General features: G+C 36.6%; 4 protein-coding genes across 14 annotated transcripts; 2 read left to right on the top strand and 2 right to left on the bottom strand.

Annotated features, from left to right (window-relative positions):
* The first annotated feature begins 27,799 nt into the window (after positions 1-27,799).
* On the top strand, positions 27,800-28,673 carry LOC141719012 (uncharacterized). Its single transcript, XM_074521388.1, has 2 exons — positions 27,800-28,347; positions 28,469-28,673. The coding sequence occupies exons 1-2, from the start codon at positions 27,800-27,802 to the stop codon at positions 28,671-28,673; spliced, it is 753 nt and encodes a 250-aa protein (XP_074377489.1).
* A 19,782-nt stretch (positions 28,674-48,455) lies between these two features.
* LOC141719011 (uncharacterized) lies at positions 48,456-49,013 on the top strand. Its single transcript, XM_074521387.1, has one exon. The coding sequence runs from the start codon at positions 48,456-48,458 to the stop codon at positions 49,011-49,013; it is 558 nt and encodes a 185-aa protein (XP_074377488.1).
* A 4,303-nt stretch (positions 49,014-53,316) lies between these two features.
* LOC141720027 (uncharacterized) lies at positions 53,317-133,704 on the bottom strand. 11 transcript variants are annotated; one of them, XR_012574209.1, is made up of 4 exons: positions 133,448-133,702; positions 133,150-133,367; positions 53,734-53,776; positions 53,317-53,620 (listed from the first exon to the last, which is right to left on the bottom strand). XR_012574209.1 is itself a non-coding variant. In XM_074522383.1 (4 exons), the coding sequence occupies exons 3-4, from the start codon at positions 120,898-120,900 to the stop codon at positions 119,832-119,834; spliced, it is 978 nt and encodes a 325-aa protein (XP_074378484.1). In that variant the 5' UTR covers positions 120,901-120,935; positions 133,150-133,367; positions 133,448-133,704; the 3' UTR covers positions 115,902-119,831. The 11 variants fall into 11 exon arrangements, 1 of the variants encoding a protein (XP_074378484.1); XM_074522383.1 differs by lacking the exons at positions 53,317-53,620; positions 53,734-53,776 and adding exons at positions 115,902-120,371; positions 120,463-120,935 and having other exon boundaries at positions 133,448-133,704; XR_012574213.1 differs by lacking the exons at positions 53,317-53,620; positions 53,734-53,776 and adding an exon at positions 104,312-104,385 and having other exon boundaries at positions 133,448-133,699.
* Positions 71,525-72,448, bottom strand: LOC141716906 (uncharacterized). Its single transcript, XM_074519065.1, has 2 exons — positions 72,304-72,448; positions 71,525-72,212 (listed from the first exon to the last, which is right to left on the bottom strand). Exons 1-2 carry the CDS (start codon positions 72,394-72,396, stop codon positions 71,673-71,675), a joined length of 633 nt encoding a protein of 210 aa, XP_074375166.1. The 5' UTR covers positions 72,397-72,448; the 3' UTR covers positions 71,525-71,672.
* Positions 133,705-144,179: the final 10,475 nt, after the last annotated feature.

Genomic DNA, 144,179 nt, shown 5'->3' with positions numbered 1-144,179 from the left:
TTTTAAAATTATTTTTTAGACGATCCAACCGTACGGATGTTAAAATATATAGAATTTAGTCATATGAAAAAATTATAAAAAAAATTAAACTTATATGCTATGACTTTATAAGGAAAATTCAATAAAAGTACTATTCCCTATAATGAGATTCGTTCCCGATCAACAAAATATTTATTTTAAATAATTTTTTGAACGATCCAACCGTACGGATGTTAAAGTATATAAATTTTAGTCATATGAAAAAATTATAAAAAAAATCAAACTTATCTTGAATGATTTTATAAGGAAAATTCGGTAAAATGACTAATATTTACATGAGACTCATTTACTATTGTCTGAATATTAATCTTACGACGTAATCCGTCGTTTGATTACAGATGACAGTTTATTCTCACTTAACTCTTGTTGAACGGAAACTCAGACAAGGTCTTATAAATTACTTATTCTATACTGTTGTATAAATACTACAGGTACAAAGTTTTGTATAATTTCAATGAAACCATTGTCTATCACAAATTAGTATTTAATGCAGTTTAAGACCTATAATTTCAGAACTAATGATCTTTAAATATTTATATAAATATTTATATCTCAGTATTTTAAAAGTAAATAAAAAATTACATGAAATGAATATTTTTTAGGACAAATGTCACTGAAGTTGCAAGAGATGCTACACTACATTGCCGTAATTATTAGCGTAGACTAATAATAAACAGCTTTTTAATTTTTATATAAAATAAAATTAATTAAATATTTAATTTTAAAATAAAAAATTTTAATAAAATTATTGAAGGGAGTTCTAGAAATAGTAAGATACCACTAAATGAATTATTTATATTTTATAAGTACTTAAATATTTAAATAAATTTAAAATAAACAAGTTTTAAAATTAAAAAAATATCAAAAAAAGAAATTAATCTTTTATAAATTTTATAAGAATAATGAAGCAAAAATTCTATTTTCCAAATTAATTTATTGGTTCTAATTTGTTTCCCCTTAACATTTCATTTCCCCCTTAACATTTCATTTCTCCCTTTTTTGTTTTGACTCCCCCTTCCTTAAAATTCACCCCTCCCCCTTTTATCTCCTTATACACAGAACACACAGGAACCCACATCTTTTTCTTCTACTGGATCTCAATCCACCTCTATTTGAAGCACTAATTACACTAATCTAGAGGTGATTGTTTCCTTTATCCAAAATCCAATTCTTTTCTTTATCCCATGTACTCTATAACCTCGATTGAAATAGGTACGTCTAGGTAGGCTGAGCTCAAAAGTGGACAGAAGCTTCGTTTTCGATTTAGTTCATACGCCTCCAAATGATGTTGGAGATCCTGCTTGTTCACTTAATGATAATAATCAGACAAATAAGAATAAGAAAGGAGGATAATCCTCTAAACTCAAACAAAGCTTGGATTCCTCGCCTTTGTTGTCCATCGATGCTGATTGGGTTTCCGAACACGTTTTCAAGTACTTTGATTTCTCCTTCTATCTATGTACACAATTCACAATTTTTATTAACGATTCTTAAATGTAGTTTTCTATGTAGTTTTTCTATCTTTTGTGTTTTTAAGGTCTCAAGAATGCTTTTAGGCGGCCAAGAATGCTTTTAGGCGGCATGAAAGTGGTCAGAATCTACATATGAACCAGCGAAAACTCTTTCAAGAATTCAACTTTAGTCCTCTGCCTGGTCTTTCTTGTGATAATTATTTATATGATCTCATTGTTTCATTATTTTTTAATAAACAGAATAAAATTGTGGTATACTTTATTTAGTTGTACTCATGACTTTAGTGATAGAACCTTTAATATAGATCTTTTTTTAGTTAAACTGAATATTTTCTGATTCGTTCCTAATGTTAACGTTCATGCAGCCTGTAAAAGGAGTCGCTGAAGCATCAAATTTGTATAGTCACTAATTTGGATGAAAGCTTGATTATCCACTTTTGTTATAGTCCAAGGAGGTAGCTTCATCATGTTCATCTTTGTCCATATTTAGATTTAGTTAGTCCTTTTTATCGATACATTTGACATTATCTTATGGGTTAATTACACTTTGCACCCTACTACTATGTTTCAAAAACAAATTCGTACCCGAACTTTAAGAAATTCAGTTTACACCCTCATACTTCAACTTTGGGATTCATTATGCAGCCCTTTTCAGAATTTTGTTGAATTGGGTAGGGGTAAAATCAGAAATTCAACAATATACTTAATCAAAATAAAATTTAGCTTGTTCAAATATTATTAAAAATTGTATATTATTTTATAGCAACTATAAAATAATAAATTTTTAATTTTCAAATAACACTATTAATTTTACATTCGATTATCATTCTTTTAATATCAATTTCAAAATTTTTATTACTCTACTTAATTAAATTTAGTTATATAATCAAAATTAATTGTTAAAATATTTTTTTGTAGAATTACAAAATACTAGAATTAATAATATAAAATGAAATCAAAACTCAAATTACTATTCTCATTTTAAAAATTAAAAAATTACAATTTTGTATCAAAATTCAATTTTTAACATTATTTTAAAAGATATGAAATTAATTTACTTAATATTTTTGTTGGATTTACGATTTTGCCCCTATTCAATTCAACAAAATTCTGGAAAGGAGTGCATAATGAATCTCAAAGTTGAAGTATAGGGGTGCAAACTGAATTTTCCAAAGTTCTGGTACAAATTTGTTTTTGATACATAATAGTAGGGTGCAAAGTGCAATTTACTCTTATCTTATTTTGATGGACATGTCAAAATTTCTCTATGACTTCAAACATAACATCAAGTAGCCTTCGACCATGTGATTTTAAAATGGGAAAAGCCTTGGCTTCTCTTCAAAAATTTAGGTGAACTTATACTTTTGATATAAGGTATGCTGATCATGTTTTCTTTCTATTGCTGTAAGTTTTTCTATCTTTTAATTTTTTTTTGGCCTTCATTAATATACTCTGGACTCATTTTCAATAGTCTTAGGATTATAAAGACACATTAATCGGCATTAACAATTCTAGGGTATCTTATATAAGATGATATGATACGCATTACTAGTTTGAGAGCCAAAAAAAATGTGGACTAAACCTATCTCTGCACGCTCTGCACTTTACACAATTAATCAGTAGATTTATTCAAAAATATCTTTTAGTTCATCTGAATTAATCCTGTTAAATAATAATAGGCAGTTCATTTGAAACTTTTTATTGAAACAATTAATGTTAAAGGCTCGTTGAATTTTTTTTCTATATTATCTATTGGCTAGGAAACTACATCTAATCAGCTGCTAACTCTTTTTTTCTTTAATTTTGTGTATTTTTATTGATGGTGTGAAGAGAAGAAGTTGAGGTTCGCCGGGATAAGTACTTTGCATATCTCGATAGGATATGAAAATGTAACACAAGTATAGTTTGGAATGCCAACAGATCTAGGCTGATTGAAGGAGATAAAAACAACTTTACGAGGTATCCAATTTATTATACTTTATTATTAACTATAGACTTTTTAGTTGATGAATGATGCAAGAAACTTATGATATTTATTATGTACTTTTAACATTTCGATGAATGAAAATTTTATTTTTTATATCCAGGGATATATAATATCATTAAATGGAGCAGTTCTATAGGGATATATAAAAATTTATTTCATTAGTGAGAGGTGAAAAAAGTACCCCATCGGCTTTCTTTTCAAAGGTTGTGTTATGGTTGGCAGCTGATAATAAATTATATGCATACAATCGATTTGTGTTTATGGTCAGTGAGGCTACCCTGAATTTTCGGGTAAGCTGCATCTTTTTACGGTTCTTTTTTAGTCACTCATTTTTTGGTTGCGACTTAGTTTGTACTCCATCCATTTTATGTACTTAAACAGGAAGCTCTGGCTGCATTCTACCACAAGACATGCATCATCATTTCAGCTTGATGATAGGCATACCATATACTTATCCAACTCTGTTGAGCACTCCAGCCACACTTCCAACAATTATGCGTCCTCAAGTGTTAAATTTATTATTTTTTCTTCGAAAAACTCAAGACATAGAAAGTAAAAGATATATACTAGATTATTTTAAGTTTTGTATCTCGACTTCTTATATGTAATTATGTTCACATGAGATTTCATGTAGAAAATGTTTAGTTAATTATTATTTAAGATACATTTGACAAGTGTATATAAATTGTCAAACAATTGTGTGTAAAATTGAAACAATAGTTTTATCTTACTAAACCATTATCTAATGTCAATAAACTGCAATAAAATAATAAAAACCGTTGTATGTAATTATTCCGACAAATGTTGCAAATGAATAAAGCGTCGTCTGAACATAATATACACAAATTGAGGTTTACTTGATCGTTGTAACAAGTTGTTTCACACAATACTATTATAGCAGGAAAAACTTATAACAATATGTCACACCCAATAGTTATGTAAAACTAAACCATTGTATTTCAAATATTTAAATAATAGGTTTTTATGTAGAAACACTTGAATGACTTGAAGTCTAACAACACTCTGTTAAGCTAAACCGTTGTTTCATCCAACCTTCGAACAACAGTTTTATACAACCTCGATGTTGTCTTTGATTCAAACAGACAACAGATGGGTACTGTTGTCTGATACGCATATCAGACGGCGCCTCAATACTCAACGGTATTGAGGGGTCTCAGACAAGGGTTAAAAACCGTTGTCTCAGCCTGTTTTTCTTGTAGTGGTGATTCTGCTATAAAACCAATTTAAACTTTTTTAATAATTTCAATGATTTTATAAATAAAAAAATTGTGTAACTTTGATTTTTAACTTGATAATTAAAATTTATAATTATATATGATGAAAAATAAAATAAAATATATATTTTATATTTTTTAAATAATGGTTCTCCATGATTCTCTATATAAGAGGGTATACCAAAAAAATGAGCAAAATCAATCACATATAAATGATCAAAACTTTGATTTATCATTATCAAACTAATACAAAGCATCCCAACATACAATATCATCGAAATCAAAAATATAATTCTCAAATATATAACATTACCAAGTCTAGTGGGAGATAAAAAGCTATGCCGAGGAGGAGAGTTTCCTCTATTTACACCATTCTGCTTTTCAATGGTCCCTAATCCTCCTGTAAATGTTCATCAACTCCCTCATCATCGTGCAAATATTCATCAACATAAGACTTTCACAAGTACATGCCATCAGTTCATAAAACTGCAAATAATTGTCAAACACATACACCCTTCCACTGTATCCTCTATATCCAAATAGTTCCATCATACATTATCAAGACTAAATACAATAATCTAAAAGATCTTTAGTTACTTTCTTTTACCAGAACTTTCAAAATGGTGATTTGCATCCGTTAGCATAACCATTATCGTTCGATAGCACTTAAATAAGTTTTAAATAAACGCAATTTCTAGCTGGTCAAGTAAGAGAGCTTTAATTCCGACTTTGTTACTGTTAGAGATTTGAAGAAGTCTTATGTCGTCCTAGGTTCAAAGAGTGCATCTCGACCCAGCTCAGATATAAGAAGCACAGAGATTGGCGGCATAAATTAAATTAGTAAAAACATAAGAATTATAAAACTACATTAAAAGCATTAATTGAATATCCAAGTCCAGTAAATTGGAGAAGGAATTTTTGAAACATTTTCAACTGGAGTTATGGAGCAAATAAGGTTATATTCTATTATTTTAATTGGAGAAGGAATCAGATGTTCTCAAGGTCAAAAATGTAACCCCGGTAGAAGGCTATAATCTATTATTTGCTGAGACTCCGGATATTAAACTGGAGTGACCGAATATACAAGAAGGAAATATGAATTGCAGCTAGGTGAATGTCTGACACAAGACACATAGCACTTTTGAGTTCAACAAAATAGATGCCTACAAATCATATTAAAACCTTGCTAGGTAATATATAAGAAATGCCACCTAGATAACATCCTAAGCAAAACCTGATAATGTATGTATAGACTACATTAATCATAATTAACGAATAATAAACATGAAAAAACTTTTCCTATAGAGCATAAAATTAAAACAAATAATATTATTATTTTTCCTTCAATTGTAAAGATAATCTGCATCAGAACCATTAAATGACAGGTAATACATCTCATGTTTTATCTAAGATATATGCATGTTGCATGCAATATGTAACCATATATTGCTAATGAAGAAACTATTTAAATCACATTAATCGTGATGTATTATCATCAGAAGGCTAGTAAGAAACCATTACTAACTTTACAGATAAAAGATGAATGCAGGGTTCACTACATATACATTTTTTTATCGTTTTTTCTTGTTATTTTATATTGTGCTGATGATATTGTTCAATAACTTGAGATAGTAATATTATCCATTAAATTGTGAAAACCATAAACTCTCTGTAAGCATAAGATGCGAGCCAGAGATTACTTTTGATGACTTGGTGAAGCAACTCATGTGTCCATAGCTTTTAACCAACATTGTAGAATATTACAGTTGAATCTGATTACACTAATTAAATATGAAAGTTGAGAAGAGTATAGGGTAAAGGATGGTAGTAAGCCAAATTTGGATGCAACTGAAGGAAGGTTTACATAGAAGTGGGTAACATCTATCATTACCAGAGAGCATACAGGTTAAAACAACAGAGCATACTGATAGTAGAGAGCTATATTGCAATTTATACATGAAGGATAAATTGATATAAGAAGATAATTTATAGAGCTATGTTGCAGTTCACACGTGATGGATAAATTGAATAGTTGAATCTCAGCAGCGCTATGAAGGCAAGTTCTAAGGCATATGTACCATCTCTGAATTTAGTGGTCTAGATAACCTTACACAGAATACTTACAGTTGTCCAAAACCAACAAGACATACCTTTTTTCCTTCTTTCTGAAGCTCGAAAGCTCGATGATACAGCTCACCTCTAACAGCATACTGAGCCTTTTTCACATTTTCATTGATGGTCTCATAATCCAAAGATGCCATGATGGAATGTATAAATTTCTATCTAGCACCTGAATTGAGAAATTAACGCAGTACATACATCGAATTCTTGTGACCAAATGACCATATATATGCACTTGATCAATTCACAGCTGCATTTTTAAACACTAAATAGCCAAACTAAATATCCAAATTGCATAATAGAAAACATAAGCATATACTAAATATCAAATAAGTTAAGAAGTCAAGTTCACTGAATCATGGTTAACTACACTGCTTGCATGAGTAGCCTTCTCCATAGAAGTAACTAAACATCAGGCTTTTAAATCTGATGCTTTCATACTTAATTTTATTATAATTAGATGTTTGCAGAAAAAACTTGTTGGCAATAGTCGGTGGAAAAAAAATGAAGTTGCACTAGTAGATCACGCTAGGATTTGAAAACAAGAGAATATTTAGATTAAAAGGAAAGGGACTAAAAGTCCTACATAAGCACCCCATTTTTCTGAGGCGAATAGGAGGGTGTGAAATGGCGATTTATTCCAGCTTCTTCACAATAAGCAATGAACTCTTTAGACATGAACTCGCCTCCGCGATCAGTTCAAAAAGTTCTGATCTCTCTATCGTTTGTCTCAACCAAAGAACGAAATCTTTTAAATTCTCCATAGGCTTCATCTTTATGACTCGATAAATAAGCCCACATTACACGAGTGTAGTCACCTATTAAGAGGAACACATACCTGTTGCCTGTAGTTGTGCTTGCCAATATAGGGTTACAAAGATGGCCGTGCACTAGTTCCAAAGCTTGCTTGGAAGAAAAAATCAATTTTAAACGGAATGAACTTCTTGCTTGCTTTGACATCAAACACCCCTCACATATCTCTTTCGGTTGACTGATTTTGGGCAGGCCTTGTACCATCTTTGTTTCTGACATTAATTTTATGGCTTTGTAGTTAACATGTCCAAACCGCATATGTCATAACCAACTTTCTATCTCACAATTTGACAATAAGCATTTGTTTTCGCTGGTGTTGAGAAAGATTTTATAAAGTCTATTCATCAATTTCTTTACCTTCATCACAAGATTTCCTTGACAGTCCCATACCCACAAGAAGTCACCTCTCATAACCAACTATTACCTTCTTCTGCCAATTGACCGAGGCTGATTATGTTACTACACAGTGATGCTATATAGCAAACATCTCCAAGCATCTTCTCTTCCCCATTCTTGCACTTAAGAACTGTTAAGCCTTTTCCCTTTTTTGTTGACCAACGATCCATCTCCAAATTTCACATGTCCACCCACACTTTCATCAAGCACGCGAAATTTGGATTTTTATCCCGTCAGGTGATTGCTAGCTCCATTGTCAAGATACCATAAATTTGATTCCATCTTATTTATCACTCCTTCATAACTCAGTTTTGGTGTCGTTTCTTCATTGATTATCAACACCAATTCTTTCTTTTCTCTTTCTCGGCCAACAATAAAGTCGGTTCATCGTCGGGTATATGTGCAATATTTGCCTCCTCCTTGGTGCCTCTGTCACGTTTTGGTTTTTGATATTCTATGGCAAAGTGTCCATAGCTGCTACAGTTGAAATACCGGATTTTTCTTTTGTCATGAACACCACACATTATATCTTTTCCACGGAATTCAAAGTTACCTCGAGGCCTCTGTCTTGAAGTGTCTCTTCCTCCCTTATTTCCTCGTTTCAGCGGTTCGTCCCGAGTTAACAAAAACTTTTCATCTCCTCTTTCTCATTTTGCCCACTCCTCCTCTGTGAGCAATAGTTGACTCCCATTTCCTTCACTTGTCCCTCATAATCTTTCTTCGTGCGCCTTCAAGGACCCTAATGTTTCCTCCACAGACATCATCTCCAAATCTCCAAACTGCTTAATGGTTAAAGCAATTTGGAGAAATTTCGTAGGCACAGCTCGTAGCAATTTCTTGACTATATACGACTCAGGTATGGTTTCTCCCAAAGCCCGTATATTAGTCACCAAACCACTGAGTTTTAGAAAGAAATCATCGAGTGATTCAGACTCCTTCATGCTCATTGCTTCAAATTCAGCGTTCAATGTTTGAGTTCTAGCAGTCTTTACGGGTTCAGCACCTTGACACGTAATCTTAATGGCCTCCAATGCCTCTTTTGTAGTCCGTTTCTCAGCGAGTGACACAAGTATGTCCACAGGAATTCCTTGGTAAATCACCGCCAAAGAGATCTTTCAGCGAGTGAAATAAGTATGTCCACAGGAATTCCTTGGTAAATCACTGCCAAAGAGATCTTATCCATTCTGTCCTCTAGATTCTTTTCAGTTGTCTCTACAGCTCTCTAAACTCCCTGAGCTTGCATGTTGACCTTCATCTTTATAGCCCATGTTGTGTAATTCCCCTTAGTCAGCATAGAGAAGCTCAAGCTAATGGCTCCATCTTTAATTTTCCCTGGTTCTACCGTTGACATCTTGGGAAAGCAAAGACCAAGTCAGGAAAGCAAAGACCAAGTCATAGTCCGATTTTTTTGCGAGCAAAACAAAATAAACGAAATAAAAAACATCAATCAATAAACTAGTTTACAATAAAACCCAACATAGCCCCAATTCAATTTTGCCGCCCGTTTATATTTCATGTACCTCTTAACAATTCATGGAGAAATGGGCTATAATTAGTGTTTTTGTTTTTGTTATGATTCAATTTAAAAAATATTACATATTATTTTAATTTTAAAAATTGTTCAGTTTAAATTTATTTAAATATTTGAGTAATTATAAATGTAAATAATTTATTTACTTGGTGGTATCTTATTCTTTCTTGAACTGCCTTCAATAATTTTATTAAAATTAAATAATTAATTAATTATGGCCGTGTAATGTAGCATCTCTTGCAACTTGAGTGACATTTGTCCTACAAATAAATATTCATTTCATGTAATTTTTTATTTACTTTTAAAATACTTAAAAATAAATTTTTATATAAACATTTAGTAAAGATCATTAATTCTGAAATAATAGGTCTTAAACTTCTTTAAATACTAATTTGTGATAGACAATGGTTTCATAGAAATAATACAAAACCATTGGATTTATAGTAGTTCTACAACAGTTTAGAACAAATGATTTCTTAGACTTTGTATGACATTGTGTTGTACACGGTTAAGTGAGAATAAACTGTCGTATATAATCAAACCACGGATTACGTTGTAAAAACCGTTGTTTGATTAATCTTGAGACAATCCTAAACAAGTCTCATGTAAATATTAGTCATTTTACCATATTTTCCTTACCCGAAGGATAGCGGTTGTCGGTTACCTACGATAAAAAAATATTAATTATTTTACCAAATTTTCCTTAAAAAATCATGTAGGATAAGTATACAATTTTTTTATAATTTTTTAACATGACTAAAATCATTATAGTTTAACATTTGTAAGGTTATATCGTCGAAAAAAATTAATTAAAAAAATAATTTTGTTGATTGGGAATAAATCTGGTGTAGATGAGTAATACTTTTACAGGATTTTTCTTATAAAGTCATCCAAGATAAATTTAAAATATTTTTATAATTTTTTCACATGGCTAAACTCAATATAGTTTAATATTTGTACAGTTCGATCGTCCAAAAAATAATTTTAAAAAATAATTTTATTGATCAAGAACGAATCTTGTTATAGGGATCTGTACTTTTACCAGATTTTTTCTCATAAAGTCATGAAATATAAGTTTGAATTTTATTTTATAATTTTTTCATATGACTAAAATCTGTATACTTTAACTTCCGTACGGTTGGATCGAAAAATTATTTTGTTATTCGGTAATAAATCTCCTTTAGGATAGTAGTACTTTTAACGAATTTTCCTTATAAAGTCATGCAAGATAAGTTTTATCTTTTTTATAATTTTTTCACATGAATAAAATTAATTTAATATAACATTCTTATGGTTGGATCGTCTAAAAAATTATTTTAAAAAATTATTTTGTTATATGGGAAAGAATCTGGTTTAGGGTAGTAGTACTTTTACCTAATTTTCCTTTTTATATCATTTAAGATAAGTTTGTTTTTTTTAATTTTTTCATTTGACTAAAATCTATATACTTTAATATCCGAACGGTATGATCGTTCAAAAAATTATTAAAAAAATATAATGTTGATAGGAAACAAATCTCATTAAAAGGAATTGTACTTTTACAGGATTTTCCTTATAAAGTCATGCAAGATAAGTTTAATTTTTTATAATTTTTTTACATGACTAAAATCAATATAATTTAACATTCGTACAGTTGGATCGTCTAAAGAACAATTTTATAAAAATATTTTGTTATTGGGGAATGAATCTCGTTTACGGTAATAGTACTTTTACTGAATTTTTCTTATAAAGTTAATAATTAAAAATATAATTTTGTTATTTGGGAACGAATCTCGTTCACGGTAGTAGTACTTTTACCGAATTTTCCTTATAAAATTATTTAAGATAAGTTTGAATTTTTTTTAATAATTTTTTAATATGACTAAAATCTGTATACTTTATCATCCGTACGGTTGGATCGTTCAAAAAATTATTTTAAAAAATAATTTCGTTGATTGGGAACGAATCTCATTATAGGGATTATTACTTTTACTGAATTTTCCTTATAAAGTGATGCAAGATAAGTTTTATATTTTTATAATTTTTCACATGACTAAAATCAATATAATTTAACATTCTTACGGGTGGATCGTCTAAAAAATTATTTTATTATTCACGAAAGAATCTGGTTTAAAGTAGTAGTACTTTTACCTAATTTTCCTTATAATGTCATTCAAGATAAGTTTGAATTTTTTTAATTTTTTCATTTCACTAAAATCTATATACTTCAACATCCGTACGGTGGATCAATCAAAAAAATATTAAAAAAAATATTGTTGTTGATAAGGATCAAATCTCATTAAAGGGAATAGTAGTTTTATAAAATTTTCCTTATAAAGTCATGCAAAATAAGTTTTATTTTTTCATAATTTTTTCACATTACTAAAATCATATAATATAACATCAGTACGGTTGGATCATTTAAAGAATATTTTTCAAAAATTATTTTGTTATTCGGGAATTAATCTCATTTAGAGTAGTAGTACTTTTACCGAATTTTCCTTATAAAATTATTGAAGATAAGTTTGAATTTTTTTTAATAATTTTTTAATATGACTAAAATCTGTATATTTTATCATTCGTACGGTTGGATCGTTCAAAAAATTATTTTAAAAAATAATTTTGTTGATTGGGAACGAATCTCATTATAGGGAATATTACTTTTACTGAATTTTCCTTATAAAGTGATGCAAGATAAGTTTTATATTTTTATAATTTTTCACATGACTAAAATCAATATAATTTAACATTCTTACGGGTGGATCGTCTAAAAAATTATTTTGTTATTCACGAAAGAATCTCGTTTAAAGTAGTAGTACTTTTACCTAATTTTCCTTATAATGTCATTCAAGTTAAGTTTGAATTTTTTTAATTTTTTCATTTCACTAAAATCTATATACCTCAACATCCGTACGGTGGATCAATCAAAAAAATATTAAAAAAAATATTGTTGTTGATAAGGATCAAATCTCATTAAAGGGAATAGTAGTTTTACAAAATTTTCCTTATAAAGTCATGCAAAATAAGTTTTATTTTTTCATAATTTTTTCACATTACTAAAATCATATAATATAACATCAGTACGGTTGGATCGTTTAAAGAATATTTTTCAAAAATTATTTTGTTATTCGGGAATTAATCTCATTTAGAGTAGTAGTACTTTTACCGAATTTTCCTTATAAAATTATTGAAGATAAGTTTGAATTTTTTTTATAATTTTTTCATATGATTAAAATCTATATACTTTAAGATCTATATGGTTGGATCGTTCAAAAATCATTAAAAAAATAATTTTGTAGATCGGGAACGAATCTCATTAAAGGGAATAATACTTTTACTGGATTTTCCTTACAAAGTCATGGAAGATAAGTTTGATTTTTTAATAATTTTACACATGGCTAAAATCAATATAATTTAACATCCGTACGGTTGGATCGTGTAAAAAAATATTTTAAAAATATATTTTTTTATTCGGGAATGAATCTCGTTTAGGGTAGTATTACTTTTCCTGAATTTTCCTTATAAAGTCATTAAAGATAAGTTTCATTTTTATAATTTTTTTATATGACTAAAATAAATATACTTTAACATCTCTACATTCGGATCATTCAAAAAATCGTTTAAAATTATTCGAGATTCAATTTAAGAATTCGATATCAAACAACAGTTTTCTTAAATAATGTTATGTGACACCTTCAGAAAATCAAGGCCTCTTATAGTGCCAACTAAGCGATCCAGGTGAAGTTAATCAATGGGCTAGATTTTGCCAACTAAGCGATCCGCTTGAAATATTTTCCACCAATCAGGTGGTGCCACGTTTTCTTTTAAATAGACAACGGTTCTTATCTTGGTAGAACCGTTGTTTGAGCCTCATTTAAAAGCCGTTGTCTGAAAGGTAAACATCGAAGGTAAAGACTTTTAAATTAACCATTGTCTCGGGATCGCTTAGACAATACCTTCATAAATTGTTGTCTCTTTACATTTACAAGACAACAGTGTTTTAAACTGTTGTTATAGAGTTGAATTAACAACAGTTTTTATAAACCGTTGTTTACTATTTTACAAAAGTTAACCATTCTATTGTATGAAGGGTATTAAGATAATAGTTTAAAGAAAATGTTGTGCATTTTTTACAACGGTTACTTGCACCATTTTCTGATATGTATTAAAATAACAGATTTAAAAACCCATTGTCTAACGTTTTACAACGGTTACTCATCCCGTTGTGTGAAGTATATCAAGATAATAGTTCTAAAAAACTGTTGTGTAAACTCCAGCTTTTTGTTATTTTTTTTACAACTGTTCACAAAACCGTTGTATGAACCTTGGATTAGACAATGGTTATAGGAGGGCAAAATAAAATGGTTGTTTGTCATTTCGGGACAACAGTTTTTTTCAACTGTTGTGTGAAAAGTGTTGTCTGATGTTGTTTTTCTTGTAGTGTTAAAAGGAAAAAAATAGATAAAATAGAAAGAAAGACATCGGAGGGAGCTACCAGTAGAAGTTAGAATTAGTTAGTGATTTCATGTAATTTATTAAACTTACTATTTAATTAAAAAGAAGCTATAATAAATATTTTTAGTTAATACTCTCTGTTATTCATTGTATTATTTTCCAAATTTATTTAAAATTTTGATTTATTGAGTTGTCATGATTTTGTGTACTAGAATAGCTACCAATGTTTGTTCCACCTTTGATAGAGTTTGTATTGTTGAGTTCCAATATGTTTGTAGAAGGGGGGTTGAATACAAACTGTACCGTTTAATCGAATTTAGTGCGGAATAAAAAATTGAAACAAATTTCAAGTTAAATAAAAATATTATTAAATTTGAAAGGTGTTACAACAACAGTATCGATTACAAGGGATTAATCTCAAATTAATTATCACAAATCTAGAATAAATTTTGACATGAACTTTTTCTATTTTTGCAATAAAAAGAATCAAATGCTAGAAGCAATTTGAGATTAAGTTCTAGGGAGTTTGATCCGCTAGATAGTTACACAAGAACAAGAGAATGATTTCTAGTGGTTTGGATTTAACTTTAATTACTAGGAATTGTTGATCTTGAACTAGCAAGACTATCAAACTGAACTAGCAAGACTATCTCCTCCCTCCTAGAACTTTCAGTGAGACAATTGAAAAAGGCATGGCATGACAATCGGGATTGTCATGCCAGTTCAATCTTAATTGTCTTACTGAATTAAAACTGATTTTAATTCAATTATAATTCAAAAAATTCTTAATATTAATTCAAGATTAATTAATCAATTAATTCAATTAATCAATAAATTAATATTTGCAGATATAATTTATTTTCTTAATTAAATTATATGACTTAATTAATTAATAAAGAATTAAAACTACTCTTGGACTACAACCATTCTTCTGAAAATCTTCTGAAAATTATGAATCAATTCCACCACTTCAATGTTGACACTCGATGTACTGTCTGGTTCATGAGCGACTAACTTCCGTAACGTTTCTTCATGTCTTGACTTTGATACTTGATTTTTTTCAGATTAAATCCCTGTAATTATCTGATACCCTGACAAGATCTTTGTCACTTGATTAAATCCAACAACCATTCTTCTGAAAATCTTCTGAAAATTATGAATCAATTCCACCACTTCAATGTTGACACTCGATGTACTGTCTGGTTCATGAGCGACTAACTTCCGTAACGTTTCTTCATGTCTTGACTTTGATACTTGATTTTTTTCAGATTAAATCCCTGTAATTATCTGATACCCTGACAAGATCTTTGTCACTTGATTAAATCCACAATCTTGATTTATATCACTGAGGCTTGATCAATTTCTTGAACTTCTTCCAGTGAAGTAATTCTTCAAGTCTGTAGATGAACCTTGTTTCTGAATCCTTTGGCAGATGTTTCTTTGAGAGATCTCTTTGACGGTAGATCCACTATTTACTTGTTACATTCTTATTTGAGTTGAGTTAAATCCTCGAATAAACAAATAGACTATGACATATGCCTTTCAATCTCCCCCTATTTGTTTGTTAGACAATAACAACAAATACCTAGAGGATAACTCAACTAAAAAATAAGAAAAAGATGTAAACAGAAATGCAAAGTAAATAGCAGAAAAGTTCTGGATTATATTTAACATTTTCCAGATTCCAAATAATTATTCCTCTAGACTGAACATATCTTCAAGTAGTTTCATCTTCTTTTGTACAACCATATTTTCTGTTGAGAAGTGCATATGTCTCATGCTTCTCCCCCTATGAGAATTAACTGCTTAAAGGAGATCATCTTCGTTTACCACATCTCCCTTACAATAGAATCCGCAGATAAAAACCAATGGTACTCCCCTTTTGGAAAACAACTTCTCCCCTTACTAGAAAATCACCTTGTGTTTACCACCTCTCCTGTACAATAGGATACGTAGTTTCAAACAACAATGGTGAGGTGTAGTATACATATGTAGGATCTTTTTCTTCCTCCCAGCTATTTCTCCCCCTTAGTTGAGGAATCCTCCAAACTATTACTTAAGCTTTTATCTCCACCTTATAGAAGGAATGTATGCTGTTGTCTGAAGGAGTTCTCATATTTCACTTGGTTAGAAAAGAAATAACAAGTAATTTCTCTTGCTTCCTCACTATGAGTGTGTGATTCTGTTTAGTGTACCTCACATGTGTTTCACTCTTCTCTCCACTCATGTTTACACTCATTCTCACAAGTGTATCACTCCTCTCATAGCTCTAAAATTCAGTTGTACCTGCAAGGAAAATCACCTTAGCCATCCTTACGGAGGTCACATGTGGTGCAATGGGAGTTCACAAATCCCCATCCTTGTTAAACTCGTCAAATGAATCTGAGTCATAATCTACAAGATGCTAGTTTCCCTTTTAGGGTTCCAGATTTGAATTCTGGGAAGGTAAACAGTGATCCAACGAATTTAGCATAAAGATCAAAGTTCCCTTCTAATGTCTATGAAGACATTTCCTTGTGACTCATCAGGTAATATCTGAATCATTGTCAACAAGTTGCCGATCTGCGCCTATGTCAGATCTACTATCCGCAGATGCATCCAGGGGATTTAAGCCTGGGGAGGTAGACACTGACCACTAATATATGGCTTTTGGATTGGTATCCTCTCCTAACACCTGTAAAGGCAATTGGTCCATTAAAGAACCTTGAACAATCGAATCTGACCTTAAAATGGTTGAAACTCTTGTTTCCGTCAACTCATCCTTTGTTTGTGTAACCTTTTGTTGTGCATCAAGAATTGTTTATGTTTGAGGTGGTGACACTACATCGGTTGCCTTGGCCGACAGGCAACTTTCAATAGGCGCACCCTGTTGAGAGAATGAATCTAGTAACTGTTATTGTGCCATTTCAGCCATTACATCTTTTTTAGAAGATGTATGGGGTTTAACAGTTGTCTTGGCTTAAATACTACTCATCTTTGCAGGAGACAGAGCTGTTGGGTTCACTTCAGAACCTTCCTTATGTGGTGCACTAAGGCACTATCTCCCTCACGCTCATTCATACTTCATTTTAGTGGTAAGAGAGTGTTAGTTGGTTCTGTTTCTGTGTTTGTCTTTATAATCTGGGATATAAGTTGTGGGTTTTCAACCTCATGACTTTCAATGAAAGAAAGCCATTGGAGACTGAACCTATATCACAGAACATATGGCAATATAGAGATAAAATGTACTTAAGATCTATAATGAATGAAAATTATACATTTAATCTTTTGAGAGAAATGATGTACAATAGTGATTTCAAAAAAATTTATATGAAATAAGAAATCACTAATGTTGAAAGAAGTTTGAGTTCAATGATAACATTATCAGCTTGCAAACAACCATATCCCTTAGTTAAACCTTTGCGGTTATCTCTAAAGGTAACCAGTGGGCCAGCTTTCTCAACCACATTTGATAGCAGGGCTCTATCTCCGGTCATATGTCTTGACGATCCACTGTCAAGAATCCACACTACCGGTTCCACCTGTTTACTGCCCTGCACTACAAATGGATTAGACCTTCTTCAGAACCCAAACTTGGTTGGGTCCGGCATACTTGTAGAATTGGCCTTTATCAGTCAAAATAACATTCTTAACTTTTATATTCTCAACTTTCTCAATGATTGAACATTTGACCTTATAAACAGCCTTAACAAATTTCTGTTTAGGATTAGGCACAAATGTCTCCTTTCTAGCCTTAGAAGGACTAGCAGTCTTAGACCTATCATGCTTCATATTATTCACATGCTGACGAGGAGTAGTCTTATCACTAGAAACATGCTTACCATTAAAATAAGCATATATCAAATTAAAAGCACAAGATATACAATTAGGAACACCACATATTTTATGAGAGGGATTAACAACAGGCAATTTATGCATAGTAGACATGGCATTTTTGTTATCCAACTCATGTGTGTCTGAGTTAGTCTCAGTTGCTTTCACAACTTTGACTGGAACTTTCGACACACTTGACTTGGAAACAACCTTCTCATTAGCATGATCTTCAACACGTATTTCTTCTTGAATAATAAAGGAGGTCTCATCAAATGGTTCAGTAATTGATCCTTTATAGAGGGGTTTATCAACACCCTTAAGCACATGTGGTACTTCCCTACCTTTAGCAAAGACACGAGGAGGGGAGTTTATGCCTAATTCTCCAATAGTAGCATTATAATAAAAACCTATTCTAGATGTTTGATTAACATCTTGCTTACTGTAGAACTCTTTAGCCTTCGAACAAGAATTGAAGTAAGCTTTAACCTTAGTCTCAAGACCGGTAATCTTGTTTTTGAGAATAGTTTCGAGTTGTCTATAAAGTTAACTCTATTCTCTAGAAAAGATACTTGTTCTTTTAATTTGTCTTGATTAATATGCACAAGTCTTAATTCATTGACCTCTTTCTCAAGGTCTTTGATATGCTGACTTAACAGTTCATTATCACGACGAGCACAATCTAAGGAACCTCCTAGATGATAAACTAATTCAGCATCAGTAAATTTTACCTCTTTTCTTGACGATGAAGTATTTCCATCAGTAAACTAATTCAGCCATAAGAGCAAGATTCCCTTCTTCTTCATCTTCACTATCAGTATCATCCCAGCTTCTTCCCTTTTCCAGATAAGCCCTTTTAGAGTTATTCTTCTGATTTGAATCATAAGATTTCTTCCTTACTTGCTTTGGCTTCCTACATTCTGTGGCAAAGTGTCCCAACTCATTATAGTTATAACATCTAATGGTGCTCCGATCAACCATCCATGTTTTGTATCCACCACTACTGGTGTTAGAGGATGAAGATCCACCTTTCTGGAATCTGTTGTACTTGGACTTGTACTTGAACATGGGATTTCTCTTGAATCTGACATTGGAGAATCTCTTGAAAATCTGGGCCATTGACTCATCTTCCAATTGCTCCAGCTCTTCTAAGGAGTAAAAATCATCACTGGATTGATTTGTAGTAGGAGGATCATATTCTGCTACTAACACATTTTCCTCAGCCTTGGAATACTATACCATTCTCTCTAACTGTTGAGATTCTTGTTGTTGTTGTTGACCTTCAGCTACTAGAGCAGTTGATGTGCTGACCATTCTATCTTTCCCGTAGACTTCCTTCTGCTGAATCTGCTCCAACTCATAGGTTTTTAACACACCATAGAGTCTATCAAAAGAAATCTCACTCAGATCTCGAGCTTCTCTTATGGCAGTGATTCTATGTTCAAGATGAGTTGGCAGTGTTAAAAGGAACTTTTTGTTGATCTCCCTGATTGAATAATATTTCCCATTCATGTTGAGGTTGTTGATCAAAGCATTGTACCTCTCGAACACTTCAGTAATTCCTTCTCCTGGATTGGATTTAAAATGTTAACACTCAGAGGTTAGGATCTCTAACTTGTTCTCCGTAACTTCCTATGTACCTTCATTAATCACCTAAATAGTTTCCCAGATGTGTTTGGAATTTTTAAAGTTCATCACATATCTGTTCATCAAGGAATGAAGGGAATCAACTAAAATTTATTGAAGGCTGGCATCCAAAGAGGCTTCTTCCTTTTCAGCAGGAGTAAAATCCTCAGGCTCTTTTGCATAGGTTCTAGCCTTGGTAATTACAACATCATATTCTATCACCTCTGGTTCAATAACCATCAGAATTTTTGGACCCTTCTTTAACAAGTTCAGATATTTGGGATTTGCAAATTGTAAAAACAAGAGCATCTTCTTCTTCCACATAATATAATTTTCTTTATCAAATAGTGGAATTTTAACGGTTCCAACTTTTTGTGAAGTCATTATGAATTTTTGAATAAAATAAAAATTCAAGGAGTTGAAAAATCACAAAAGTCTACGATCTTGATTTGTTCGTTAATCAGAAGGCTCTGATACCAATTGTTGGGTCCCAATATGTTTGTAGAAGGGGGGTAGAATACAAACTGTACCGTTTAATCGAATTTAGTGCGGAATAAAAATTGAAACAAAATTAAAGTTAAATAAAAATATTATTAAACTTGATAGGTGCTACAACAATGGTATCGATTACAAGGGATTAATCTCAAATTAATTATCACAAATCTAGAATAAATTCGACATAAACTTTTTCTATTTTTGCAATAAAAAGAATTTGAGATTAAGTTCTAGGGATTTTAATCCGCTAGATACTTACACAAGAACAAGAGAATGATTTCTAGTGGTTTGGATTTAACTTTAATTACTAGTAATTGTTGATCTTGAATTTACAACAGTGAGAGATGAAATGTTTAGTCGGCTGCTGTGGTTTTGTTCTTGAACTGTTGACTTGTAATATATGTTAAATGTCTTCTGCTGCTTCTGTCTTTTAAATAAATCAATCAACAGAATACACTAGAACTAGAAAGACAATCGGGTAGACAATCTGTTGAACTTGCAAGACAATCGATATGACAATCTGTTGTACTAGCATGACAATCGGTATGACTATCTGTTGAACTAGCAAGACTATCAAACTGAACTAGAAAGACTATCTCATCCCAGCTAGAACTTTAGGTGAGACAATTGAAAAAGGCCTGGCATGACAATCGGTATAACAATCCAGATTGTCATGCCAGTTCAATCTTAATTGTCTTATTGAATTAAATCTGATTTTAATTCAATTATAATTCAAAAAATTCTTAATATTAATTTAGGATTAATTAATCAATTAATTCAATTAATCAATAAATTAATCTTTACATATATAATTTATTTTGTTAATGAAATTATATGATGTAATTAATTAATAAAGAATTAATACTACTCCTGAACTGCAACCATTCTTCTAAAAATCTTCTGAAAATTATGAATCAATTCCACCACTTCAATATTGACACTCGATGTATTGTCTGGTTCATGAGTGACTAACTTCCATGACATTTCTTCATGTCTTGACTTTGATACTTGATTTTCTTCAGATTAAATCCCTGTTATTATCTAATACCCTGACAAGATCTCTGTCATTTGAATAAATCCATAATCTTGATAAAAGATAGAGTTAAAAATGTGGAAAAAATTATAATAAGAGGCTCATCACATGATTGATGGGTTGAAATATATTTTTCCATTGCCATTGACTAATTTTAAAATTTATGTTTTTGGTATAATACAGTAAGAAATTTTGCAAAATTATTATTTTTACATGGACGTAATCATTCAAGGAGGTGTTGTCATTTCCCACAAGATTCCTCTGACCACTGCCAATTATTGTGAAAAGAATTGGATTCGTCGCCTGCATGGACCAAAAATTATTAACTGAACATATGTAGTGAAGGATTGGATGATGCTTGGTCAATATGCCGGAAGGATACCGAGGGGTAGTTTTAAATCTAATCCAACGAGTAGGTTTCTAGATGTCTTGGATTGAGAAGGATCTATGGATGCCTTATTGGTATTTGCAATTGGCAGAGGAAGCCTTTGAACTTTTTTTACAAAAATAATGTTATAGAGTGTACAAAGAGATCCAAAGCCATCAGACGTATAACATGCAGGCAATTTTTGGGCACAACTAATATTTCAAATAATGTAGATATACAGCAACGTATGTCTCAAGTGAATAAAATTATGGGCCAATGTACTAGTACAAATTGGATGATCACACTCGTTCTCATTTACATTTTCAACCGAGTATATCAAGCAATCGTTTGGACAAGCATGTTTCATTTTATAATCAAGTCATAAATCTCTTATCATTTTTATGGCAACATTAAGATTTACATCAGGAAATGCTTCCCTAACCAGATGTAGAATACTGTTGAATGCAGACTCGGTAAACCCATGACTGCACTTTAATTGGTAAAGTCTAACTATGAAACCTAAACGAGTGAATTTTTAAACCTAAGAAACAGTGGTTCTTTCCCTTCCTTAACAACCTTATAAAAGTCTTTCGCGGCTTCATTCATTCCATTTATATCCTTACCTTCATTGCGAATCATTTTATCAAAATCATCACCTAGGTACATATGTCATATTTCATCTCATCATTATTAATTTTTCAGAACTTATCACTTAACACTTCATATGTCCAATAAAAAATGATGGACATGGACCATTAAGCATAAGATGATTATCTACATTTAGTTGTGAGTACCAGTACCGATTACTAAAATCTTTTCAAGAGCATTGTAGTTTATTTCCTAAGGTAAAATTATCAAAGGAATTCCTACGAAAATATGTGGCCCCATTACTATAAGCCTCATTGTGTTTATATAGTAAAAGCCAAGTCATTGATATAAATTTACAAGAAAGCAAATAAATAATATGCATAAATATACGACGTCGAATAATATTCTACTTATTACTCAACATATTCTTAAAAACAGAAACATTGCACAAAGATAAATATATTATTACTCAACACAAGATAAATTTATGACTGAGTTTACACATAAAAAAGTTTACGCGGTAAATATGCAACAAACATGAAGCAAATACAAGTAGTGCATAAATATTTACAAAAAAAATAGTCATAATGAAGCTTACAACCAAAATCATTAAAACAAAGCCGTATTTTAAAAGAAACATAGTCAAATTTAAAGATATAATTTAAAAATTCCTATTTTAAATCTTGGACAACGTCACAATCGAAATCTTAATTTTAAAATGCCAAAATGAAATTTTTAAAGCCCTCTTATTTTTAAAACCTTGGAAAGTATTGGGCCTGAAATTTTGGAAATCTGTTGCAATAGTTAAACAAACTCATTGCAAACCATTAAATTTTTTTGCAAGAACTCAATTCATTTATAACATTTTTTTAAAAACAACAAACAGCTTAAACTTGTCAAAAGGTGTAGTGAATTAAAGGTTAATTTCAAGGAGGGCAATTCGAGTTGACAATCTTGATGTTTGATTGTCATGTTTCTTAAGTAGAAGTCCTGTTTTATTCTAAGTACAAAATATTTTCGGAACTTGATACTCTCCAGTTATGTGAACTTAATTTTAGAACTTGAGATTATTTTGGTGTAATTAGAAACATGGTCAACAGTTGTGGCTCTTAGATGAATTTGTAAACTTTATTTACTTTGTTTGACTTCGAACTTTATTTTATGTTAATATTTAACTTTGGATTTGAGTTCTTAACTGAAATTTGTAATTAAGTTTTTAGTATTGCAAGTGTAATAAAAATTTATTTTTATGTTGGTAAAATGGGAAAAAAGTGTTACAATAAAAAAAAAAAGTGTTACAGAAATCTTACAATGTTATATAAAGATATGACCAAAAGATTGAAATATTTTATCATTCAGTGTTAAAATGTAAAATTGGTGTTGCAAAAGAGTTTATTCCAACATATTGATTGTTGGGTGTTGCAGTAGAACTACTCTTACACCTACCTGGTGTTATCATAGATATTGAAATTGTAAATATAGGTGTCTCTTATAACACTTTATCCATATTACCATAGGTTCAAAAAGTGTTATCGGTTACCCCTATTGTAGCACGAGCAAATACAACACCAGTAAATTTTCAAAAAGTTTAACCATAGACGAAAGACTTTGCTTTACGTAACATTTTTGGGTCATTTTAACACTGTTTTAGGTGTTGCTAGAAGTCATATATGGTGTAGTGAAGCTTGACCATCGTGTTTTTTTGGCTATAAAAAAGTTAAATCTTAAGTAATAGAATATTCCTTAATTTTAGATCCAATGGCCATGAATAATTTGTTTAAAGATCCATTGGTCGTTATGAAATTGGTAGTACAAGGACTATGACTACCAAAAATTTGGATAATATCCCACTTATACATATTATATAATAAAGATATAATAGATGCTCAAATCAACGGTATTCTGCATTTTATGAAATTCATATTACCCGTTGATGATTCAATGTGCAGTTAATTTGTATTGATTAATTAATATTTGGTATATGCATATAGTTATATACATGTTATGCAGAACTTACCACCATAAATTTTAGCGGAGTATTGAGACGAGATTCCAGAAACCATTATTTTTGAGTATCCTAATGATGAAAAGACCCATGTGAAATTTGATAAGGACGAGGGAAACTTTCGCTTTGTTGTTAATCTTCTAAATGGTTGTGATAAGAGATTGTGTATGATCGTTCGACCTATGATAAGTTATAATTGTATTTAAATAGAAATATTAATTTAACTAGTAATTTTTGTTAACTAGTAATTTTATTTTGTTTCTAAATGGAGTTACGCGGGTTGGATGTAAGGCTCTTTCACTTTGCTTGAAAGCAGAAAGCGCGAATATGGGTCAAGTATTAAGGTTGAATTTATATAATATTTTTAATGCATTGTACGTGATTTATATATATGTTTCATATAGAAATTGGTCTTGTTTACAAATACAACTCCTCTCATCGGCCTTTTGGAAATGGTTTGGCCATATTCTACCACCCGAGGAGATTACCGTTACTTTACCACATGGCCAAACCTTAGTAGGATATTACTCACCTCCACATCCTATTTCTGACTTGATGAATTTTGAGGGGAAAGGTGATGGTATGGTGCTTACTTATCATGAAGATGGGTGCTTTGATGGATTTTTTTTGACATCGATGCGGTGAAGAAAACATATTCTACTGGTAAAAATATTTACATACTCCAATTATTTCCTCCATTTTAATCAAAATTCTCTATGTTTTTGTTGAGTATAAATAATTATTTAATAAAATTTTGTAGGTTCTACGAGCGAATTGCAGGTTGGTCAATTAAAGATCAAAATTATGCAATGGAATTTGGAAGATTATTGTTGTGGCATTGTAAGAATTTTGGAATTCTAACAATTTAATAGATTGTTCAGTAATTTGCATAAGTTCAACAAAATTATTAGATGTTCAGGACATTGCACGCGAGTTCAGTTCAATCACTGACTTATGGCCTCATGGCGATGTTTTATTGTAGTAATCATGTACAAGAATCCATGACCAGTGATGTGTACCTTTCTCATGGGCATTAGAGATGAAGTTCGGAAGTTTTAGTTTGTACTCGGGATGATTCCATATTACTTTATAATTTGGTTGTTGCATGCGGACCCTAAAATATCCCTAAAATATCTAACAATGATAGACGGATAGATTTGTTTGTTTTAATGATAGACATAATGATTTAATAGTTTTTGTTGTACTATATTGGAATTAGATTTCTATTTTTTGTTAATCAGTTTATATGAATTATTTTTAGTATTTATGTAGTTTGTTGGTAATTTCTATTTAAATTATTGTATTTGGTGATTGTTTAGTGTTTGCAGTTGGTACTTTGTTTGCGTACATGGAGGCAAAATATTGACCCAAAATTAGAATTTCTAGAAAGACAACAATGACCGCATTCAAGCAATACCGACCACATTCATAAGTAAAACAACCGTCTCCTTAAAAATAGTCGACAAAAGTTCATCGTTATTATGATTTACCAAAAATGTTTGTGACGCTATAACGACCAATTCTGTCTCTATGTATAAAGAATAAATGTATCGACCGATAAGCGGTCGTAAAAATTTAAAAACTGACGGATAACATCGATCGATATGTTCTTGTCTGTCATTTTTGTGTAAATATAGTGTTTATGTTAAAAGATAAAAATACCATATTATTTTATATATTTTTTTAATTACATAAAAGCTTATATATAAGGAACAATGGCCTCATATGGTGTGTTATAACAAAAAAATCATAACAGTTTTTTTAGACAGGAGATTTAGACTTTGCAGTTTATACATTAATGTCTAGATATAACATGCACGATGTTAATATATATTTTTAATTTTATTTAATATTATATATTTGGTATTTAATATTTTTAAAAAATTTAATGAATAAGTATTTTGGATTCATTAAGCAACCCAATTTTCAAAAACTATTAAACAACTAAAAAATGTAAAACATTTAAAAAATTAAAATGACTGAATCAGTCATTTTTCCCCGAATGCGACCAAAAGAACCGAAGGTGATTGATATAAGACCAGTCTCCTTGGTTAAAATTATTTTTCCTCGCTTTCCCCTTTACTTTATTTTTAACCAACATAAACCCTTTATTCTCTTTCTTTCAATATTCTCTTTATGTTCTCTCTCTATTACACCAAATTCTACTACAATGGCCTTTCCATCAATTATTCACCTCTTGTTGATCTTGATAAATATCACATTTTAATCCATGGCGCATAACATTCCGCGGAATCCATGAAAAATTCAACACCGTCATCAAGCAATGCTCTTCTAGAGATTTGTACACACATAATTTACTTATGTCTTACTTATTTATGCTTCCTTAGTTTGATTTTCATGGATCCATGTATTTGTGTTGTATATTTGTTTGTGGTTATATAGATGTATACATGTTTTGTTGAACTTTATATATATAAATATATGAGTTTTATTTTCCATGTATGTTGGTTTTAAATCAAGTGATATAGTTGTTGTTTGAAGTTGATTTTATAATTTTTTATGTTTTTTGAATTAATTTATTCAATAAAACTTTATTTTGTTGAATTTAAGTGTCAAAATATTTGGTTCGCATGGTCCCAATATCTATGTCAAATTATGAATCTATCGTATAATATTTGTGTTTATATGGAAAATTTCAAAAATAGTTGTATTATTTGTGCGAATGTGGCAAATTTAAAATTAATTTATGCTATCTATATAAGTATAATGTAATTGTGCAAATTAGGATGTACTTTGGTATGTTATTATAATGAGAGCTTCCCTAGTCATTATTTCGGCATTGATGACAAAAGATAGAGGTAAGAGGCTGGCGGGGGACACGAGCAAAGAATCAAAGACCCATAAAAACACGCCTCGCAAGGGACATGGGGGCATGAATGATGGTGGTAGGGGTAAAAATGTTGGTGGTGAGGGCAGAAGTGGTGGTGGTCGGAAAAAATGGCAGCCAATTCACAACGACTTGCAAGAATAACGACCGAAAATGGTATTTTCAGGGCGCTAAATACCAACCATATTCTGACAATACCTACCATTCATAAGAAAAATGACCATCTCCTTCGAAAGCGGTCAGACGCGTATCTTGCACCCGCCGTGGTATTAGTCTGCGTTAGTCAACGTAAAATTCTACGCAAAAAGTAACTAATCCGACCTTTCTTGACTCGGTCGTTACTCGTGAATACTGATCGGTTTTTGCCTTAAAATGACCGATTTGGTGTTGGGTAAAGGCCCTATTTCTTTTAGTGAATATTTTATATTATTTTGTCTCTATATTTTTTTAGTAAAATACTATGAATATTATAGACATAATTTTTCCTTATGACACATCAATACTATACCTTGACCAAATCCAATTAATCATATTTAGTTTTCTTTTATTTTACATCGACCAAATTTTTTAATTTATATTTTATTTTAATTTTAATTTTCTTTTAAACAGGTTGAAGATTATTTAATTTACTCTGATGAATTATATATATATATATATATTACTTGGTTTTAGCCTCACACTATTACACGTAACTTATTATCTTTGTATTTTATTTTATTTTAGTCTGGTTCAATAATATAATTTCATTTATCTGAATCAACAATATTTATTTTTTGTTCAAGTCTAAAATCCAATATACCCAACAAATTAAACTAATTGTAAGTAGTTTGCTTTTAATTTTATTTGAGGTACGCCCAATAATATAATTTTTTAGCACATAATAGTGTTTATTATTTAGTTTTATTTGGAGAGCAGTATACCAACAAAGGAATTATATGTGATTAGGTTTTAAAGAAGTGGTATGAGTAATGTATAAAATTGTCAAATTATATCCTTATAATGCATAAGGATAAAATTGTCACAATTACATGCTCTTTAAGAGAATCATATGACTCAGGTCAAGAATTCTTTAATCCACGTTTGCTTCAGATGTTATGCTCTCGTGAAATCAACTTACTCTACTTTCGTGAGAGACGGAGTAAGATCATTGAAAGTGTCCGGAGTATAATTTCTGAAGTTTGTGTTAGGGCCTTTAGAGATATACTCACAAGTGATAGTCAGTTTGTAGATGTTCAAGGAGATAGGTTGTGGTTTGGTTATAACACTAATCAGGTTTTGGTGCCGCGTCCTCCTTTGTATCAAAACGTTGTAGGTGGGTTTCCACAACTAGGGTTTGGAGGAAACTTGGTTCCTATAAATTATATGAGTCAGCTCCGCAGTGTATTGGAAAATCCTGATGCGGATTTAAGTGAAATTTTTGGAGGATTGCAGCTGATGGATGGTTGCGAGGATGAACCTGACGTTGCACCTGAAGACCGAACTATCTTTTTGACATTCTCCAAAGGCTACTACCTTCCTGAATCCGAGATTCGAGATTTTTTTACAAGGTATAAAATATTCAAAATTCATCCAGATGTATGCAAATGTATAATTACAATAATATTTAATTAGCAAATATCTATTTATGTGGTGAGTAAGCATGTTGACATGGTTTTCCTTTTTGCACAGGATTTTTGGTGATTTCATAGAAGGGATATACATGCAAGATGTATCCAGTGATGAACAACCATTGTACGCTCGAATGGTTTGCCGTTCATCTTCTATCATTCCACGCATAGCTCCTCCAGGAATAAAAACCAAGTACTCCATTTGCGGGAAGCAAGTCTGGGCCAAAAAGCATGTGAAGAGAAGTGGCGAGTCCACTTCTGATTAATAAAAAAATTATGTTTAAGTTGGTACCCTGTAGTGGGTAACTGGTTCACCTCTTGATGTATGAAAACATGTCTTCTAAGCATATAAATCATGTTGTTAAGATTTTTTCTTGGATTCATATAGCAATTTCTGTTATGTTATATCTTTTTTTATAAATAAAGAAGAAAGTAATTCTCATGTTGATAGTACTGATCTAATTACTTGTAAGTAATCAAGGCTACAAATAAATTATATTCTTAATTTTACACTAGCTTTTCAAACTGATCAAGCACTTCTTTCAATCTAATTTAAAATGTCAATATCTTACATATAATAGGACTGAAAATATTGATAATTAAAATATTTTTTAACATATTTAAAGTAGATAGTTATTCTAAATTATAAAGAAGATATATTGGGATTTTAAAAATAAATAAGGTATTCTAATTTACAAAGGAGAGGAGTTTGAAATTTATTTTAACCTATTATAATTAGAGCATGTATTAGAATTTATAAAATAGAGTTTCAAATTATTTTTTAAATATTATAATTATAATAGGTATCCTAATTATATTATATTATATATATAACAGGGGTAAATGATAATTCAAGAGGGATAATGTTAAAGTAATACCAAAGGTCAAAGATTAAAAACTCATAAACACTTTTTTAAATTTAATTTACTACATATTTTTGTAAATAAAGCATATTTTCGAATTTATAAAATAGACAGTTTCAAATTAATTTTTTAATATTATAAACAGAATAGATATCCAAACTATATCCTATATATAATATGAGTAAACAATAATTCAAAAGATATAATGTTAAAGTAATATCAAATGTGGAAGGTTGGAAACTCATCAAGCACTTATTTAAATTTAATTTACTTTAAATAATATCTAATATGATTGAAAATATTGATAATCCCATCCGTACTTAATGACATGAAACAAACATGCCTTAAACATATTTCCAGCCATGGGGCACCCGGTACCAAAATCATAGTTGGACCATGGATGTTGTCACGGGTCAGATTTTCAACCGTGAATTTTCTTATTCGTGCTATCCACTCAGTCGCCCAAACGCCCAAGTAGTCAGCCTACTCGAGAGGTTGTCGCCCAGCAACCCAGCAATCCAAAAACAGTATCTATGAAACTCATGCACAATAAAGATATAATCGTGTGTGCAAGTGTGTCTAATTACCAAGAAAATGTAAAGACACAACAGATTTACGATCCTGAATGCTCAACCTTTTATTGATCAACAATATAAGAATACAACCTCAAGATATACTTACAAACTTTGCCTACTTCCTAGAATATAGTACAAGTGCAGAATATAATATGGACTTGTACAGAATGATACTTATATATTCATAAAATGCAAATCTATATATATATATTAAAGCCTGATCGCAACCCCAGCAGCCTACACAACCCCAGCAGCTCCAACTACTGGCAGTTACAAGCAGTTCCGGAAATCAAATGCCTTCAAATTCAAATTTTCCCACCAAGTCCTTGAGCCCCAACTGCAAGGTAGTTATTCGAGCAACCCACTAGTGCATAATCCAGCACATATGTATATATATAATGTATATATAAATCATCTCCCATGTGCCACACACGTGCCCAGGTTTTTGACTTAACCCTTAGTCATTTTTGGACTCCAAGCTAAGCTCCCAGCTCAATATTGCCCACACATAAATCAGCCAACCAAATTTATCTTGAGTCGCCATAGCGCCCAATCTGAGTCTCCTCCGGGTGACTAGTCTGTGTCGCTGCCTGGTGCCTACTCAGTGTCGCCGCGTGGCGACTAGTCCGTGTCGCCTCTTGCTGATGCTTGGTCCCAATTTCACTTGGCTGCCTAGCAAATCAAAATCTATAATTCCAATCCAGTCTAAGGGTTTTACAAACCCTCCCACAGCTCCTGAGTTGGATGTCCTCATAAAATCATCAACAATTCTGAGAAGTCCGTTTCTCCAAGTAGCAAAATCAACGCCCATGAACCAAGGATGCAAATTCGTATGCGGTTACTTCCACTGCAAAACCCAACCAACTACCATAAGTTGATCAGATAAACCTCCACAATTCCTCCCCCTTTTGTCACCAAAACCTGATAACCATGTGTAGACGCTTAGTCGGCCACATATCAAATCCATCCTGACTTGAGTTCCAGCAGCGCCTCCAACCCTTGTAGACATTAACTTAGGTCCAACAAGAAAATTACCTAGTTCGCTACCTTGTAGAGATGAGTCGCTAACCTGTGATCCAACTTCACAAACCATGTCGCCGACCAAAATTTGAACATCCCCCAACTTCTTTATATTCTTTTTACCTTATCAATCTGCATAGGAACAGCTTTCACAAAATATGGACATGTCTCATCCATGATCATAATCCCGCCATAACACAACATAATAGCGCTACTAGTTATTCTAAGGTAAAAAAATATAGAATTACCATTCGTAAAGAAATGAACTTAATTCGTAAAAAAATGATCAAGGGCTTAGCATATCATTGTACTGCGAAGTTAGGCAAAACTGTATGCCCGACAATATGAGTATCACTCAGCATTTTATAATTGTTTACATTTTTTCAACTTTGTTCTACACATCTTCATCACTCCAGTACTTCAGCAGCACCGTGAACTGTTCCATTAGAATGTGTACAGGCTTGCTGTTTATATGGTACATGTCATTATTGAACTTCTTAAAGCAATTCAACTTAACGGCTTTTATACAACCTCTAATTGTCATCAAAGGTGTTCAACACCCAATATATACCTTCCTTAGGAATAATACTTTTTTTAGTCCACTAATTAATTAAAAATATAATTTTGTTGATATACTAAATAAATAACCAATAGTTCATCTTACAAATATAATGAAAAAATCAACTGGTCAATGAAAAAGAAAAATAATGCTTTTTACCTTACATACTCCCTGCATCCATTTTTTTCTTCCTCTAGAACTTTAGATCAATTATTGAAATAAACTACAATGTATAAAAGAGCTATCGTCTCCAATAAACTACTCACTTTATTAACTAATTTATCTTTTTTTAATGAGACTGGAATTAAGAATTTAACTAGACAAATGGATTATCCTCAAGCTTCCACGTGATGATATCATTTATTTTCGTATGTCCTCTGCGCTTTTGAATTTATGTACTACTTTCACCTATGAAAGTATAGACGAATTATTTCACTTAATCAAGAATTTACTCGAATAAAACCAGTAATTATAAATTATAAATTATGTCTCAAATACACTCGTCATTGGTAATGTGATGAGATTCCAAGATATTCACAACATTGGAATGTGTTTCTTACTCTTTCATTTCCATTTTTTGTTTTTTCACTTCCGAGTAAGCCTCCATCGTACCAATTTCTTGATTATACGAAACCCTTTTTAACGTGGTAAAATCAACAGGTATTGGGGGGTAGAGGCAGTGGAGGGTGTTGAACAGGGACTAGTTGTTGTTCTAAGGTAGGTGGTAATTTCTCCCCACCAGTCATCATGAAAAGAATCAGATAACCACGCAAACATTCTACAAATATTTTTATAAAACATATAGAATTTAAATAAATTGAGACATCTACCTTTTGAGCATTTCTAATTGAAAAGCGAATTGTTCGTCTAATCATTACATCCTTCTCCTTTTGAATTTTCTTTTTTCGCTAAAGTAGTAAAATAAGGTCAACACCATTTCAGATACGACTTTATGATATTATTTTTAGAAAATACAATGTCATACACTGGAAATCATTACCTGGACGTCTTCTTCATCACTTAAAATGTCATGTCCCGAAACAAAAGGACTATCAAATTCCAATTCCATATCAGATTATACCAGTATGGCCTTTTTCATTTTTTTGATTTTGTTGAGGGTTCAACAAACTCAACCACATTTTCCTTTAATTTAAGTTTTTCTATTTGTCTCTGATTTTCTTCCGCTCTGAGCCTTCTTTTTATTTTGAAATAATCAATCTTCCCCTGCATTAAAACCACACAAAAATGTGTAAAATCATATGGTGCTATTATCATACGAAAAAACCAAAATTATCTTGTCACCTGATTTTCTCTTCACTTTTTCTGTAAGAACCACGGTTCATTATTTCTCCAACACGAATTGCTTCTGTTTTAGTAGCGATTAATTTCCAACCTTCAACTTGTTTCTTTTCATATACTCCTCCAATTTTAGTATATCGAAGATCATCTTTCACATATTCCATAATTAATGGGGTCAATATCTTGTCGTAGGACCTGAGAAAAAAATATTTTTCCTGAGAAGGAAAAAACATGAAAATTCATTAATCCATATATTTTACCAGTATAAGAAGGCAACATTTAATAAGTACAAGGTCAATTTTGATAAATATGAATATATATACAAACAGTCATGAATAAGTACGAGAAGGTTTCACGAGAATAATTACAAGCACAATGTTTAGTGGTACCGATTACAACACAATATTAATCAGTTACACATAAGAGATTGCATTACGAGAAATGCACATGACATAATGAAAATGAAGAAAAAATAGCAAGTCCATTAATTCAAAAAATTCATCGTCTGCTTCATCTCCACTAGAAAATTAAAGGCACACTTCACTCGGCATGTAATCTATACACCAATTGATATCATCATTCTGATATGGTTCTCATATTCAGAGTTCAATTCTGCATCGGGTATAGTGGGTCCATAAACATCTTCAGGACCATCAGATATTTTGCCTATGTCATGGTACTCCTTCGGTAGTTTATTTACAATAAAATGCAAATTCTTTTCAATCCTTGTAAGCCTATAACAATTCTTATCCTTTTCATACCAAAACAATGAAACAGAACTACCGCAATTGCTCCCCAATAATCTGATTTAGTAATTTATTTTATTACTCCATGGTAAGTAACATCTCCGATTGTTGGGTTTTTATCTTTATAACTCGTAAAACTGGTGGTTATGGCTATCAAAATGACACCGTTATTTTATGTAGTACAATTGGCATCTCTTTTCTTTATATGGAATCTGAATCTGTTTATGACATAGCAAGTAAACTTCTTAGCTGCTCGTTGGGGTCCCTTGCCAAAATTAATAATTTTGGTGAAGGTTTTTTCGGTTTTATACCCCATCTTTCAACCAGTGGTGAAATTCTTTTATTTGTGTTCTTTTTCTTGTGTACCTCTTTCACTTTTCATGACTATCAAGTAAGGTACGATGTTCCCTATAATTCATAAATAAAAAGTTATTAGTGGTACATAGTACTAGTTTAAACTACTCTATTTAATTGAATATATACTAGAAATCGGCTTTAATCGACTTTACACAATCATCTTTTTAATTTTGCTATTTCCACAGTTAAAAAACATGTATCGTTGACCATTAATTTAAACCTTTTATGCCAACTCTACATATTTACCATCTTTTGTTTTTTCTCGACCCAATAGAGTATCCAACATTTATGTTCTCTTTTATCATTGCTTTAATAGCATCACTTAGAAATCTAGAATAAAATTCCACGTACTCTTCTGCCAAATACCCTTTAGCAATGGACCCTTCTGGTTTACTTCTATTATTGACATACGACTTTAACATACCCAGCTATCACTCAATTCTAAAAATCCATCCAAGGTGCACTGGTACTCTGAATTCCATTTTCTTTCACAAGTGAACTAGAAGGTGAACCACAATATCAAAAAAGGCAGGTGGGAATATAGTTTCTAACTGGCAGAGCATTTCTATTATTTCTGCTTGCAACTTTGGAATATCTTCCAACTCAATCACTTTGTCGCATAATCCCAAAAAATGCACTCAGTCTCATCAAAGTCATTGCAACATCTGTATTGAGGTCTTAACGTCAACAAATTATAGTAAATACTAAAGCATAAATTGCACATCATGAATTTTATACCCAAACATCTTTATTTCACTAATTTGCACGCATCAACTAATATTACATGCGGTTCCATGTGGAAGTTTCGCATTCAGGAACACAGAACATAATCTTTTCTTTTCTTTTTTCGTCATGTCAAAAATTGTTGCTCTCATTTCGTATTGATTCTTAACACCAATTCTAATAGGGTAAAGAACCTTCTGAATACTCATTTCTTAAAGAACTTTTTAAGTGCTGAGATGATCTTTCATCTTGCCGCCAATATTCAACAAAGTCCCTAATATTTATCACACATATGTTTTTCTATATGCATGACATCTAAACTATGCTTAACTAAATTTTCCCTCTAATATGGTAACTGAAAAAGATGGACTTCTTTTTAAACGGACAACCTGTCTCATTTTTCTTTCCTTTGTATCACGATTCTAGAAATAATTCTCATATCGAGATAATAGTGCTTTAATGTCCATTCCAAATTATGGAGGTGTAGTTAAAATCTTCTACACTCTGATCTATGCTTATGGTCAGGAGGCAGAAATTTTTGGTGGTTCATATTATAAACTTTTTGATTATATTTCAAATTGGATAAAGAAGTGCAAAAGTGGCAATTAAGACAACCTAATTTACCCTTGGTTTTCCACCCCGATAAAAGTGTGTACCCCGAAAAATCACTATTGGTCCAAAGTAGACTCGCGTGCAACCTTAATGTTTAGTCATCAACGGTATTGTAAGGTTATAAACCTACTTTCCATATTTGTTTTAACTCTGCAACTGGTGGCTGCATATAGACATCTATGTCGTTACCAGTGTATACGAGACTAGGGGTTACTGTTGATAAAATTTTCTGATTTCATAATCAACCAAGGAGGAAGATTATAATTGACTAGAATAATAGGCCAATTTTTGTGACTTATATTCATTGATCGGTAAGGAATAACGTCGTTCGCGGCTAAACCGTACCAAACATTTCAGATGTTTGCGGAAAAATTAGATGGCAGGGATCCATCGACTTCCAGCCTTCTGCATCCGCTCAATGTCCTAACTTTCCATCTTTTGTCTAACCCACTGCATGTCATTCATGAGTTCTTAGAGAAAGTATCTCAAGACTTTTGCAGGAACCTTAGAAATATGTTCTTTTATGTAGAAACATGTGCATTGTTGTCTTTTTTAGGGACTTGACACACCACAAAATGTATACTCATTTTTATTAACATTTTCAGCCGAGTATATCATGCAATCGTTTGGACAATCATGTATTTTTTTTATAATCAATCCCTAAATCTCTTATCATTTTTATGGAACATTAAAAGAAGAAAGCAGATTTACATCAGTAAATGCTTTCTTAACCAGCTGTAGAATACTGCTTAATGCAAACTTGGTAAAACCATGACTGTACTTTAATTGATAATGTCTAACCATGAAACCTAAATGAGTGAATTCTAAGACATGGGAAACAGTGGTTGTTTCCCTTCCTCAACAACCTTATAAAAATCTTTCATGGCTTCATTCATGCCATTTCTATCTTTGTCTTCATTGTGAATCATTTCATCAAAATCATCACCTAGGTACCTCTGTCATAGTTCATCTCATCATTACATGTTTTTCTGAACATATCGATTGACACTTCATATATCCAATTAGAAAATGATGGACAGGGACCATTCAGCACAAGATGATCATATACATTTTCTTCTGAGTACCAGTACCGATTACTATAATCTTTGGAATTCAACAGCTCTGACGGGGACTCAAATCTCGAGACATAAAAATATTATCAATGATGAGTCCAGTGTCCCAGAGTGACGGTTTCTTTTATCATCCTTATCCCAAAGACTGATCGCTGTATCTAGACAAAGAGTCTTAGAGTTTTACTCGAAAATGGGCCTCAATCATTGTCCATTTCCCACGCTCTTGTATGACTGAAGGAAAAGGACATATTAGTAATGTTGGCCCAGTTGACTAGGCCCATTAAGTTGAGTCGAGAGTACATTGTCGGTTTAGGACGCCCAAGAGACGAAGGCCTACAGGGGGAATGGGTCGGCGGTTGAATGTGACTGAAGAATCCATAGGACAATCCACTCACCCATAATGTTTCTCTATATCTATCACCAATATATCTATCACCAATTGAACTAATGAGGTGTCATATTTGAGGTTTGAATACATTCTATACACATTCATACACACACTCACACCATCAATTTAATTAAGAAGGTGTTAAATCTGAGGTTTGAATATAATTTCTACACATTCATACTCACACTCGCAAGTACTTCAGAGCTCTAGAGTCTTGAACCTACAATCTTTCAAGTTAACTTATTCTTTCATTGTAGGTGAATAGAGGAAAAATATTCAGCACTCTCTTCCTTGTGGGTCTAACCGAACAAGGGCCTAAAATCTATTCTAGTAACTTATTTTAAATTGATGATTAAATTACTTGTGAGACTCGTTTGCATATCTAGCCGGAACAGACAATTCTTTGATCTCGACATTGGCAATCAATTCCTCAACATTTTTGTCGTATATTAAACCTTTTTCATACAAAACCTAACAAGTTCATTATAAACATTAAATTAACTGTTCGGAAAAGAAAATGTATATATAAGAAAATATGATTATAGGTAGCCACTAGCGAGAGAGTAACATTCATACTTACACTATATTACATTATTAAAATTAAAATAATATATTTTTATTTAGCAAAAAAAAATATATAATATATTTTTTAGTGATGTGTTATATACTTAAACTTTGATATATAGTTAGTATTTTAGCCCATGGACCTAACATTGGGGGGAATTGTTTAAATACATCTTAAAAACTCTAAAATAACTTTTTTTAATTTAATATACATATAATAATTTTTAAATTAAGCTAAATTTTTAAGGGGCCTATTTATCTTAAAAGAATATTACATTATAAACACCTATGTTTATTTTGTACGGTTTCAACTCAATAATCAAATTAATAAATATGGCATTCGATAGCTCAAAAGTTAACAATTTATTCTGGATTGTCAAACTTCCTAAGGCTCAGGCTGAGACTATTTTAAAACATGTACTCAATTCTAAGGCTATATATAAGACATGTTAGTAAAAAAATAAGAGGAATGATAGAGTTCCCAAAAACTCAATTCCAAGGCTATATACAGTTTCCAAAAACTTACCCCAAAATTTGTCTCATATTACAAATAACAAGAGTTTATTGGTATGATTGGTTGTAATTTTTATAAAATGATGGGTGCATGATGCATATATATTGCTCACAAAATATAGTTTTCCACATGTTATTTGGAACAAATTTTGATACAAAATTTTAGTACCACTAAGATCACTCAAAAAATAAAAATGTCATTAAAATACAGGCATAAGAAAGGGTTGTAATATGTTAGTAATTAATGTGTAAATGCAGTCAAGGTAGTAGTATTATACGGTGTAAAAGGTCTAACACCATGATTTAAAGGAAATTGGAGAATTATAAAATATGAAGAAGTTCAATACAAATATTTGAATGTATCAAAAAAATATTTTTAGATGGAAATTTGTTTAAAAAAACAGCTTCAAAGGATGCTATATTTTTCCCGAAGAAAGAAAATATTATTCTCCTTTTTGTTTATTAGGAAATAGACATATTCTTAAATATAAACGCTTTTAAAAAAATTCTTAGAATGGCATAGGACAAATGCCAAACGAATTATGGTTAGGATTTTCATATAATCCAACATAGCCGTTACTCATACTAAAATTAAAAATAAAACACTAACTTACACTACAAGAAAACAGGACAAAATCGACCGTAAAAAATGGTCGGTTAAGAGGCAAAACGGTCGGTTAAAAGGGTCATAACCGACCACCAGGGTTGGTCGGTTTTAGCCTGGTTGGTTATGACCTTTGGTCGGGTTTAAGCCTCATAACCAACCAACACAGTGGTCGGTTAAGTGTCGGGGCATTTTACTAAAATGTGGGGTCACTGTGTACACGTGGTAACACGTGTGCACACGTGTCACCACGTCACTCTGTCATAACCGACCCTACCACAGGTGGTCGGTTATGTCTATTTCTAAATGTTGACTGGAACTCATAACCGACCGTAGTCAAAGTATGCATATCGGTCGGTTTTATTTCAGAAGCTAACTCAAACTTCATAACCAACCGTCCTAAAACCGACCACCCTCTAAAGAAGATGGTTGGTTATGTCTATTTCTAAATGTTGACTGGAACTGATAACCGACCGTGGTCAAAGTGTGCACATCGGTCGGTTTTATTTCAGAAGCTAACTAAAACTTTATAACCAACCGTCCTAAAACCGACCACCCTCTAAAGAAGACGGTCGGTTATGTCTATTTTTAAAATATTGACTGGAACTCATAACCGACTGTGGTCAAAGTGTGCACATCGGTCGGTTTTATTTCAGAAGCTAACTTAAATGTCATAACCGACCGTCCTAAAACCGACCGTCCTCTAAAGAAGACGGTCGGTTTTATGAAGAAGGTGGTCGATTATGTCACCTGACGGTCGGTTTTCTGGGTTTTGTAATGGTCAAAAGTGGTCGGTTATGCATATTGTCGGTCGGTTTTAAGGTCTAATTTTTAAAAAAATTGTAGGTTTTTCTGCAGCCCCTGGATGCCAAACCAAATCAATACACAAATCCAATCCAATCACAACCAAACAACCAAACAACCAAAACAAACAACAATGATAATCATTAAACTATACTACTCAAAATCATTCGCAAAAACTAGTAAATTTCATAATTAAACCATAGTAATTAAATCCAACGGAAACATTCACAAACTCCGATAACCGGAGGATTAAACCGTATCATTACATCATTATAGTCATAAAACCATCACAACGTATTATATTACATCCCATAACCATCAAATTACAATAGTCTTAAAACCGATCAATATAAACTAATCCGACAAATCAACATCGGATGATCTACCGCCATCACCGCCGCCATCATCAAAGTCCTCATCATCGGAGGTCTCATCCTCGGACGTGTAATCCTTATCGACTTCCATAGCACGCAGATTGTTTTCCTAGATACAAGTTTAATTAAACTAGTTAAAAAGAAGAAACAAAATTTACATGTCAATGAAAACAATAAATAAACAAGAAGGTCAAAAATTATACCTCCGCAACACGAGCTTCCGTCTTTTGGACGATATCTTCAATCAAGGAGCCCACGATATGCATGATCTCGCCAACGATAAGGTTATTACATTGCAACCTTTGGCTAGGATCGGAGGATGGATCCGAGGCCTCGAGAGCGGTACATGCGAATGTAGCTATTTCCGCATCGAAAAGTTGGCGAGCAAACCGATTTGGATTAGCACGGATCTCTGTAAGCACATTCCTCACGATGGCAAAATATACATTGTCGGGGATGGCTTCACGTTGTCTCGGAGCGGATGAGGATGAGCCGGCTTCATTCCGTGTGGAATCTCGGTACCGGGTAGCAAGTGTAGGCCAGAGATCGGTGGCCCGAGCATTGGGGAACCCCACCACATAACGCTTCCATCCACCAATCCCACGACTCATCCCGATCACCCCTTTGTGTAACCTTCACGGGCATTCGCTCGAGAATGGCGGCATATCGTTCCTACAAGTTCATTTAAAATAATTAACGATGCATTTAAAATCAAATAAAAATTCATATAAAATCACATATAAAAATGCATTTAAAATCACATAAATACATAAAAAATCACATATTAAGGATGCATCTAAAATCACATAAAAATGCATATAAAATCACATATAAAAATGCATTTAAAATCACATAAATATATATAAAATCACATATTAACCCTCATTTAAAATCATAAAAAATGCATATTAAATCACATAAAAATGCATTTAAAATCACATTAAAATACATATAAAATCACATATTAAATATGCATATAAAATCACATTAAAATGCATATAAAATCACATTAAAATACATATAAAATCACATATTAAAGGTGAATTTAAAATCACATAAAAATGCATATAAAATCACATAAAAATGCATTTAAAAATACATTAAATACATATAAAATCACATATTAAAGATGCATTTAAAATCACATAAAAATGCATATAAAATCACATGAAAATACATATAAATTCACTTATTAAAGATGCATTTAAAATCATATAAAATGGTAATAAAAGTACATAAAAATTACCACAATACGCATGGCGGCCAGTGTAGTGTAGACGGGATTTTCCGGATCCGATCCAACTTTCCTATGACATTTATCCCACACCTCGAGGCTCATCGGCTTTTTCTTGTTCTTGTTCGTCATTACCTTTCAAAATATTAAACAACTTATATTAGCACGTCCTAATAATTAGTTGATTATATTAAATATGGTGAACGTGTATGTATGTGTGTGTGATGGAATATAATAATATTACCTCCCGAACTTTATTGAATGACCTTGCACCGGCACTATGCTATCTTTCAACTTGTTGTCGGTTGGTGGATCCAACCGATGACCGGTGCAAGTGTCCTTCATTCTTCTCCCACTACTCCAAAAGGTCCTTCCAAAAAGGAACGGACCGATAAGGTGGCTTCAAAGACAACTTGCTCACACCCTCCTCCCTTGCTTTTCGCTCCACCCTCTTCTTAAGCTCGTTCAAAGTCCTTTTTATCGTCACTTTAATGTGATCTTCCACAATTTTTCGGGCCTTTGAACGGCTTTGCCCCTTAAGATGCCTATAATATTTCTAAAATTGCAAAAAAAGAAAACGAGAATAAATGCATCATAAAATCAAGAAATAAATGACAATTACAAAAAAAAAATTAACTTAGTTTAAACTCCTCGACTCTTGCATTCAACCAACCTGGGTGACGTTCTTCTATATCGGTATAAGTGTAACACCCAAGAGGCCACTTCTCCCGAATCATAGCCAAAAGCATTTTCTTAGCCGTATCATCTTCAATACTATATTTAAACAAAAGAAAACAATAAACATTAACAGTTCACATAACAATATTGAACAGAACCAAAAATATAAACATATAGGAATAATGCAATTTAAAAACTTTTTAACTTACTGTCCATCGGAGATATCAATGCGATATGGCTTCAATGGCGGTGTCTCTCCATATATGCCACTCGAATGTGATCGAGGTCGCCTTCCTCGCCATTCTCGCTCCTCCGTATTTGTCATGTGCCGAGTCGGATCATTCGGGTCTTAATCCGAATCCGTTGGCTCATCCTGTAAATGCAAATTCCCTTTTTTTCCTTTGGCACCCTTACCTTTGCCCTTCTTACTCGCGACTTTGGCCTTTCCCTTGGCCTTTGCCTTCCCCTTATCTTTTTCCGGCTCCTTGTCTTTCCCTTTCCCTTTTTTCGCCATCGCCAACACCACAAGACTTATCATAACCAATGTCAACATCCAAGCAAAAAGATCCTAAAATAAATATTAAAAATATATTAGGCAATATGAAAATAAACAAATCGATGAAACGACTTGCATTAGTAAATCACATTACATAAAAAAGCATTTAAAATCATATAAAATGCATATAAAATGCATATAAACGTATCCATTTCACAAATTAATGATAAAAATAAACACAACTAATTAGAGCATTATTTAATTACGTAAATTAAACCATTAAATCAACTTAATCTATATATACAATAAATTAAAGTTCCAAACTCACATATAAAGTGCAATATTTATCCATTTTTGAGTACGGATCATGTTTACAAGAGCAAACCCCTACAAATTAAGCCTAAACATACATTTATACTTCTACCTAAATGTAAACAAACTGACAAAAACCCTAAAATTTATACTTATACATATATTCAACAAATTGACAAAACCGACGAATCTTTTACATCCAAAATTTTACATGAAAACTGAAAAATCATATGAACTTCAATTTAAGTGAGAATTATCCATTTCGAGTACTTTTATGTGTTAACGAGAGCAAACCGCTAAAAATTAACCCTAAAAATACATTTGTAGTTCTAAAAAGAGTAAACAAACCGATGAAACACCCAAAAATTATGACTTTAAACTATATTAAACAAATTGACATAACCGACGAATGTTTAACATGCAAAACTTTACATAAAAACTGAAAAATCAATTAAGTTTGATTTGAAGTGAAACACATCAATTTATGTGAGAATAATACTTTAACAAACACAAAAAATATATAATTAACTTTGAAGCATATATGTAAACACAAAAAATACATACACATACACACATATATGCAATCGAGTTAAAAAATATCTTAATCGTAAGAAAATCTTACATCGAGAGCGAAACCGGAGGCAATGAGAGATGATTTGGGGCTCCCTTGTGAATACGCCATTGAATCGAAGTATTTTAGTGAAGTTTTGAGTGTAAGAGAGAGATATAGAGAAAATAGAGAGATAGAGAAAGAAATAGAGAATAGAAAAGTGAATTGTTTTTTATTTATAACAGACTTAAAACCGACCACCTGGCACTTAAAACTGACCACCAGGTCGGTCGGTTTTAACCTTGAACCCTGTGCAGCATGCAAAACGGTGTCGTTTTGCTCTATGCAGGGTTTTTTAATTTTTCCCAAAAAAACCCGCATTTTTTTAGGTGGTCGGTTATGACCCAAAGTGGTCGGTTTTATAGTATTTAATTTTTTAATTTTTTTTTTAATTTTAGGGTTTATGGTTCAGGGTTTAAGGGTTACAAACCCCTAAATTAAAAAAAATCTTATAAAAACATGATAATTATTATTTAAATAGCTTAATTTTTGGTACATTTGCTCATTTTTACCGCGTCGGTTCATCCGTATGGTTCGATCATGTGTATTTTATAATTTATATTTTTTAATTATTTCACTTTTTTAATCAAAATTACTAATTTTCTTATAAAAACGTATTTTTGATCGTTCAAATGTGCTAATTTTTTGTGCATTAATATATTTTTACATGAAGTTAACATCCGTTCGGTTCGATCGTTAAAAATAAATTTTAAAATTATACTTATTGTATTGAATGGTATGTTCAACTTATTATGTCTTTAGAATGCCAACATACTTACTGAAATAATTATATTCCATATGATTTTGATTATACTATTTTTCAAATAGCCTAATTTTCTGTACATTTGTTCATTTTCACCGCGTTAGTCCATCCATACGATTCGATCATGTGTATTTTATATTTTTCATTTTTTTTTAATTTTTAATTAAATTTGTTAATTTACTTATAAAAACGTAATGGTACTCATTCAAAAGTGCTAATTTTTTGTGCATAAGCATATTTTGACATGAAATTAACATCTGTACGGCTCGATCGTTGAAAATAAGTATTAAAAATATACTTTTACCAAGACTGCTAAAACCCATTAAAAATTTACTATAACTTATAAATAAAGTATCCTAATCATTACAAAATTTACTAAAAATCATCTTTAAAATATAAATGACGTTATTCAAAATCATCAAAACCATCATCATCTTCGTCATCATCATCATCCTCATTGTCACCTCACTTATTTCTTCTTCTCCTTCATTTTAATCATCATCATCCTTCAAATCATCTTCTTTGTCTTCTTCTTCTTCACGCCGAATAAACGGTATTTGTCCATATTGTGCAAAATTGACAAAGAGCGAAAACGAGGTCGATGCACTAGATCTATCTTCCTGAAAAGCATCCTCTATATCATTTTGCGCAACAATAGATTCATCAATTGGGCGACTTTTAGATTTGACCACCGTATATATTTTCGCTTTTGGATCCAATACACTGGGAGCATAATATACTTGTGAGGCTTGACTAGCTAAAATAAAAATCTCATTTGACTTCAATCTTGAAGTCATATCAATTGTAATCACACGATTCTTATCAATCTTCACACCATTACCAATACTATCAAACCATATACATTTGAACAAATATACATGATTGTATCCTTAATAAATAAGTCTAATAATTTCTTGTAGTTGACCATAATAATCAAGATTATTTCCGTGCAAATTTCCTTTAAGAACAATACCAGAACCAGATGCCGATTTTGTTGAATATTTATATCCATTAACTTGACAAGTCTCAAAAGTCATAACTTTTAATACTGGCCCTTCAAGTAAGTCCCTAAAACGAGGTCCTTCCACCTCATCTTTATAAACCTAAAAATAATTCAAATCGATGAGACGTTGTAATTATAAGAATTTTTAAAAAAAATCAGGCAAATTAAAAATAGATAAATACCTTTTGTTTAAACCAAGTTTTAAATCGACTTTTGACAATACAATCTAAACCTTGAGGTGTTGTTTCCGGGAGTTGTCGCATAACATGATCTTGGTACTTCCTACAATATAAAGTAAGATCATGCATGTGTCATTAACAAAAATTATTACGCATATTTTTTAAAGTAAGATTTGGTATCTTAGATAAGATTGAACTTCAGTAGAGTTTAAAAGAACATATTCTTTCGGTAACTCTCGTTCATCATCACTCATGTATCGAGTGAGTTCATTTCCAAGAGATTGAATTGGATATTTGAACACTTTTAAATTCTCGGAATTTTGCACATCAAAAAAAAACCTCGTTACGACGTACCTTATTATGGATCGTGTCAGAGGCAAAATAAAAAGAACAAATATTAAGAATCTCCTCCTCCATATATCGTTCGGCAATTGACCCCTCAACCCTTGCTTTATTACCGACTTTTTGTTTTAATTTTCCCAACAAACGTTCAATCGGATACATCCAATGCCCATAAGCAGGTCCAGTAAGTCTAATTTCTTCGGCTAAATGTACAACCAAGTGTTCCATCGAATCAAACCAACTTTGAGGAAAAATCGTTTCCAACAAAGACAACGCTTTGATAACCGATTTTTCCATTATTTCGAAGTCGGTTTTTGTAACCACGGATGAACCTAAATCTTGGAAAAAGTTAGAAATTATCATGATTGCATCGGCAATAGGCGCCGGTAGAAGTTCACGAATTGCGAGAGGCAATAATTTTTGAAGAAAAATGTGACAATCGTGTGATTTGAATCCATAAAATGTACACTCCTCAACATTGCAACGACGTGATATATTTGAGGAACAACCATCCAAAAGTTTTGGTGAACTAATCCATTCACACAAAAGTTTATGTTGTTTTCTAGTAAGGGAATAAGGTGCTTTAGGAGACTTTCCTTTCTCATCGATCCACAAATGTGGTAACACCCCAAAATGCTTGCAATATGCTCTTGCTTTTTTATGATCTTTTGACTTTGCCGCATTGACAATAGTAAAAAAAATGTTTTCAAAAACATTTTTTCCGTATGCATGATGTCAATTGAATATCGTAAACTATGTGATGACCAATAAGGGAGTTCGTAAAAGATTGGGACATGAGTCTAATGATGCTCTTCCCCGTATCCGACACTCCATGCCTTCGAATTAGTCTTTCCGGGTGGTGGAAAAACTAAACCATCAAGCAATTCCTTAACACCCTCACCGGAAAAATGACCACGAAATAATCTTCTTTCTTCGTTATCAAACAAATTACTTTTTTGACGGAGTGGATCATTTGATTCAAGGAATATTCGGTTCATGCCATAAAAACTACATTTTCCACAATATTTTAATTGAAACCCTTGCACGCTTCCAAGACACACTTGACATCCCATCTTTCCTTTGTCCGACCACCCACCTATCATACTCATAGCAGGATAGTCACTAATTGTCCACATAATAGCCGCTCTCATTGTAAAATTTTGTTTCAAAGATTGGTCGTATGTCTTCACCCCGGTATTCCACAATATCTTCAATTCATCGATGAGAGGCCTTAGACAAATGTTAATATCTTTTCCAATACTATTTGGACCCGGAACTATATCGGCCATGAACATATAAGGCTTTTTCATACACATCGATGGTGGAAGATTATAGACAACTATCACCACGGGCCACACACTATATGTTTTTTCCCGGTAGGGCCAAAAGGGTTGAAACCATCGGTCGCAAGACCGAGCCTTATGTTACGAATCTCTTGAGCAAATGAAGGATACCGACGGTCAAAAAATTTCCACTCTTCTCCATCTGCGGGATGACTTATTTCTCCATCTTTCACATCTCTATTTTTGTACCATCTCATGTGATCGGATGTATGTCCCGACATATATAAGCGTTGTAATGGAGGGATCAAAAGAAAGTGTCTTAAGATTTTTTTTGCTATTTTTTTACCAGCTTTCCTAGAAACATCCCGATAACGATCTTCACCACATATATCACACACAACTTTATCCTTGTCATCTCCATAAAATAACATACAATCATTCTCACATAAATCAATTTTTTCATATTCAACCCTCAAATCCTTCATAATTTTTTTCATTGCATAATAACTTTCGGGTAATGTATGTTTTTTTGGTAACACATCCATAAGAAGTTTAAGCAAACTATCAAAAGCTTTATTACTACAATGTGAGTTATTTTTGAATTCCAATAATTTGGTGGTAAAACTTAATCTTGTGTACTTTGTATTGTCGGGATAAATAGGTGCTCCATTTTCAACAATAACCTCGTACAATTTTTTAGCACTATCATTTGGAGCTTCTTCTACATTTATAGTTATGTATCCGTAGTTTCATAAAATTGATAATTTTCACCGGCTAAATCATGTAACATCGCATTTAAATCTACCGGTTCTTCTACTCTCGAAGGTTCCCGAACACAATAACGGTGATGTGATGTTCAACTACGTTTTCTTCCTATTTTTTCACCATGCGACGTCCACACGGTATAACCCTCAAGCATCCCTTTAGCGAGCAAATGAAAACTAACATCATCAATCTTTAACCAATTCAAATTTTTACAACATTTACACGGACACTTCATTGTACCATCTTCCATTCCATTTTCACTGGCAAATTTTAAAAAAATTTCTACACCAATTCTATATTCCGGGGTCAATGAAATTTTATCGCTTTGCAATTGATTACCAATCCAACTTCGATCAATGGTTTCCATCTACAATAATATTTTTTTAAATTAAAAAAAACCTATTTAACAAATAATTTATCATTAATCTCATATTTATTCATGTATTTCATAAAACAAACAAACACACACACTATAATTACAATAAATGAAACTAACTTACAAATTATCTACTACCAAACTTCAATTCTCACAACAAACATTATATAAAAAAAAAACATTAAATACATACACCACCAACATAAACACACACACACACACATTATTACAAAATATGGAAATAACTTACAATTTTCTGAAACTCCTCCACTTCAATCCTCTGTTTTTTTTAATTTTTTAGCCAAAATCAAGAAATGAGGGATATAACAAAAAATTAAAAAAAAAAGGTTAAAACCGACCGGCAGCGGTCGGTTTTAGGCAGAAGAATAAAACGACATCGTTTTCTCTATAACGGGTACTTTTTTTGTACCTTAAATTAATTTTTTATTATTATACAAAACCGACCACCATATACGGTCGGTTTAACCTGCAGAATTTATGTATATAACCGACCACATGAAGGTGGTCGATTTTAAAAGTGACACATCAGCAAAACGATGTCATTTTTTCAATAAAACCGACCACCAGTGGGTGGTCGGTTTTATGTGTGCCACGTCATCGATACGGTGTCGTTTAGTTGCCATATAACCGACCACTAACGTCGGTCGGTTTTAAGGTGACCAAATCAATGTCGCTCGGTTATGTCCGGTCGGTTTTACCCTATTTTCTTGTAGTGTTATGCACCTCTTCTAGAGGACGCGTCTCCTCTAAATTAAACCCTAGCTCTATTCACTCCAAGTGTGCTATATATAAAAGGTCCCTGGCCAAGTCAAATATTCACCAATACACGACCCATTAAATATATCTCAAAACATTTTGGTCTCTGTTCATCTCAAATCCTTCATATTTTCGTGATTTTGTGAAGTCAAAGCAATGGAAACCGAGTTCAATGGCCATGACAGCAAATGGAATGTTTTGTATGATCCAGCCCTACATTTCGTTGAAGAAAAAATCAGCAATAAAGATTTTAATATTTTCCATGCAATTGAAAGGAAGCTATTCTACAGGCTAGTCTATAAACTTGGTCGAAATATTGATGAATCTATGCATGTAGTGGCATTCCTCATCTGGCTCGAAAGAATCCATTACAGCCACAACCCCGTCCACAAAGTGATTGCATGGCCGTTTCATCTGGTTGATGAACTTTCCGATGAAATTAGAGGATTTTTAAAGTGCCTAGAGAGAGAGAAAATAGGTAGCGAGTACATTTGTCTGTATTCCGTTCGAAAGTTATGTTCTCGCCACATCATGTTGTTCGAGTTTCACCATAGAAGGAATAGTATTCTTGAGAGTATTGCAAATATTGTATCAGAAGTTTGTAAGAAGGCTTTCAAGGACATACTGATAGTTGATAGTGAGTTTGCCGATGTAGAAGCAGAGAAAATGGGGTTCGATGTAGAAGTGAGTTTCCAGGGGGGTTTCCGGAAATAGGGCTTGGAGGAAATATAGGCTCCATAAAGCAAGTGACGAACAACCATTGAATCTTCGAATGGTTTGTTTATGCTAGATATGTGTTTCTCTATGCATTTTAAAAACACACTACACTCCTTGGTTTGTTAAAAATCTGAAAGATACAAGAATTTCTAACAACATATATATTAAATGTATACTAATATCCATCCAATAAATCCAGCATTCTGCAAGAAGAAAGTGACAGTTTGCTACAGCCTAAATACAATATAGTTGCTCTTTCATATATCAATTGAAAGCAGTACTATTAATGGTACTTATTTAGTCATATATAGCACACACATTAATATCCATAGGGATTACAATGGACACTAAGCTTCATAGCAGCACCATAGTTAAAAAACTTGGCACAAATGAGATAGTAGGCGAAATTCACCATTCCAATTCTTGACATAATCCAGTAAACATAATCCGCTCTTCCTTCATTAATATCATCAGGCAACCAGTCTGTAGCTCGACGTATTAATCCAATGACCAGAGCACTTGAATAAAAGCCAATTCCAACTATCAAAGATATCATGGTAGTCGCAGTGTTCCTTAAGGATTCTGGAAATTCTTGATAATAAAATGCAACCTATCCCGAATACTGTAATGCCTCACTGATCCTGATAATTTTTAAGTTTATCACTAGACAAAATGCCAATAAAATTTTTGGTATAACAAATAAAGCCAATATAATATATATACGATTTTCAATATTTTTTCATAAAGGGATTTGGTTAATATTAGTTATATGCTAGATGTTATAGCTAGGACTATATATCATTCGAGATACTTTTAGAAAAGAGATCATTTAAGTATAGTGTATGGACGGGCATAAATCTCAGTGATTAGTTTAGTAGATTTGGAATCAAAAAATTAGTAGATCTGTTCCGCCCAAAATGGAAATGGACTGTGAGTTGTAGAAATGCTTTTGAGAAGTTAAGATAAACTGTGGATACTAAACCGGTCATCGGCCTTCCGGATTTTGATAAGCCATTGGAAGTTCGTATAAATGGTCGGATAAAGCTATTGGGGTGTATTGATACAATAGGGTCATCCAATTGGGTCATCCAACTGCATATTAAAGTAGGAAGTTAAAAGACCTACAAGAAAAAATGTTGTGATATGAAGACGATCATTTGTGAAGTTTTAAGGATATTTATTGTGCTTGAACTTCTCTATAAATCTTTGTTTCTTGTTTTATCTGAGAAGAAGATAAACAGAAAAATAACTGATTTTTTTGTTCTTCTGCTGCTTGTATATACTTTATATCAATCTTGATTACATGGATAAATATTAACCAAGTAAATGAATTAATCAATCAATAAAGTTGTGGTTGAGAGATGACTTCCTTCCAAGGAGCTTTATCCTTGATCACTTATGAATAGAAGAGTGGAATAACATTTGGAATTTTATATCCAAGTCTTACTGGTGATTACAAGGATGGAATGATAGATTGCCTTAATAATAATCTTACTTTCGACCTTGTAGACTTCATTGTACCTAGGTGCTGACTCCATGCACTCCTAGAATGCTAAGTTGAGAGTTTAAGTGCCTAGGAATCTCACTGGTGACTCTTAGTACCACCAAGGCGTGTAACTTGCGCATATACTCCCTTGGATAAACTTAGTTGTGACCAATGAGCTGTTGAAATGCTAACTTGTGACCTGGACCTTCCTTGTTGCATTCTTTAGTTTCTAACTAAGTAGAGACTAGAAGGCACCAAGGGGAAGCTAACTTGCAAATGGAGCTTCCTTGTAAGCTTAGGTTGCGAGTACAAGGCTACTAGAAGTGCACTCTAGTAAACACTAAATGCCTTAGCTTCAATTTGATTAAGAAAAATGCTAAGTGGCGATTATACATAGCATTGGTTACCTAGTATGCACAACTAATGCCTTACAAAGTTTTAGAGCTTCATTTTCCCTTTAATGAACCAATTAGTGCCTTAGAATTATTTTGATCAAGTAAATAAATTTAAGTTGCTACAATAGTTATACACATGCACGTTTGGAGATAGTTTCTACTTTAACTTCTTTCATGTTACTCCTACTAGGTCAAGACCAGTTCCTTTAATTAGATGCTGAGTTGTACTTCAATCTTATTGCTCATACTAAGCAAAAAAATGATCGCAGTGACTCCTACTACAAGGTACTGATCACTTTGACTTAGTTTTCGCAGAACGATGTAGCCCTTAAATTGTTCCGTCTTCAAGTCTTCTCTCTAAGTCTTCGTATAAATTATATAACATGCATATCCAGATACGAGTCCTCACTTAAAAATTCTACTAATGATAATACTCAGATTCCTTTCACAAAATGCTAATGCCTAGTGCAACTGATCTAGTTCACAGATGACTAACTTCAATTTAGGTCTTCGTATTATATCCTTGATTATATTATGAAGCTTGCAACAAATTTATCGCTTTAAACACCAACTGTCAATAAATAACTGTACTTGTACTTGAATCTTTTCTTATTCTCAGACACCATCTTTATTGTTATTACAATCTTGAATACGTCATTCACTGTTCTTCACTAACGCTTGAACATATAAATGAACTCCTTTCGGTGATTATAATTTCAAGACTGCGGATGTCTTCTTCAACATTTACCTATACCTTGTTTTCAGTTCTTCAGATTCCTATGCTTCAAACACAGTCTATCTTCTTTCAATGCTAATACACTAAAATTTTCTGGTGGCACTTTTACATTGAATCTTCATCATTTCTGAAACCCTGAAAGTATTTAACCTTTATTCTTCACTGAGGCATAAACATATTAATGAACTTCTTTCAGTGACCTGTAAACAGACTTCCACCTTCTTTTAATTTGATTCTTTATATATGTCTTGTCTTTAATTCTTCCTGATTTCTTATGTAAACATAGTATTATTTACCTGTTATGTTTAAGTATTGAGTTATCACATCTACTGTTCATACAGTCTCGCAATCTCACCAACAGTTGTTGTCTATTGTAGTGAAGAAAACGGCTAAGAAATCCCGGGCATTCAAGATTATGTGTCTAGGCGCAGAACGAATGAATAAATCAAAGATTCGGATGTTGAAAGTCAATTTCCTGTCATTAAGTATGAACTACCCCGAACAACTTGATGATTTTTACATGAAACTGTATGGCATTATATTGAATATTCGGGCTCTAGGAGAAGAAATAAGTGATCATATATGGTGAGAAATTGCTTTGTACAGTTCCTTCAAAATTTAAGAAAAGTGCATTAACAATAGAACAATTTGGACATCTAGAGATGATATCGGTAGAAGTGGCTATTGGGTTACCTAAGGCACAAGAAGAATAATTAGAAGAACATAATGGGAATACTAGGGGCAACTATTATTGACAAAGAAGAAATTGTCAAAAAGAGAAAATGACGAGGATAAGCTTTTGTGTAAGAGAAAAATGGATTAAGCGAACGAAGAAATAAAGAATATATGAGCAATCATACATGCAAGGTCATGGAGGGCCAGATAAAAGCAGGGTCGGGTGCTATAATTGCAACATTCTTGGCCATTACGTGGAACCTCGACGAACCAGGGAGCATAAACAAGAAGCCACTAGAGGAATTGAAAAATAAAGAGCATGCCCTCTTGTTGGTAAAATTAGGAGAAGAAAGAAAAAATATGATGTTACTCAACAAGTAAAAAGTAGTACCAAAACGCATTCCAGATGGTGAAGAAAAACAAGTCGAGTCGAATTTGTGATACTTACAAGTAATCACATGATGATTCAAAAATCAAATTTTAAGGAACTTCTCATTAGACGGGTGAGCTTTGATGTCAAATAATCAGATGTTATGTGGGCTGCCCAAAAATACTCAACCTAAATGTATTATCCATGGGTGTTCGATGTCAAAAGCCTCTTTAAAAATATTATATAACCTCAGGTCCCACTAATAGAGTAATAGCTGGCCCATGTACTTGGGAATCGAATTTGAAAGCAATGTACTCGACTGAGAGGGGCGCATGTAGCACTTATGCCTCAATTTTAGCCCTATTTAGGTAAGGCTAATAGGGATGACTCAAAAGCGCCTCCGCAGGATCAGCCTCAGGGTAGGAAAGAAAGACTAACCAGAAAATCATTTCTAGATAAAGCAATTATAGTGCGAAGAAAGTATTTGAGTTAGTTAATGGGATCTTTGTGGTCTAATATTTCCAGAAAGACCTGCATGAAATAAATTCTTCTCTCTTTTGATGGAAGACTACAGTCAAATCATGTGGATTTACATGCTTAAGAGCATGGATGAAGCTTTGAGTGCATTCAAGAATTTTTGAGCTAAGGTTGAAGATGGATCAACAAAGAAGGTAAAAGTATTCAGAATTTACAGGAGATGGGAATTCTCGTCAACCGATTTTAAATCTACTATAAGGAAGCAGGAATCATAAGGCATTTCACTGCTCCGTACACGCGTCGGCAAAATGGCTTCATAAAGTGAAGAAACCTAAATATGGTAGATATGGCGAGGAGTTACACGAAAGAAGGTGCAGGTTCCATCCATGTTGCAGGGTGAATCCGTTAGTCATTCAGTTAATCCCGCTCGAGCTTTATTGCGACAGACACCATATGAAGCACAGACTGAGAAAAAATCACACGTTGGTCATATACGTGAACTTGGGTTCTTAGCTCATATGAAGATTTCTAGTACTAAAATAATAGAACTTGACGATCGTAATAAGAGAGTACTGAACCTTAGAAAGGAGTTAGGAACCAAAGTGTACGATTTGTATGATCCTGAAAGCAAACATATATATGTTAGTAGAGATGTAATTTTTACCTAATCTTAATTATGAATAAATGTGATTATATTTACGTATATATTGAAGTTTGGTGAAAAAGAAATATATTTGTATGCATAGTGAACAAGTGTGTATCATGGACGTACTAATCAAATAAAGATATGTGATTAATGACTTGAGGCTTAAAATTTTATTTAATTACAAAATTTTCATTAGTTTTTAGTTATCGTTATAAAAAGGTTCTCAATTGATATGACATACATGATATATTGATAAAACTAAGACATGGCAAAAATACTAAAATATGGTAAAAGCATAAACATGGCATGAACAAGATATGGGATTTGAAATTACTTGGAAACGCTTTTGATTATATTAACTCAACGTAATATACTAGACTTTGTATACTATATTAACTGAAAGTAATCTACTAGTATTTGTGTACAACTTGGGAAAAATTTTGAAAACATAATTCTTATGCACTCATATCATATGTGTATATTTTCTTCTTTCTAATTTCAAGTGTATTTTGTACTCTCTCCATTTCTCCAATATTTAAAAAATATTTATCCTCTTTCTTTTCTTGAAATACATCATTATCTTTCTTGTAGTGGAGTCTTTCTTTTTCTTAGTGTGAGGATACTTTACTCATTTTCTTCAAAAGGCCTTTGAGTGAGATTCCTTTTTTATCGAAAGTTGATTTGTCGTCGAGATAATGTTGATTTACTCTTAGTGGGAATCTACTTTTGTCTTCACACCTTTGAGTGGAATGTATGTTGATGTCTCTTTATTTCGAAATTATAACTTAAATAAATATAAATGTTAAGTACATGTAAGATGAAATATTTAAACTCATTTTACTATTTTACCCCTAATAATTTCAGATTAAAAAGTATATATATAAATTGATTATAACAAAAAAACAAAGATAAAGTAGAACATTTGAAACATTGGGGGTATTTTGGACTTTTTCTTAAATAATCAATAGTAGAAACAACAGGGGAAATTCCGCGGTACTCATCTTTATTGTCATCACCTAAGTGAGTTGAACTGCTTTCATCATCGGAATCATCTATATAATTTGCTAATTTAAGTAAGGATTTTTGCACTAGCTTCTCGTTTTTGTTTGGGCATTTAATTTAGGGAAAAGAAAGCAGTAACTTCTTTGTTGATAATAAATTATTGTCTTGATGACCATTTGTTGATGATATATTTTGAAATCTTTTGATCTTCTTTGAAATTGTTCTACCACTTGATTTTGAAAGATAAAACAATGCTAAATTGTTGGCCTTTAATAAAATTTTAAATTCTCAATAACAAATCCACGGAATGAAGAATCTTGGACATGACATTAGTAGAGGGGAATATCGGCTTTAATAGTCTGTGGGCTTGAAATTTGTTTTGAACAACCTTAAATATTATGAGGCATTTGGAGTAAGAATTTTTCTCAACTGACTCGAAGAAGTCCCACCATTGTAGAAAAGAAAAAAGACGTTCTTGTAATTGTTTTTTTGGTCTTCAAGTAAAATAGCCTTATTTTTCTTCTTATGGATAAAAAATGAATTGTGTCATGGTTGTTGGTAATCCCAGTAGGAAAATGTGGAATAAAGGTTTAACTGTCTTTTGAACTTGTAGGAAAATATTTTGGAAGGTGGAGTTTTTAGCCCCACTGGCTTGGGTAAATGACTTGTTATATTTAATATATTACATTCGAGGGGGTTGAGTGTCCCATATCCTGGTCATTGTAAAATTATTGAAGGTAACTGATTATGTGTGCAAAAGAATGACTTGATAGTAGTCCCTAGTTTTGTATAGATCCCAAGGTTTAAACATTCATCCTTAAGGAAAAATATCTCATATAGCCAAAACAAACATCATCATTGTTAAACCATATTCTATTGATACACCCTTCTAATGGTTTATTTTGGAAAAAATTTCAGAATTTAATTTGAAGAAGTTTGATTGGCTTATGAAAAATTCCTGGTTTTGAATTTTTGGCAGATGAACTTCAAGCTTTGATAGAGGTTTTTGTGGAACTAATAGTGTTGGGTTTTTGAAATGGACCTACTGTTTAGTCTAGAAGGAAGTATTAGTGGGTTGACTGGATGAAGTATTTTGATGGACAACTTAAATTCAATTTTCTGAAGAGGTTAGAGATGATGTTGAGTGATTTTGATATTGAGACCATGGGATTTAATGGTTTGAAGAGCTATAAATAAATTATTATCATCTTCATATTCAATTACCTTATCGATCGAAGATATGATAGGCTTTCCTCATGAAGTACTTGCTTTGCTTTATTGCTGAGTGTTCTTGAACCGATCTGGAAAGGTAGGGGCTTTACACCAACCTCTGCCTTTTCGAGGCATTAATCTATCATTTTTGCAGAAAGCACGAGTAAGGAAATCAGGAATACGGTTCATATATCCTTAAATATGTTTAATGTCAAAATAAAAATTGTTTAATACTCCCTCTGTTCAATTAATTTCTCTACACTTTTCTTTTTGATACGTCCCTCTCAATTTTCTACGTTCCAAAAATAGCAAAGTTTTATAATATAAAAATTAACTACATCAACTCACATCCACTACTTTATTGCCCTACACTCACTACATACATTAAGAATTGATCTGTCCCACCACTTTACCCACTTTCCTTACTTTTTCTCACAAAATTATATTTTTTCTTAGTCTTCGCGCCGAACCCTCCATGTAGAGAATTTGTTTTCCATAATGCAAACATATGTTATGGTATAATATTTTGCACATCTTTTTGTAAAATCCCTTTTGCATAAGGCGGTTTTTTTGTTTAATAAATCACTCTAATATGTTGTGATGTAGAAAACAATTGTAAGTATTTCCTTTTGCCATTATAGAATAATTTCTTAGACAATCTTCCCAGCATGCAGATTTAAATCAGAGTATTTTTTGTTTACCATTGACTACATGTTTCAGTTTAACTCTTTATCCTAACTTAGATGCATGTCTCAAAACTTTAGATGCATTATGATCAGTATGGTGTAGACAACGGATATCCAAAAACTGAACTTTGACTTGTCATAAATGTCTTTTCGTATAGAAAACAAAATATGATTCATCTATATTATGAAAAAGATATTGATAAAATAAAATACCCACAAAAGAAGTACCAATTCAATGAACTTGTACCTTGAGCAATATTGCAGAAAAGAGATCAATGATCTCGAATCAAATGGGATCATATCAAAATCTAGATCACGTGGTCTTTTACACCTTTTTATGTCAGTATAAACTCTGAAATTTAGAGAGGCTCCCCACGACTAGTTATCAATTATAAGCCTCTACATAAAGCTCTAAAATGGGTAAAGTACCATATGCCTAATAAAAAATATCGTTTACAATAGCTATGTTCTTCAATAATTTTTTCTAAATTTGATTTAAAATCAGGATTTTGGTAGATTCAAATCTATCCAAAAGATAGATATAATATGTTTGTGGTATCATTTGGACAGTATGAATAAAATATTCTTTCATTTGGAATCAAAACTGCCCCTAGAGAATTTCAAAGAATCATTAATGACATATTTAATGACTACTCTACCTTATTTATAGTATACATCGATGATGTGCTAGTTTTTTCAAATGCAATTGAATAACATTTGAAGCACCTTTAATTTTTTTTCCATGTATTTTTAAGAAAAATGTTTTAGTCATATTACAATCGAAAATTTCACTCTTTCAAACTAGTGTAAGATTTCTTGGTCACAACATCTCATAGGGAATCGTTGCACCCATTGAAAGAGCTCTAACTTTAGCCACAAAATTTCCTAATAAAATCATCGATAATATCCAAATATGGAGGTTTTCAGGAAGTTTCAATTATGTCTTGGACTTCTATTCCAATATTAATAGGATAGTCAAACCCTTACATGACCGTCTTAAGGTTAATCATGTTTTTTGGTCATATGAACATACCGAACTAGTCCAACAAACCAAAGCATAAGTTTTATAAATCCCTTGTCTACACCTTGTTGATCCTAATGCACCTAAAATTTTGAGACATATGCATCTGAGTTAGGATATAGAATTATAAGGAAATATATAGTCAATGTTAAAGGACAAACATCGGTTTACATTTGCACGCTAGATGATTGTTAAAGGAATTCTTCTACTATTAAAAAGGAAATGCTCTCAATTTTTTCAGCATTATAAAATCTTAGAGTGATTTATTAAACCAAAAAAATATCTGATAGTCGATTGTAAGCCTGTACCAGAGGTTTTACAAAAAGATGTTCAAAATATTGCATCGTAACAAATTTTTGCCATGTGTCAAACATTATTAAGCAATTCTTATTTTGACATTGAACATATTAAAGGAGATATGAACTATGTTCCTGATTTTCTTAGTCGTGATTTGTGCAAAAGCTGATAGATTAATTCCTCGAAAAGGCAGGGGTGGGGGTAAAGCCCCAACCTTTCTAGATATGTTCCATAAGAATCAACAACAAATCAAAGCAAGTACTTCGTCAGAAAAGCCTATCATATCTTCGATCCATAAGGTAATTGAATATGAGTATAATAATATTTTATTTATAGCTCTTCAAACCATTAATTCTCATTGTCTCAATATCAAAACTCTTTCAATAGCATCTCAAAGCTCTTCTAAAAAATCATTTCAAGGTTTCCATCAAAATACTTCATCGAGTCAACCCACTAATACTGCTATCCAGACTAAATAGTAGGTCCATTTTCAAAACCCAACCCTGTTAGTTTTACAAAAACCTCTATTAAAGCTTGAAGTTCATCTTCCAAAAATTCAAAACGCGCAAGTATTCATAAGCCAATCAAACTTCTCCAAATCAAAAATTGAGAATTTTACCATAAGAAACCATCAAAAGGTCATATCAATATAAAATATGGATTTAACAATATGATGCTTTTTTGGTTGTTTTTCCCAAATGATGGATATTCAAACCCTGGGATCTATACAAAATCAGTCACTACTACCAAGTCATTCTTTGAATACATAATCAATACATTTTTACAATATCCAGGATAGAGAACACTCAACCTCTTTGTATACAACATATCAAATACAAAAGTCATTCACCCAGGTTAGTAGGGCCATAAACTTCACATTCCCATATCTTTTCGTACAAATTTCAAAAAACATAAACCATTGTTCCATATTTTCCTACTTAGATACAATTCATTTTTATCCAAAATCAAAAAAATAGTTATTTGAATCTATTTTACAATACCATACACATTCATACACTCTCTCCCTTGCTGGTCTCATCGAAGGAGCGGCTACAATCTATTCCAATAACTTATTTTAATTTGGTGATTAAAGTACTTAGTTTGCATATCTAGCACGAATAGACAATTCTTTGATCTCCACAATAACAATCAATTCCTCAACTTTTTTATCGTATATTAAACCTTTTTCCATACAAAACCTAACAAGTTCATTATAACCATTAAATTAACTATTCGGAAAAGAAAATGAATATATACGAAAATGTGATTATAGGTAGCCACTAGCCAGAGAGTAATATTCAGATTTACCCTATATTACATTATTAAAATTAAAATAATATATTTTTTGGTGATGTGTAGATATATACTTAAACTTTGATAGTTAGTATTTTAGCACATGGACCCAACATTTTGGAAAAAAATATTTGTTTAAATACATCTTAAAAACTCTAAAATAACTTTTTTTATTATTTAATGTAAATATAATTTTTTTAAATTAAGCTAAATTTTTAAGGGGCCTATTTATCATAAAAGAATATTACATTATAAACACATGTGTTTATTTTGTACGGTTTCAATTCAATAATCAAATTAATAAATATGTTATTCGATAGCTGAAAACTTAACAATTTATTCTCTATTGTTAAACTTCCTAAGGCTCATGGTGAGAATATTTTAAAACATGTACTCAATTCTAAGGCTATATATAAGCCATATAGTAAAAAAAAAAGAAATGATAGAGTTGCGAAAAACTCAATTCCAAGGGAGTTGCGAAAAACTTGTCCCAAAATTTGTCTCATATTACACATAACAAGAGTTTATTGGTATGATTGGTTGTAATTTTTATAAAATGATGGGTGCATGATGCATACATATTATTCAAAAATATAATTTTCCACATGTTATTTGGAACAAATTTTGATACAAAATTTTAGTACCACTAAGATCACTCAAAAAACAAAAATGCCATTAAAATACGTGCATAAGAAAGGGTTGTAATATGTTAATAATTAACGTGTAAATGCAACTAAGGTAGGAATATTGTATAGTGTAAAATATGGGGAGAAGTTCAATACAAATATTTAAATTTATCACAAAAATATTTGTAGATGGAATTTTTTAAAAAGAGCTTCAAAGGATGCTATATTTTTTCCCAAGAAAGAAAAGATAAAGAAATTGTGCATATTATTCTCCTTTTTGTTAATTAGGAAATATACATATTCTTAAATATATAAGCTTTTAAAATAAATTTCTTAGAATGGCCAACTTATGTGTTAAATATAGGACAAATGCCACACGAGTTATGGTTAGGATTTTCAGATAATCCAACGTAGCCATTACTCATAATAAAATTACGAATAAAACCCTAACTTATGCACCTCTTCTAAAGGGCGCGTGTCCTCTAAATTAAACCCTAGCTCTATTCACTCCAATTGTGCTATATATAAGTCATCTAATATGGGTCATATTACACATATTAGAGTCACTTTACACCTTATAAGAGTCACTTGCCATCATATATTGGTACAATTAACATGTTAATATCATGTACATACAATTAGAAATCCTTTTACCACCTCTTAGTACCACATTCATACAAGTCAATTTTGGTACACATTTTGGTTCTAATTAATATGTAAGTCACTTTTCACCATATTATAGTCATTTTGCAACCTATAAGAGTCACTTTCCACCATATATACAACAATTGACATGTTGACATCATATACATCCAATTTGACATCGTTTTACCACCTATTAATGCCAGTTTCATACAAGTTAATTTTGTTCCACATTTTGGCTCTAATCAACCATGTAAGTCACTTTTCACCATATTAGAGTCACTTTGAACCCTATAAGAGTCACTTGCCACCATATATTGATATAATTAACATGTTAACATCATGTACATGCAATTTGACATCCTTTAACCACCTCTTGGTACCCCTTTCTTAAAAGTCATTTTTGGGCCACATTTTGGCTCTAATCAAACATGTGAGTGACTTCTCACAATATTAGAGTCACTTTGCACCTTATAAGAGTTACTTTCCATCATATATTGGTACATTTAACATGTTAACATCATGTACATGCAATTAGAAATTCTTTTACCACCTCTTATTGTCACATTCATACAAGTCAATTTGGTCCACATTTTGGTTCTAATTAACCATGTAAGTCACGTTTCACCATATTAGAGTCATTTTGCACCCTATATGAGTCACTTTCCACCATATATTTGTACAATGAACATGTTAACATCATATACATCCAATTTGACATCTTTTTACCAGCTTTTAGTTCCACTTTTCATACAGGTAAATTTTGTTCCACATTTTGGTTTTAATCAACCATGTAAGTCACTTTTCACCATATTAGAGTAACTTTGCACCTTATAAAATTCACTTTCCACCATATATACAACAATTAATATGTTAATATCATATACATCCAATTTGACATCCTTTTACCACCTATTAATGCCACTTTCATACAAGTTAATTTTGTTCCATATTTTGGCTCTAATCAACCATGTAAGTCACTTTTCACCATATTAGAGTCACTTTGCACCCTATAAGAGTCACTTGGAGTAACTCTTATATATAAGCCCCTGGCTAAGTCAAATATTCACCTATACATGACCCATCAAATATATCTCAAATCCTCCATATTTTTATTCTTTTGTAAAGTCAGAGCAATGGAAACTGAGTTCAATGGCCATGCCAGCAAAATGGATATTGCTTTGTATGATCCAGCCCTGCATTTTGTTGAAGAAAAAATCAGCGACAAAGATTTCAATCTTTTCCATACAATTGAAAGGAAGTTATTCTACAGGCTAGTCCATAAACTTGGTCGAAATATTGATGAATCTATGCATGTAGTGGCATTCCTCATCTGGCTCGAAAGAATCCGTTACTGCCACTACCCCGTCCACAAAGTGATTGCATGGCCGTTTTATCTGGTTGATGAACTTTCCAATGAAATTGCAGGATTTTTAAGGTGCCTAGAGAGAGAGAAAATAGGTAGCGAGTACATTTGTCTGTATTCCGTTCTAAAGTTATGTTCTTGCCATATCAAGTTGTTCGAGTTTCACCATAGAAGGAACAGTATCTCAAGTTTGTAAGAGGGCTATCAAGGATATATTGATAGTTGATAGTGAGTTTGTCGATGTAGAAGGAGAGAAAATATGGTTCGATTATATCAATCCACGGGGGTTTCCGCAAATAGGGCTTGGAGGAAATATAGGCTCCACAGACCAAGTGACGAACAACCATTGAATGCTTAAACGGTTTGTCATTCATCTTCCATTATTCCTAACATTGCTCCTCCGAATAGAAAAACCAACTACTCAATCAAGGAAAGCGTATCTTAAGCGATAAAGTATGGAGAAACGTATCCTGAAAATAAAGTTTTGTCAATCTATTTATGCATTTTCGATTCTAGTTTTGATTGGATAAAGGTATAGCTCGTACTAGATATGTGCTGCTCTATGCATTTTAAAAACATACTACACTACTTGGTTTGTTAAAAAATTGAAAGATTCAAGAATTTGTAATAAAGGTTAAGTATCAAATGGTAACTGAAGTGGAGGTCGTGTATCAAAATCTTCATTCTAGTTACGGAGGTACCATTTGAATCACTAAAGTCATAATAAATATCAAACATATATTTCTAAATATGTGTTCGGAAAGTAAAAATAATCGTTTGTTGGGTTGTACATATTATTCTGCAATACTACCATAACCAAAAGAAAAATTGTAAATTCTAGTATTTTAGATAATATATTTAGATTTTAAGAAATTTATTTACTATTTATTTTTAATTAAATCAAATAAAATAACCGTAAAACGATTATTTTTACTTTTTGAACACATATTTAGGGGTATATGTTTGATATTTGTTACGACTTTAGTGATTCAAATGGTACCCCCGTAACTTTAATGAAAATTTTGATACATGTCCTTCACTTTAGTGACCAATCTGATACTCCTTGGTTTGTTAAAAAACTGAAAGATTCAAGAATTTGTAATAACATATATACTAAATGTATACTAATATCCATCCAATAAATCCAGCATTCTGCAAGAAGAAAGTGACTGTTTTCTACAACCTAAATACATTATAGTTGCTCTTTCATATATCAATTGAAAGCAGTACTGGTAATGGTACTGATTTATTCATATATATATAGCACACACATTAATTTCCATAGGGACAAGAATGGACACTAAGCTTCATAGCAGAACCATAGTAAAAAAACTTGGCACGAATGAGATAGTAGGCGAAATTCACCATTCCAATTCCTGACATAATCCAGTAAATATAATCTGCTCTTCCTTCATTAATTTCCTCAGGAAACCAGTCTGTAGCTCGACGTATTAATCCAATGACCACAACACTTGAATAAAATCCAATTCCAACTATCAGAGATATCATGGCAGTAGCAGTGTTCCTTAAGGATTCTGGAAATTCTTGATAATAAAATGCAACCTGTCCCGGATAATGTAATGTGATAGGGTGTAAGAGACCCGGATATACGTCAACCTGGACTAAAGGAATACAAGCTCAACTAACCTACCATGACCCCCCTCTCCCCGGCCCGGGTCTATCCTATTGCCCGGATCCGGATCCGCCTACATACCCGGATCCGGATCTATCCTATTGTCCGGATCCGGATCCACCTGCATACCCGGATCCGGATCGGGGCCAAGGCCACCAAGAGGAGGGTCTCAGCAAACACACTCACATCCCGCAACCCGCCAAGCAAGGGTACGTGGGCACGTGACTATGACAGCTATCAACAACCAACACACCAGAAAAGCACGGCGCGTGTCAGAGGCCGTTAGGACACTCTGAAGGTGGTCCTCCCCTGGACACGTGTAAGCAATCCACCCAAGCCAGGCGTCCTCTGGTCCCAAGATCCAACGGCCCAGATTTAGAGGTAACTACCCGTAAACCCTACCTTGGGGCTATATATACCCCCCAAGGCTGAAGGGTTTAGGGGTGGAAAAATATTCACTCTTGCACACTCACACTCTCTCATACACTCAAAATACACAGTAGCCATCACATATACACATCCACACACAAACACACAGTAGCCTTTACATTACTTACATACACCTTCTTTTTCTCCAAAGCCTGCTCTTATTCTCACACCGGAGGCACCGTGGGAGCCAAACCCCCCTTCCAGTGTTGTTTTTTAGGCGCCCAACCAGCAGCTACACCTCACCCCCGCACAGAAGGTCCAGGAATGCCGTCGGATGGAGCCGCCCACTCACCGGAGTTATCATTTGGCGCTAGAAGGAGGGGGCTCCATCCTGGGGTCTCGGTGCCCCTGGATTCATCTTCATCAGCAAACTCTTGAGAGAGTCCACTTTTAAACCTGTAAGAACATAAACAACCAAACCCTTTTTTGAATATGAATTTTCATTGTAGCCACGTTTGTGTGAGCTTGTTACTTTAGGCCACGTTTGTATAAGGCCGCTCTTGTTTGTTAAGTTTTGGTTGTTTAGAGTTTGATAATCTTGATAATCTTGAAGCTTGGGGTTTGATAGTCTTGGTAATTTCAAAACCCAGAACTGTTTTAGCTTGCATATTTTCTTCTGTGTTTAAGAGCCTGTTGTTCTTGTTTAGTATTATTGTTAGCAAAACCCAGAAAGTTTGCTTGCTGTTATTCTGGAAATTTTTTGTAACCTTCAAAAAAGCAACCTCAGATCCACATTTGTAGCCTCAAACCTTGGTCAGTTGTTTTTACAATTGTGGTAATGGTAAGAGCAGGAAAAAATACCGCCGGTAGGCCCTCCGCCAGTACCCATATTCAGGATCAAGACCCCTCTCAAGTTCAAGAACCTGGAGGAGACATGGAGACCTTCCAGGAGCAACCACTGACGCAGCATACCCCGGTAAGGGATGCTAGAAATGTCATAGAGCTCAATCAGTACAAGTACACCAATATTCCAGTTGCAGAGGAGCATATGGCTAACTTAACAAGCCACGAACTTGCTGAAGCAATCAGGCTCTACAGAGATGAACAAGCCCGGGCTCAGATGGAATTTGAACAAGATGATGAGCAAGAAGAGTCCGGGGACTCTCAGCAATCCAGGAGATCTGTCTTCGACCGAATTGGGGCTAAGGCAAAAAAGAATCAAAAAGAGCCAAGTAAGAAGGAGACAGAAGCAACCAGAAAGAAAAAGTTAGAAGAATTCAGAGAAAAGATAAGAAAGGAAGAGGAGGAAAAGCTGGAGCAGAAAATTCAGAAAAGAATGCAGCTGGAGGAGGAGAGGCTCCTAACTAAAACAAGAGGCAAAAGAACTCGGAGGGACCCTACCCCCGAACTCATTTCTGATGACAAAGAGGAGGGCCAGAAGGATCTTAAAGACATGATTTATGAGCTCCAGAGAAAGATGGAGAGAGATTCTTGGTTGGAAGTTGGGGAGACCCTCACGCCCTTCTGCCACTCCCTAGAAGCCATCCCTCGACAGAAAAATCTCAAACACTACAACTTCGACTCTTTCGATGGACTGGGGGATCCGGAAGAGCACCTCAACTACTTCGAACAAATAGCTCAGATATACTATTACAATGACTTGACGAAATCCAGATTCTTTGCCTCGACTCTCAAAGGGGGGGCTCAAAGATGGTTCAGTAGAATCCCATTAAGAAGCATCCACTCCTGGAAAGAATTCAGAGGAGCCTTCCTTAGAAGATTCAGATCCAATAAAACACATGAAATGCACATGTGCCACCTAGAGACAATCCGCCAGTATGATAACGAAGCACTCTCAGCCTATATACGGAGGTTCCAGGAAGCCATCAACATAATTTCGAATCTCGATGAAAGGGAGGCTCTAAGCATATTTCGAAGAAACCTGGATCCAGAACACAATGAGAGGTATATTGTGGAGTTGATAAACAAAGAGCCCCAAAGCCTGGCCGCGGCTTATTCTATGACAGCCCGGTTTATAAAAGAAACAGATGTTCTCCAGGCGATGAGAATGACTCGGAATGTAGGAAACAGGAACAAATCTTCTGATGACCGGCCGAAAGGGGGTTACCATCAGGAGAAAAAGTTCAAACAAAGCAACCAAACCCAGCAAACAAATGTTGTACAAAACACACCAATATTCCAAAGATTGGGCCCTAAAACAGAATCCAAAAGTGATCCCGGTCCACCTAGGCAGGCAAGGGAGCCTAGGCAAGAGCCAGAGTGGACACCACTAAACAGGACCCGGGAAGAGATACTGAAGGAAATCAAGGGAAAGCCATTCTACTATCCCCCAAAGCCAATGCAGACTCCGCGAGAGAAGCAGGCCTTACCACAGGCAGTGCGACTACCATGAAACCCATGGACACAAGACTGAAAATTGTCTCTCTTTAAAATACTTCATTGAAGATCAAGTCAAGAAAGGCAACCTGAATCAATACATCTCAAGGGAGAAAAATCAGAGAGAAGAAAGGCAAAGGAAAGGTAAGAATGTGGTGAATGTGGTCCTAGGAGGTTCGTACTCCCCCTACGAGCCCGGGCTCAGGAGATGAAGTGTTCTCCATTAAATCCTACCCGGAGATGATGATCTCATTCTGCAGCAAGGATTATGAAGGAGTGAACCCGAATCACAACGAAGCCTTGGTTGTAACACTTGATATCTTTGACAACGAAGTAAGAAGGATGTTGATCGATAATGGATTCTCACAAAACATACTCTTCAAGCATACTGTGGACAGGATGAAGCTTGGGAGCGTACGCTCCAATGCATGCCAAGAGGACCTTCTGTATGGGTCCGGGAACAACTTGGTCCCGATACAGGGAACTTTATACTTGCCAGTCGTATTCGGATCGGGCTCAAACCAAGTTACCCATGTGATAAAGTTCTACGTGATCAATACTCCTTCATCCTACAACGGCATAATCGGGCGCTCGGCCTTGACCAGGATCCAAGCAATCACCTCCATATCACATTTGAAAATCAAATTCCCAACTCCAACCGGGGTAGGAGAAATCAAGGGAGACTATGAGGTAGCTGAAAGATGTTATAGCCAGGCTCTGGTAATGGCTGAAACCCACCAAGACAACAAGAGAAAGGCCGTGGTACTCCGGAAATAACAAAGTATTAAGAAACATCGCCCCCACTCAAGGGACGATTCGAGGAAAGAAGTTCAGGTCATAAATCCCCTCTCAAATCCGAAAGCAACCAAACCAAGCTCAGAAGAGCAAAAGAGCAACCAAGTCACAGAAGGGATTGAATTGAGCCTAGGCTCAGATTTTTATGAAAAAGAACACAGAGGCTCGGATCCAGAAGATGGTATCAAATACGGATCAATCCAAGATAGAGGCCGCTGTTGAAACAGAAACAATTCTAATCAATACAAGCGATCCTTCCAAAAAGATAAAGATAGGATCCGGACTCGAGGCTAATTTCAGAAAAGACCTAGTATCACTACTCTGAGGGTACTCTGATATATTCTCCTGGACCCCGAAAGACATGTCTGGGTTGGATGAATCCATAGCGATGCATAGCTTGGACGTCAACCCAGAGAGGAAGCCAGTCAAGCAAAAGAGAAGAAATTTTGCCCCAGAAAGACAGAAAGCAATCGATGAAGAAATTGAGAAACTACTGAAAGCTGGAATAATATGCGAAATCAAGTACCCGGAATGGCTGGCAAATGTAGTGATGGTGAAAAAAGCAAACGGAAAATGGAGAATGTGTATTGATTACACAGACCTGAACAACGCATGCCCCAAAGACCCCTACCCCTTGCCAAACATTGATCAATTGATTGATGCGACTTCTGGGCACGTGATGCTAAGTTTCATGGACGCCTACTCGGGGTACAACCAGATCAAGATGAATCCCCGAGACATTCTAAAGACAGCCTTCATCACCCACAGGGCGGTCTATGCCTATGTAATGCTGCTGTTCGGATTGACTAATGCGGGAACAACATATCAAAGGGCAATGAATAAAATCTTCAAGGACCAGATTGGAAGGAACCTGGAATCCTATATGGATGACATGATTGCAAAGTCCACAAGCATCCCCGGGCACATAGGAGACCTGAGAGAATGCTTCGACAACTTGAGAAAATACTCACCCAGGCTCAATCCAGAAAAATGTACATTCGGAGTAGGGGCAGGAAAATTCCTTGGGTTCATGATAAGCAACCGAGGGATTGAGGTGAACCCAGAAAAGATAAAAGCAATCCAAGAGATGAAGGCCCCCAGAACACAAAAAGATGTGCAGAAGCTAGCAGGGTCACTAGCTGCACTCAGAAGATTCATCTTCAAGCTAGCTGAAAAATACCTACCCTTCTTTGACCTGTTAAAAGGAGCAACCAACAAGAGAGAAGTTAATTGGAGCCCGGAATGCCAAAGCGCATTTGAAGAAATAAAAAGGTACCTTTCTCAATCCCCTGTGTTAACCAAAGCTCAACCCGGGGAACCTCTATCCCTTTACCTGTCAGCAGGGGCCCTGGCAGTTGGAGCAGCCTTGATCAGGGAAGAGAATGGCAAACAGCAACCAGTTTATTATGTGAGCCAAGTACTAAAAGACGCAGAAACCCGGTACCCGAGGCTAGAAAAGTTTACTTTTGCCTTAGTCACAGAATCCAGGAATCTCAGACACTACTTCCAGGGAAGGGAGATACGAGTTGTAACCAATCAACCATTAAGGAAGATAATACACAAGCCAGATGTCTGAGGGAGGTTGGTAAATTGGGCAGTTGAGTTAAGTCAGTTCAATCTGAGTTTCACTCCTAGGACAGCAATCAAAGCCCAGGCTCTAGCTGATTTCATCGTAGAATGCAATTTCCCAGAAGAAGGGCCCGTGCCCATGAGCATTGACCCTGAGAGAAACACAGATCAAGAAACAGAAGCCTGGGCCCTCAAAGTAGATGGTTCTTCAACCAATGAAAGATCGGGAGCCGGGCTCATCCTAAAGAGCCCCGAAGGATTCACAATCCAAACAACAATCTCCTTTAGCTTCTCAGCAACAAACAACCAAGCAGAGTAGGAGGCCTTGATTGCAGGATTGAAGCTAGCAAGAACACTCAGGATCCAGAATCTCAAAATCTACAGCGACTCCCAGATCGTTGTAAAGCAAACAAATGGCGAGTACGTAGCCAAGGATCTAGTGCTAGCCAAGTACCAGGCTCTGGTCCAAAGCTACCTCGCTTTGATACCAAAAATACAAGTCATCCAAATCTGCAGAGAGGAAAATTCAGAAGTAGATACACTATCTAAGCTTGTTCAAAATTCATCAGATTTTGATTGCTCCGTCTACTTCGAAGAATTGCAGAAACCGAGCACAGAGTCTGAAGAAGTCATGGAAATAGACAACAGTCCAAATTGGATGACTTCATTCATTAATTACTTGGAGAAGGGAGAGCTCCCGGAGGATAAAGGGAAGGCCAAAAGGTTAAAGGCAAAAGCTTTAAAATTCTTCATTGAAGAGGGTATACTCTATCGCCGGACCTTCTCCTCCCCGATCCTCAAGTACATAGGCCCAGGAGAGGCACAGTGCCTTATGGAAGTTCATGAAGGAATTTGCGGGGACCACATGTCCGCAAAAGCACTATCTCACAAAATCATAAGGCAGGGGTACTACTGGCCTACTATTCACCAGGATTCAATAGACTTTATGAAAAAATGCAAGGAATGCCAACTCTTCAGCAATGTGACACGGATGTGCCCAGTCCTACCTTCTTCAGTCTTGTCACCAATCCCATTTGCTGTATGGGGCATTGATATCATGGGACCCTTTTCCAGGGCCAAAGGAGACTTCAGGTACTTACTAGTCTCAATTGATTATATGACAAAATGGGTAGAGGCAAAGGCAATGAGAACAATAAACCAACAAGACTGCATGAAGTTCATGGATAACATTCTGATGAGGTTCGGGATCCCGAGAGTACTGGTCTCAGATAATGGTCCGCAATTCGTTGGTTCAGAATTTGAATCCTACCTTCAAGAACGGGGTATCCGGCATAAGAAGTCATTTGTAGTCTACCCTCAAGGGAATGGCCAAGTTGAAGTAACAAATAGAATACTTCTCAGGGAAATAGAGAAGAGATTCAAGGAAAGCAAAACCAAATGGCCAGAATAATTGCCTAATGTAACCTGGGCATACAGAACAAGCCCCAGAACAAGCACAGGAGAAACCCCCTTCAAGCTGGCTTACGGAACTGAAGCCATGCTACCAATTAAAGTAGGATCCCCCTCCCATCGAGCAATCAACATTGACGAGATAGCAAATGAGGAGGGGCTCAGAATGAATATTGAGCTAATTGATGAAGTCCGAGACTAGGCAGTGGCAAGAATGGAAAAGTATAAGCAGAAAACAAGAGAGCCCTTCAGCAAGAAGTCCCGGGTCAAAAACTTTCAAGTTGGAGACCCGGTCCTTCGAGATACGGAAGCTTCAGACCCCACCAACACTGGAAAGCTAATGCCAAAGTGGGAAGGCCCATACAAAGTCAAGGATGTTCTAAGGCCAGGAACATACAAGCTCATGAACATGGATGAGACTGAAGTACCAAATACATGGCATGGACTCAGGCTCAGAAAGTTTTACCAGTAGAAAAAGCAACCAAAAGCAACCAGAACTTGTAGCCTATGGCAAGCAACCAATCTATGATCCTGAATTTTGTATGAAAAAATTTGCAAATCAATGAAAAGAATTTTCCTTTCTTAGAAAATTATTACTTTTAAATTACCAGTTATAGAAGCAAAAAACAACCCGGGTACGTTACCATACCCGGGTTGGAAGCAAAAACAAAGGCAACCCCTATTTGCTTAGAAAATTTCTAAGTAAATGGAGCAATCACCAATTAGACATACCCGGATAAGCATTCAAATCCGGATTGCAAGCAACCATTATGCACTTATATTTTCTAAGTACATAAAGCAATACTTCAACCCGGGTGGGTATTATACCCGGATTGAAAGCAAATTTCAAGGCAAAATTAACCCGGACAAGCATCCAGATCCGGGTTGCAAGCAACCATTATGCACTTATATTTTCTAAGTACATAAAGCATAAAACAATACTTCAACCTGGGTGGGTATTATACCCGGATAGTAAAAACAAATTCCAAAGCAAAATCAACCCGGACAAGCATTCAGATCCGGGTTGCAAGCAACCATTACGCACATATTTTTTCAAGTACATAAAGCAAAAAAGCAAACATCAAACCGGGTGGGATTTAAAACCGGATCTAAAGCAAATTTGAAAGCAAAATCAACCCGGATAAACATTCGAATCCGGGTTAGAAACAACCATTATTCACTTATATTACCCCAAATATATAAAGCAAAAACAATACTTCAACCCGGGTGGGTATCATACCCGGATTGAAAGCAATTTCAAGAGCAAATCCGGATACGACTTCATACCCGGAATAATCCGGATATCACACCCATCCGGATCGAAGGCCATAGCCACAATCCGGATCAGGATCATTTGCGCAATAGAGCCAGGATCCGGATCGCTCATAAAAATAAAAAGTACAGGTTGAAGAAAAGCAAATATTTTCCACAATTGAAGGAAAGTACAAGGCAACGAGAAAGTACAAGTACAAAGCAGGGTCCGGATTGCCTTCAATCCGGAACAAATCGAAATATTACAAAAAGTTCAAATCAAAGTACGATAATGGGAAATCTTAGAAAATGAAATTACATGGGTTGGGCCCGAGAAGCTTTGCAAAGCTGGTCCGGATGTAGAGGAAGCTGGGGCTCGGACCATCATAGGGTTCCGGTTCCCCTTGACCCTGCTCAACTGCAGCCTTTGCAGCAAGGAACTCCTGGATGAAGCTCTCCCAAGATGCCAAGGGGTAGGTCTTTATGTGGCGCTCAGCAACGACCCAGGACCTACGAACCTCGGGAACCCCGGCCTGAGCAACCTCGAGGTCATAAACATCGCTAGCCTTGAATTCAGCAATGATAGCCTCCTTGTTCAAATTTTCTTTAGCAGCAAGCTCGGCCTTGAGCCTCTCCACTTCTTTGGCCAGCCCCTCAGCCCGGGTCTCAGAATCCTTCAGCTTCTCATTCAACCCGGACTCCACCACACGGAATCCCTCCCGGGCCTCCTCGAGCTCTCCCCTCAAGGAATTGGAAAGTATCTTCTCGGCTTTAGTCTGGTTGTTGGCCTCCTTGAGCTCAGTAAAAGCAACATCGGAGCAAATGGATAATGCACTCCCAAGCTGAGAAACAAAAAAACATATTTATGAGCAAAGTAAAAAATGAATTAGAGGGCATAATCCGGAACTAAGAAATCAAAAGTTCAGAAATCACCTGCCCCCATTGACCTGTAACCCTCTTCAAGGCAGTTGCCATACTGTACCCCTCTACCTCCTCCCAGTCATCTTCGGAGGGGATACTGGACATGAACCCGGGTAGGTCGATTAGAGATTTGGTACCTATCTTCACGACCTCTCCATCGGGCCCTTTGCCTTCTGAATCACATAAAACCCGGTTGGAAACCACAGCTTTGCCCCGGGGTGGCTTGGCCGGAACAGATTTTCTTTTCTTCCTAGGGGGGTCATCACCGCCCAGAATCTCCTGGACCTCAGGCTCAGACTCGTGGCCCGGATCCGGGATGTTCTGAGGGACGGAGGACTCGGCCCCTCCCTCAATATCTGCGGAGCCAGATCCGGGACCAGGGGCTCCCTTGCTTGTTTTAAAGGCCGGCCTGAGGGTGTTGAAAGCAGCAGCATATGCAGAAGAAGACATGATTTTCAGGAAATTGCGGTTGAAATGAGGCAGACCTGTGGAAATGAAACAAAGGGAGATCAAATTCCGGATTAAAGGCGAAAAACTTATGCAAACAGACAAGCAAACTGGACCTTGATCCGGATCATCTAGCTGGATGAAGGAGATCCGGATCAAAGGCAAAAAACATACAAACAAGTTAAAACCAAACTGGACCTTGATCTGGATCATCAAGCTAAGTGAAAGAGATCCGGATCAAGGGCAAGCATCTTATCCGTAATCAAAAAGAAAAAAGGAAGCATGACCCGGGTCCCCAGGAGGGAAGAGGGAAGAGGAATCCGGATTAGGAGCATAATAAATTAAAGGAAAACTTACAGCCGAGATTAAAAAGCAGCTTATGGTTCATGAATGTGTCCTGAGTCGGCTAAAACTCGAGAGAATCACAGAAACATCTGATCTGGGTAACAGCCCGGTCTTCAAGCACAGCCGGGTTGAACTTAGTCTAAACTCCCTCGATCGTGAAATAAGGGAGGTAAGCCAAGTCAAATCCCTTCAAGAGAATGATCTCCCCATTCCAGTACTTCAAAGAAGACTGGTGCATTATTGGCTTGGCTCTACCAGGGCCATAACCACACTCCGAGGCCCGGAACCTGATCTCATAAAAAGATTTTTGACTCGACTTAGAGAGATAGAAAATATGGTGGAAGAGCTTCAAGGTGGGCAAGAATCCGAATTTATTGCAGCAAGCGATGAACCAGGTCATCGACTTTATTTCATTCGGAGTGATTTGCATCGGGGATATCTTGTACACGTGCTTGCAGAGGTGCTTTATGAACATATGGCACCGGGGGCTCCATCCGGATCTGAGATGTTCCATCCAGACCGGGACAAAACCATCTTCCGGACGATGATAAATCCTCTCATGGGGTTCTGGCCATCTCCACTCAATATCCGGGGTGAACTGGAAAGTAGCCCGGACCGCCTCGTTCATCTCACCCGGATCAGCCTCGGAGAACGAGTCCTTCAACTGATAGTGATCCCGGCTTATAGGAAACTCAGTAAACATCCTCTCGAGAGCTTCCTGGTTATATACCTCGGGGTGACCGTCTGGCTGTCTATCATATCTTACCCGGCTATAATAGACCTCATTTTCGATCTCGGTCGGCTTTTCAACAAAGTGATACTTAACATCTATCTAGTACCCCTCGGGCGTGAAGGGAACTGAGCCCCCAGGCATTCTTTTATACCTAAACTTTGAGATTATCTCGGCGGAAACAGAAGCTTTCTTAACCATCTCTACCCGGATATGTTCTCTACCAGATGAATCTGGGTCACTCTCCTCTCCAAAAAAGTTTGGGTAGCAGTTATAGACTTTTCTAGCCCGCTCATTGATCCGGGCCATATACCTATTAAAATGAAGGTCAGTTAGCCTGGTCCCTACATATTTTAATTATTTCGCTAAGAGGTCCGGATCAAGTGTATTATGTCAGTATCAGCATAACCTAATGATCCGGACCACCAATAAGTCCAACCCGGAAAAACATCAATGATTCGGATCATGTTAACTACAACCCAAAAACCAAGCAACCGTGAACCCGGATCCTGTCGGCAAATACCCAGATCCGGATCAATAGCAGCAAAAACTTAAAAACATACCCATGTAGCCAGAACCCGGACCCATATTAACCAAAAACAAACTACAAATCCTAAGGAATACAATTCAACACAAATAGACTAAACCATATCCGGGTCATATAACCCCTATCCGGATCAAAACCAAAACCCTCACCCAAAAACAGCAACTTTGAGAATCAAAAACCAAAAAACACAACTTTTACATATACACACAATTATATTCTCTCAAGAACACGAAGAACAAACAAAGAAAACCCAGAAAAATCGAGCCCAAAAACTCAAAATCAAACCAAAACACAACGAAAACCTACAGATCTACGCATAAAAACACGAAACAAGCACCAACAAGCAACAAAAACGAAGCCAAAAATCGTGATTTCTACTACTTATGTGCGAATGAAAAAGCAAAATCAAGGCATACAAAAACTCGGAGGAAATAAAAACAAAATCGAAAAGAAAAACAGAGGAATAAAGCAAAAAAAAAAGCAAGCGAAGATCTTACAAGTTAATGGAGGATTAATGGCGAGACTGGCGAGACACGACGGAAGAATCAACCACAAACACGGTGATTTGCAGAAAAGCGAGAGAGAGAAGAGAAAAACAAAGGACTGTTGAGTTTCTTTTGTGAGAATAAAAAAGAAAAGAGGTGGAGGCCCATCCTTTTATAGGCCCAAGGATGAAAAAACTGCTCCTGCCACGTGGCAGGACTCTACTGGTTCAAGGATCGGTTTAAAAAAAAGAGAAGAAAGAAAATATATATATATATATATATATATGTGTGTGTGTAATGACACACATATAAATGCAAATTAAACCCCATCATCATTAGGGGCCTATTTTCAAGGAACGTAACTGCAAAATTTTCAAATTATTGGGGGGAATTGAGCTGAAACGTTACAAATTCCAAAAAATTCACAGGACCTAAAGCTTCCTACCCGGATCATATAAGCCTACACAAGAACATATCAATCCGGATTGGTATTCATTACACCAGATCCGGATTGGGGGGCAACCATGAGCAGAAAATTCTCTAAAGCATCTACTATACCTTAATCCGGATTGGCATCTACTACACCAGATCCGGATTGGGGGCAACCAGGAGCGGAAAATTTTCTAAAGCAACTACTATACCTTAATCCGGATTGGCATCTACTACACCAGATCCGGATTAGGGGCAACCAGGAGCGGAAATTTTTTTCCTAAGCCAAATATGCAACCCTACTCTACTCCCTCATCCAGAAAATCTGCACAAGGGAGTGGGAGGCAAATGAAAGGGTGTAAAAGACCCGGATATGCGTCAATCTGGACTAAAGGAATACAAGCTCAACTTAACCTACCAAAACCCCCCTCTCCCAGGCCCAGTTCTATCCTATTGCCCGGATCCAAATCCGCCTGCATACCCGGATCCGGATCAATGCTATTGTCCGGATTCGGATCCACCTGCATACCCGGATCCGGATCGGGGCCAAGGCCACCATGAGGGGGGTCTCAGCAAACACACTCACATCCCGCAACCCGCCAAGCAAGGGTACGTGGGCACGTGACTATGACAGCTATCAACAACCAACACACCAGACAAGCACGGCGCGTGTCAGAGGCCGTTAGGACCCTCTGAAGGTGGTCCTCCCCTGGACACGTGTAAGCAATCCACCCAAGCCAGGCGTCCTCTGGTCCCAAGATCCAACGGCCCAGATTTAGAGGTAACTACCCCTAAACCATACCTTGGGGCTATATATACCCCCCAAGGCTGAAGGGTTTAGGGGTGGACAAATATTCACTCTTGAACACTCACACTCTCTCATACATTCAAAACACACAGCAGCCATCACATATACACATCCATACACAAACACACAGCAGCCTTTACATTACTTACATGCACCTTCTTCTTCTCCAAAGCCTGCTCTTATTCTCACACCTGAGGCACCGTGGGAGCCAAACCCCCCTTCCGGTGTTGTTTTGCAGGCGCCCAACCAGCAACTACACCTCACCCCCGCACAGAAGGTCCAGGAATGCCGTCGGACGGAGCCGCCCGCTCACCGGAGTTATCATAATGCTTCACTGTTCCCGATAATTGTTAAGTTTATCACTAGCCAAAATGCTGACATTGGTACTATAGAGCCTTGTTGATCATCTAAATGTAAATTTTTCACAACTTGAAGTCACTTATTTTCCACTAGGGCAGATCCTACTAGGGCTATGATGTTGATAATATGACCTACTCCAATTCTTTGAAGTGGAGTTGGGGAACGACCAATTTATTTTTGCCACATGGAAAACACCAATCGATCCAAGATTGAGAGTGATATGCATGTCGACAAGATGTTAAAGGTTAGAAATGAAGTTGCGGGAACCTCAAAGTTATCTCCAAAATGTTTGTCCATTGTAAGAGCTTCAAGAAGTATTAAACTCATAAAAACACCTGTTGTAGCACTTAATAGAATAGTAGAAGACCATAGGGGAATTATTTTCAATAGGGTTTTAAGGTCTTCTACTTCTTCAACTGTACAAAGCTTCCATGATCTCTTATCTAGCAATAGATCACTTGATTGATTACTTTCAGGTTTTAAAGCTGCGTTGTTTAAGAAGCTGCACCATAGAAGATTAATAATGTTAATATAGAACATAAAATGATTGCTGCATTTCTTGCTACATTTCTTTTCATGATTTCTGCACCTACAACTCTAGCAATGCTTGCGAAATGGCTTTCTTTAGGCTTCACATAGCGATAATATTGCTTTCCAAGCATAAACACCATGAATCCACTTAGATTTGCAGCAACACAAACTCCAAACCCCAAACCCCAACTTACTCTTTCTTGAATATAAACCACCACTGTGGAGCTAGTGGCTATGCAAGCATATGAAATTACAAAATACCAGTTGAAGAATACGGAATGCTCATGATTGTGTTGAAATTGATTTGCTCCCATGGTAGCTAAGGTGATCCCCGTGCCGCCTGCCCCAAGTTAAGCAAGGACTATACCAGTGTGCAATGCTCCCAGTGATGCACTAGTGCATGGTGGAGAGCGCAAGAAGTCCACTGAAGCAGTCAAAGTTATCAAGATCATACCCTAATTAGATATAACATATTTAGAAAGTGTGAGACTTTGTGTTATTATTATTAGAAATTGTGCTACAAATGCATAAACATATATATACATGCTTAATTTTTTGAGTAGAAAAGATATTAAGATATAATATAGTTAAGATTGTCATTTTTAAGCAACAAAAAAAAAGATTAATATTATTTGGTATATATTTGTTGAGTAAAGTTTTGGTATAACAAATAAAGTAAATAAAATATATATATGATTTTCAATATTTTTTCATGAAGGGATTTGGTTCATATTAGTTATATACTAGATATTATAGCTAGGACTATATATTATTCCAGATGCTCTTAGAAAAGAGATCATTTAAGTATAGTGTATGGACGGGCATAAATCTCAGTGATTAGTTTAGTAGATTTGGAATCAAAAAATTAGTAGATCTGTTCCGCCCAAAATGGAAATGGATTGTGAGTTATAGAAATGCTTTTGAGAAGTTGAGATAAACTGTGGATACTAAACCAGTCATCGGCCTTCCTGATTTTGATAAGTCATTGGAAGTCCGTACAAATGCTCGGATAAAGCTATTAGGGTGTATTGATACAATAGGGTCATCCAATTGGGTCATCCAATTGCATATGAAAGTAGGAAGTTAAAAGACCTACAAGAAAAAATGTTATAATGCGAAAATGATCGTTTTGACCTAAATTGACTAGATATGGTAGTCAGGTAAAAACATGATCGGATTTCACTCAAATTGGTAGGAAATATCGCTGATCGGTGTTGGCATCCGAATTCACATTTGACGTGTTTGGCCCTTGCTAACTTGGTGGACCCACTTTGACAAGGTGTCACAATAAACATGTGACTAATACTTAGTCATGCGTGTCAGTTAGACATCACCGGTTGGGCATATTTAAACTCACTGTTAAAATTTATTGGCCAGTATGAACCCGACCGTTTATTTAGTTTAAACCCGACGGTTCAGGTAGTCAAATTTAAAACTGTCGTACTAACTCCATTTTTGGTGGTACATGAGCAACTACAACAAAGGGTTTCAAGGCTGGCATGAGGTGCTAAATTAGGATGTCAAAGGCAGGGTGTCAATAAATTTTCGGGTCCAATCATAAATTAAAATATTAAGTTGATATATTTTGTAGTGATCCGAACTGTGTTGGCATTTTAATCTTAAAATTCTTATTTAAAAATATGTTGTTTGTATTGATTGCTTTGTTTTAGTCTCTACAATTGAAGACTTAGACATGGCATTGGTGGAAAGCTTTTATGATCGTGCAGAATAGGAAATTAGAGTATTTGTAGGAAGTAGTTAGCCCAGTTCCTGATTTTTAGCTTTCCAATTCTATATTATACTATATTGATTTATAAAGAGGCATGTCTTTAACGAGCATATTTTCTTTCTAGTGTTCTGTTTATTGTTCTCAGTTCAAGATCAAACATCTATTATACAGATACATATATTAGGTGGGCAAATTGTTTTGAAATTGGTATCAGGGTTCTTTTTCCTCAATAAATGTCCAAGTACATGCCACAGACGATGATAATATAAGCGGCCAAAAATAAGGGAGGAGCATTGGGCTCGAGTTACCCGATGTTACGAAAGAGTAATTATACGGCTTGGTCCTTGAAAATGAGAATGGTCAAGTAGGTTCATGGAGTTTGGTATGCAATGAATTCAAGTGATCCAAAATCAGGGATGGAGGAGAGAACATATAAGGTTTCCCTGGATATGATATACCAAGACATACGAGAAGATATATTGTTGCTTGGTCCCGAAGTATCGTATAAGGGGGGGTTGAATATGATACTCACTAAATTAAAAAATTCTTTCGAATCTTTTATGGATAAATAATTTAGTGTTCAGTTAATGGTTTCGTGTTCTTGAGATAAATAGTGTTTAGGACAATAAAGTAACGAACACAAGATATTCATTGAAATATTTATCTATATATAAATCTCGGGGGTGTTGCTACACTCCGATAAATAAATTAACCGGCTACAATCGAAGAATGACAATGTTCTTGCTTCTACAAAGATATAAAAATTAAATTCTATATAATGATCTAGCTTTTTGTTTGTCTAAGGCTCTAATTACCGGATAACGATTATAATGCCCCTATGGATATAAGAGAGTTAAATTGGGAATTATAACGTTTCTCCGGTGAGAAGTTTTACGGATATTTATTGTGCTTGAACTTCTCTATAAATCTTTGTTTCTTGTTTTATCAGCTCTCATCTAAGAAGAAGATAAACAGAAAAATAACTAATTTTTTTTGTTCTTCTGCTGCTTGTATATACTTTATATCAATCTTGATTACATGGCTAAATATTAAACAAGAAATGAAATAATCAATCAATAAAGTTGTGGTTGAGAGATGACTTGCTTCCAGGGAGCTTTATCCTTGTTCACTTGCGAATAGAAGAGTGGAATAGCATTTGGAATTATATTTCCAAGTTTTACTGGCGATTACAATGATGGAATAATAGATTGCCTTAATAATAATCTTACTTGTGACCTTTGATAGAGGTTTTTGTGGAACTAATAGTGTTGGGTTTTTGAAATGGACCTACTGTTTAGTCTAGAAGGAAGTATTAGTGGGTTGACTGGATGAAGTATTTTGATGGACAACTTAAATTCAATTTTCTGAAGAGGTTAGAGATGATGTTGAGTGATTTTTGATATTGAGACCATGGGATTTAATGGTTTGAAGAGCTATAAATAAATTATTATCATCTTCATATTCAATTACCTTATCGATCGAAGATATGATAGGCTTTCCTCATGAAGTACTTGCTTTGCTTTATTGCTGAGTGTTCTTGAACCAATCTGGAAAGGTAGGGGCTTTACACCAACCTCTGCCTTTTCGAGGCATTAATCTATCATTTTTGCAGAAAGCATGAGTAAGGAAATCAGGAATACGGTTCATATATCCTTAAATATGTTTAATGTCAAAATAAAAATTGTTTAATACTCCCTCTGTTCAATTAATTTCTCTACACTTTTCTTTTTGATACGTCCCTCTCAATTTTCTACGTTCCAAAAATAGCAAAGTTTTATAATATAAAAATTAACTACATCAACTCACATCCACTACTTTATTGCACTACACTCACTACATACATTAAGAATTGATCTGTCCCACCACTTTACCCACTTTCCTTACTTTTTCTCACAAAATTATATTTTTTCTTAGTCTTCGCGCCGAACCCTCCATGTAGAGAATTTGTTTTCCATAATGCAAACATATGTTATGGTATAATATTTTGCACATCTTTTTGTAAAATCCCTTTTGCATAAGGCGGTTTTTTTGTTTAATAAATCACTCTAATATGTTGTGATGTAGAAAACAATTGTAAGTATTTCCTTTTGCCATTATAGAATAATTTCTTAGACAATCTTCCCAGCATGCAGATTTAAATCAGAGTATTTTTTGTTTACCATTGACTACATGTTTCAGTTTAACTCTTTATCCTAACTTAGATGCATGTCTCAAAACTTTAGATGCATTACGATCAGTATGGTGTAGACAACGGATATCCAAAAACTGAACTTTGACTTGTCATAAATGTCTTTTCGTATAGAAAACAAAATATGATTCATCTATATTATGAAAAAGATATTGATAAAATAAAATACCCACAAAAGAAGTACCAATTCAATGAACTTGTACCTTGAGCAATATTGCAGAAAAGAGATCAATGATCTCGAATCAAATGGGATCATATCAAAATCTAGATCACGTGGTCTTTTACACCTTTTTATGTCAGTATAAACTCTGAAATTTAGAGAGGCTCCCCACGACTAGTTATCAATTATAAGCCTCTACATAAAGCTCTAAAATGGGTAAAGTACCATATGCCTAATAAAAAATATCGTTTACAATAGCTATGTTCTTCAATAATTTTTTCTAAATTTGATTTAAAATCAGGATTTTGGTAGATTCAAATCTATCCAAAAGATAGATATAATATGTTTGTGGTATCATTTGGACAGTATGAATAAAATATTCTTTCATTTGGAATCAAAACTGCCCCTAGAGAATTTCAAAGAATCATTAATGACATATTTAATGACTACTCTACCTTATTTATAGTATACATCGATGATGTGCTAGTTTTTTCAAATGCAATTGAATAACATTTAAAGCACCTTTAATTTTTTTTCCATGTATTTTTAAGAAAAATGTTTTAGTCATATTACAATCGAAAATTTCACTCTTTCAAACTAGTGTAAGATTTCTTGGTCACAACATCTCATAGGGAATCGTTGCACCCATTGAAAGAGCTCTAACTTTAGCCACAAAATTTCCTAATAAAATCATCGATAATATCCAAATATGGAGGTTTTCAGGAAGTTTCAATTATGTCTTGGACTTCTATTCCAATATTAATAGGATAGTCAAACCCTTACATGACCGTCTTAAGGTTAATCATGTTTTTTGGTCATATGAACATACCGAACTAGTCCAACAAACCAAAGCATAAGTTTTATAAATCCCTTGTCTACACCTTGTTGATCCTAATGCACCTAAAATTTTGAGACATATGCATCTGAGTTAGGATATAGAATTATAAGGAAATATATAGTCAATGTTAAAGGACAAACATCGGTTTACATTTGCACGCTAGATGATTGTTAAAGGAATTCTTCTACTATTAAAAAGGAAATGCTCTCAATTTTTTCAGCATTATAAAATCTCAGAGTGATTTATTAAACCAAAAAAATATCTGATTGTCGATTGTAAGCCTGTACCAGAGGTTTTACAAAAAGATGTTCAAAATATTGCATCGTAACAAATTTTTGCCATGTGTTAAACATTATTAAGCAATTCTTATTTTGACATTGAACATATTAAAGGAGATATGAACTATGTTCCTGATTTTCTTAGTCGTGATTTGTGCAAAAGCTGATAGATTAATTCCTCGAAAAGGCAGGGGTGGGGGTAAAGCCCCAACCTTTCTAGATATGTTCCATAAGAATCAACAACAAATCAAAGCAAGTACTTCGTCAGAAAAGCCTATCATATCTTCGATCCATAAGGCAATTGAATATGAGTATAATAATATTTTATTTATAGCTCTTCAAACCATTAATTCTCATTGTCTCAATATCAAAACTCTTTCAATAGCATCTCAAAGCTCTTCTAAAAAATCATTTCAAGGTTTCCATCAAAATACTTCATCGAGTCAACCCACTAATACTGCTATCCAGACTAAATAGTAGGTCCATTTTCAAAACCCAACCCTGTTAGTTTTACAAAAACCTCTATTAAAGCTTGAAGTTCATCTTCCAAAAATTCAAAACGCGCAAGTATTCATAAGCCAATCAAACTTCTCCAAATCAAAAATTGAGAATTTTACCATAAGCAACCATCAAAAGGTCATATCAATATAAAATATGGATTTAACAATATGATGCTTTTTTGGTTGTTTTTCCCAAATGATGGATATTCAAACCTTGGGATCTATACAAAATCAGTCACTACTACCAAGTCATTCTTTGAATACATAATCAATACATTTTTACAATGTCCAGGATAGAGAACACTCAACCTCTTTGTATACAACATATCAAATACAAAAGTCATTCACCCAGGTTAGTAGGGCCATAAACTTCACATTCCCATATCTTTTCGTACAAATTTCAAAAAACATAAACCATTGTTCCATATTTTCCTACTTAGATACAATTCATTTTTATCCAAAATCAAAAAAATAGTTATTTGAATCTATTTTACAATACCATACACATTCATACACTCTCTCCCTTGCTGGTCTCACCGAAGGAGCGGCTACAATCTATTCCAATAACTTATTTTAATTTGGTGATTAAAGTACTTAGTTTGCATATCTAGCACGAATAGACAATTCTTTGATCTCCACAATAACAATCAATTCCTCAACTTTTTTATCGTATATTAAACCTTTTTCCATACAAAACCTAACAAGTTCATTATAACCATTAAATTAACTATTCGGAAAAGAAAATGAATATATACGAAAATGTGATTATAGGTAGCCACTAGCCAGAGAGTAATATTCAGATTTACCCTATATTACATTATTAAAATTAAAATAATATATTTTTTGGTGATGTGTAGATATATACTTAAACTTTGATAGTTAGTATTTTAGCACATGGACCCAACATTTTGGAAAAAAATATTTGTTTAAATACATCTTAAAAACTCTAAAATAACTTTTTTTATTATTTAATGTAAATATAATTTTTTTTAAATTAAGCTAAATTTTTAAGGGGCCTATTTATCATAAAAGAATATTACATTATAAACACCTGTGTTTATTTTGTACGGTTTCAATTCAATAATCAAATTAATAAATATGTTATTCGATAGCTGAAAACTTAACAATTTATTCTCTATTGTTAAACTTCCTAAGGCTCATGGTGAGAATATTTTAAAACATGTACTCAATTCTAAGGCTATATATAAGCCATATAGTAAAAAAAAAGAGAAATGATAGAGTTGCGAAAAACTCAATTCCAAGGGAGTTGCGAAAAACTTGTCCCAAAATTTGTCTCATATTACACATAACAAGAATTTATTGGTATGATTGGTTGTAATTTTTATAAAATGATGGGTGCATGATGCATACATATTATTCAAAAATATAATTTTCCACATGTTATTTGGAACAAATTTTGATACAAAATTTTAGTACCACTAAGATCACTCAAAAAACAAAAATGCCATTAAAATACGTGCATAAGAAAGGGTTGTGATATGTTAATAATTAACGTGTAAATGCAACTAAGGTAGGAATATTGTATAGTGTAAAATATGGGGAGAAGTTCAATACAAATATTTAAATTTATCACAAAAATATTTGTAGATGGAATTTTTTAAAAAGAGCTTCAAAGGATGCTATATTTTTTCCCAAGAAAGAAAAGATAAAGAAATTGTGCATATTATTCTCCTTTTTGTTAATTAGGAAATATACATATTCTTAAATATATAAGCTTTTAAAATAAATTTCTTAGAATGGCCAACTTATGTGTTAAATATAGGACAAATGCCACACGAGTTATGGTTAGGATTTTCAGATAATCCAACGTAGCCATTACTCATAATAAAATTACGAATAAAACCCTAACTTATGCACCTCTTCTAAAGGGCGCGTGTCCTCTAAATTAAACCCTAGCTCTATTCACTCCAATTGTGCTATATATAAGTCATCTAATATGGGTCATATTACACATATTAGAGTCACTTTACACCTTATAAGAGTCACTTGCCATCATATATTGGTACAATTAACATGTTAATATCATGTACATACAATTAGAAATCCTTTTACCACCTCTTAGTACCACATTCATACAAGTCAATTTTGGTACACATTTTGGTTCTAATTAATATGTAAGTCACTTTTCACCATATTATAGTCATTTTGCAACCTATAAGAGTCACTTTCCACCATATATACAACAATTGACATGTTGACATCATATACATCCAATTTGACATCGTTTTACCACCTATTAATGCCAGTTTCATACAAGTTAATTTTGTTCCACATTTTGGCTCTAATCAACCATGTAAGTCACTTTTCACCATATTAGAGTCACTTTGAACCCTATAAGAGTCACTTGCCACCATATATTGATATAATTAACATGTTAACATCATGTACATGCAATTTGACATCCTTTAACCACCTCTTGGTACCCCTTTCTTAAAAGTCATTTTTGGGCCACATTTTGGCTCTAATCAAACATGTGAGTGACTTCTCACAATATTAGAGTCACTTTGCACCTTATAAGAGTTACTTTCCATCATATATTGGTACATTTAACATGTTAACATCATGTACATGCAATTAGAAATTCTTTTACCACCTCTTATTGTCACATTCATACAAGTCAATTTGGTCCACATTTTGGTTCTAATTAACCATGTAAGTCACGTTTCACCATATTAGAGTCATTTTGCACCCTATATGAGTCACTTTCCACCATATATTTGTACAATGAACATGTTAACATCATATACATCCAATTTGACATCTTTTTACCAGCTTTTAGTTCCACTTTTCATACAGGTAAATTTTGTTCCACATTTTGGTTTTAATCAACCATGTAAGTCACTTTTCACCATATTAGAGTAACTTTGCACCTTATAAAATTCACTTTCCACCATATATACAACAATTAATATGTTAATATCATATACATCCAATTTGACATCCTTTACCACCTATTAATGGCACTTTCATACAAGTTAATTTTGTTCCATATTTTGGCTCTAATCAACCATGTAAGTCACTTTTCACCATATTAGAGTCACTTTGCACCCTATAAGAGTCACTTGGAGTAACTCTTATATATAAGCCCCTGGCTAAGTCAAATATTCACCTATACATGACCCATCAAATATATCTCAAATCCTCCATATTTTTATTCTTTTGTAAAGTCAGAGCAATGGAAACTGAGTTCAATGGCCATGCCAGCAAAATGGATATTGCTTTGTATGATCCAGCCCTGCATTTTGTTGAAGAAAAAATCAGCGACAAAGATTTCAATCTTTTCCATACAATTGAAAGGAAGTTATTCTACAGGCTAGTCCATAAACTTGGTCGAAATATTGATGAATCTATGCATGTAGTGGCATTCCTCATCTGGCTCGAAAGAATCCGTTACTGCCACTACCCCGTCCACAAAGTGATTGCATGGCCGTTTTATCTGGTTGATGAACTTTCCAATGAAATTGCAGGATTTTTAAGGTGCCTAGAGAGAGAGAAAATAGGTAGCGAGTACATTTGTCTGTATTCCGTTCTAAAGTTATGTTCTTGCCATATCAAGTTGTTCGAGTTTCACCATAGAAGGAACAGTATCTCAAGTTTGTAAGAGGGCTTTCAAGGATATATTGATAGTTGATAGTGAGTTTGTCGATGTAGAAGGAGAGAAAATATGGTTCGATTATATCAATCCACGGGGGTTTCCGCAAATAGGGCTTGGAGGAAATATAGGCTCCACAGACCAAGTGACGAACAACCATTGAATGCTTAAACGGTTTGTCGTTCATCTTCCATTATTCCTAACATTGCTCCTCCGAATAGAAAAACCAACTACTCAATCAAGGAAAGCGTATCTTAAGCGATAAAGTATGGAGAAACGTATCCTGAAAATAAAGTTTTGTCAATCTATTTATGCATTTTCGATTCTAGTTTTGATTGGATAAAGGTATAGCTCGTACTAGATATGTGCTGCTCTATGCATTTTAAAAATATACTACACTACTTGGTTTGTTAAAAAATTGAAAGATTCAAGAATTTGTAATAAAGGTTAAGTATCAAATGGTAACTGAAGTGGAGGTCGTGTATCAAAATCTTCATTCTAGTTACGGAGGTACCATTTGAATCACTAAAGTCATAATAAATATCAAACATATATTTCTAAATATGTGTTCGGAAAGTAAAAATAATCGTTTGTTGGGTTGTACATATTATTCTTCAATACTACCATAACCAAAAGAAAAATTGTAAATTCTAGTATTTTAGATAATATATTTAGATTTTAAGAAATTTATTTACTATTTATTTTTAATTAAATCAAATAAAATAACCGTAAAACGATTATTTTTACTTTTTGAACACATATTTAGGGGTATATGTTTGATATTTGTTACGACTTTAGTGATTCAAATGGTACCCCCGTAACTTCAATGAAAATTTTGATACATGTCCTCCACTTTAGTGACCAATCTGATACTCCTTGGTTTGTTAAAAAACTGAAAGATTCAAGAATTTGTAATAACATATATACTAAATGTATACTAATATCCATCCAATAAATCCAGCATTCTGCAAGAAGAAAGTGACTGTTTTCTACAACCTAAATACATTATAGTTGCTCTTTCATATATCAATTGAAAGCAGTACTGGTAATGGTACTGATTTATTCATATATATATAGCACACACATTAATTTCCATAGGGACAAGAATGGACACTAAGCTTCATAGCAGAACCATAGTAAAAAAACTTGGCACGAATGAGATAGTAGGCGAAATTCACCATTCCAATTCCTGACATAATCCAGTAAATATAATCTGCTCTTCCTTCATTAATTTCCTCAGGCAACCAGTCTGTAGCTCGACGTATTAATCCAATGACCACAACACTTGAATAAAATCCAATTCCAACTATCAGAGATATCATGGCAGTAGCAGTGTTCCTTAAGGATTCTGGAAATTCTTGATAATAAAATGCAACCTGTCCCGGATAATGTAATGTGATAGGGTGTAAGAGACCCGGATATACGTCAACCTGGACTAAAGGAATACAAGCTCAACTAACCTACCATGACCCCCCTCTCCCCGGCCCGGGTCTATCCTATTGCCCGGATCCGGATCCGCCTACATACCCGGATCCGGATCTATCCTATTGTCCGGATCCGGATCCACCTGCATACCCGGATCCGGATCGGGGCCAAGGCCACCAAGAGGAGGGTCTCAGCAAACACACTCACATCCCGCAACCCGCCAAGCAAGGGTACGTGGGCACGTGACTATGACAGCTATCAACAACCAACACACCAGAAAAGCACGGCGCGTGTCAGAGGCCGTTAGGACACTCTGAAGGTGGTCCTCCCCTGGACACGTGTAAGCAATCCACCCAAGCCAGGCGTCCTCTGGTCCCAAGATCCAACGGCCCAGATTTAGAGGTAACTACCCGTAAACCCTACCTTGGGGCTATATATACCCCCCAAGGCTGAAGGGTTTAGGGGTGGAAAAATATTCACTCTTGCACACTCACACTCTCTCATACACTCAAAATACACAGTAGCCATCACATATACACATCCACACACAAACACACAGCAGCCTTTACATTACTTACATACACCTTCTTTTTCTCCAAAGCCTGCTCTTATTCTCACACCGGAGGCACCGTGGGGAGCCAAACCCCCCTTCCAGTGTTGTTTTTTAGGCGCCCAACCAGCAGCTACACCTCACCCCCGCACAGAAGGTCCAGGAATGCCGTCGGATGGAGCCGCCCACTCACCGGAGTTATCATTTGGTGCTAGAAGGAGGGGGCTCCATCCTGGGGTCTCGGTGCCCCTGGATTCATCTTCATCAGCAAACTCTTGAGAGAGTCCACTTTTAAACCTGTAAGAACATAAACAACCAAACCCTTTTTTGAATATGAATTTTCATTGTAGCCACGTTTGTGTGAGCTTGTTACTTTAGGCCACGTTTGTATAAGGCCGCTCTTGTTTGTTAAGTTTTGGTTGTTTAGAGTTTGATAATCTTGATAATCTTGAAGCTTGGGGTTTGATAGTCTTGGTAATTTCAAAACCCAGAACTGTTTTAGCTTGCATATTTTCTTCTGTGTTTAAGAGCCTGTTGTTCTTGTTTAGTATTATTGTTAGCAAAACCCAGAAAGTTTGCTTGCTGTTATTCTGGAAATTTTTTGTAACCTTCAAAAAAGCAACCTCAGATCCACATTTGTAGCCTCAAACCTTGGTCAGTTGTTTTTACAATTGTGGTAATGGTAAGAGCAGGAAAAAATACCGCCGGTAGGCCCTCCGCCAGTACCCATATTCAGGATCAAGACCCCTCTCAAGTTCAAGAACCTGGAGGAGACATGGAGACCTTCCAGGAGCAACCACTGACGCAGCATACCCCGGTAAGGGATGCTAGAAATGTCATAGAGCTCAATCAGTACAAGTACACCAATATTCCAGTTGCAGAGGAGCATATGGCTAACTTAACAAGCCACGAACTTGCTGAAGCAATCAGGCTCTACAGAGATGAACAAGCCCGGGCTCAGATGGAATTTGGACAAGATGATGAGCAAGAAGAGTCCGGGGACTCTCAGCAATCCAGGAGATCTGTCTTCGACCGAATTGGGGCTAAGGCAAAAAAGAATCAAAAAGAGCCAAGTAAGAAGGAGACAGAAGCAACCAGAAAGAAAAAGTTAGAAGAATTCAGAGAAAAGATAAGAAAGGAAGAGGAGGAAAAGCTGGAGCAGAAAATTCAGAAAAGAATGCAGCTGGAGGAGGAGAGGCTCCTAACTAAAACAAGAGGCAAAAGAACTCGGAGGGACCCTACCCCCGAACTCATTTCTGATGACAAAGAGGAGGGCCAGAAGGATCTTAAAGACATGATTTATGAGCTCCAGAGAAAGATGGAGAGAGATTCTTGGTTGGAAGTTGGGGAGACCCTCACGCCCTTCTGCCACTCCCTAGAAGCCATCCCTCGACAGAAAAATCTCAAACACTACAACTTCGACTCTTTCGATGGACTGGGGGATCCGGAAGAGCACCTCAACTACTTCGAACAAATAGCTCAGATATACTATTACAATGACTTGACGAAATCCAGATTCTTCGCCTCGACTCTCAAAGGGGGGGCTCAAAGATGGTTCAGTAGAATCCCATTAAGAAGCATCCACTCCTGGAAAGAATTCAGAGGAGCCTTCCTTAGAAGATTCAGATCCAATAAAACACATGAAATGCACATGTGCCACCTAGAGACAATCCGCCAGTATGATAACGAAGCACTCTCAGCCTATATACGGAGGTTCGAGGAAGCCATCAACATAATTTCGAATCTCGATGAAATGGAGGCTCTAAGCATATTTCGAAGAAACCTGGATCCAGAACACAATGAGAGGTATATTGTGGAGTTGATAAACAAAGAGCCCCAAAGCCTGGCCGCGGCTTATTCTATGACAGCCCGGTTTATAAAAGAAACAGATGTTCTCCAGGCGATGAGAATGACTCGGAATGTAGGAAACAGGAACAAATCTTCTGATGACCGGCCGAAAGGGGGTTACCATCAGGAGAAAAAGTTCAAACAAAGCAACCAAACCCCAGCAAACAAATGTTGTACAAAACACACCACTATTCCAAAGATTGGGCCCTAAAACAGAATCCAAAGTGATCCCGGTCCACCTAGGCAGGCAAGGGAGCCTAGGCAAGAGCCAGAGTGGACACCACTAAACAGGACCCGGGAAGAGATACTGAAGGAAATCAAGGGAAAGCCATTCTACTATCCCCCAAAGCCAATGCAGACTCCGCGAGAGAAGCAGGCCTTACTACAGGCAGTGCGACTACCATGAAACCCATGGACACAAGACTGAAAATTGTCTCTCTTTAAAATACTTCATTGAAGATCAAGTCAAGAAAGGCAACCTGAATCAATACATCTCAAGGGAGAAAAATCAGAGAGAAGAAAGGCAAAGGAAAGGTAAGAATGTGGTGAATGTGGTCCTAGGAGGTTCGTACTCCCCCTACGAGCCCGGGCTCAGGAGATGAAGTGTTCTCCATTAAATCCTACCCGGAGATGATGATCTCATTCTGCAGCAAGGATTATGAAGGAGTGAACCCGAATCACAACGAAGCCTTGGTTGTAACACTTGATATCTTTGACAACGAAGTAAGAAGGATGTTGATCGATAATGGATCCTCACAAAACATACTCTTCAAGCATACTGTGGACAGGATGAAGCTTGGGAGCGTACGCTCCAATGCATGCCAAGAGGACCTTCTGTATGGGTCCGGGAACAACTTGGTCCCGATACAGGGAACTTTATACTTGCCAGTCGTATTCGGATCGGGCTCAAACCAAGTTACCCATGTGATAAAGTTCTACGTGATCAATACTCCTTCATCCTACAACGGCATAATCGGGCGCTCGGCCTTGACCAGGATCCAAGCAATCACCTCCATATCACATTTGAAAATCAAATTCCCAACTCCAACCGGGGTAGGAGAAATCAAGGGAGACTATGAGGTAGCTGAAAGATGTTATAGCCAGGCTCTGGTAATGGCTGAAACCCACCAAGACAACAAGAGAAAGGCCGTTGTACTCCGGAAATAACAAAGTATTAAGAAACATCGCCCCCACTCAAGGGGACGATTCGAGGAAAGAAGTTCAGGTCATAAATCCCCTCTCAAATCCGAAAGCAACCAAACCAAGCTCAGAAGAGCAAAAAGCAACCAAGTCACAGAAGGGATTGAATTGAGCCTAGGCTCAGATTTTTATGAAAAAGAACACAGAGGCTCGATCCAGAAGAATGGTATCAAATACGGATCAATCCAAGATAGAGGCCGCTGTTGAAACAGAAACAATTCTAATCAATACAAGTGATCCTTCCAAAAAGATAAAGATAGGATCCGGACTCGAGGCTAATTCAGAAAAGACCCTAGTATCACTACTCTGAGGGTACTCGGATATATTCTCCTGGACCCCGAAAGACATGTCTGGTTGGATGAATCCATAGCGATGCATAGCTTGGACGTCAACCCGAGAGGAAGCCAGTCAAGCAAAAGAGAAGAAATTTTGCCCCAGAAAGGCAGAAAGCAATCGATGAAGAAATTGAGAAACTACTGAAAGCTGGAATAATATGCGAAATCAAGTACCCCGGAATGGCTGGCAAATGTAGTGATGGTGAAAAAAGCAAACGGAAAATGGAGAATGTGTATTGATTACACAGACCTGAACAGCGCATGCCCCAAAGACCCCTACCCCTTGCCAAACATTGATCAATTGATTGATGCGACTTCTGGGCACGTGATGCTAAGTTTTCATGGACGCCTACTCGGGGTACAACCAGATCAAGATGAATCCCCGAGACATTCTAAAGACAGCCTTCATCACCCACAGGGCGGGTCTATGCCTATGTAATGCTGTTGTTCGGATTGACTAATGCGGGAACAACATATCAAAGGGCAATGAATAAAATCTTCAAGGGACCCAGATTGGAAGGAACCTGGAATCCTATATGGATGAACTGATTTCAAAGTCCACAAGCATCCCCGGGCACATTAGGAGACCTGAGAGAATGCTTCGACAACTGAGAACATACTCACCCAGGCCAATCCAGAAAAAGTACATTCGGAGTAGGGGCAGGAAATATCCTTGGGTTCATGATAAGCACCGAGGGATTGAGGCGAACCCAGGAAAAGATAAAAGCAATCCAAGAGATGGAAGGCCCCCAGAACACAAAAAGATGTGCAGAAGCTAGCAGGGGCTCACTAGCTGCACTCAGAAGATTCATCTTCAAGCTAGCTGAAAAATACCTACCCTCTTGACCTGTTAAAGGAAGCAACCAACAAGAGAGAAGTTAATTGGAGCCCGGAATGCCAAAGCGCATTTGAAGAAATAAAAAGGTACCTTTCTCAACCCCTGTGTTAACCAAAGCTCAACCCGGGGAACCCTATCCCTTTACCTGTCAGCAGGGGCCCTGGCAGTTGGAGCAGCCTTGATCAGGGAAGAGAATGGCAAACAGCAACCAGTTTATTATGTGAGCCAAGTACTAAAAGACGCAGAAACCCGGTACCCGAGGCTAGAAAAGTTTACTTTTGCCTTAGTCACAGAATCCAGGAAGCTCAGACACTACTTCCAGGGAAGGGAGATACGAGTTGTAACCAATCAACCATTAAGGAAGATAATACACAAGCCAGATGTCTCAGGGAGGTTGGTAAATTGGGCAGTTGAGTAAGTCAGTTCAATCTGAGTTTCACTCCTAGGACAGCAATCAAAGCCCAGGCTCTAGCTGATTTCATCATAGAATGCAATTTCCCAGAAGAAGAGCCCGTGCCCATGAGCATGACCCTGAGAGAACACACAGATCCAAGAAACAGAAGCCTGGGCCTCAAGTAGATGGTTCTTCAACCAATGAAAGACTCGGGAGCCTGGGGCTCATCCTAAGAGCCCCGAAAGGATGCACAATCCAAACAACAATCTCCTTTAGCTTCTCAGCAACAAACAACCAAGCAGAGTAGGAGGCCTTGATTGCAGGATTGGAAGTAGCAAGAAACACTCAGGATCCAGAATCTCAAAATCTACAGCGACTCCCAGATCGTTGTAAAGCAAACAAATGGCGAGTACGTAGCCAAGGATCTAGTGCTAGCCAAGTACAGGCTCTGGTCCAAAGCTACCTCGCTTGATACCAAAAATACAAGTCATCCAAATCTGCAGGAGAGGAAAATTCAGAAGTAGATACACTATCTAAGCTTGTTCAAAATTCATCAGATTTTGATTGCTCCGTCTACTTCGAAGAATTGCAGAAGAAACCGAGGCACAGAGTCTGAAGAAGTCATGGAATAGACAACAGTCCAAATTGGATGATCTCATTCATTAATTACTTGGAGAAGGGAGAGCTCCCGGAGGATCAAGGGAAAGGCCAAAGGTTAAAGGCAAAAGCTTTTAAAATTCTTCATTGAAGAGGGTATACTCTATCGTCGGACCTTTCTCCTCCCCGATCCTCAAGTACATAGGCCCAGGAGAGGCACAGGCCTCATGGAAGTTCATGAAGGAATTTGCGGGGGGGACCACATGTCCGCAAAAGCTACTATCCACAAAATCATAAGGCAGGGGTACTACTGGCTACTATTCACCAGGATTCAATAGACTTTATGAAAAAAATGCAAGGAATGCCAACTCTTCAGCAATGTGACCACGGATGTGCCCAGTCCTACCTTCTTCAGTCTTGTCACCAATCCATTTGCTGTATGGGGCATTGATATCATGGGACCCTTTTTCCAGGCCAAAGGGGACTTCAGGGTTACTTACTAGTCTCAATTGATTATATGACCAAATGGGTAGAGGCAAAGGCAATGCGAAACATAAACCAACAGACTGCATGAAGTTCATGGATAACATTCTGATGAGGTTCGGGATCCCGAGAGTACTGGTCTCAGATAATGGTCCTGCAATTCGTTGGTTCAGAATTTGAATCCTACCTTCAAGAACGGGGTATCCGGCATAAGAAGTCATTTGTAGTCTACCCTCAAGGGAATGGCCAAGTTGAAGTAACAAATAGAATACTTCTCAGGGACATAGAGAAGAGATTCAAGGAAAGCAAAACCAAATGGCCAGAATAATTGCCTAATGTAACCTGGGCATACAGAACAAGCCCCAGAACAAGCACAGGAGAAACCCCCTTCAAGCTGGCTTACGGAACTGAAGCCATGCTACCAATTAAAGTAGGATCCCCCTCCCATCGAGCAATCAACATTGACGAGATAGCAAATGAGGAGGGGCTCAGAATGAATATTGAGCTAATTGATGAAGTCCGAGACTAGGCAGTGGCAAGAATGGAAAAGTATAAGCAGAAAACAAGAGAGCCTTCAGCAAGAAGTCCCGGGTCAAAAACTTTCAAGTTGGAGACCCTCCTTCGAGATACGGAAGCTTCAGACCCCACCAACACTGGAAAGCTAATGCCAAAGTGGGAAGGCCCATACAAAGTCAAGGATGTTCTAAGGCCAGGAACATACAAGCTCATGAACATGGATGAGACTGAAGTACCAAATACATGGCATGGACTCAGGCTCAGAAAGTTTTACCAGTAGAAAAAGCAACCAAAAGCAACCAGAACTTGTAGCCTATGGCAAGCAACCAATCTATGATCCTGAATTTTGTATGAAAAAATTTGCAAATCAATGAAAAGAATTTTCCTTTCTTAGAAAATTATTACTTTTAAATTACCAGTTATAGAAGCAAAAAACAACCCGGGTACGTTACCATACCCGGGTTGGAAGCAAAACAAAGGCAACCCCTATTTGCTTAGAAAATTTCTAAGTAAATGGAGCAATCACCAATTAGACATACCCGGATAAGCATTCAAATCCGGATTGCAAGCAACCATTATGCACTTATATTTTCTAAGTACATAAAGCAATACTTCAACCCGGGTGGGTATTATACCCGGATTGAAAGCAAATTTCAAGGCAAAATTAACCCGGACAAGCATCCAGATCCGGGTTGCAAGCAACCATTATGCACTTATATTTTCTAAGTACATAAAGCATAAAACAATACTTCAACCTGGGTGGGTATTATACCCGGATAGAAAACAAATTCCAAAGCAAAATCAACCCGGACAAGCATTCAGATCCGGGTTGCAAGCAACCATTACGCACATATTTTTTCAAGTACATAAAGCAAAAAAGCAAACCATCAAAACGGGTGGGATTTAAACGGATCTAAAGCAAATTGAAAGCAAAATCACCCGGATAAACATTCGAATCCGGGTTAGAAACAAACATTATTCCCTTATATTACCCCAAATATATAAAGCAAAAAAATACTTCAACCCGGGTGGGTATCATACCCGCGGATTGAAAGCAATTTCAATGAGCAATCCGGATACGACTTCATACCCGGAATAATCCGGATATCACAACCCATACGGATCGAAGGCCATAGCCACAATCCGGATCAGGATCATTTGCGCAATAGAGCCAGGATCCGGATCGCTCATAAAATAAAAAGTACAGGTTGAAGAAAAAGCAAATATTTTCCACAATTGAAGGAAAGTACAAGGCAACGAGAAAGTACAAGTACAAAGCAGGGTCCGGATTGCCTTCAATCCGGAACAAATCGAAATATTACAAAAGTTCAAATCAAGTACGATAATGGGAAATCTTAGAAAATGAAATTACATGGGTTGGGCCCGAGAAGCTTTGCAAAGCTGGTCCGGATGTAGAGGAAGCTGGGGCTCGGACCATCATAGGGTTCCGGTTCCCCTTGACCCTGCTCAACTGCAGCCTTTGCAGCAAGGAACTCCTGGATGAAGCTCTCCCAAGATGCCAAGGGGTAGGTCTTTATGTGGCGCTCAGCAACGACCCAGGACCTACGAACCTCGGGAACCCCGGCCTGAGCAACCTCGAGGTCATAAACATCGCTAGCCTTGAATTCAGCAATGATAGCCTCCTTGTTCAAATTTTCTTTAGCAGCAAGCTCGGCCTTGAGCCTCTCCACTTCTTTGGCCAGCCCCTCAGCCCGGGTCTCAGAATCCTTCAGCTTCTCATTCAACCCGGACTCCACCACACGGAATCCCTCCCGGGCCTCCTCGAGCTCTCCCCTCAAGGAATTGGAAAGTATCTTCTCGGCTTTAGTCTGGTTGTTGGCCTCCTTGAGCTCAGTAAAAGCAAATCGGAGCAAATGGATAATGCACTCCCAAGCTGAGAAACAAAAAACATATTATGAGCAAAGTTAAAAAATGAATTGGAGGGGCATAATCGGAACGTAAGAATAATCAAAAGTTCAGAAATCCACCTGCCCCCACTTGACCTGTAACCCTCTTCAAGGCAGTTGCCATACTGTACCCCTCTACCTCCTCCCAGTCATCTTCGGAGGGGATACTGGACATGAACCCGGGTAGGTCGATTAGAGATTTGGTACCTATCTTCACGACCTCTCCATCGGGCCCTTGCCTTCGAATCACATAAAACCCGGTTGGAAACCACAGCTTTGCCCCGGGGTGGCTTGGCCGGAACAGATTTTCTTTTCTTCCTAGGGGGGTCATCACCGCCCAGAATCTCCTGGACCTCAGGCTCAGACTCGTGGCCCGGATCCGGGATGTTCTGAGGGACGGAGGACTCGGCCCCTCCCTCAATATCTGCGGAGCCAGATCCGGGACCAGGGGCTCCCTTGCTTGTTTTAAAGGCCGGCCTGAGGGTGTTGAAAGCAGCAGCATATGCAGAAGAAGACATGATTTTCAGGAAATTGCGGTTGAAATGAGGCAGACCTGTGGAAATGAAACAAAGGGAGATCAAATTCCGGATTAAAGGCGAAAAACTTATGCAAACAGACAAGCAAACTGGACCTTGATCCGGATCATCTAGCTGGATGAAGGAGATCCGGATCAAAGGCAAAAAACATACAAACAAGTTAAAACCAAACTGGACCTTGATCTGGATCATCAAGCTAAGTGAAAGAGATCCGGATCAAGGGCAAGCATCTTATCCGCAATCAAAAAGAAAAAAGGAAGCATGACCCGGGTCCCCAGGAGGGAAGAGGGAAGAGGAATCCGGATTAGGAGCATAATAAATTAAAGGAAAACTTACAGCCGAGATTAAAAAGCAGCTTATGGTCATGAATGTGTCCTGAGTCGGCTAAAACTCGAGAGAATCACAGAAACATCTGATCTGGGTAACAGCCCGGTCTTCAAGCACAGCCGGGTTGAACTTAGTCTAAACTCCCTCGATCGTGAAATAAGGGAGGTAAGCCAAGTCAAATCCCTTCAAGAGAATGATCTCCCCATTCCAGTACTTCAAAGAAGACTGGTGCATTATTGGCTTGGCTCTACCAGGGCCATAACCACACTCCGAGGCCCGGAACCTGATCTCATAAAAAGATTTTTGACTCGACTTAGAGAGATAGAAAATATGGTGGAAGAGCTTCAAGGTGGGCAAGAATCCGAATTTATTGCAGCAAGCGATGAACCAGGTCATCGACTTTATTTCATTCGGAGGTGATTTGCATCGGGGATATCTTGTACACGTGCTTGCAGAGGTGCTTTATGAACATATGGCACCGGGGGCTCCACCCGGATCTGAGATGTTCCATCCAGACCGGGACAAAACCATCTTTCGGACGATGATAAATCCTCTCATGGGGTTCTGGCCATCTCCACTCAATATCCGGGGTGAACTGGAAAGTAGCCCGGACCGCCTCGTTCATCTCACCGGATCAGCCTCGGAGAACGAGTCCTTCAACTGATAGTGATCCCGGCTTATAGGAAACTCAGTAAACATCCTCTCGAGAGCTTCCTGGTTATATACCTCGGGGTGACCGTCTGGCTGTCTATCATATCTTACCCGGCTATAATAGACCTCATTTTTCGATCATCGGTCGGCTTTTCAACAAAAGTGATACTTAACATCTATCTAGTACCCCTCTGGAGGTGAAGGGAACTGAGCCCCCAGGCATTCTTTTATACCTAAACTTTGAGATTACTCTCGGCGGAAACAGAAGCTTTCTTAACCTCATCTCTACCCGGCTATGTTCTCTACCAGGATGAATCTGGGGTCACTCTCCTCTCCAAAAGTTTGGGTAGCAGTTATAGACTTTTCTAGCCCGCTCATTGATCCGGGCATAGACCTATTAAAATGAAGGTCAGTTAGCCTGGTCCCTACATATTTTAATTATTTCGCTAAGAGGTCCGGATCAAGTGTATTATGTCAGTATCAGCATAACCTAATGATCCGGACCACCAATAAGTCCAACCCGGAAAAACATCAACGATTCGGATCATGTTAACTACAACCCAAAAACCAAGCAACCGTGAACCCGGATCCTGTCGGCAAATACCCAGATCCGGATCATAGCAGCAAAAACTTAAAAACATACCCATGTAGCCAGAACCCGGACCCATATTAACCAAAAACAAACTACAAATCCTAAGGAATACAATTCAACACAAATAGACTAAACCATATCCGGGTCATATAACCCCTATCCGGATCAAAACCAAAACCCTCACCCAAAAAGCAACTTTGAGAATCAAAAACCAAAAAACACAACTTTTACATATACACACAATTATATTCTCTCAAGAACACGAAGAACAAACAAAGAAAACCCAGAAAAATCGAGCCCAAAAACTCAAAATCAAACCAAAACACAACGAAAACCTACAGATCTAAGCATAAACACGAAACACACCAACAAGCAACAAAAACGAAGCCAAAAATCGTGATTTCTACTACTTATGTGCGAATGAAAAAGCAAAATCAAGGCATACAAAAACTCGGAGGAAATAAAACAAAATCGAAAAGAAAAACAGAGGAATAAAGCAAAAAAAAAGCAAGCGAAGATCTTACAAGTTAATGGAGGATTAATGGCGAGACTGGCGAGACACGACGGAAGAATCAACCACAAACACGGTGATTTGCAGAAAAGCGAGAGAGAGAAGAGAAAAACAAAGGACTGTTGAGTTTCTTTTGTGAGAATAAAAAGAAAAGAGGTGGAGGCCCATCCTTTTATAGGCCCAAGGATGAAAAAACTGCTCCTGCCACGTGGCAGGACTCTACTGGTTCAAGGATCGGTTTAAAAAAAAGAGAAGAAAGAAAATATATATATATATATATATATGTGTGTGTGTAATGACACACATATAAATGCAAATTAAACCCCATCATCATTAGGGGCCTATTTTCAAGGAACGTAACTGCAAAATTTTCAAATTATTGGGGGGAATTGAGCTGAAACGTTACAAATTCCAAAAAATTCACAGGACCTAAAGCTTCCTACCCGGATCATATAAGCCTACACAAGAATATCAATCCGGATTGGTATTCATTACACCAGATCCGGATTGGGGGGCAACCATGAGCAGAAAATTCTCTAAAGCATCTACTATACCTTAATCCGGATTGGCATCTACTACACCAGATCCGGATTGGGGGCAACCAGGAGCGGAAAATTTTCTAAAGCAACTACTATACCTTAATCCGGATTGGCATCTACTACACCAGATCCGGATTAGGGGCAACCAGGAGCGGAAATTTTTTTCCTAAGCCAAATATGCAACCCTACTCTACTCCCTCATCCAGAAAATCTGCACAAGGGAGTGGGAGGCAAATGAAAGGGTGTAAAAGACCCGGATATGCGTCAACTGGACTAAAGGAATACAAGCTCAACTTAACCTACCAAACCCCCCTCTCCCAGGCCCAGTTCTATCCTATTGCCCGGATCCAAATCCGCCTGCATACCCGGATCCGGATCATGCTATTGTCCGGATTCGGATCCACCTGCATACCCGGATCCGGATCGGGCCAAGGCCACCATGAGGGGGGTCTCAGCAAAACACTCACATCCCGCAACCCGCCAAGCAAGGGTACGTGGGCACGTGACTATGACAGCTATCAACAACCAACACACCAGACAAGCACGGCGCGTGTCAGAGGCCGTTAGGACCCTCTGAAGGTGGTCCTCCCCTGGACACGTGTAAGCAATCCACCCAAGCCAGGCGTCCTCTGGTCCCAAGATCCAACGGCCCAGATTTAGAGGTAACTACCCCTAAACCATACCTTGGGGCTATATATACCCCCCAAGGCTGAAGGGTTTAGGGGTGGACAAATATTCACTCTTGAACACTCACACTCTCTCATACATCAAAACACACAGCAGCCATCACATATACACATCCATACACAAACACACAGCAGCCTTTACATTACTTACATGCACCTTCTTCTTCTCCAAAGCCTGCTCTTATTCTCACACCTGAGGCACCGTGGGAGCCAAACCCCCCTTCCGGTGTTGTTTTGCAGGCGCCCAACCAGCAACTACACCTCACCCCCGCACAGAAGGTCCAGGAATGCCGTCGGACGGAGCCGCCCGCTCACCGGAGTTATCATAATGCTTCACTGTTCCCGATAATTGTTAAGTTTATCACTAGCCAAAATGCTGACATTGGTACTATAGAGCCTTGTTGATCATCTAAATGTAAATTTTTCACAACTTGAAGTCACTTATTTTCCACTAGGGCAGATCCTACTAGGGCTATGATGTTGATAATATGACCTACTCCAATTCTTTGAAGTGGAGTTGGGGAACGACCAATTTATTTTTGCCACATGGAAAACACCAATCGATCCAAGATTGAGAGTGATATGCATGTCGACAAGATGTTAAAGGTTAGAAATGAAGTTGCGGGAACCTCAAAGTTATCTCCAAAATGTTTGTCCATTGTAAGAGCTTCAAGAAGTATTAAACTCATAAAAACACCTGTTGTAGCACTTAATAGAATAGTAGAAGACCATAGGGGAATTATTTTCAATAGGGTTTTAAGGTCTTCTACTTCTTCAACTGTACAAAGCTTCCATGATCTCTTATCTAGCAATAGATCACTTGATTGATTACTTTCAGGTTTTAAAGCTGCGTTGTTTAAGAAGCTGCACCATAGAAGATTAATAATGTTAATATAGAACATAAAATGATTGCTGCATTTCTTGCTACATTTCTTTTCATGATTTCTGCACCTACAACTCTAGCAATGCTTGCGAAATGGCTTTCTTTAGGCTTCACATAGCGATAATATTGCTTTCCAAGCATAAACACCATGAATCCACTTAGATTTGCAGCAACACAAACTCCAAACCCCAAACCCCAACTTACTCTTTCTTGAATATAAACCACCACTGTGGAGCTAGTGGCTATGCAAGCATATGAAATTACAAAATACCAGTTGAAGAATACGGAATGCTCATGATTGTGTTGAAATTGATTTGCTCCCATGGTAGCTAAGGTGATCCCCGTGCCGCCTGCCCCAAGTTAAGCAAGGACTATACCAGTGTGCAATGCTCCCAGTGATGCACTAGTGCATGGTGGAGAGCGCAAGAAGTCCACTGAAGCAGTCAAAGTTATCAAGATCATACCCTAATTAGATATAACATATTTAGAAAGTGTGAGACTTTGTGTTATTATTATTAGAAATTGTGCTACAAATGCATAAACATATATATACATGCTTAATTTTTTGAGTAGAAAAGATATTAAGATATAATATAGTTAAGATTGTCATTTTTAAGCAACAAAAAAAAGATTAATATTATTTGGTATATATTTGTTGAGTAAAGTTTTGGTATAACAAATAAAGTAAATAAAATATATATATGATTTTCAATATTTTTTCATGAAGGGATTTGGTTCATATTAGTTATATACTAGATATTATAGCTAGGACTATATATTATTCCAGATGCTCTTAGAAAAGAGATCATTTAAGTATAGTGTATGGACGGGCATAAATCTCAGTGATTAGTTTAGTAGATTTGGAATCAAAAAATTAGTAGATCTGTTCCGCCCAAATGGAAATGGATTGTGAGTTATAGAAATGCTTTTGAGAAGTTGAGATAAACTGTGGATACTAAACCAGTCATCGGCCTTCCTGATTTTGATAAGTCATTGGAAGTCCGTACAAATGCTCGGATAAAGCTATTAGGGTGTATTGATACAATAGGGTCATCCAATTGGGTCATCCAATTGCATATGAAAGTAGGAAGTTAAAAGACCTACAAGAAAAAATGTTATAATGCGAAAATGATCGTTTTGACCTAAATTGACTAGATATGGTAGTCAGGTAAAAACATGATCGGATTTCACTCAAATTGGTAGGAAATATCGCTGATCGGTGTTGGCATCCGAATTCACATTTGACGTGTTTGGCCCTTGCTAACTTGGTGGACCCACTTTGACAAGGTGTCACAATAAACATGTGACTAATACTTAGTCATGCGTGTCAGTTAGACATCACCGGTTGGGCATATTTAAACTCACTGTTAAAATTTATTGGCCAGTATGAACCCGACCGTTTATTTAGTTTAAACCCGACGGTTCAGGTAGTCAAATTTAAAACTGTCGTACTAACTCCATTTTTGGTGGTACATGAGCAACTACAACAAAGGGTTTCAAGGCTGGCATGAGGTGCTAAATTAGGATGTCAAAGGCAGGGTGTCAATAAATTTTCGGGTCCAATCATAAATTAAAATATTAAGTTGATATATTTTGTAGTGATCCGAACTGTGTTGGCATTTTAATCTTAAAATTCTTATTTAAAAATATGTTGTTTGTATTGATTGCTTTGTTTTAGTCTCTACAATTGAAGACTTAGACATGGCATTGGTGGAAAGCTTTTATGATCGTGCAGAATAGGAAATTAGAGTATTTGTAGGAAGTAGTTAGCCCAGTTCCTGATTTTTAGCTTTCCAATTCTATATTATACTATATTGATTTATAAAGAGGCATGTCTTTAACGAGCATATTTTCTTTCTAGTGTTCTGTTTATTGTTCTCAGTTCAAGATCAAACATCTATTATACAGATACATATATTAGGTGGGCAAATTGTTTTGAAATTGGTATCAGGGTTTTTTTCCTCAATAAATGTCCAAGTACATGCCACACGATGATAATATAAGCGGCCAAAAATAAGGGAGGAGCATTGGGCTCGAGTTACCCGATGTTACGAAAGAGTAATTATACGGCTTGGTCCTTGAAAATGAGAATGGTCAAGTAGGTTCATGGAGTTTGGTATGCAATGAATTCAAGTGATCCAAAATCAGGGATGGAGGAGAGAACATATAAGGTTTCCCTGGATATGATATACCAAGACATACGAGAAGATATATTGTTTGCTTGTCCCGAAGTATCGTATAAGGGGGGTTGATATGGATACTCACTAATTAAAAAATTCTTTCGAATCTTTTATGTATATAATTTAGTGTTCAGTTTAATGGTTTTCGGTTCTTGAGATAAATAGTGTTTAGGACAAAAGTACGAACACAAATAGCATTGAAATTTATCTATAATAAATCTCGGGGGTGTTGCTACACTCCGTAAAATAAATTACCGCTACAATCGAAGAATGACAATGTTTCTTGCTTCTACAAAGATAAAATTAAATTCTATAAATGATCTAGCTTTTGTTTGTCTAAGGCTCTAATTACCGATAACGATTATAATGCCCTATGTATAAGAAGAGTAAATTGGGAATTATACGTTTCTCCGTTGAGAAGTTTTACGGATATTATTGTGCTTGACTTCTCTATAATCTTTGTTTCTTGTTTTATCATCTCATCTAAGAAGAAGATAAACAGAAATAACTAATTTTTTTTGTTCTCTGCTGCTTGTATATACTTTATATCATCTTGATTACATGGCTAATATTAAACAAGATGAATAATCAATCATCAGTTGTGGTTGAGAGATGACTTGCTTCCAGGGGATCTTATCCTTGTTCAACCTTGCGAATAGAAGGATGGATAGCATTTGGAATTATATTTCCAATTTTACTGGCGATTACAATGATGTAATAATAGATTGCCTTAATAATAATCTTACTTGTGCCCTTTGATAGAGGTTTTGTGGAACTAATAGTGTTGGGTTTTTGAAATGGACCTACTGTTTAGTCTAGAAGGAAGTATTAGTGGGTTGACTGGATGAAGTATTTTTGATGGACAACTTAAATTCAATTTTCTGAAGAGGTTAGAGATGATGTTGAGTGATTTTGATATTGAGACCATGGGATTTAATGGTTTGAAGAGCTATAAATAAATTATTATCATCTCATATTCAATTACCTTATCGATCGATAGATAGGCTTTCCTCATGAAGTACTTGCTTTGCTTTATTGCTGAGTGTTCTTGAACCGATCTGGAAAGGTAGGGGCTTTACACCAACCTCTGCCTTTTCGAGGCATTAATCTATCATTTTTGCAGAAAGCACGAGTAAGGAAATCAGGAATACGGTTCATATATCCTTAAATATGTTTAATGTCAAAATAAAATTGTTTAATACTCCCTCTGTTCAATTAATTTCTCTACACTTTTCTTTTGATACGTCCCTCTCAATTTTCTACGTTCCAAAAATAGCAAAGTTTATAATATAAAAATTAACTACATCAACTCACATCCACTACTTTTTGCCTACACTCACTACATACATTAAGAATTGATCTGTCCCACCACTTTACCCACTTTCCTTACTTTTTCTCACAAAATTATATTTTTTCTTAGTCTTCGCGCCGAACCCTCCATGTAGAGAATTTGTTTTCCATAATGCAAACATATGTTATGGTATAATATTTTGCACATCTTTTTGTAAAATCCCTTTTGCATAAGGCGGTTTTTTTGTTTAATAAATCACTCTAATATGTTGTGATGTAAAACAATTGTAAGTATTTCCTTTTGCCATTATAGAATAATTTCTTAGACAATCTTCCCAGCATGCAGATTTAAATCAGAGTATTTTTTGTTTACCATTGACTACATGTTTCAGTTTAACTCTTTATCCTAACTTAGATGCATGTCTCAAAACTTTAGATGCATTATGATCAGTATGGTGTAGACAACGGATATCCAAAAACTGAACTTTGACTTGTCATAAATGTCTTTTCGTATAGAAAACAAAATATGATTCATCTATATGAAAAAGATATTGATAAAATAAAATACCCACAAAAGAAGTACCAATTCAATGAACTTGTACCTTGAGCAATATTGCAGAAAAGAGATCAATGATCTCGAATCAAATGGGATCATATCAAAATCTAGATCACGTGGTCTTTTACACCTTTTTATGTCAGTATAAACTCTGAAATTTAGAGAGGCTCCCCACGACTAGTTATCAATTATAAGCCTCTACATAAAGCTCTAAAATGGGTAAAGTACCATATGCCTAATAAAAAATATCGTTTACAATAGCTATGTTCTTCAATAATTTTTTCTAAATTTGATTTAAAATCAGGATTTTGGTAGATTCAAATCTATCCAAAAGATAGATATAATATGTTTGTGGTATCATTTGGACAGTATGAATAAATATTCTTTCATTTGGAATCAAAACTGCCCCTAGAGAATTTCAAAGAATCATTAATGACATATTTAATGACTACTCTACCTTATTTATAGTATACATCGATGATGTGCTAGTTTTTTCAAATGCAATTGAATAACATTTAAGCACCTTTAATTTTTTTTCCATGTATTTTAAGAAAATGTTTTAGTCATATTACAATCGAAAATTTCACTCTTTCAAACTAGTGTAAGATTTCTTGGTCACAACATCTCATAGGGAATCGTTGCACCCATTGAAAGAGCTCTAACTTTAGCCACAAAATTTCCTAATAAAATCATCGATAATATCCAAATATGGAGGTTTTCAGGAAGTTTCAATTAGTCTTGGACTTCTATTCCAATATTAATAGGATAGTCAAACCCTTACATGACCGTCTTAAGGTTAATCATGTTTTTTGGTCATATGAACATACCGAACTAGTCCAACAAACCAAAGCATAAGTTTTATAAATCCCTTGTCTACACCTTGTTGATCCTAATGCACCTAAAATTTTGAGACATATGCATCTGAGTTAGGATATAGAATTATAAGGAAATATATAGTCAATGTTAAAGGACAAACATCGGTTTACATTTGCACGCTAGATGATTGTTAAAGGAATTCTTCTACTATTAAAAGGAAATGCTCTCAATTTTTTCAGCATTTAAAATCTTAGAGTGATTTATTAAACCAAAAATATCTGATAGTCGATTGTAAGCCTGTACCAGAGGTTTTACAAAAAGATGTTCAAAATATTGCATCGTAACAAATTTTTGCCATGTGTCAAACATTATTAAGCAATTCTTATTTTGACATTGAACATATTAAAGGAGATATGAACTATGTTCCTGATTTTCTTAGTCGTGATTTGTGCAAAAGCTGATAGATTAATTCCTCGAAAAGGCAGGGGTGGGGGTAAAGCCCCAACCTTTCTAGATATGTTCCATAAGAATCAACAACAAATCAAAGCAAGTACTTCGTCAGAAAAGCCTATCATATCTTCGATCCATAAGGCAATTGAATATGAGTATAATAATATTTTTTTAGCTCTTCAAACCATTAATTCTCATTGTCTCAATATCAAAACTCTTTCAATAGCATCTCAAAGCTCTTCTAAAAATCATTTCAAGGTTTCCATCAAAATACTTCATCGAGTCAACCCACTAATACTGCTATCCAGACTAAATAGTAGGTCCATTTTCAAAACCCAACCCTGTTAGTTTTACAAAAACCTCTATTAAAGCTTGAAGTTCATCTTCCAAAAATTCAAAACGCGCAAGTATTCATAAGCCAATCAAACTTCTCCAAATCAAAAATTGAGAATTTTACCATAAGAAACCATCAAAAGGTCATATCAATATAAAATATGGATTTAACAATATGATGCTTTTTTGGTTGTTTTTCCCAAATGATGGATATTCAAACCCTGGGATCTATACAAAATCAGTCACTACTACCAAGTCATTCTTTGAATACATAATCAATACATTTTTACAATATCCAGGATAGAGAACACTCAACCTCTTTGTATACAACATATCAAATACAAAAGTCATTCACCCAGGTTAGTAGGGCCATAAACTTCACATTCCCATATCTTTTCGTACAAATTTCAAAAAACATAAACCATTGTTCCATATTTTCCTACTTAGATACAATTCATTTTTATCCAAAATCAAAAAATAGTTATTTGAATCTATTTTACAATACCATACACATTCATACACTCTCTCCCTTGCTGGTCTCATCGAAGGAGCGGCTACAATCTATTCCAATAACTTATTTTAATTTGGTGATTAAGTACTTAGTTTGCATATCTAGCACGAATAGACAATTCTTTGATCTCCACAATAACAATCAATTCCTCAACTTTTTTATCGTATATTAAACCTTTTTCCATACAAAACCTAACAAGTTCATTATAACCATTAAATTAACTATTCGGAAAAGAAAATGAATATACGAAAATGTGATTATAGGTAGCCACTAGCCAGAGAGTATATTCAGATTTACCCTATATTACATTATTAAAATTAAAATAATATATTTTTTGGTGATGTGTAGATATATACTTAAACTTTGATAGTTAGTATTTTAGCACATGGACCCAACATTTTGGAAAAAATATTTGTTTAAATACATCTTAAAAACTCTAAAATAACTTTTTTTATTATTTAATGTAAATATAATTTTTTTAAATTAAGCTAAATTTTTAAGGGGCCTATTTATCATAAAAGAATATACATTATAAACACTGTGTTTATTTTGTACGGTTTCAATTCAATAATCAAATTAATAAATAGTTATTCGATAGCTGAAAACTTAACAATTTATTCTCTATTGTTAAACTTCCTAAGGCTCATGGTGAGAATATTTTAAAACATGTACTCAATTCTAAGGCTATATATAAGCCTATAGTAAAAAAAAAGAAATGATGAGTTGCGAAAAACTCAATTCCAAGGGAGTTGCGAAAAACTTGTCCCAAAATTTGTCTCATATTACACATAACAAGAGTTTATTGGTATGATTGGTTGTAATTTTTATAAAATGATGGGTGCATGATGCATACATATTATTCAAAAATATAATTTTCCACATGTTATTTGGAACAAATTTTGATACAAAATTTTAGTACCACTAAGATCACTCAAAAAACAAAAATGCCATTAAAATACGTGCATAAGAAAGGGTTGTAATATGTTAATAATTAACGTGTAAATGCAACTAAGGTAGGAATATTGTATAGTGTAAAATATGGGGAGAAGTTCAATACAAATTTTAAATTTATCACAAAAATTTGTAGATGGAATTTTTTAAAAAGAGCTTCAAAGGATGCTATATTTTTTCCCAAGAAAGAAAGATAAAGAAATTGTGCATATTATTCTCCTTTTTGTTAATTAGGAAATATACATATCTTAAATATATAAGCTTTTAAAATAAATTTCTTAGAATGGCCAACTTATGTGTTAAATATAGGACAAATGCCACACGAGTTATGGTTAGGATTTTCAGATAATCCAACGTAGCCATTACTCATAATAAAATTACGAATAAAACCCTAACTTATGCACCTCTTCTAAAGGGCGCGTGTCCTCTAAATTAAACCCTAGCTCTATTCACTCCAATTGTGCTATATATAAGTCATCTAATATGGGTCATATTACACATATTAGAGTCACTTTACACCTTATAAGAGTCACTTGCCATCATATATTGGTACAATTAACATGTTAATATCATGTACATACAATTAGAAATCCTTTTACCACCTCTTAGTACCACATTCATACAAGTCAATTTTGGTACACATTTTGGTTCTAATTAATATGTAAGTCACTTTTCACCATATTATAGTCATTTTGCAACCTATAAGAGTCACTTTCCACCATATATACAACAATTGACATGTTGACATCATATACATCCAATTTGACATCGTTTTACCACCTATTAATGCCAGTTTCATACAAGTTAATTTTGTTCCACATTTTGGCTCTAATCAACCATGTAAGTCACTTTTCACCATATTAGAGTCACTTTGAACCCTATAAGAGTCACTTGCCACCATATATTGATATAATTACATGTTAACATCATGTACATGCAATTTGACATCCTTAACCACCTCTTGGTACCCCTTTCTTAAAAGTCATTTTTGGGCCACATTTTGGCTCTAATCAAACATGTGAGTGACTTCTCACAATATTAGAGTCACTTTGCACCTTATAAGAGTTACTTTCCATCATATATTGGTACATTTAACATGTTAACATCATGTACATGCAATTAGAAATTCTTTTACCACCTCTTATTGTCACATTCATACAAGTCAATTTGGTCCACATTTTGGTTCTAATTAACCATGTAAGTCACGTTTCACCATATTAGAGTCATTTTGCACCCTATATGAGTCACTTTCCACCATATATTTGTACAATGAACATGTTAACATCATATACATCCAATTTGACATCTTTTTACCAGCTTTTAGTTCCACTTTTCATACAGGTAAATTTTGTTCCACATTTTGGTTTTAATCAACCATGTAAGTCACTTTTCACCATATTAGAGTAACTTTGCACCTTATAAAATTCACTTTCCACCATATATACAACAATTAATATGTTAATATCATATACATCCAATTTGACATCCTTTTACCACCTATTAATGCCACTTTCATACAAGTTAATTTTGTTCCATATTTTGGCTCTAATCAACCATGTAAGTCACTTTTCACCATATTAGAGTCACTTTGCACCCTATAAGAGTCACTTGGAGTAACTCTTATATATAAGCCCCTGGCTAAGTCAAATATTCACCTATACATGACCCATCAATATATCTCAAATCCTCCATATTTTATTCTTTTGTAAAGTCAGAGCAATGGAAACTGAGTTCAATGGCCATGCCAGCAAAATGGATATTGCTTTGTATGATCCAGCCCTGCATTTTGTTGAAGAAAAATCAGCGCAAAGATTTCAATCTTTTCCATACAATTGAAAGGAAGTTATTCTACAGGCTAGTCCATAAACTTGGTCGAAATATTGATGAATCTAGCATGTAGTGGCATTCCTCATCCTGGCTCGAAAGAATCCGTTACTTCCCTACACCACTACACCACCTCCCGTCCACAAAGTGATTGCATGGCCGTTTTATCTGGTTGATGAACTTTCCAATGAAAATTGCAGGATTTTTAAGGTGCCTAGAGAGAGAGAAAAAGGTAGCGAGTACATTTGTCTGTATTCCGTTCTAAAGTTATTTTCTTGCCATATCAAGTTGTTCGAGTTTCACCATAGAAGGAAGTATCTCAAGTTTGTAAGAGGGCTTCAAGGATATATTGATAGTTGATAGTGAGTTTGTCGATGTAGAAGGAAGAAAATATGGTTCGATTATATCAATCCACGGGGTTTCCGCAATAGGGCTTGGAGGAAATATAGGCTCCACAGACCAAGTGACGAACAACCATTGAATGCTTAAACGGTTTGTCATTCACTTCCATTATTCCTACATTGCTCCTCCGAATAGAAAAACCAACTACTCAATCAAGGAAAGCGTATCTTAAGCGATAAAGTATGGAGAAACGTATCCTGAAAATAAAGTTTTGTCAATCTATTTATGCATTTTCGATTCTAGTTTTGATTGGATAAAGGTATAGCTCGTACTAGATATGTGCTGCTCTATGCATTTTAAAAATATACTACACTACTTGGTTTGTTAAAAAATTGAAAGATTCAAGAATTTGTAATAAAGGTTAAGTATCAAATGGTAACTGAAGTGGAGGTCGTGTATCAAAATCTTCATTCTAGTTACGGAGGTACCATTTGAATCACTAAAGTCATAATAAATCAAACATATATTTCTAATAGTGTTCGGAAAGTAAAATAATCGTTTGTTGGGTTGTACATATTATTCTGCAATACTACCATAACCAAAAGAAAAATTGTAAATTCTAGTATTTTAGATAATATTTAGATTTTAAGAAATTTATTTACTATTTATTTTTAATTAAATCAAATAAAATAACCGTAAAACGATTATTTTTACTTTTTGAACACATATTTAGGGGTATATGTTTGATATTTGTTACGACTTTAGTGATTCAAATGGTACCCCCGTAACTTTAATGAAAATTTTGATACATGTCCTTCCACTTTAGTGACCAATCTGATACTCCTTGGTTTGTTAAAAAACTGAAAGATTCAAGAATTTGTAATAACATATATACTAAATGTATACTAATATCCATCCAATAAATCCAGCATTCTGCAAGAAGAAAGTGACTGTTTTCTACACAACCTAAATACATTATAGTTGCTCTTTCATATATCAATTGAAAGCAGTACTGGTAATGGTAGATTTATTCATATATATATAGCACACACATAATTTCCATAGGGACAAGAATGGACACTAAGCTTCATAGCAGAACCATAGTAAAAAAACTTGGCACGAATGAGATAGTAGGCGAAATTCACCATTCCAATTCCTGACATAATCCAGTAAATATAATCTGCTCTTCCTTCATTAATTTCCTCAGGAAACCATCTGTAGCTCGACGTATTAATCCAATGACCACAACACTTGAATAAAATCCAATTCCAACTATCAGAGATATCATGGCAGTAGCAGTGTTCCTTAAGGATTCTGGAAATTCTTGATAATAAAATGCAACCTGTCCCGGATAATGTAATGTGATAGGGTGTAAGAGACCCGGATATACGTCAACCTGGACTAAAGGAATACAAGCTCAACTAACCTACCATGACCCCCCTCTCCCCGGCCCGGGTCTATCCTATTGCCCGGATCCGGATCCGCCTACATACCCGGATCCGGATCTATCCTATTGTCCGGATCCGGATCCACCTGCATACCCGGATCCGGATCGGGGCCAAGGCCACCAAGAGGAGGGTCTCAGCAAACACCTCACATCCCGCAACCCGCCAAGCAAGGGTACGTGGGCACGTGACTATGACAGCTATCAACAACCAACACACCAGAAAAGCACGGCGCGTGTCAGAGGCCGTTAGGACACTCTGAAGGTGGTCCTCCCCTGGACACGTGTAAGCAATCCACCCAAGCCAGCGTCCTCTGGTCCCAAGATCCAACGGCCCAGATTTAGAGGTAACTACCCGTAAACCCTACCTTGGGGCTATATTACCCCCCAAGGCTGAAGGGTTTAGGGGTGGAAAAATATTCACTCTTGCACACTCACACTCTCTACACTCAAATACACAGTAGCCATCACATATACACATCCACAACACACACACAGCACCTTTACATTACTTACATACACCTTCTTTTTCCAAAGCCTGCTCTTATTCTCACACCGGAGGCACCGTGGGAGCCAAACCCCCCTTCCATGTTGTTTTTTAGGCGCCCAACCAGCAGCTACACCTCACCCCCGCACAGAAGGTCCAGGAATGCCGTCGATGGAGCCGCCCACTCACCGGAGTTATCATTTGGCTAGAAGGAGGGGGCTCCATCCTGGGGTCTCGGTGCCCCTGGATTCATCTTCATCAGCAAACTCTTGAGAGAGTCCACTTTTAAACCTGTAAGAACATAAACAACCAAACCCTTTTTTGAATATGAATTTTCATTGTAGCCACGTTTGTGTGAGCTTGTTACTTTAGGCCACGTTTGTATAAGGCCGCTCTTGTTTGTTAAGTTTTGGTTGTTTAGAGTTTGATAATCTTGATAATCTTGAAGCTTGGGGTTTGATAGTCTTGGTAATTTCAAAACCCAGAACTGTTTTAGCTTGCATATTTTCTTCTGTGTTTAAGAGCCTGTTGTTCTTGTTTAGTATTATTGTTAGCAAAACCCAGAAAGTTTGCTTGCTGTTATTCTGGAAATTTTTTAACCTTCAAAAAAGCAACCTCAGATCCACATTTGTAGCCTCAAACCTTGGTCAGTTGTTTTTACAATTGTGGTAATGGTAAGAGCAGGAAAAAATACCGCCGGTGGCCCTCCGCCAGTACCCATATTCAGGATCAAGACCCCTCTCAAGTTCAAGAACCTGGAGGAGACATGGAGACCTTCCAGGAGCAACCACTGACGCAGCATACCCCGGTAAGGGATGCTAGAAATGTCATAGAGCTCAATCAGTACAAGTACACCAATATTCCAGTTGCAGAGGAGCATATGGCTAACTTAACAAGCCACGAACTTGCTGAAGCAATCAGGCTCTACAGAGATGAACAAGCCCGGGCTCAGATGGAATTTGGACAAGATGATGAGCAAGAGAGTCCGGGGACTCTCAGCAATCCAGGAGATCTGTCTTCGACCGAATTGGGGCTAAGGCAAAAAGAATCAAAAAAGAGCCAATAAGAAGGAGACAGAAGCAACCAGAAAGAAAAAGTTAGAAGAATTCAGAGAAAAGATAAGAAAGGAAGAGGAGGAAAAGCTGGAGCAGAAAATTCAGAAAAGAATGCAGCTGGAGGAGGAGAGGCTCCTAACTAAAACAAGAGGCAAAAGAACTCGGAGGGACCCTACCCCCGAACTCATTTCTGATGACAAAGAGGAGGGCCAGAAGGATCTTAAAGACATGATTTTGAGCTCCAGAGAAAGATGGAGAGAGATTCTTGGTTGGAAGTTGGGGAGACCCTCACGCCTTCTGCCACGCCCTAGAAGCCATCCCTCGACAGAAAAATCTCAAACACTACAACTTCGACTCTTTCGATGGACTGGGGGAGCCGGAAGAGCACCTCAACTACTTCGAACAAATAGCTCAGATATACTATTACAAATGACTTGACGAAATCCAGATTCTTCGCCTCGACTCTCAAAGGGGGGGCTCAAGATGGTTCAGTAGAATCCCATTAAGAAGCATCCACTTCCTGGAAAGAATTCAGAGGAGCCTTCCTTAGAAGATTCAGATCCAATAAAACACATGAAATGCACATGTGCCACCTAGAGACAATCCGCCAGTATGATAACGAAGCACTCTCAGCCTATATACGGAGGTTCGAGGAAGCCATCAACATAATTTCGAATCTCGATGAAATGGAGGCTCTAAGCATATTTCGAAGAAACCTGGATCCAGAACACAATGAGAGGTATATTGTGGAGTTGATAAACAAAGAGCCCCAAAGCCTGGCCGCGGCTTATTCTATGACAGCCCGGTTTATAAAAGAAACAGATGTTCTCCAGGCGATGAGAATGACTCGGAATGTAGGAAACAGGAACAAATCTTCTGATGACCGGCCGAAAGGGGGTTACCATCAGGAGAAAAAGTTCAAACAAAGCAACCAAACCCAGCAAACAAATGTTGTACAAAACACACCAATATTCCAAAGATTGGGCCCTAAAACAGAATCCAAAAGTGATCCCGTCCACCTAGGCAGGCAAGGGAGCCTAGGCAAGAGCCAGAGTGGACACCACTAAACAGGACCCGGGAAGAGATACTGAAGGAAATCAAGGGAAAGCCATTCTACTATCCCCCAAAGCCAATGCAGACTCCGCGAGAGAAGCAGGCCTTACTACAGGCAGTGCGACTACCATGAAACCCATGGACACAAGACTGAAAATTGTCTCTCTTTAAAATACTTCATTGAAGATCAAGTCAAGAAAGGCAACCTGAATCAATACATCTCAAGGGAGAAAAATCAGAGAGAAGAAAGGCAAAGGAAAGGTAAGAATGTGGTGAATGTGGTCCTAGGAGGTTCGTACTCCCCCTACGAGCCCGGGCTCAGGAGATGAAGTGTTCTCCATTAAATCCTACCCGGAGATGATGATCTCATTCTGCAGCAAGGATTATGAAGGAGTGAACCCGAATCACAACGAAGCCTTGGTTGTAACACTTGATATCTTTGACAACGAAGTAAGAAGGATGTTGATCGATAATGGATCCTCACAAAACATACTCTTCAAGCATACTGTGGACAGGATGAAGCTTGGGAGCGTACGCTCCAATGCATGCCAAGAGGACCTTCTGTATGGGTCCGGGAACAACTTGGTCCCGATACAGGGAACTTTATACTTGCCAGTCGTATTCGGATCGGGCTCAAACCAAGTTACCCATGTGATAAAGTTCTACGTGATCAATACTCCTTCATCCTACAACGGCATAATCGGGCGCTCGGCCTTGACCAGGATCCAAGCAATCACCTCCATATCACATTTGAAAATCAAATTCCCAACTCCAACCGGGGTAGGAGAAATCAAGGGAGACTATGAGGTAGCTGAAAGATGTTATAGCCAGGCTCTGGTAATGGCTGAAACCCACCAAGACAACAAGAGAAAGGCCGTGGTACTCCGGAAATAACCAAGTATTAAGAAACATCGCCCCCACTCAAGGGACGATTCGAGGAAAGAAGTTCAGGTCATAAATCCCCTCTCAAATCCGAAAGCAACCAAACCAAGCTCAGAAGAGCAAAAAAGCAACCAAGTCACAGAAGGGATTGAATTGAGCCTAGGCTCAGATTTTTATGAAAAAGAACACAGAGGCTCGGATCCAGAAGATGGTATCAAATACGGATCAATCCAAGATAGAGGCCGCTGTTGAAACAGAAACAATTCTAATCAATACAAGTGATCCTTCCAAAAAGATAAAGATAGGATCCGGACTCGAGGCTAATTTCAGAAAAGACCTAGTATCACTACTCTGAGGGTACTCGGATATATTCTCCTGGACCCCGAAAGACATGTCTGGGTTGGATGAATCCATAGCGATGCATAGCTTGGACGTCAACCCAGAGAGGAAGCCAGTCAAGCAAAAGAGAAGAAATTTTGCCCCAGAAAGGCAGAAAGCAATCGATGAAGAAATTGAGAAACTACTGAAAGCTGGAATAATATGCGAAATCAAGTACCCGGAATGGCTGGCAAATGTAGTGATGGTGAAAAAAGCAAACGGAAAATGGAGAATGTGTATTGATTACACAGACCTGAACAGCGCATGCCCCAAAGACCCCTACCCCTTGCCAAACATTGATCAATTGATTGATGCGACTTCTGGGCACGTGATGCTAAGTTTCATGGACGCCTACTCGGGGTACAACCAGATCAAGATGAATCCCCGAGACATTCTAAAGACAGCCTTCATCACCCACAGGGCGGTCTATGCCTATGTAATGCTGTTGTTCGGATTGACTAATGCGGGAACAACATATCAAAGGGCAATGAATAAAATCTTCAAGGACCAGATTGGAAGGAACCTGGAATCCTATATGGATGACATGATTTCAAAGTCCACAAGCATCCCCGGGCACATAGGAGACCTGAGAGAATGCTTCGACAACTTGAGAAAATACTCACCCAGGCTCAATCCAGAAAAATGTACATTCGGAGTAGGGGCAGGAAAATTCCTTGGGTTCATGATAAGCAACCGAGGGATTGAGGCGAACCCAGAAAAGATAAAAGCAATCCAAGAGATGAAGGCCCCCAGAACACAAAAAGATGTGCAGAAGCTAGCAGGGTCACTAGCTGCACTCAGAAGATTCATCTTCAAGCTAGCTGAAAAATACCTACCCTTCTTTGACCTGTTAAAAGGAGCAACCAACAAGAGAGAAGTTAATTGGAGCCCGGAATGCCAAAGCGCATTTGAAGAAATAAAAAGGTACCTTTCTCAATCCCCTGTGTTAACCAAAGCTCAACCCGGGGAACCTCTATCCCTTTACCTGTCAGCAGGGGCCCTGGCAGTTGGAGCAGCCTTGATCAGGGAAGAGAATGGCAAACAGTAACCAGTTTATTATGTGAGCCAAGTACTAAAAGACGCAGAAACCCGGTACCCGAGGCTAGAAAAGTTTACTTTTGCCTTAGTCACAGAATCCAGGAATCTCAGACACTACTTCCAGGGAAGGGAGATACGAGTTGTAACCAATCAACCATTAAGGAAGATAATACACAAGCCAGATGTCTCAGGGAGGTTGGTAAATTGGGCAGTTGAGTTAAGTCAGTTCAATCTGAGTTTCACTCCTAGGACAGCAATCAAAGCCCAGGCTCTAGCTGATTTCATCGTAGAATGCAATTTCCCAGAAGAAGAGCCCGTGCCCATGAGCATTGACCCTGAGAGAAACACAGATCAAGAAACAGAAGCCTGGGCCCTCAAAGTAGATGGTTCTTCAACCAATGAAAGATCGGGAGCCGGGCTCATCCTAAAGAGCCCCGAAGGATTCACAATCCAAACAACAATCTCCTTTAGCTTCTCAGCAACAAACAACCAAGCAGAGTAGGAGGCCTTGATTGCAGGATTGAAGCTAGCAAGAACACTCAGGATCCAGAATCTCAAAATCTACAGCGACTCCCAGATCGTTGTAAAGCAAACAAATGGCGAGTACGTAGCCAAGGATCTAGTGCTAGCCAAGTACCAGGCTCTGGTCCAAAGCTACCTCGCTTTGATACCAAAAATACAAGTCATCCAAATCTGCAGAGAGGAAAATTCAGAAGTAGATACACTATCTAAGCTTGTTCAAAATTCATCAGATTTTGATTGCTCCGTCTACTTCGAAGAATTGCAGAAACCGAGCACAGAGTCTGAAGAAGTCATGGAAATAGACAACAGTCCAAATTGGATGACTTCATTCATTAATTACTTGGAGAAGGGAGAGCTCCCGGAGGATAAAGGGAAGGCCAAAAGGTTAAAGGCAAAAGCTTTAAAATTCTTCATTGAAGAGGGTATACTCTATCGTCGGACCTTCTCCTCCCCGATCCTCAAGTACATAGGCCCAGGAGAGGCACAGTGCCTCATGGAAGTTCATGAAGGAATTTGCGGGGACCACATGTCCGCAAAAGCACTATCTCACAAAATCATAAGGCAGGGGTACTACTGGCCTACTATTCACCAGGATTCAATAGACTTTATGAAAAAATGCAAGGAATGCCAACTCTTCAGCAATGTGACACGGATGTGCCCAGTCCTACCTTCTTCAGTCTTGTCACCAATCCCATTTGCTGTATGGGGCATTGATATCATGGGACCCTTTTCCAGGGCCAAAGGGGACTTCAGGTACTTACTAGTCTCAATTGATTATATGACAAAATGGGTAGAGGCAAAGGCAATGAGAACAATAAACCAACAAGACTGCATGAAGTTCATGGATAACATTCTGATGAGGTTCGGGATCCCGAGAGTACTGGTCTCAGATAATGGTCCGCAATTCGTTGGTTCAGAATTTGAATCCTACCTTCAAGAACGGGGTATCCGGCATAAGAAGTCATTTGTAGTCTACCCTCAAGGGAATGGCCAAGTTGAAGTAACAAATAGAATACTTCTCAGGGAAATAGAGAAGAGATTCAAGGAAAGCAAAACCAAATGGCCAGAATAATTGCCTAATGTAACCTGGGCATACAGAACAAGCCCCAGAACAAGCACAGGAGAAACCCCCTTCAAGCTGGCTTACGGAACTGAAGCCATGCTACCAATTAAAGTAGGATCCCCCTCCCATCGAGCAATCAACATTGACGAGATAGCAAATGAGGAGGGGCTCAGAATGAATATTGAGCTAATTGATGAAGTCCGAGACTAGGCAGTGGCAAGAATGGAAAAGTATAAGCAGAAAATAAGAGAGCCCTTCAGCAAGAAGTCCCGGGTCAAAAACTTTCAAGTTGGAGACCCGGTCCTTCGAGATACGGAAGCTTCAGACCCCACCAACACTGGAAAGCTAATGCCAAAGTGGGAAGGCCCATACAAAGTCAAGGATGTTCTAAGGCCAGGAACATACAAGCTCATGAACATGGATGAGACTGAAGTACCAAATACATGGCATGGACTCAGGCTCAGAAAGTTTTACCAGTAGAAAAAGCAACCAAAAGCAACCAGAACTTGTAGCCTATGGCAAGCAACCAATCTATGATCCTGAATTTTGTATGAAAAAATTTGCAAATCAATGAAAAGAATTTTCCTTTCTTAGAAAATTATTACTTTTAAATTACCAGTTATAGAAGCAAAAAACAACCCGGGTACGTTACCATACCCGGGTTGGAAGCAAAAACAAAGGCAACCCCTATTTGCTTAGAAAATTTCTAAGTAAATGGAGCAATCACCAATTAGACATACCCGGATAAGCATTCAAATCCGGATTGCAAGCAACCATTATGCACTTATATTTTCTAAGTACATAAAGCAATACTTCAACCCGGGTGGGTATTATACCCGGATTGAAAGCAAATTTCAAGGCAAAATTAACCCGGACAAGCATCCAGATCCGGGTTGCAAGCAACCATTATGCACTTATATTTTCTAAGTACATAAAGCATAAAACAATACTTCAACCTGGGTGGGTATTATACCCGGATAGAAAACAAATTCCAAAGCAAAATCAACCCGGACAAGCATTCAGATCCGGGTTGCAAGCAACCATTACGCACATATTTTTTCAAGTACATAAAGCAAAAAAGCAAACATCAAACCGGGTGGGATTTAAAACCGGATCTAAAGCAAATTTGAAAGCAAAATCAACCCGGATAAACATTCGAATCCGGGTTAGAAACAACCATTATTCACTTATATTACCCCAAATATATAAAGCAAAAACAATACTTCAACCCGGGTGGGTATCATACCCGGATTGAAAGCAATTTCAAGAGCAAATCCGGATACGACTTCATACCCGGAATAATCCGGATATCACACCCATCCGGATCGAAGGCCATAGCCACAATCCGGATCAGGATCATTTGCGCAATAGAGCCAGGATCCGGATCGCTCATAAAAATAAAAAGTACAGGTTGAAGAAAAGCAAATATTTTCCACAATTGAAGGAAAGTACAAGGCAACGAGAAAGTACAAGTACAAAGCAGGGTCCGGATTGCCTTCAATCCGGAACAAATTGAAATATTACAAAAAGTTCAAATCAAAGTACGATAATGGGAAATCTTAGAAAATGAAATTACATGGGTTGGGCCCGAGAAGCTTTGCAAAGCTGGTCCGGATGTAGAGGAAGCTGGGGCTCGGACCATCATAGGGTTCCGGTTCCCCTTGACCCTGCTCAACTGCAGCCTTTGCAGCAAGGAACTCCTGGATGAAGCTCTCCCAAGATGCCAAGGGGTAGGTCTTTATGTGGCGCTCAGCAACGACCCAGGACCTACGAACCTCGGGAACCCCGGCCTGAGCAACCTCGAGGTCATAAACATTGCTAGCCTTGAATTCAGCAATGATAGCCTCCTTGTTCAAATTTTCTTTAGCAGCAAGCTCGGCCTTGAGCCTCTCCACTTCTTTGGCCAGCCCCTCAGCCCGGGTCTCAGAATCCTTCAGCTTCTCATTCAACCCGGACTCCACCACACGGAATCCCTCCCGGGCCTCCTCGAGCTCTCCCCTCAAGGAATTGGAAAGTATCTTCTCGGCTTTAGTCTGGTTGTTGGCCTCCTTGAGCTCAGTAAAAGCAACATCGGAGCAAATGGATAATGCACTCCCAAGCTGAGAAACAAAAAAACATATTTATGAGCAAAGTAAAAAATGAATTGGAGGGCATAATCCGGAACTAAGAAATCAAAAGTTCAGAAATCACCTGCCCCCATTGACCTGTAACCCTCTTCAAGGCAGTTGCCATACTGTACCCCTCTACCTCCTCCCAGTCATCTTCGGAGGGGATACTGGACATGAACCCGGGTAGGTCGATTAGAGATTTGGTACCTATCTTCACGACCTCTCCATCGGGCCCTCTGCCTTCCGAATCACATAAAACCCGGTTGGAAACCACAGCTTTGCCCCGGGGTGGCTTGGCCGGAACAGATTTTCTTTTCTTCCTAGGGGGGTCATCACCGCCCAGAATCTCCTGGACCTCAGGCTCAGACTCGTGGCCCGGATCCGGGATGTTCTGAGGGACGGAGGACTCGGCCCCTCCCTCAATATCTGCGGAGCCAGATCCGGGACCAGGGGCTCCCTTGCTTGTTTTAAAGGCCGGCCTGAGGGTGTTGAAAGCAGCAGCATATGCAGAAGAAGACATGATTTTCAGGAAATTGCGGTTGAAATGAGGCAGACCTGTGGAAATGAAACAAAGGGAGATCAAATTCCGGATTAAAGGCGAAAAACTTATGCAAACAGACAAGCAAACTGGACCTTGATCCGGATCATCTAGCTGGATGAAGGAGATCCGGATCAAAGGCAAAAAACATACAAACAAGTTAAAACCAAACTGGACCTTGATCTGGATCATCAAGCTAAGTGAAAGAGATCCGGATCAAGGGCAAGCATCTTATCCGCAATCAAAAAGAAAAAAGGAAGCATGACCCGGGTCCCCAGGAGGGAAGAGGGAAGAGGAATCCGGATTAGGAGCATAATAAATTAAAGGAAAACTTACAGCCGAGATTAAAAAGCAGCTTATGGTTCATGAATGTGTCCTGAGTCGGCTAAAACTCGAGAGAATCACAGAAACATCTGATCTGGGTAACAGCCCGGTCTTCAAGCACAGCCGGGTTGAACTTAGTCTAAATTCCCTCGATCGTGAAATAAGGGAGGTAAGCCAAGTCAAATCCCTTCAAGAGAATGATCTCCCCATTCCAGTACTTCAAAGAAGACTGGTGCATTATTGGCTTGGCTCTACCAGGGCCATAACCACACTCCGAGGCCCGGAACCTGATCTCATAAAAAGATTTTTGACTCGACTTAGAGAGATAGAAAATATGGTGGAAGAGCTTCAAGGTGGGCAAGAATCCGAATTTATTGCAGCAAGCGATGAACCAGGTCATCGACTTTATTTCATTCGGAGTGATTTGCATCGGGGATATCTTGTACACGTGCTTGCAGAGGTGCTTTATGAACATATGGCACCGGGGGCTCCACCCGGATCTGAGATGTTCCATCCAGACCGGGACAAAACCATCTTTCGGACGATGATAAATCCTCTCATGGGGTTCTGGCCATCTCCACTCAATATCCGGGGTGAACTGGAAAGTAGCCCGGACCGCCTCGTTCATCTCACCCGGATCAGCCTCGGAGAACGAGTCCTTCAACTGATAGTGATCCCGGCTTATAGGAAACTCAGTAAACATCCTCTCGAGAGCTTCCTGGTTATATACCTCGGGGTGACCGTCTGGCTGTCTATCATATCTTACCCGGCTATAATAGACCTCATTTTCGATCTCGGTCGGCTTTTCAACAAAGTGATACTTAACATCTATCTAGTACCCCTCGGGCGTGAAGGGAACTGAGCCCCCAGGCATTCTTTTATACCTAAACTTTGAGATTATCTCGGCGGAAACAGAAGCTTTCTTAACCATCTCTACCCGGATATGTTCTCTACCAGATGAATCTGGGTCACTCTCCTCTCCAAAAAAGTTTGGGTAGCAGTTATAGACTTTTCTAGCCCGCTCATTGATCCGGGCCATATACCTATTAAAATGAAGGTCAGTTAGCCTGGTCCCTACATATTTTAATTATTTCGCTAAGAGGTCCGGATCAAGTGTATTATGTCAGTATCAGCATAACCTAATGATCCGGACCACCAATAAGTCCAACCCGGAAAAACATCAACGATTCGGATCATGTTAACTACAACCCAAAAACCAAGCAACCGTGAACCCGGATCCTGTCGGCAAATACCCAGATCCGGATCAATAGCAGCAAAAACTTAAAAACATACCCATGTAGCCAGAACCCGGACCCATATTAACCAAAAACAAACTACAAATCCTAAGGAATACAATTCAACACAAATAGACTAAACCATATCCGGGTCATATAACCCCTATCCGGATCAAAACCAAAACCCTCACCCAAAAACAGCAACTTTGAGAATCAAAAACCAAAAAACACAACTTTTACATATACACACAATTATATTCTCTCAAGAACACGAAGAACAAACAAAGAAAACCCATAAAAATCGAGCCCAAAAACTCAAAATCAAACCAAAACACAACGAAAACCTACAGATCTAAGCATAAAAACACGAAACAAGCACCAACAAGCAACAAAAACGAAGCCAAAAATCGTGATTTCTACTACTTATGTGCGAATGAAAAAGCAAAATCAAGGCATACAAAAACTCGGAGGAAATAAAAACAAAATCGAAAAGAAAAACAGAGGAATAAAGCAAAAAAAAAGCAAGTGAAGATCTTACAAGTTAATGGAGGATTAATGGCGAGACTGGCGAGACACGACGGAAGAATCAACCACAAACACGGTGATTTGCAGAAAAGCGAGAGAGAGAAGAGAAAAACAAAGGACTGTTGAGTTTCTTTTGTGAGAATAAAAAAGAAAAGAGGTGGAGGCCCATCCTTTTATAGGCCCAAGGATGAAAAAACTGCTCCTGCCACGTGGCAGGACTCTACTGGTTCAAGGATCGGTTTAAAAAAAAGAGAAGAAAGAAAATATATATATATATATATATATATGTGTGTGTGTAATGACACACATATAAATGCAAATTAAACCCCATCATCATTAGGGGCCTATTTTCAAGGAACGTAACTGCAAAATTTTCAAATTATTGGGGGGAATTGAGCTGAAACGTTACAAATTCCAAAAAATTCACAGGACCTAAAGCTTCCTACCCGGATCATATAAGCCTACACAAGAAAATATCAATCCGGATTGGTATTCATTACACCAGATCCGGATTGGGGGGCAACCATGAGCAGAAAATTCTCTAAAGCATCTACTATACCTTAATCCGGATTGGCATCTACTACACCAGATCCGGATTGGGGGCAACCAGGAGCGGAAAATTTTCTAAAGCAACTACTATACCTTAATCCGGATTGGCATCTACTACACCAGATCCGGATTAGGGGCAACCAGGAGCGGAAATTTTTTTCCTAAGCCAAATATGCAACCCTACTCTACTCCCTCATCCAGAAAATCTGCACAAGGGAGTGGGAGGCAAATGAAAGGGTGTAAAAGACCCGGATATGCGTCAACCTGGACTAAAGGAATACAAGCTCAACTTAACCTACCAAGACCCCCCTCTCCCAGGCCCAGTTCTATCCTATTGCCCGGATCTAAATCCGCCTGCATACCCGGATCCGGATCTATGCTATTGTCCGGATTCGGATCCACCTGCATACCCGGATCCGGATCGGGGCCAAGGCCACCATGAGGGGGGTCTCAGCAAACACACTCACATCCCGCAACCCGCCAAGCAAGGGTACGTGGGCACGTGACTATGACAGCTATCAACAACCAACACACCAGACAAGCACGGCGCGTGTCAGAGGCCGTTAGGACCCTCTGAAGGTGGTCCTCCCCTGGACACGTGTAAGCAATCCACCCAAGCCAGGCGTCCTCTGGTCCCAAGATCCAATGGCCCAGATTTAGAGGTAACTACCCCTAAACCATACCTTGGGGCTATATATACCCCCCAAGGCTGAAGGGTTTAGGGGTGGACAAATATTCACTCTTGAACACTCACACTCTCTCATACACTCAAAACACACAGCAGCCATCACATATACACATCCATACACAAACACACAGCAGCCTTTACATTACTTACATGCACCTTCTTCTTCTCCAAAGCCTGCTCTTATTCTCACACCGGAGGCACCGTGGGAGCCAAACCCCCCTTCCGGTGTTGTTTTGCAGGCGCCCAACCAGCAACTACACCTCACCCCCGCACAGAAGGTCCAGGAATGCCGTCGGACGGAGCCGCCCGCTCACCGGAGTTATCATAATGCTTCACTGTTCCCGATAATTGTTAAGTTTATCACTAGCCAAAATGCTGACATTGGTACTATAGAGCCTTGTTGATCATCTAAATGTAAATTTTTCACAACTTGAAGTCGCTTATTTTCCACTAGGGCAGATCCTACTAGGGCTATGATGTTGATAATATGACCTACTCCAATTCTTTGAAGTGGAGTTGGGGAACGACCAATTTATTTTTGCCACATGGAAAACACCAATCGATCCAAGATTGAGAGTGATATGCATGTCGACAAGATGTTAAAGGTTAGAAATGAAGTTGCGGGAACCTCAAAGTTATCTCCAAAATGTTTGTCCATTGTAAGAGCTTCAAGAAGTATTAAACTCATAAAAACACCTGTTGTAGCACTTAATAGAATAGTAGAAGACCATAGGGGAATTATTTTCAATAGGGTTTTAAGGTCTTCTACTTCTTCAACTGTACAAAGCTTCCATGATCTCTTATCTAGCAATAGATCACTTGATTGATTACTTTCAGGTTTTAAAGCTGCGTTGTTTAAGAAGCTGCACCATAGAAGATTAATAATGTTAATATAGAACATAAAATGATTGCTGCATTTCTTGCTACATTTCTTTTCATGATTTCTGCACCTACAACTCTAGCAATGCTTGCGAAATGGCTTTCTTTAGGCTTCACATAGCGATAATATTGCTTTCCAAGCATAAACACCATGAATCCACTTAGATTTGCAGCAACACAAACTCCAAACCCCAAACCCCAACTTACTCTTTCTTGAATATAAACCACCACTGTGGAGCTAGTGGCTATGCAAGCATATGAAATTACAAAATACCAGTTGAAGAATACGGAATGCTCATGATTGTGTTGAAATTGATTTGCTCCCATGGTAGCTAAGGTGATCCCCGTGCCGCCTGCCCCAAGTTAAGCAAGGACTATACCAGTGTGCAATGCTCCCAGTGATGCACTAGTGCATGGTGGAGAGCGCAAGAAGTCCACTGAAGCAGTCAAAGTTATCAAGATCATACCCTAATTAGATATAACATATTTAGAAAGTGTGAGACTTTGTGTTATTATTATTAGAAATTGTGCTACAAATGCATAAACATATATATACATGCTTAATTTTTTGAGTAGAAAAGATATTAAGATATAATATAGTTAAGATTGTCATTTTTAAGCAACAAAAAAAAGATTAATATTATTTGGTATATATTTGTTGAGTAAAGTTTTGGTATAACAAATAAAGTAAATAAAATATATATATGATTTTCAATATTTTTTCATGAAGGGATTTGGTTCATATTAGTTATATACTAGATATTATAGCTAGGACTATATATTATTCCAGATGCTCTTAGAAAAGAGATCATTTAAGTATAGTGTATGGACGGGCATAAATCTCAGTGATTAGTTTAGTAGATTTGGAATCAAAAAATTAGTAGATCTGTTCCGCCCATAATGGAAATGGATTGTGAGTTATAGAAATGCTTTTGAGAAGTTGAGATAAACTGTGGATACTAAACCAGTCATCGGCCTTCCTGATTTTGATAAGTCATTGGAAGTCCGTACAAATGCTCGGATAAAGCTATTAGGGTGTATTGATACAATAGGGTCATCCAATTGGGTCATCCAATTGCATATGAAAGTAGGAAGTTAAAAGACCTACAAGAAAAAATGTTATAATGCGAAAATGATCGTTTTGACCTAAATTGACTAGATATGGTAGTCAGGTAAAAACATGATCGGATTTCACTCAAATTGGTAGGAAATATCGTTGATCGGTGTTGGCATCCGAATTCACATTTGACGTGTTTGGCCCTTGCTAACTTGGTGGACCCACTTTGACAAGGTGTCACAATAAACATGTGACTAATACTTAGTCATGCGTGTCAGTTAGACATCACCGGTTGGGCATATTTAAACTCACTGTTAAAATTTAGTGGCCAGTATGAACCCGACCGTTTATTTAGTTTAAACCCGACGGTTCAGGTAGTCAAATTTAAAACTGTCGTACTAACTCCATTTTTGGTGGTACATGAGCAACTACAACAAAGGGTTTCAAGGCTGGCATGAGGTGCTAAATTAGGATGTCAAAGGCAGGGTGTCAATAAATTTTCGGGTCCAATCATAAATTAAAATATTAAGTTGATATATTTTGTAGTGATCCGAACTGTGTTGGCATTTTAATCTTAAAATTCTTATTTAAAAATATGTTGTTTGTATTGATTGCTTTGTTTTAGTCTCTACAATTGAAGACTTAGACATGGCATTGGTGGAAAGCTTTTATGATCGTGCAGAATAGGAAATTAGAGTATTTGTAGGAAGTAGTTAGCCCAGTTCCTGATTTTTAGCTTTCCAATTCTATATTATACTATATTGATTTATAAAGAGGCATGTCTTTAACGAGCATATTTTCTTTCTAGTGTTCTGTTTATTGTTCTCAGTTCAAGATCAAACATCTATTATACAGATACATATATTAGGTGGGCAAATTGTTTTGAAATTGGTATCAGGGCTCTTTTTCCTCAATAAATGTCCAAGTACATGCCACAAACGATGATAATATAAGCGGCCAAAAATAAGGGAGGAGCATTGGGCTCGAGTTACCCGATGTTACGAAAGAGTAATTATACGGCTTGGTCCTTGAAAATGAGAATGGTCAAGTAGGTTCATGGAGTTTGGTATGCAATGAATTCAAGTGATCCAAAATCAGGGATGGAGGAGAGAACATATAAGGTTTCCCTGGATATGATATACCAAGACATACGAGAAGATATATTGTTGCTTGGTCCCGAAGTATCGTATAAGGGGGGGTTGAATATGATACTCACTAAATTAAAAAATTCTTTCGAATCTTTTATGGATAAATAATTTAGTGTTCAGTTAATGGTTTCGTGTTCTTGAGATAAATAGTGTTTAGGACAATAAAGTAACGAACACAAGATATTCATTGAAATATTTATCTATATATAAATCTCGGGGGTGTTGCTACACTCCGATAAATAAATTAACCGGCTACAATCGAAGAATGACAATGTTCTTGCTTCTACAAAGATATAAAAATTAAATTCTATATAATGATCTAGCTTTTTGTTTGTCTAAGGCTCTAATTACCGGATAACGATTATAATGCCCCTATGGATATAAGAGAGTTAAATTGGGAATTATAACGTTTCTCCGGTGAGAAGTTTTACGGATATTTATTGTGCTTGAACTTCTCTATAAATCTTTGTTTCTTGTTTTATCAGCTCTCATCTGAGAAGAAGATAAACAGAAAAATAACTATTTTTTTTGTTCTTCTGCTGCTTGTATATACTTTATATCAATCTTGATTACATGGCTAAATATTAAACAAGAAATGAAATAATCAATCAATAAAGTTGTGGTTGAGAGATGACTTGCTTCCAGGGAGCTTTATCCTTGTTCACTTGCGAATAGAAGAGTGGAATAGCATTTGGAATTATATTTCCAAGTTTTACTGGCGATTACAAGGATGGAATAATAGATTGCCTTAATAATAATCTTACTTGTGACCTTGTATACTACATTGTAGCTAGGTGGCGACTCCATGCTCTCCTAGAATGCTAAGCTGAGAGTTTAAGTGCCTAGGAATCTCACTGGCGACTCCCAGTACCACCTAGGACTGTAACTTGCGCATATACTCCCTTGGATAACCTTAGTTGTGACCAAGGAGCTGTTGAAATGCTAACTTGTGACCTGGACCTCCCTTGTAGCATTCTTTACTTAGTTTCTAACTAAGTGGAGACTAAAAGGCACCAAGGGGAAGCTAACTTGCGACTGGAGCTTCCTTGTAGGCATAGATTGGGAGTACAAGGCTACTAGAAGTGCACTCTAGTAACCACTAATTGCTTTAGCTTCAATTTGATTAAGCAAAATGCTAAGTGGCGATTATACATATCTTTGGTTACCTAGTATGCACAACTAATGCCTTAGAAAGTTTTAGAGCTTCACTTTCCCTTGTATGAACCAGTTAGTGCCTTATAATTATTTTGATCAAGTAAATAATTTTAAGTTGCTAAAAGAGTTATACGCATGCACGTTTGGAGATAGTTTCTGCTCTAACTTCTTTCTTGTTACTCCTACTAGGTCAAGACCAGTTCCTTTAATTAGATATTGAGCTGTACTTCAATGTTCTTACTCATACTAAGAAAAAAAAATGATCTTAGTGACTCCTACTACAAGGTACTGTTCACTTTGACTTAGTTTTTGCAGAACGTTGTAGCCCTTAAATTGTCCCGTCTTCAAGTCTTCCCTCTAAATCTTTGTATAAACCATATAACCTGCATATCCAGATACGAATCCTCACTTAACAATTCTTCTAATGATAATACTCAGATTCCTTTCACAAAATACTAATGCCTAGTGCAACTGATCTAGTTCACAGACGACTAACTGCGATTTAGGTCTTCGTATTATATCCTTGATTACATTATTAAGCTTACAACAAATTTATCGCTTCAAACACTAACTGTCAATAAATAATTATACTTGTACTGGAATCTTTTCTAGTTCTCAGACACCGTCTTCATTGTTATTACAATCTTGAATACTTCATTCACTATTCTTCACTAACGCTTGAACATATAAATGAACTCTTTTCGGTGAGTATAAGTTCAAGACTGCGGATGTCTTCTTCAACATTTATCTATACCTTGTTTTCAGTTCTTCAAATTCCTATGCTTCAAACATTGTCTATCTTCTTTCAATGTTAATACACTGAAATCTTCTGGTGGCACTTTTACATTGAATCTTCATCATTTCTGAAACCCTGAAAGTATTTAACTTTTATTCTTCACTAAGGCATGAACATATTAATGAACTTCTTTTAGTGACCTGTAAACAGAATTCAAACCTTCTTCTAATCTTTTGATTCTTTATATATGTCTTGTCTTTAATTCTTCCTGATTTCTTATGTAGACGTAGTATTATTTACCTGTCATGTTCAAGTATTGAGTTATTACGTTTACTGTTCATACAGCTTCGCAATCTCACCAACAGTTGTTATCTATTGCAGTGAAGAAAACGGATAAGAAAGCCTGGGCGATCAAGATTATGTGTCTAGGCGCAGAACGAATGAAAAAATCAAAGATTCAGATGTTGAAAGTCGAGTTCGTGTCATTAAGTATGAACAGCCCCGAACAACTTGATGATTTTTACATGAAACTGAATGGCATTATATTGACTATTCGGGCTCTTGGAAAAGAAATAGGTGATTATATATGGTGAGAAACTGCTTCGTACAGTTCCTTCAAAAGTTTGAAAATTGCATTAACAATAGAACAATTGGATATCTGGAGATGATATCGGTAGAAGTGGCTATTGAGTTACCTAAGGCACATGAAGAATAATTAGAAGGACAAAATGAGAATACTAGGGGCAACTATAATTGTCAAAGAAAAAAATTGTCAAAAAGAGAAAATAACGAGGATAAGCTTTTGTGTACGAGTAAAATGGATTAAGCGAACAAATAAATAAGAAACATATGAACAATCATACATGAATGGTCGTGGAGGATGAGATAAAAGCAGAGTCGGGTGCAATAATTGCAAAATTCTTGGCCATTACGTGGAACCTCGACGAACCAGGGAGCATAAACAAGAAGCCCGTAGAGGAATTGGAAAATAAAGAGCATGCCCTCCTATTGGTAAAATTAGGAGAAGGAAGACAATAATATGATGTTACTCAACAAGTAAAGAGTAGTACCAAAACGCATTCCAGATGGTGAAGGAAGACAATAATATGATGTTACTCAACGAGTCAAATTTGTGATACTTACAAGTAATCACATGATGATTCAAAAATCAAATTTTAAGGAACTTGTCACTAGACGGGTGAGCTTTGATGCCAAATAATCAAATGTTATGTGGGCTGCCCAAAAATGCTCAACCTAAAAGTATTTTCCATGGGTGTTCGATGTCAAAAGTAACCAGAAAATCATTTCCAGATAAAGCAATATTTGAGTTAGTTCATGGGGATCTTTGTGGTCTAATATTTCTAGAAAGACCTACATAAAATAAATTCTTTTCTCTTTTGATAGAAGACTATAGTCGAATCATGTGGATTTACATGCTTAAGAGCATGGACGAAGCTTTGAGTGCATTCAAGAATTTTTTAGCTAAGGTTGGAGATGGATCAAACAGGAAGCTAAAAGTATTCAGGAGATGGGAGTTCTCGTCAAACGATTTTAAATCTACTATAAGGAAGGAGGAATCATAAGGCATTTCACTGCTCCGTACTCGCTTCGGCAAAATGGCTCCGTAAAGTGAAGACACCTAAATATAGTAGATATGGTGAGGAGTTACACGAAAGAAAGTGCAGGTTCCATCCATGTTGCAGGGCGAATCCGTTAGTCATTCAGTATATCCCGCTCGACCTTTATGGCGACATACACCATATGAAGCACGGACTGAGAAAAAATCACACGTTGGTCATATACGTGAACTTGGGTTCTTAGCTCATATGAAGGTTTTTAGTATTGAAATAATGGAACTTGACGATCGTAATAAGAGAGTAGTGAATCTTAGAAAGGAGTTAGGAACCAAAGTCTACGATTTTATGATTCTGAAAGCAAGCATATATAAGTGTACGATTTGTATGATCCTGAAAGCAAGCATATATATTTCGCAACATCAATATGGGACCAAACACTAGTCAGAAGTAGTAGTCAAACTACTGGTTGACTGTTAAAAAAACAAACCAAATATATTTATTTTTTTCTAAATTTTTTGTCATATGACTAAAATATATAGATAATGACATCCGTACGGTAGGATCATTTATAAATATTTTAAAAAAATCGCAACATCAATATGGGATTAAACACTAGTTAGAAGTACGGGTTAAACTACTAGTTGACTGTTAAAAAGTAAACCAAATATATTTATTTTATTCTAAATTTTTTGTCATATCATTAAAATATATAGATCTTGACATCCGTAGGTTCATTCATTAATATTTTTAAAAAATCGCAACATCAATATGCGACCAAACACTAGTTAGAATTATTAGTCAAACTAGTGGTTGACTGTTAAAAAAGCAAACTGAATGTTTTGATATATATATATATGTATAATGATATCCGTACGGTTAGAGCATTTATAAGTATTTTGTAATTTATGTATGTTTTTTTGATATTCCGACGTACAAATGAATATATTACAAAAATTTGGATCGTGTGCAAAAATTATATTTTCACTATACTTTTCTAATGTATAATTAGTGAGCTAATAATAAAATTGTTCTTAATCGCTAAATTCATGTAGATAAAATGGTTACATATGTAGTTTAATGGTTATAGATTTAAGGTATAAATTATGGTTGAGTTTCCAACTTTTTTTTTGTTTTGAGTAATCCAAATGTACGGATATGAAGTTTGTCGTAACTAGTTATTAACTAATCTGACAAAATTATATTTAGGGGTTCAGATCCTAACCCTATAATGTTTCTTCCATTTAGAATAAATATTGAATGGTTGAACGGTACAAATGTTAAAATGGCTAACAAAAACTACTATATGCAAAATTTTAAAAACATTTAAACATGAGAGCTTACCTATTTTATCAAATAACTTAAAATTAAAATAGTGAGCTATCAAAAATAAATTTTTTAATTTAAATAATTAATTAAATACACAATAATAATAATATTTTAATATTATGATTAATGGATACTCCTATAAAATGTAAAAAATTATACAATAAAAATAACAATAATATTTTACTGAACACTCCTAAATTTAACCGATTGTCATTGTATTTAAAGTCACGTCACTGATTCCCGTGAAACACATCTAACGGAAAAAATCCAATTTTCAACCGCATGCGGTTGAATTTAAAATCCTACTTTTGATCATTTTTAGTCAAATATAATTTTTGGACGGGCTGTTTAAAATTTATTGAAAAATTTAATTAGTTGGGTGGGTAAATCGAGTTATATCTGAAAATTTGAATTTGACCCGAAACGGTTGTATTTAGCCGGTCATATTTAAGGGGTTGTATTTAGCCGGTTGTATTTAGTTGATCGTATTTAGTACTAAATACAACGGGTTTACTAAATATTACTCGAGCGAATACAAAAGGTCAAAAAACCGGTCGTATTTAGCTAAATAGAACCGAAAACGGTGGACCGGTTGTATTTGGCCATTTTTCTTGTAGTTTATCTTAATAATTAATGTAATTTGAGCAACAGTTAATATTAAGCTTAGGTATTATTACAAAATATCTTACTATAGTGGGCAAATTATTCCATCATAAGTGACCCCGTTTCTTGGAGTCTAGGGTTGCTAGTTGCTAGTGGACTTGCCATGTCACCGTTTGAGTTCATAATTCTAAACTAGCTACATAACTAGCATAGACTCTATTCTATTCTTTTCTGTTTAGCAATATTCAAATAGAAATCTCGGCATGTCCTCTTTACCTTCGAAGTTAATGATCTATTTCTGTTTTGTTCTATTTTGCCATTTAAGATGCAGACGTCTTTCATTGTACTATTGTTTACTTGTGTCATTTAGATGTTGATAGTGTTTCTGTATTCCAGACAATTTTAAGAATAAAAATCAAAGAACTTTACCGATAGGGAAATTATAGAGAAGATGCTGATGACGGAGAAGGAGCCAAAGAAAGAGTCTGCTAGAATAGCTCCGGCAATGGGAAACAGATTGCTGGATCCGGCAACAATGCTGCTGATCTGTGTAGCATGTATACTCTTAAGACTGAATACAGTGATCAAGTAAACCGTCAGGTTGCATCCCCACCCTGTAGCCGCCGGCGACAATCCTAGCTCAGTCCCTGCATTTTCCAGTACATGTATGAGCAAATAACATTAAACTGCAATTCTTGGTAGAAATTTGACCACAATTGTATTATACCTATAATGTACGGAAAGGTTGTCCAGCCACCACGCTTACTGTTTTGCATGCAATCCTCCCGTGCTTCTTCCGATAACTTCTTCCCCGAAGACTCGCCTTCCACATGCTCTAACTCTGAGTATTTCGTAGTATTTATTTTTTTAACTCACACACATACTATCAATCTGGCTCTGTATCTTTATACTCTTTCTCTGTTTTTACCAACTTCAGCACATGCACCCCACTGATGAACCTTCATAATTAGCTATCTAGCTCTGTCCACAGGGGCCGACTAAAATTGAGTGACGAAAAGTTGTGGCTCTAAATAAATACATATTTTAATGATTTGGACATAACTTATCTGATTCGAAACAGTGGAATCAAATAAAATCTTAATTCTTTGTTTCAAGTAGAGCTGTTCACGAACCGAGCCGAGTCGAGTTTTGATCGAACCGAGCCGAGTTTTAATTTTTTTTCTGACGAGCCGAGCCGAGCCGAGCTTTCTTAACGAACAAAAACCTGTGTTCGAGCTCGAGCTCGTTAATGAACGAGCCGAACACGAGCTTTATCGAACAAAATCGAGTCGAGTCGAACCGAGCCGAACACGAGCTTTCTCCATCAAACGAGCCGAGCCGAGCCGAGCCGAGCCGAGCCGAGCCGAGCCGAGCCGAGCTTAATTAAAAAACTCTGGTCAAAAACACCGGTTGACTGTTAAAATAACAAACCAAATACTTTTATTTGTTTCTAAAATTTTTGTCATATCACTAAAAAATATTGATCTTAACATCCGTACGGTTGGATCATTCATAAATATTTTTTAAAAAATCAAAACATTAATACGATAATAAACACTAATTACAAGTACAAGTCAAAACACCGGTTGACTGTTAAAATAACAAATCAAATACATTTATTTTTTTCTAAAACTTTTGTCATGTCACTAAAATATATAGATCTTAACATCCGTACGGTTGGATCATCTATAAATATTTTAAAAAAAATCAAAACATGAATACGAGACTAAACACTAGTTACAAGTATTGTTCAAACAAGTGGTTGATTGTCAAAATAACAAACAAAATAAATTTATTTTTTTCTAAATTTTTTATCATGTCACTAAAATATATAGATATGAACATCCGTACGGTTGGATCATCTATAAATATTATTTAAAAAATCAAAACATTAATACGAGACTAAACACTAGTTACAAGTAAAGGTCAAAACACCGGTTGACTGTTAAAATAACAAACCAAATACATTTATTTTTTTTTAAAACTTTTGTCATGTCACTAAAATATATAGATCTTAACATCCGTACGGTTGGATCATCTATAAATATTTTTAAAAAAATCAAAATATGTGATAGGGATAAATAAGTCCTGATTTTATAATTAATGGGCTGCTAGGCCCAATAAAAAGATGTATGATATTTAGACCAGAAAGGTTAAGCCTGATGCACCAGATCAGACCTGGTGGAATAAAAAAGGCCCAAAAGCCCTGATTATTAATTAATTTCATAATTAATTAATAAGGTAAAAATCAGCTATTGAGAAGAGTCTCGATAAGGATATAAATCCTTATAGATTAGCCTCAAGGGGACCTAAAAGGATAAGGAATCAGCTTCCTACTTCCTAGGACTCCTAAGTCTATTTAATTATGAGACTTGCCCACCAGGTCTCCTATACCAAGTCCAATTCAAGGACTCCCAACATCTATATAAGGGGCCTCACCCCACAAATCAGAACTACGTTTTTTGGCTTGATTCTCTAATTCACAGAGATACGTAGGCATCTCGTAAAGGAAGAATTAAGCTACGATACACGAGAGCAGCCATTAAAGGCCTTGAGCTCCCGAATCTTAGTAATTAATACAGCAAATAATAACCTTAGTTTTTTATCCATAACATTTGGCGCCGTCTGTGGGAAAGCACAACAACAACCATGGCGAGAACACGGAGAATAATTGGAGCTCTAGAGGAAGGAACATCAACCCAGGTGATTTCATCAACCATGGAGGTTCCTCCCCATTCAACTTATGCATCTACTCAGGAGGAAGTCCAGACAGGGGCAACTCAACCCCAGCTACAAGGGACAACTCCCCCGATTCAAGGTACGAATCCTCAAGTTCAACAAATACATATACCTGTGAATTCTCGACCCGTCGGGTATGAATATTCAACTATTGTTACTACTAACCCCCCTTATGGGATGCCCCTTCACCCTGAGGTTGGAGGAAGCGGATATGCTGGGCGAAGCGAAGCACGAGGGCGGTCGCCCCCTTATATACGAGGTTTGGGTCCTATCCCTGAGGATCGGGAATTTTCTGGTCCATACACTGAGAGAGACTCCGAATCTTCGGATGATGAAGTGTCCCCGAGAAGGAGGCGTCCTGGAAAAGAGCCAATGGCCGATGGAAGGCAACGCCCCCAAAGCACCCCAGGGGCGAATCCCCAAGAAGTGTAGGAAAGGATCAGGGCTCATGAGGCTGAAATCCAAAGGCTGAGGCGTGATTTGGAGGCTCACCAGGCCACCAGACCCCACATACCTCCTAGGGGGAGAAATCCTCCTCCTATCATAGACCTGGATGGTCCGGTAAGAAGAAGGGCTGCTATCCCAAGAACTGATCCAAGCAATCTCCTTCCCCTTAAAGATCCTGATGATCCAACTCCACCTTTCACAGAAAAATAATGAATGCCCATATTTCAAGAAAATTCAAGATGCCCACTATCAAAGCCTATGATGGCACGGGTGACCCCGCTAATCATGTTAGGACATTCTCTAATGCACTGCTGCTGCAACCCGTGAATGATGCTATAAAGTGTCGGGCCTTCCCTCAAACCCTGTCGGGTATGGCTCAAAGATGGTACAGTCGCTTGCCCCCAAACTCTATTGGATCATTCAGAGAATTAAGTCAGGCTTTTATTAAGCAATTCATCAGTGGAAGAGTCCATGAGAAAAGTTCAGCATCTCTTATGAGTCTTGTGCAGGGAGCTAAGGAATCCTTGAGGGATTACCTGAATCATTTTACAAAGGAGGCTTTAAAAGTCCCAGACCTTGATGATAAGGTAGCCATGATAGCACTACAACAAGGAACTAGGGATGAGTTTTTCAAGATGTCCTTGGCCAAATGACCCCCTGAAAATATGTTGCAACTCCAAGAGAGGGCAGGGAAGTATATCAAGGTTGAAGAAAGCATGAGGAAGACCGTAGTAAGTAATGAGCCCACTGGAGGCAAGAAGCGAAAAACTGATCTGGAGTATATCGCTAAGGACAAATATCCTAGAACCGAACAAAACCCTGATTCAACCCCCAAGAAGGGAGGACCTGAGCAAAAGTTCACTGAATACGCTAAGCTGAGTGCTCCTAGAAGTCAGATTTTGATGGAGATTGAGAAAGATAGAGATATTCGCTGGCCTAAGCCCTTGAAGGATGATCCCGCCAAGCTAGATAAGAGCAAGTATTGCAGGTTTCACAAGGATGTTGGCCATGACACCGATGAGTGTAGGCAATTGAAAGATGAAATTGAGTTTTTGATTCGAAAAGGAAGGTTGAACAAGTATACTGGAGATGGAGGGGACAGAAACAATAATGGAAGGAAGAACTTTGAAGATCGTAGGAGGGACCAAGACGATCAGGGGCGGAATCCCCAACCTAGAGGGCCGGTTATAAATGCAATTTTTGGAGGACCGCGACGCCCTCGAGGACCTGTGATAAACACGATCTTTGGAGGTCCAACTGCTGTTGGATTGTCCAAAAATTCCAGAAAGGCATACACCAGGGAGGTTATGCATATTGTTGGCGAAGCCCCGAAGAGGGCCAGGACAGAAGTAACATTGGCTTTTGATGATTCCGACCTAGAGGGCGTGAAGTTTCCCCATGACGACCCGCTCGTCATAACACCGATAATAGGAAATAGCCCGGTTAAGAGGGTCCTTGTGGATAATGGTGCTTCTGTGGATATCTTGCTCCACGACACCTTTCTAAGGATGGGGTATAATGACTCCCAGTTGACACCAACCGACATGCCGATATATGGATTTGCTGGAGTAGAATGTCCTGTGGAAGGGATAATCAAATTGCCAACCACCATAGGTACGGAGCCAAGGCAAGCAACGCAGATGCTGGATTTCGTGGTGGTAAAGGCTAGTTCAACTTATAATGCTATCATGGGGAGAACAGGGATACATGCCTTCAAGGCAGTCCCCTCTTCCTACCATTAAGTTATGAAGTTTCCCACCCGAAACGGGATTGGAGAAGAGAGAGGAGATCAAAAAATGGCTAGAAGCTGTTATGTGGCCTCTTTGAGGGCAGATGGAGTCGGGGGGCAGGTTCTTCCTATTGAAGATATGGATGTTCGAGAAAATGATGAGGATAGAGGAAGGCCAGCAGAAGAATTGGTTTCGGTTCCTTTAGACCCCAAGAATCCTGAGAGGATGACTTTCATTGGAGCCACATTAGAGGAGCCCCTTAGAGGGAAGTTAGTGAAATATTTGCAAGAAAATAGTGATGTGTTTGCATGGTCAGCAGCTGATATGCCAGGCATAGACCCGGAGTTAATTACTCACAAGCTAAACGTGGATCCAAGCCGGAAGACAGTGAAACAAAAGAAAAGAAATTTTGCCCCGGAAAGACAAGAGGCTATAAAACAGGAAGTAGAAAAGCTCTTAGAGGCTGGTTTTATTGAGGAGATTCAATTTCCGGAGTGGTTAGCAAACCCTGTAATGGTGAAGAAGGCTAATGGAAAGTGGAGGATGTGTATAGACTTCACTGATTTGAATGATGCATGCCCCAAAGACTATTTTCCGTTGCCTAGAATTGATACTTTGATTGATGCCACTGTTGGACATGAGATGCTGAGTTTCATGGATGGATTTAGCGGATACAACCAGATCAAAATGCATAAGGATGACATTCCAAAGGTATCATTTATCACTGACTTTGGTGTTTATTGTTATCTTGTTATGACGTTTGGTCTCAAGAATGCAGGAGCCACCTATCAAAGGTTGGTGAATAAAATTTTTAAGGATCTTATTGGTAAGACTATGGAAGTTTATGTTGATGACATGTTAGTCAAGAGTCTAGTAAAGACTGATCATATAGCCCATTTAAGGGAAGCTTTTGAGGTCCTGAGGTACCACAAAATGATGTTGAATCCTACAAAGTGTGCTTTCGGAGTAGGATCTGGAAAATTCTTGGGATTGATGGTCTCAAAAAGAGGAATTGAGGCTAACCCCGATAAAATAAAGGCGATCCTGGACATGGAACCACCAAAAACCATCAAGGATGTTCAGAAGCTCACAGGAAGGGTTGCTGCGCTAGGACGATTCATCTCCAAGTCAGGAGACAAGTGCTTGTCATTTTTCAAGTCACTAAAGAGCATCAAAGGCTTTGTATGGAGTGAGGAAAATCAGAAGGCATTTGAAGAGTTAAAGAAGTATATGGGCCAGGCCCCGTTGTTGGCCAAGCCAGTTCTGAATGAAGTTTTATTCTTGTACTTGGCTGTTTCAGATAGCGCCTTGAGTGCGGTGTTGGTTAAGGAGGAACTGAAGGTCCAGAAACCCGTATACTATGTCAGCAAAATTTTGCATGGCGCTAAATTGAATTATTCAACTATTGAGAAATTCGCTCTAGCCTTGGTAATGGCTTCAAGAAAACTGCGTCCTTACTTTCAGGCTCATCGGATTGAGGTGCTAACGAATCAGCCACTGAGAAATATCATTCACAGTCCCAAGGCAAGTGGGAGATTGATTAAGTGGGCAATAGAGTTGGGAGAGTTCGATCTCAAGTATAAGCCACGTACGGCCATAAAAGCCCAGGCACTAGCTGACTTCGTGGTGGAATGTACCATACCCAACCAAGAAGTCGGGGGGCAGGAAGATGCCATACCTCAAGACAAGGGAGTCGATAATGAAAGCAAAGAGAAGGATGATAAAGAGTATTGGGTTCTCTATTTTGATGGAGCATCAAAAACAAACTCCAGTGGAGCAGGTTTGGTTTTGCAAAGCCCTGATGGGTTCTTAATTGAGTATGCTATGAAGCTAGACTTCCCAACCACAAATAATGAGGCAGAATATGAAGCCCTAATAGCTGGCCTTGGTCTAGCTGGGACACTTAGAGTCAAAAACTTAAAGGTCCGCGGAGACTCAAAGCTTATCATATCCCAGGTAAAGGGAGAATTTGAGGTAAGGGATGATACGATGGCTAAGTATGTACGCCTAGTAAGGGCTGTGATGACTCAATTTAATGAATGCCATGTTGAACACATTCCAAGGGAAGAAAATGCTAAGGCAGATGCGCTATCAAAGTTTGCTTCATCTGAGATAGAAGAAAGTTCAGGAAGTGTATACTTCCGTGTATTGAAGACACGAAGCATAGACGTTAAGCTTGTGGCTCCCATAGGCCTGGGGACGTCATGGATTGATCCCATCAAGGCTCACATTCAGACCGGTTGGTTGCCAAGTGATGCAACTGAAGCACGGAAGTTAACTATTCGAGCACTAAGGTACTCTTTGATAGATGGGATTCTGTATAAAAGATCTTTCATGGTTCCTTACTTAAGGTGTCTCAGGCCCGATGAGGCATGCTTGGCTCTTGAGGAAGTGCATGAAGGTATTTGTGGGCAACACCTGGGGGGCAGGGCCTTGGCTCATAAGATAACCCGTTTAGGCTTCTATTGGCCAGAAATGATGGCTGATGCCAAAGAATATGTGAAGAAGTGTGATCGCTGTCAGAAGCATGCACCAGTTGTTAGACAACCCCCCGAGATGCTGACCTCTATCAACTCCCCAATCCCCTTTGCTATGTGGGGGATGGATATTCTAGGGCCTTTCCCTATGGCCACAGCACAAAGGAAGTTTCTGATTGTAGCCATTGATTATTTCACTAAGTGGATTGAAGCCAAGCCCTTGGCCAAAATCACAACTAAGCAGGTTGCACAATTCCTGTGGGAAAACATTATGTGCCGATATGGGATTCCCCGTATCCTCGTCACTGATAATGGAACACAATTCAACAATGAGGAATTCAAGAAGTATTGTGAAGAAAATGAAATTGAGTTACGGTTCACCTCTGTGGCTCACCCGCAAGCCAATGGGCAAGCGGAGGTAGCAAATCGGATAATCCTGGATGGACTACGGAAGAGGATCGAGAAGTCAAGAAATAATTGGGTGGATGAGATACTTCCAATACTATGGGCCTATAGGACTACCTGTAGAGTCACGAATGGAGCAACTCCCTTCATGTTGGCATATGGGGCAGAAGTAGTGGTTCCCGTGGAGATATCACATTCTTCTCCAAGAATTCAAGCTTTTAATGCTGGGGAAAATGAGGAAGGGCAAAGGTTGGCGCTGGACTTAATTGATGAAGTGCGAGATATGGCACATGCAAAGATAGTAGAGTATCAGAAAAAGGCTTCGTTCTACTACAACCTAAGGGTTAAAGAGAGGTTTTTCAAATAAGGTGATCTAGTCTTGAGAAAAATAGAGGCTTCTGGTGTCGGACAGAAAGGAAAGCTAGCCCCAAATTGGGAAGGGCCGTACAGAGTCAAGAGCGTTCAGGGTAGAGGAACCTACAAGCTGGAAACTATGGATGGTTTTGAAGTCCCGAGGACCTGGCACGCACAAAACCTAAAGGTTTACTACGTGTAAGATAGGCGAAGTACGATTCTCACTTGTCATTGTGACAAGTAGGTTTAAAAGCACCTGGAAGCTTTGCTTGCGTAGGATTTTATATTCCAGTAGAATTTACATTGTCTAGTTATTATTGATTAGGGTCGAACCCATGCTATGTAAGGTTTTGAAAAACCAGACTTCATATTAAAGAGTTTGAAATCCAAGGATGTTTAAGATTCAAATGCATATTAAGATTGTAAAGTCAAAACAGAAAGAGGCAAGAAAAGCAACATATAAAATATAAGCCCCGAAGGGTAATAAGTTCTGAATACGATTAAGTCAATACATAGAAAGCCACAATGGGCCAAACAAGAAAAACAAAATACTCAAAGATCCTTAAAGAAGTCATCATCGATGTTTCCTTCATCGGCAGCAGAAGAAGGAACTGGAACAGGATCAGCACCTCGAGGAGAAACAGCTGCGGCCTCAAGAGAAGAAGCAAGAATAGGAGAAAGAGGGATATCATCAAGAAGAGGCTCTTTCCCAGGAATATCAGGGACTGGATAGGCAGTGAGAGTCACCTCCGGAATCTTCTTCCCAATCTCCTCTACTATATGTTCCCAACAGCTAGAAAAGGTCTCCGGGAAGTTAGCATCGTACTCAGCATTTAGGACATCCTGAAAGTCCTGAGATGCCTTATACTCAGCTATCACCTCAGCTCGGGCCCTTTGAGCATCCAGCTCCAGCTTACGAACTTTCTCCTTCTCATCCGCCAGCTCCTTCTCTACCTCACGGAAACGAGTGAAGTTGGCCTCGGAAGCCTTGAGGTACCTATCCCTGTCCCTCTCAGCAATAGTTAGGCTGGTCCTCACATCCTTCAAATTGTGAAGGGCAGCCTGGAGATAGGTATTCATCTGCACGAACATATCAAAGTACAGTAAGTAAAAAAAAGCAGTTAAAAAAGGAAGAGGCTTACAGAAGCCACGGCCTGAGCACCCAGACGCTCAATCTGTAGGTCATCAGAAGACTCTACGATCTCAGCCCTATCACGAGGCGTGATCACACTCTGAGACCAAACGGCGGCAGCCTCGGAACTCCCTACCACCGTGTCCCTCCTCTGAAGGCCCCAAGTGACGGTGAAGGGAGAGGTATCTTCATCAAGGCTAGGAGGCCTCTGGGATAAAAAGGTAGGGACGGCCTCCTGAACTGTGACTGAAGGGCCGTCACCAATCCTAACCCGCTTGTCGCGGTGGGTCTCAACAGCAGAGCCCTTGGCGGCACGGGCCTCCCGCTTCTTGAAGATCGTGTCCAAAGCGGCCCTAGCTGCAGGCAAATACGAGCACATAAGAAAAAGGACAAATAGAGAATGGAGAAAATGGAACAAAAAGGGGAAAGAAATACCCTCGGGACCAAGGTCACTTAGACCTAAACCTTGCAAATTACCCTCTGAAAGGATGAGAGCGCAATGATGCAAGTTATCAGCAGTAATGGCCTTGATGGCCGCATCCTCATCTATCCCCAATTTTAGGTCTCTTAAAGACCCGTCTATACTTTTTGAGAAGTTGGGCCTGAAAAAAATGGTCCCAACCCTCCTCGGAATCCAGAAATACATAAAACCACTCACTCTTCCATGTTGGATACGAGTCGGGATTGGTGCCAGAAATAAAGCAGGAACGAGCCAAGGATCTATGAACTATTTTGACCCATCCTTGGTCCTCAGAAGCATTTACAAATTTAAATAAATAACGAAATACACAAACATTTGGCTCAAAACCGTGTTTACGAGATTGGGCCATATAACAGTGAATAAAACGCCAAGAGTTGGGTGTGAGTTGGGTCGGACAGACTCGGGCCTCAGCCAAAAGGCGAAAAACAAAAGGATGAGGAGGTAGGCGAAAACCAGCATAGAAGGTTTCCTTATAGACCCGAATGGCCCCAGGTTTTGGGTAGCAGGCCCTATCATTTGGGCCTGGAGCCTCGGCCCTATAAGGGTGAGAAATGCCAAAAAGGCGGGCTATGGTACCTACTTGATCTGGACCAAATCTAGAAGGATAATTATATGCATCTAAGTGTAACATGTTAGGAAAGGCTTGCCCGAATTCGGTTAAAAGATCCCTAAGAGAAATAACTGAGGAATGTACAAGAGATTTTTTACCTCGGCTGGCCCTAGAGGGACGGACAACAGCTTGGGGGACATGGGAGTGAGATGAATCGGAATCCGCCATGGATGAAGACAAAAACCCAGGAAGCTCTTGAAAGTAAGTGAAGAAAATGATGATTCAAACGGAATCTTCAAAATAAGCCCAGAAAGCGGCGGAGTAGAAAGCCGGAAATCGCTTGGAGGTGGCGATTCTTGAGAGACTAATTGCAGAGTTGAAGTTTAGAAATTTTTGTGAAAGTGAAGTGTGAGAAATGAACTCACACTCCACCTCTTATATAGAGGAGCTCAAAGATGCACAAACGGGCCTGGGCCTAAGAAAAAGGCGGGAAGCCCATAAGATTTGAATTTTGAAAAGATTTAAAATCGAAGTTCATTGAATGAATCAAGGCTCGAACAGCCTCAACAACGCCCAGGGTACATTATCCCAAGCCGTTGTTAGAAGTATGGCTCCTAGGCGTGGTACAACAACGCCCAGGAAGCATCTGTCCTCAACAACGCCCAGGATGCGTCGTCCCTAGCCGTTGTTAGAAGTATGGCTCCTAGGCGTGGTACAACAACGCCCAGGAAGCATCTGTCCTCAACAACGCCCAGGATGCATTATCCCTAGCCGTTGTGAGGAGTGTGGCTCCTAGGCGTGGATCAACAACGCCCAGGAAGCATCTGTCTCCAACAACGCCCAGGACGCAAGTTTCCTAGACGTTGTTAGAAAACTGTCTCCTAGGCGTGGGTGCACGACGTCTAGGATCTATGAATGCATCAGCCTCCAACAACGCCCAGGACGCAAGTTTCCTAGACGTTGTTAGGAAACCGTCTCCTAGGCGTGGATCAACAACGCCCAGGAAGCATCAGCCTCCAACAACGCCCAGGACGCAAGTTTCCTAGACGTTGTTAGGAAACTGTCTCCTAGGCGTGGATCAACAACGCCTAGGATGTATTGAGCAGCAAAAGTTCTATTTTTCTGATCATTTAATTAGAAATTA

This window comes from Apium graveolens, chromosome 4, assembly GCF_009905375.1.
Source record: "Apium graveolens cultivar Ventura chromosome 4, ASM990537v1, whole genome shotgun sequence".
NCBI classification, from domain to species: domain Eukaryota; kingdom Viridiplantae; phylum Streptophyta; class Magnoliopsida; order Apiales; family Apiaceae; genus Apium; species Apium graveolens.
Note: the sequence above shows the minus strand (reverse complement) of the source record. Positions and strands in the feature narration are given on the sequence as shown.

Coding starts and splice junctions, on each gene's coding strand:
- LOC141719011 (XM_074521387.1), top strand. CDS start 48,456: ATGGAAACCGAGTTCAATGGCCATGACAGCAAATGGAATGTTTTGTAT.
- LOC141720027 (XM_074522383.1), bottom strand. CDS start 120,900: ATGTCTTCTTCTGCATATGCTGCTGCTTTCAACACCCTCAGGCCGGCC. Junction 120,372..120,462: donor TTACAGGTCAATGGGGGCAG/GTGATTTCTGAA, acceptor TTTGTTTCTCAG/CTTGGGAGTGCATTATCCAT.
- LOC141716906 (XM_074519065.1), bottom strand. CDS start 72,396: ATGTCCAGTATCCCCTCCGAAGATGACTGGGAGGAGGTAGAGGGGTAC. Junction 72,213..72,303: donor TTACAGGTCAATGGGGGCAG/GTGATTTCTGAA, acceptor TTTGTTTCTCAG/CTTGGGAGTGCATTATCCAT.
- LOC141719012 (XM_074521388.1), top strand. CDS start 27,800: ATGCATAAGGATAAAATTGTCACAATTACATGCTCTTTAAGAGAATCA. Junction 28,348..28,468: donor ATTCGAGATTTTTTTACAAG/GTATAAAATATT, acceptor CTTTTTGCACAG/GATTTTTGGTGATTTCATAG.